The 101810-nt window shown below is 38.7% G+C and overlaps 2 protein-coding genes and 4 long non-coding RNA genes across 8 annotated transcripts; 1 reads left to right on the forward strand and 5 right to left on the reverse strand.

The window, feature by feature from the left end:
• Positions 1-15536: 15536 nt before the first annotated feature.
• On the forward strand, positions 15537-64218 carry ubl3a (ubiquitin-like 3a). Its single transcript, XM_020922890.2, has 5 exons — positions 15537-16105; positions 53259-53367; positions 57292-57378; positions 59672-59749; positions 62165-64218. Exons 1-5 carry the CDS (start codon positions 16076-16078, stop codon positions 62215-62217), a joined length of 357 nt encoding a protein of 118 aa, XP_020778549.1. The 5' UTR covers positions 15537-16075; the 3' UTR covers positions 62218-64218.
• A 3906-nt stretch (positions 64219-68124) lies between these two features.
• Positions 68125-77524, reverse strand: LOC110158542 (LIM domain kinase 1-like). 3 transcript variants are annotated; one of them, XM_055148576.1, is made up of 15 exons: positions 77308-77524; positions 74406-74544; positions 73636-73701; positions 73383-73537; positions 73170-73275; positions 72844-73094; positions 72571-72760; positions 72392-72478; positions 72001-72132; positions 71863-71922; positions 71721-71786; positions 71467-71650; positions 71316-71371; positions 70184-70341; positions 68125-68998 (listed from the first exon to the last, which is right to left on the reverse strand). In XM_055148576.1, the coding sequence occupies exons 1-15, from the start codon at positions 77349-77351 to the stop codon at positions 68401-68403; spliced, it is 2292 nt and encodes a 763-aa protein (XP_055004551.1). In that variant the 5' UTR covers positions 77352-77524; the 3' UTR covers positions 68125-68400. The 3 variants fall into 3 exon arrangements, with proteins under 3 accessions (XP_055004551.1, XP_055004550.1, XP_055004552.1); XM_055148575.1 differs by having other exon boundaries at positions 73383-73556; positions 73636-73745; positions 77308-77523; XM_055148577.1 differs by lacking the exon at positions 77308-77524 and having other exon boundaries at positions 73383-73556; positions 74406-74424.
• A 2088-nt stretch (positions 77525-79612) lies between these two features.
• Positions 79613-80729, reverse strand: LOC110158649 (uncharacterized). Its single transcript, XR_002318699.2, has 5 exons — positions 80683-80729; positions 80580-80606; positions 80077-80499; positions 79732-79773; positions 79613-79664 (listed from the first exon to the last, which is right to left on the reverse strand). It is a non-coding gene; the product is annotated as an uncharacterized LOC110158649 (long non-coding RNA).
• Positions 80730-84853: 4124 nt separating this feature from the next.
• LOC110158366 (uncharacterized) lies at positions 84854-85147 on the reverse strand. The gene is made up of 3 exons (XR_002318692.1): positions 85098-85147; positions 84990-85010; positions 84854-84871 (listed from the first exon to the last, which is right to left on the reverse strand). It is a non-coding gene; the product is annotated as an uncharacterized LOC110158366 (long non-coding RNA).
• A 2694-nt stretch (positions 85148-87841) lies between these two features.
• On the reverse strand, positions 87842-88144 carry LOC129407386 (uncharacterized). The gene is made up of 3 exons (XR_008631518.1): positions 88056-88144; positions 87937-87969; positions 87842-87870 (listed from the first exon to the last, which is right to left on the reverse strand). It is a non-coding gene; the product is annotated as an uncharacterized LOC129407386 (long non-coding RNA).
• A 1539-nt stretch (positions 88145-89683) lies between these two features.
• On the reverse strand, positions 89684-90196 carry LOC110158401 (uncharacterized). The gene is made up of 4 exons (XR_008631605.1): positions 90155-90196; positions 89935-89997; positions 89832-89876; positions 89684-89757 (listed from the first exon to the last, which is right to left on the reverse strand). It is a non-coding gene; the product is annotated as an uncharacterized LOC110158401 (long non-coding RNA).
• Positions 90197-101810: the final 11614 nt, after the last annotated feature.

A 101810-nucleotide genomic window follows, 5' to 3' on the forward strand; every position in this document is an offset into this window, starting at 1 on the left:
CCTCCTCCCCTTTCTCCAATCACACAGAGGTGCAGTGGAGAATCTCAATGAATGTACGCATTACCTATTTATAAACGAAGAGTAAGTAAGTAATATTTTAGTCAACCAATAAGGCATAAAACCACTCATCATTTGTAACCAATAAGGAAACACTTCTATGGACCAGCCCACGCAACATCCAATCAGAACACACGTCTTGTTCATCTGCCTTACCAGTTAAGAAAATTGCTTGGGTGTAAATCAGCTTATATAAATCAAATTTTATGGACAATTTTATGTTAAGCAAATCATTATATCGCCCCGTAAATGCCTGTGATGTTTGTCGTCATTAGATGTGTGTGTCATTTGTCCACTAGATGGTGCTGCTGTCTTTCTACATCTCACGATTCGTCACTATGGTATTGGGATTTAGCCAGATGCGATTACCAACAAAGTAAACTTCTTGTAATGTTTCTATTGTTTCTTTTTGTGGGTGTAAGTGTGCCGTGGGCGCATCTTCTTGAAAACAATGCTGTTTGAGTGGGCAATGACACAAGTGAGTAGTGAGTAGGCTACTTGTGAATCATGTCGTCCTCCACTTGTCACTTATAAGTCATCACTGACACCAGACTTGTAGATTTTATATGAGCCGATAGCAAATCCATCATCTTATTGTGAGTGGGCTCGCCTCTCCACAGATCTGACCTGTAAGTGGGCCTGGAGTCACTAGCTTGTCATCAGCTCTAAGTCTAATGTCATACAAATAATAGAGAAGAGGTGAGCTAAAAACTTAGATAATGTAGCAAAATAGATATAGCTTTGTTAGTTTCATTATAAATACAAAATAATTATAAATAATATATATATATATTTTAGATTATTCTGCTTTATTTAAATATTATTGTCTATATTTACTTCGGCAATATATCACACTTCAAAATGTGTTGCAGTATACACATCTTCAATGAAAGCTCCTTAGATGTACAGTATATGGACCAAAATACAATAATTACAGCCCAGTAGAATCTTATGAATTACAAGTTATTTGCTATCGGGGGAATTCAAATCATTTTATAATCAAGACTCAGTACAATGACATAATCAGGACATTGTCAGTGTGGCATCAGAACAATAACACATACACAGCTCTACAAAGAGGGGTCTCACCAATAATAATGTGGCTATATAGGTCAAAAGGATGGATGAGAGGATGAAGATGTACATTTGATTGAGAGAACAATCACATGACAGATTAAACTTGTATGGCAGGCTTTCGATAAAACAGGATAAAATAAAATGTGTAGATGTGACTTTCTTCCATTAAACCGTGGTCTAAGTCTAAGAAAACAATTTGACAATTCCATCATCAATCGATCTTAAAGGGCCCATATTCTGCTGTTTTCTGATCTATGTTATAATGTTGTTTCTTCATCATCACAAACATACTCAGAGTTGTGTTTTGAGTTCTTCTCTCAAACTGAAAACACTCTGTTCCACCTTGTGATGTCATGTGGTAATATGAGGAGTGCTCCACTGTGTTTTTAAACTCCATACACTTCCACTAGAATCATTTGGACAATTTGGCTCTGGAACTGCCAGACTCTACTGAACTAAAGGTAAAAAGTAGCTATTAACTTGAAAGCTACCACTATATGACATCACAAGGAGGAATAGAGCATTTTGAACTTAGGAGATATAGACAGACTAATAATAAAGTGTTACACATACATGTGTGAATGAAATAAAACACAACTCCAGGTATGTTTTTGATGAGATAACTTTTTTTTTCATAGTATAAGACCTTTAAAATACAAATCAGGGAAAAGTGGTATATTCTCTTGCTTGCACGTCAGTGAAGACAATATTTTCTCCAACTCCCAACCACTTTTCTGAACCTGAGGTATATTTGGATCACTTACCAGGGGGAATTTTGAATAAGTTAAGCTTTAAAATAGACAGTGAAATGGAATGGTACTTCCTTATGTGTGCACTGGCAATTCTTGGGATACCATGGCTTTACCATACAGTTACAAGTGGGACTGTTTGCTACTACTGTACTATGGTCAGTGTTGTCTGTTTGGGTGATTTTATGTCTATTTTTTTTTTATTATTATTATTATTCTTTATTTTCAGATAATAGTTTACAGATACAAGATTTATTTTCAAAAACAAAGCATCATATGTCAGCCACCATCTGTTTTTTTTTTTTTTTTTTTTACCAACATAAACATGTAAACAGAACTTTGTACAGGTACGGAAACAGAGGAAATGTGGACACACAATAAATAAAAACAAAAGTAAAACACAAATAAAAAAAATTCAGAAGAAGTGGAAAGAAAACGCAAGACTTCCAAAGGTTGATTCTGCCTTTGATTTTATGTCTTTTGTTAAGTCTTTCTAGTTATTTATCTTGATTTGGATTGCATGTTCTTCCCCTGCTGTTGATCATTGCAACACTGTAACGTCCCCATGACAAACTGAAGTAGATAGAAATAGTGGCAGGCATACTTACTAAGTCTTTGGATTGAGTAACTGTTTATTATGTGATACTAGACTGTTGCAAATACAGCAGGGATAGATCTCACATACAATATAGTTACTAAAAGATATCCAAAAATACAATATATAAACACAGAATTATAAAATTTTACAGCAACACAAACGATTTCAAAATACAATGTGAGAGACGCTTATATATACGCTATTTTCTCATTTATGTTACAATGTTGTTTCATCATCACAAACACACTGTACTTGGAATTGTGTTTTGTTTCATTCACACATGTTTAACACACAAACCCTACATATTTTAACAGAAAACAACTCTGTTGTGGTCAATAGAGGAAGTACTCCACTGTGTCTGTTAACTGAATACACTTCTACTAGAATCAGTTGGATGATATCAGCCCTGAAATTGCCTATCTCTACTGAAGTAAGGTAAAAGTAACTCCACACAAGATGGAATGGAGCATTTTCAGCTCTGGAGATGCAGACAACCTAATAATAAAGTGTTACTCAAACATGCGTGGATGAAACAAAAACCACAACTCCAGGTATGTTTTTGATGACGTAACAACATTATAACATGTCTTAAAGTTCACAAGAATCAATTTTGCATTATATAAGACCTTTAAACATCCCAACGTCATATTCCAAATTCCAAAGAGTCATTATGATTCAGAGTCGAAACTACAGACATGATCACACAAAGGCTGCCTATCACAGATGTAATACAACTATGAGAGGCATTACAGAGGCATGTGCTGCAGTGGAGTAGAGCGTGTCTGGGCAGGGCTGAGCTGTTTTCATTTACATAGATTACAGATTATACTCTAAATGTACAGCACAACATATCTGTCACCAGGGTATTGTAAATGAGGCATGTGTCAACACTACATCCACGGTTATAGTAATTAGGAAAGTGCTCTATGAGGCAGACTGGACCAGCACATTACACTGGGCTAATGGTATAATCGAAGGATAAACTGACAGCTTTGTTTAATTACACTGGAAACAGTGGCAGTTTTTTACATAGAAAACTGTCCATTAGTCAGTGTGTTATGCATTTACAGCACATGAATTTTAGGTTCCGGTTTAAATGTGACATTTTCAGTACATTTCACCATTTAAAAGATGGTGGCAATGGTACTATTTTTCATACCCTTGAAACACATGGATAGAGGTGTATAACTGAAATGTAGTTTATATGCTTTTTAGAATAGCAATTTATAATATTAGTCAATAGAAAAGTGCAGCTTCTGTAGTCATAGCTGTTTAGGTATGCATTTGAACTTGTCCTGGTTTAAACCCAGTCTAGTCCTTCTGATGTAGTTCAGATCTGGTTTTAGCCCCAGTTTAGTTCCAGTTATGAAGCTGAGTCAATGTGTGTCAATATGTATCATTTTGTAGTAATTAATTATTTTACCTAAACTTTTAATTATTCAGTACAAATGTAAACATCTTAAGAACCGCTGTAAAACTAACTCATATTTGTTAGTATGCACTTGTCTGTTCATTTCACTTGCTCTACTCAAACTTGTCCTCACTTGCCTCTACAACTTTAACCTCAGAGATTAACCGTGACCTTTCGCCTTTGCCCCCTTTAATCCTGTGAGGTCACTGCTTTGTTATGCAACCCACTGACAAAACGCAAACTAAATCGACTTCACCATTCCCTCCTAAAAGTTATCCATCACACATTTGAGGAGCAGGAGTTAGATTTTTGTTTGGTCGAGTTTTCATAATGTGCTACAGTGAGTCAGAAGCGTGGGATTAAAGAGGCGGATTCATCAAAGCAGAATCTGTCAGCTCAAATCATCATTAAAAGGGGGATTGATATTAGCAGAGAGACGTGAGGGGATGTAGGGACACACAGTACAGAAATGTATGGAAGGCAATTAGTACTATTCCTTTTAATGTGCTAACACTGTCTATGATAACTATAACAATGACTATACTGCAACTGAATGAATAAATGATGATAAATGGTCATATTATTATACAACGCTTTTCCACCTTCAAGACACTCAAAGCGCTTTACATCAAAGAACACACACACATTCATACTCCACTCTACGCAGACACTGGGGTCAAGGTGGGTTAAGTGTCATGCCCAAGGACACAGCGACAGCATTCATCTGTGGTAGCTGGAATCACACCACCAACCTGTGGGTCAGTGGGTCTGACCACTCAACCAACTATGTTTATGACGAGAGCAGGATTTGAACCACCAACCTTCGAAATCAACACCCCAGCTGAGCTATGATGATATTCAGTGAGTAACTTTTCTGGTGGAGGCCCCTACCACTTGTCTTCATAACTGAATTATCTTGTAGAGATGGGCACGTGACACCAAACCAGGTTATAGGTCAGATCTGTGGAGAGAGGCAACAACAATTTTATAATAAAAACAGCAGCAATTGAATAAATGCAAGATATACATGGTTAAAGCCATACTATGCAATGCATTGACATGAAAAGTATCAAGCACCGTAAAATCCTCACTTTTCTCAAAGCGAAGCATGTGCAAAAATCCATTTGAGTTCCAAATCATTAACCAATTGACCCAGTCTAACTATTTCCTGCTGTATTTCTTCAAATATGAGGAAGCCTTTTTTTTTTTCCCCAATTGGGACCCCGGCCCCCTCTCCTCTCTCTCTCCCTCCCCAAGTTATTACATTAGACCCAACTCTGCTGAAGCTCTAAATCACTTTCATAATTTGGGGCCATTCGTTCCTAATCAACTTTGCACACAGACACTTCCTGGTTGAGACTTAAGCCGATGGAAAAGCAGGAAATAGGGCGCCACAGAGCATCCAGAGCAGCTGTCTTCCTAAAGGCTATTGAGCGTATATAATGAATTTCAGCTCATTATATTGTGCACAGTCAAAGAGGCTTAAAACAACCCCTGACAATGATTTTCAATGGGACATGGCACTAAAGGAGTGTTGGCATGGACTAAGACAATTAACACAGTGTATTTTCAGATTTTCTGAATTATTATTATTATAATTATTATTAATTATTATTTTAAAATTGCAAATACAGAAAATTCTGAATGTGGTGCTTCTTTTAATGGTAAAGTTTGCAATTTAACAGCTGAGGGAACAACACTAAGAACATTTGGGATCATCAGGGCCCAAAAGTGTTTCTCATAAAATTTTAAGGGAGATTTGTAATAAAATATATCTTTTTAAAAAATCTACAAAGTTGAAAGTAAACAAGAATACAATATTTATATTACTTTAACTTATTTTGGGGAACACTAAATGATCTGCTTCAATCCACCAACCTCCCCTTATTTCCATATTTCACTAAATTGTGTGACTAGTCCGGAATTCCCAACCTATTCAAAATAGTTACAAGGAGATTATATTAGAAATGTATTTCTTTATTGTCCAATGCATCTGAGTCATCCTTTAATAATCAGACAGGAGCTCAGGAACTAGGAAGAAAAAACCTCTTATGTATGTGCTCATTGGGGTAATCGAAGACACCCGGAAATAAAAATACTAACACAATTACACAGCAAAAAGCAATATCTAGGTAAGTTAAAATGACTCAAATGAAGAACCTTTTACTTTATTTGTGTATAGATTCGACTTGACAAGTAAAAAAAAATGTCTTAATTCAAGCAACGTTAGATTTAGTTTCTTATTTTAAGTGCAAAGAGAGTGTTTTTTCTTCTCTTAAGTGTAGGGAGATGTATTTTTATATTTTAAGTACAAAAGGTCTTGTTCAATTGGTAGATAATTTTTCTTGTCAAATGAAATGTACTCAAATCATGATAAAACTTTCTTAATTCAAGTAATCTTAACTTGGCTAGATTTTAGTTTTGGCAGTGTAATTTTTATTTTTATTTTGGTAGAACTAAAACATTAAAAAAAGTTTGTGAAGAAATTATTGATTATGATTGGTTAATTGTAGGTGTACACGAGGCCTATAGTCCCCCATTGTCACTATTCTATTTATTCCCCCTTGTTTACTCTTTGTCCCAAAACAAATCTATTCTTAGCTTAAGTGTCTGACCAGAGTGACTCAAAGCAACAAACAGCAGAGTAGTGAGGACCTCAATAACACAGTCTCCTCCACGGCAGCACACTGTAATCCTATTAATGTCCAGGTATTATCATCACTCCATCAAAACAGACAACACACACTGCATAGTTGCATAATCCACATATTATACATTATTATCGACAGTGGACATCCTGATAATCTCAGCTTTGTGGTTCAGATATAAATGGAGTCATTCTGGGACAGTGTGTGACAAATAAGAAGGTTAAGTATGAATCATCAACAAAACAGCTACTACTTCTACAATAGCTCTTTTTGTTACCATTATACCATCACAAAAAGTACAGCAGCAACTAAAAGTACACTGTTATTACACTATTATTTCATTTACAAATGCAGTATTATGCTTTGAACTACAAATGCACTTTTGTATAACAGAGTCAGAGCACTGGAAGTTTATATAAGTTAAAATAGATTTGGACCATTCTAGACAAAACAATAATATCTTCATGGAAACAAGCAGGTGGCTGACCCAATCCAGAAAAGTTCTAAAGTGCAGCTTAAATGTGGACAGTCTAAACTTGAGTAGCATAAAAGAACATAGTCTGTGTCCAGTCACTCTCCAAAAGGGCTGTTATAATATTTAGGGCAGGATTGTGAGTGAGAGTCTAAAGGAGGAAATGTCGCTGGTCAGGTGAACAGGCCCGTGGTTTGTTGTAAAAACACCACTCTGAGTCCACACCCTGCTGCTGTTTCACTCTTTATGAACTGTACAGGCTGCTTATGTCTGAGAGAGACACACGCTCTTATACGCTCATCAGCATGTCATGATAATAATACTTTTGATTTATAGGCAAGCTGGGTCACAAGTCTTGCCTAAGGACACAACAACAGTATGCAGTAGCTTAGACACTGAGTCACTGCTGTCCAGCAAGTATTTCCAGCGGTCTCCCAATCCAGTACAAACCATTCTCAAACCAGTTTAGCTTCCGAGATTAGGCGTGGTACAATTTATTGAATGGTCAAATACAAACATTAGGAAAAACAGGTATACATCACTAATCCAGGATCTCTATTGTTCTTTATTATTATTTTTTGCATTAGTTTATTACCTATAATTTCTTTGATCAAGTAGAACTATATGTCAACATGCATTAAGTCATAAAAAGTGCTTTGAAAATATATAGAAAGAATGATGCTTTTCCGTGGGGCTTCAAAAAGTGTGTTTGTTCATTTTACCAAAGCAAGCTCTTGTTTTGAATGTTTCTCTGGAAGGTGGTGCAGTGTTCGAAAGTCATGAGCACCTTGTAATAACACCATGTTGTGGCTTATTCTGTGGAAAAACACAATCCGCTCCCCAGACCTTTTTTTTTCTTTAAAGTGTTAAGAATTTATTTACAACTGTAGTCTCACAGTAGAGATAGCAGGTTGTTTCACTGAATATGTGGTTTAATCCTCTTGTTTGTTCAAAATATTTATCTAATCTTTGTTAAGTCATAACATCTTTTAAGCCCTTTTCAAAAATAGAAGATTAGTGAGAATATAAAAAGCTTAATGCTGCTAAAATGATACCAAATGTGCAAACAACATCTGCTTTTCCCCTTCAAAAGTACAACATGCTTCATATTAAAATGCAATATTCTATGAAAACACTAAGACACGACTGAAAGAGCAGAGTCCATTAAGCTCATATGAATTTAATGTGTCCCAACATGGGTCATGCATAAACTACATCCAACCTAGATTTACTGTATCTGATATGAAGAAGTCAGAAGTAGTTATCTGTTTTATCTGCCACAAAACTGTTTAATGTCCACAATTCTCCAACAAACTCAGATGTTTTGAACACAAAGAGGGTTCGGTTAAACAAGTTGGACAAAGTTAAAATGCAGATAACTGACTTCAACTGACCATATTTTGGCTGTATCAGAAGGCTAACAAAAATGTCCCATAGTAATTTATAGATAAATTGATAGTTTATTGATTCCAAAGGAAATTCAATGTTTAGTAACAGCAAAACAATGAAAATCTAAAAGTATGTTATGACACTGTCAAATGTGCATTACACAGATGTACAGCCTAATTTCAGACATTGTAAACTGGTTGATTAGGATTGTTCATTCTGTAATTTTAAAGTTGCACCCCAAAACCCAGACCATAGTAAAATAGAATAAAACTGATGGATGGAGGATGCACTATTAAACTGATCAATCTCCATCTATGGAGACAAACACGTGATACTACCAGGCCAAGTTACAGTTCAGATCTGTGAAGACCATGCGCAAAGTAAGAATATGTGTTTTTCATGGCACTTTGGCAAGCAGTAATATCTGGCTACAATCAGGTGGCAGATTCCATACCAGAAAAGTTAAAGTTCTGCATTTTACAAGGTAAAGTATTGTTCCTGTTAGCAAACCTAAAACCCACCCACATGTAACAATAATACCACACCACTGGACTTAAAAAAACTGAGAAAATAATAACTGAAAGTTCACAGATTTGTCAGTATTCACAAATGAGGCAAGAGCTTGCTTTGGTGCACAAGGAATGCTACTTTTGAGGATTTATTAAATATGTGGAAAGAGAACTAGACCAGTCCCTCCCACTGAGAAGGGATCACAGATAACATCTACTGCCCCAGTAACACACATTGTCCATGGAAACACAATACAGCTCTAAGTGTGGGGCCTATTCTGTGTATATGAATAACATCTGCCAGAAGGTGACAAATTATACAACAGATTTCAAAAGGTTGCAATGAGGAGGTGAAAACTGTGAAAATTATTAAAACTCAGCCTCCAGTTTTATCCAAACCTGCATGAACCCAGTCAGAGCGACTATCTGCAGGTCTGTGTACAAATCCAATGTGTATTTACTATAGCTCACATGGGACAGGTGGAGGATTACAGAGCCCACCACAACCACAGTTAGAGAGAGATAAACCAGGCTTATAGAGCCCAATCTAAGCCAGGCTTTAGGCTTACTGGAATCTGATCCGGAGTCTATGAACTGGTCCCTGGGGACAGACAAGAAGAGAAACAGTGTAAGGTAGAAATTATACATTCACTTAAATAATATGTGTGTACCTTATATATTATATATATTTGTACTTGCTTATACTTATGCCTATAGTTTTGCACTTAAACACTGAACTTACATGAGGAAATTATAAATAAGCATTCTCTGATCTGAATGCCAACAGTATTTAGAGGTAGCATTATATAAACTAACTAACTAGTATTAGCAATAACAATAACTATAGTAGTAGTGTAAAGTAATATATCAGAATATGTCAAGTTGCCCCAGCAGTTCTGAAGAATGGTTCAAATGCAGAGGGGTCATCTCCCTACAGACACAATACAGTAAACTTTACAATAACCCTATAGTATAGGAGCAGAAGTAAGTACTGCTACACTTGTGCTTGTACTTTGTCTATACTAAGTCTTATACCTAAATGTAAAATGTACATATTTGATAGACAGGTCTGCACTTCATAAAATCCTCTTTCAAGACAAATATGTGGCCAAACTGCCTTGTCAAAGCCTGATCGCGTCAGATGGATGGGAGATCGCTGGAATTCCAGGTACTTCAATAGGGCCAATTCCAATGGGGCACCAGTGGTAAAAACTCATTGTGTCCTTAGGCAAGACACTTCACCCATATTGCCTAGTATGAATGTGGTGAGTGCGTGAGTGTTGGTGGTGATGGCGCACATTTGCAGCCTTGTTTCTGTCAGTCTGCCCCGGAGCAGCTGTGGCTACAATAGTATCTTAACATCATCAAGTATGGAGTGAATGAATAATGTATGAATTTGTAGAGTGACTTTAAGCATTGTTATAAGAATAATGCACTATTTAGTATTATTATTATTACTATAACATATTAATCAAAGTGTGACACTAACCTCTGTCTATATTCCCTGTCTTTAATCCTGTTCGTGCGCAGTGTCCTGAGAATAATCATGTTGGGGCACCCCCTCCACAGTCGCCCCATAAGCCCCAAATCCCCCCACAAAATCCTGTTTAAAACTTAATTGAATTGAGGCCAGTGAGAGTGGAAGATAAACACAGAATCTCTCCAATTATATGATGGCATAATTCTCATTCATAATGTAATATGATAATTATTTTACAGAAAAAACACTAACATACTTTTGTTTATATGTGTCATTGAATCTAAATGATCATGTTTATTGCATATCTCGGTCACTTAACAGAGGACGCTCCTTGTTGGTGCATAATTCGCTTAAAGCTTTCTGCTGTTAAGCATTATCTGTACAAAACATAGGTTAATCACAACAAGGGTCACTAATAAATAAAAGTGAATATTTTTATAAACCATTTATGTTTTAAAGCTATACTATACTATAATTAACTTGGTCACCACTACAGCAGTCAACAGTCTAAAAATGCCCCTTCTTTTTATAAACATGCAACTACCAAAATATGTGACCAGTACCTTAAAACAATCTCTAAAAATAAACACACACATAATTGGACCTACAATTTCATAAATCGTGTAATTGTATATGTCTTTTGAATGGCTACTTAAATCATACCTAAAATGATCCTCACACTCATACACTACACATATAGTTTGTCCAAAGTGTAAGCAGGCACTCTCTCTCTCTCTCTCTCTCTCTCTGTGTGTGAACTTGACTAGTCCCACAAACAAACACAAACACACCAAACAGCACAGTGCGGTCACATAGAGGAAACTCCCTCCCTCCCTGCCTCCCTGTCCTCCTGTGGGACACTCAGCTTCCTCTTTGGTGTCTGGCCGAGAGTGTTATGTTGCGCCAACCTTTGAGCCACAGGGCGTTGAGTTTCTGAGAATAGCCAGTGACACAGAGCCTGTTAATAATGGGACAGATCTGCTCGTGCCCACGTCAGGGTTTAAAATGGACCCAACGTGTTTGAAGCTGCAGATTCATGACTGTCTGCTGTGACATAGGAGACAGGAATAGTAGACGGTGAGGGCTGGTGAAAGCATATTATTGGTTATTGATTACTCCTTACCCTTTGGCTTTTAAATGTCAACTACTGTGGTCTTTTCCTAGAGCTCATTTTGTTTTTCTGATAAGTACCGTGGTAGGTCAAGTGGGTCAACTACAAACCAGTATTTTCTCACTTACACTAGTACACACTGCTGTTGTGTCTTTGGGCAAAATACTTCACTTACATCGCCCACTTGGTTATATCAAAATGAACTCAAATGTTATCAATCCTTTGACTCATTTGAAATCTGTTAATCTGTAATCAGCTATGGTTTATGAGTGTTTTTTTTGGTTAGAGCTTCAGCCCACAGTGCATACAGCCATTGTGTCCATGGGCAAGACACTTCACCCACCTTCCCTGTGAAAGTGGTGTAAGCAGAATAGACCACAGGTAATGTTTGGCAGCCAAATGTGAGGAGAGAATTAAAAAAATCAAGAGATTGTAAAGCAACTTTGTCTGGAAAAAAACTGTATGGCTATAATATTATTTATTGTATGTGTAGTTTTTCTATTGTGTTGGTCAAAGATACAAATTTATTCTGCGTGAGTTAAGAACTATCTATCCATTTTAATGATATTTCTCATATATCCGTTTAATTTTAGCTTACAATGCTATACATTATAAACACAAGTAGAATGGCTGCTGTGCTGATGCTTGTCAAATTGCTTCATCACTGCTGATATATCATTTACCTCTTGTGTGTGGTCTGGCCCTACCTTTATAAAGTGGCTACATGAATGAGAGTTGAGAGGCTTACAGGATTAAAGCTTGTATTGTCTTTACACAAATCCTACATTTATTCTCGATCAGCAGACCTTAAAGACAGCCATGAAAAGGTGACACACAGCTTCAGATTTCATTGAGTTGCACTATCACTGAACTGGACCAGAGCGAGGTAGAGACCACACCAGGTGGAATACATGGACCCCCTTTTCACTGGAGGTGGTATAACATAAGTACTGGACAGGTTTAGGTACAACTAATCTCCTGTGTAAGGTTCACAAACACCTGACAACTGTGAAAACTGTTCTTTGTGAGTGAAAGTGAGAAGCATTGAAAGAATGTGAAGTGAATGGCTGTGTGTGCTGGTACTGTAACTAAAATACGTTCACTTTAGTCCCAAAGTTGTACAGATACACTCCACCCCTGTAATTTTATAGATTTAAAAACAGAAGAGATATCTTACTTATTCATTTTATGTACAGTACATGCTGTGGAAGGCGTATAGCTAAATGCATCATGGTATAAAGCAGCTAATTCCAAAGTCGGTTGTGCCAAGGCCCCCTATTGATCTGAAGATCACATAGAGCCCAGCTAATAATACTAGTATTTTACACTAAATGTAAAATATGTATGAAATTAAATTAAAAATAAAATAAAATATGTAATGTTTTCTCTTTATATTTATATGTAATAACAATGCATTCTTGTGGGCTTACTAATAGAAAGAAATATAAACAAATATCTTATGTAAAGTTAATTTAAAGCTCAATTTTCTTTCTTGCTTGTTGTGTGGACAACCTTAGGGGGCCTCCCAAGGGTCTCTGGACCCCACTTTGGGAACCACTGGTCTAAAGTTATGTTCTTGTCTAAAGTCTAGAGTTGTTTTATATGGCCTTTTGTTCTCCACTATTGCAATGGAGAACAAGGTTCTCCAAGGTTTAAAATGCTAAATATATTGATAGATAATCAGTTTCAGTTGAGTAGACAGGATAGTATTTTCTTGTCCATGTTTCATATTCTAATGAATACAGCACAGTTTTGGCACATGGTCTTGTGGTAGACAGCAAATGGCTTTTTTTATACCACTAGACAGAGGCCTGCATTGTTTGGGTACCGCAAATTACCTTCTTCTAATAGTTCTAATATAATAATATATGAAATTCTATGGTAGTATATAAGAATGCTGTATTGTCAATATTGCTAGAAAGTAAGTGGCTCAGACAATGATTTTATGGCCGATGTAGCATGTAATCAAATACCCCTGTGTTTTCTGACCTTAATTTAATGAAAACTAGGTTTAACATTATACACATTCACACACTCACGTTTGTTCTGCACAGTCTGTCTGGTGTTATCTCTCCCCCCACTCTCCCTCTTTATGGCCTGAGATTAGGTGCTTAATCCTGTAGATCTCAGAGTAAAAGCTACTCCTGAAGCCACAATAGATTTCCCCTGTCCTGCTGAAATAGAGGGGACAGACCGGGTCCCGATATGCATCTAAAACCCTCAACAGGGACATTGGCCCACACGCGTTGAGGGCAGCCACAGCACTTAACCAAGGACATGCATAAAGGATATTATATTACATATGTATTAGATGGGGACTATAAATAGCTTTGCACCATATTGAAGTAACATTATGAAGCTGTCACGTATGTCCCTACTGCACTTAACACCCACAGCAGTAACCACTTGATAGTCTTGAGGCCCATTACATGGATTTTAGTGTCTGAGCTAACTCCTAATGACAACACATGTGTTTGAGTGACCAGTCACCAGCAGATTTACTGGTTTATTGATTACAGGGTTAGGTCTTGTCTTGTGAAATGACTTAAATTTGAGCCATAAAGAGAATGGCACACTGACTGTATATGCAGGCTACATGTTGTAATATAGTGGTTAGAAGCTTGATGCACAGGAAGTAAAATAATTATCAATACTTTTGGTAAATATAATCAATTACAAATCCCAAGTAATATATTTTCTGTATAGTTCGGTAATGTGTGGAGGTAAATGAATACTAATTTATACATGGAATAAGGTATATTATTGAAGAAACTGCCCATTAAAAAGAAACTGGTTACCACATAATGTTAATATCTATCACCAAGCCTACATTATTTTACAGTGTATTTGTCTTGGCTGTACTTGTGTGGGGTGTTATGCTTAATATTTTACTTTGTAGTACTTAAAAACATTAATGGCTCATTCATTTCATCTTAATTTGAATTGATAAAGTAACTAAGATTATGCTGTCAAAACATCCCAATTTATATAGTAGTGAGAGGAGGTCTACATAAGAGTTTCTGTGAGTGTATGTGGATTAATAAGTGGCATATGACAGGCCTCACTGGACACGTGTCTTCTCAATCAAAATTGGTCAAATCATGATAAGTAGGTTTAGGTATAGTAATTGAAACTAGTGTAAAAATAGTCTATACAGTGCAGTCCCTTTAAATGTGAAAAGTGATGAGTTGATTTTGATGGATGTCATGTCCTTGCCTGTCCTCGTGAGCACACACACCTCCTCCTCCTCCTCCTCCTCCTCCTCCTCTTCTGTCTCTCTCATTCCTCCGCTGAGCAGCTCTCTTCGCTCGGCCTAACACTTCCACACACTCTTCTGTGCCAACCTCCAGACCTGGGAACTGCCGCCATGTTCACAAAGAAACTCATGTAAAGTGCGCAAGCGAAGATTATTCACCAGGAAACGAGACTGCACTGCCTTCAAAATAATACTTGACAAATGTGAGCTGTGATTGTTGCCTATCACATTATAAAATCGATAAAAAACGATTAATAGGATGGATATCAAACGTGGAAAATTTGGTTGGTAAAATTTTAATAAAACACACATGATATATCAGTGGTTGGCTGATAAAGCATGATATGGACATGAAGGAGAAAAATACCTGTGTTGGTAATGTGATGAATAACACTGTTTAGTCCTATGGCATAAGTCAAGGGTTGGCACTTATTTTTTCAGAGGGCTATTTTTGGATACAGACATGTGCAGACATGTGCCCAGGTTTGGCATAAGGGGTTGGCACCAGTCTATGTCTATTGTCACTAATCCACGTCACAAACAAGTACACTAGTCTACACGTTTATACCAATGGAGTGTCTTGCCCAAAGCTAATCTATAGGCGAATCTATACCAATATTGTGAATTGAATTGCCAAGTTACCTGGGCTATGTCTGTATTTTTCTCCTTAATGTAATTATAGCAAAGCAACTCAAATGCTTTACTTTGAGGGGTCTAACCGGATGTGTTGTATGAGGCGCACGCTGCCTTGCCGCTGCTTGGAGGAGGAGGATGACAGCTGAGCGGGTCGTGAAGGTGGAGCAGCGCAACCTCTCGCTTTAACCACATTTCTCCCAAACTCCTGCCTTCCTCCGGAGCTGCAGGACGTCTCACCGCGGGTCGCTCTCAGTCTCACCCCGCTGGAGCTGCTGTCCGCCCCGGGCCATAGCACTAAACAGCTGTTACCCATTGCGGATCTTTCGTGTCTTTTTTACGCGGAGAGAGCGGACCGTGTCTGGATGTGTTAGCTGCAGCAGAGGCAATAGTCTCGGCTTTTTCGCATGGCGTAGGCACCTTTTCACGGAGCAGGGTAGTCTTGGCGTTGGGAGGGACGGAGAGCGCCCTAAACATTAACTTGCAAACTTCAAACCCAATGTTACGCGCAAGAACGACATGATTGTGCAATAAGGAAGTGTGCTGGTCTGGGATACCACGGCATAGATAGACTAAACGGAACAAGTAACCAGACATTTCCTGCTTCAAACTCGACGAAAGACCAGAAAAAGACGGAATATATTTGTGTCTAGAGAGAGTGATTGGACACTGAAACACCTTCAAAATGACGGGCAGCAGCACCCCAGCGGACATGGTAAGTCCATTAACTTTATCGCTCTTTGGCATTTACGCACATCATTCACAAAACTGTGAAAGGCAGATCAGGTGTCTCCACTTTATTCACGACATTTCTAAAGCCTTGGCTGAATATTCCCAATGTAATCATGAATGGGAATTACGTCTTTTACGTCCGTCTTACGTCTTTGGGTTTACCTCTCTTGTGTGCCTTGTGAAATAGTAGATCAACGCTCAAGACGAATAGAGCGATTTTTTTCTGGTTTGGCTCTGTGGGCTTTGTAGTCAGTAAAATGTCAAATACACTGGTTGTCAAGTCATTTTATAGCCCTGTCGTAAACTGGCCACTTATCAGTTAGATGGTCAAAGGGGCAGAAAGTAGTAAGTGCACTCTATAATGTAATGTCCATGGCCATTTGGAAAATATAATCACCCATCATAAACCTTGCTTGACAATAATAATATTATCAGACAGCTATGACACAGGTGTATAGAAATGCAGATACTAAAATGGTTATATTATATTATAATGGCAGAGAGAGAGAGAGAGAGTTTGTGGTGTTAGTTAGTAGCTTAAATGAAAACTTCAGATATGGCTAATCATTGTCAACTCATAGGATGTGTGATTTTTACATTAAAATATGTCTATGTCCACAGTAGCTGTTAACTATTTGAAAATATTGTAATGACAACAGAAAGTCAAACTTTCATATGCCCAGAATGTCATAAAATCATAAATCATATTGAGAAACACAGCTGTGTACATGGAATATATTCAAATAGGCTACCTCTATTTGCGGACACTTGAGGTGCACTCATAGTTACATACGAACCACATCAAAATAGGACTGCAAAACTGGGACTAAATTTGAAACTAAACCTGGACTAGAGCAGGACTAAACAAGGACTTGGATTGGAGTCTTCATTTTAACTGGGTTCAAATCCAGTGTGAATGCACTGTAGGTCGTTTTTCAAATTTAAAATCTCTTGTTTTGCTCAGTCTATAAAAACACTATCCAGCTTAACTGAAGAAAACATAGCATCAATAGTGTAGCATCAGTATATTTTCTCATTCACATCTTAACACAATGATACTCTTATTTCCTGATAACTGATCAAAGCACTTCCTTGCCAATGCTTTGTGCAACCCTTTTTAATGAAACCACACACAGTTAGACTCACACAGTACTCTCTCTTCTCAACTCTAACCTCCGCAGCTCTATTTGACCTACTGTATATTTTATGCTGACATTTTGCTACCCCCCAGCAGTTGGATGGTTCGAAACAGAAAGCAGACTTTAGACAGCAGACTATAGGAGCGTATAAGTGCTCTTTTTGCTTGGCTTTTAATGCTACAGTCTCTGCTAATTGCACACTGCTACAACCCCATTATGTCATAGTCACTGATGTAGAGGTGCATTAGAGGTTGCCAGGCTGCGATCTTCGACTCAGAACAAGTCTTTGAGAGGTAGTGGCTGTTATTTCTCCTGAAACACATTAAGATTATTGCCTTTGTCATGAACTCATCCTTTTTTTTTACAAATAATCAAGAAGTTTGGTCCAGTATACAGAATAAGGTATGACTAGTCCTAGATGGTGCTGTCTAGGAGTATGATAATATTATAGTACACATAGTAATAGTACCTGCAATGTTGCAAATCTAGTCATCGTAACTATCTAAATTATTGTGATCATTACAAGAAACTCCACTATATGACTGTACATTTTCTCTTCTTTCTTGGAAGTTGTAAAGACTTAGAGAATTAGATGAGCAAATAATAATTCCTGCCTTGTGCAATACAAGCAGCCAATGACTTAATATCCAGTGGCAGTAGTAAGACAAACGTTTTTGGAGTGAATGTGTTTGCTACTCAAATGTTATGTTCTCAAATAATTGCTTGTGTCAAATATTGTTGTTTACATTTATGTATGATATCATACTTCTAATTAAGAGCAAGAGATAGAATTCCCTATTGATTACATGGCTCTCCAAAATATCTAAATGGAAATTCTCAAGTGCTGAACCTGTACATCAAAAGCTCTTCCCACCGTTACAATTCTGTTCTTTTGGTTTGTACCTCACTGCGACTTCCTGTTCCTGGTGGCATTATCATGACTTCCTGAGGCATAAAGAGAGTGTTGTTCAAGGATCAGCCATGGGTCTGTGAGAGACGATCCCGGTGTGGACTGACAAATGATGGGCTTTTCATCCTCTCCATCTTTACATCCAAATGAGTTCTTGGAGCAATCATGTATAATGACAGACACCAAAATACCCACAAGGGCTTGATACCTGATTAAACCACAATACTCTAACCAATGAGAAAATATCAAACATAATGCAGATGTAGAGTTAATGGGGTAGTTATATAGTATACCAAAAACCAGCAATGTTGTTTCGTTAGAAAAGAGTGCACTAAGAAACAATAGGAAGAGCTGAGAGCATTGAAATAAGAGGGAGCGTTTCACCTTTTTCAACAGATATTGTTAGATTTCGATGGTTTGGGCACATGTTGCAAGGCAGGAGGTCTACAAGACCACATAGAACAGTTAGTTGGTGTGACAGTAGAAAATGCATATCATGGCCATATTGCCTATGCCCACATGCTTCTAGTGTCTAACAATAGCACATTTCTGCCCATCTCTATGGATTATGCTGTAAGATACACTTCTTTTACTATAAATCTCTGTTACTATATGTGGAGATACATAAACGTAATCTGGTTATATGTTATACATTATATTGTCATAATGGATTCTGTGCTACTACTACTATTGGTGGGTGTTTTGAAGTCTAAATTTAGTCATGGTTTAATAAATTTAGACTTAAAATGTCCTATTTATTCTTTATGTAGTTATAGTTTAAACCTCTTTGAGTTCATTCAGTAGAACTGGGCCATATGATATTGCTCAGAATAAATTGTTGTTTGTTTTGGGGTGATGGGAAACTCTAATATTGTTATATAATTTGCATGCACACTGCAGCTTCTACTAACGGCTGCTTATAGCCTGACTGTAGAAGCTCTGCAGATGCTGAAGACACTTATAGTTGTAGTGTCATATCATTAATACAATTCTTCCCATTCATATAGTGATAAGTTTTACACCATATCACCTTGTCCTATTCAAAAGCTCAATATTTGTATTGTTTGGTGCTTTTTGGTATTTTAAGCCTACTGGACTAGACCACTAGACTATGCTATTTAATCAATATCTCAACTTTAAATGTCCCTTTAGACTCCAATATGTCGTTATTACAACATCTTTCATTTTCCGTCCAACCTTAAAGTTCCCGGGAGCAAAGTAATAACAATTCCCATGAAGTGCTAACTCGAAAGGCCTTATTTTCTTAAAGGTTCCTGTCTATTCTCCGTGTTGATGTAATTGACAAGCCTCCAGCGGAAACATAAAGGTCACCATCTGCACAAAGAGAGGAGAAGACGCTCACATCTTTTCTAGAGTGAAAATAGTCTGAGGTTTTTTATTGTGGCTTACCTCGATCCATACGTTAAACAGCTCCTCATGTGAGAGCAGGAAGTATCCTTTTCTCTGATGTCGGCAATAAACTCGTCCAGTGAGGCAGAAACAAGCTGCAGATGCACATTCAGTGGTCTTTTAATGCGACATGGAGAGCTTCCGTCTTTGTTTCATGTTCCTTGGTCAGTTTGTATAGAAAGAAGATATAAACATACATGCTCACAGAATAATTGTAAACACTGATGTAAGTCTATGTTTAGAGACTCTTTCATATGGCCTTTGTACAAACATATAGTTGTTTCCAAAACACATTTCTCCACATAATGTAGCTTTACTTGACAAGGCAGTTATAACATGAAAATGGGGAGAGCGAGGGGAGAGACATCCAGTAAACGTATCATGGCCGGGAAGTGAACCCACTACGCTGAGGTGGTAAAAACACAACTAGCATAAAGACCTGTATAGAGGGAGAGCTGGAGTAGGAGGAGAGTGCCACGCTGCTGCCAAACATTGTGGGTGAATGAATGTGTGCGAAAGAAAAGCCCCCAGACCAGTCATGCCTCTCAAGACTGGAGGATGGGATTTGTGTCTTTCTTTGGTGGAAAAAAAGGAGACAGAATTGTGGGGGGTACGGGGAAAGGGTAAATGACCACAGGCAAAACTTATACAAGTGCTGACAGCGCCAAAATGGTCCCCCATGGCAGTTGTAAATCTAAATTCAAATCTTAAATAATGGAATAAAAAAAGATAAGGTGGTGCAGAAACAGAGGAGCTAAGAGTGTCATTATCAAACACAGTGAGGGCTGATATGTCCCTACGCAGTCGGACAGGTGCGCTTTTACAACACTTAGATTTTAGGAGATAGACTCAACAAAGGACTGTCAGAACCAGAGACAGATCAGATCAAATGGATTGAGAAATACATATTTATAAGCGAGAGAAGATGGAGAAAGTGCTGTGTTTTTACTTAAATTCCTTGGGATAAATTGTGAAAGTTTTGCATATGATAATGTTTGCTGGATTATTTATTCTGGTCTTGTTTTGCAAGCGTACACAAGCAATATACAAAATGATTACATCAAATTAAAAACTTTCTTGAAAAGGAGTCTTTGAACTCCTGTAAGGACTGCAAAATTAATTGGCAATTTGAAAGGCAATACAACTTTCATTTGCTAATGAAATGAAATGTCCTTGCCTAATTTTTTATTTGACCATAGTTCAGTTTTTCTCTCAAATGTTATTGCATCTATATTGGTTTAAAATGTGCAAGTAATTGATTCTTGATTTCAAAACATACATTGTAAGTACAATCCTAATAAATGTCAGAAAAAATTGATTTGATAAGCTCCATATAAGCTTGTTTAAATGCCTCTATCAATGTAATACTGTGTGTGAGTGCATTATTTAATTGAATTGTTGTCTACTAGTAGATCTTATCGGTTGACTCTTTGGTTGAGTCTTCATTTGCATGGCTCTGAGCTGTGTGTGGCTAATTAACATCTCTGCGCCTGTCAAAGTCGCAGTTCATTTAAGCACCTCCTGGGACTTTCAGAGGCACGCCCACACAGGAGTCAGAGGTGAAAGGTCAGGGGTCATGCTGCCTGCTGTCCCAGGACAATGGGGGGCAGCGGGGGATGCCTTTGGGTTTGACGTGTCGGTGGACCGGAGCTCAGCAGATCTCACAGAGGAGCAGGATGGAGCCGAAGATGGATCTGACTGAGGAGGGGGTGAGAACTAGGCTATTATAAAGAGGTCTATATAGGCAGAGGTGGAGGGTAACTTTTCTCTATTGTGATTTAAATTAAGTGTGTCTTTTAAAAGAGATTTTGATTTGAAATATTTTTAGTTTTACCCAATAATAATTTAACTTGATGTCAATGTACAAAAATGATTTCTGTAAGACTAAAGATCAGGAGCATTGTTTTGAATCTCCAAATATTTGCTCCAGTAGTAATGGTAGTTGTAGCAGTCGTAGTAGCCGTAGTAGTCATAGCTGGAGCTGTGTAAGAAGTCCAGATGGTTGCAAGGTGCACCATGTATTATGTAACTTATGGTACAGCTCACTGCACAACTATAACTAAATAACTAAAGCAGGACAAGAACAGGAGTCTGACCTAGGGGTGTGCAAAAATATCGGAATATCGATATATCGTACCGTTTAATGTGATGATACAGTATCGATATCGTGGGCTACTGTATCGATATATCAGCAAGAGTATTTTTACGTGTGTTTTACTAAATTATTTTGTTACAGTGCTACAGTTTTGTGGCTTGTGGAGTGAAAGGAAACTCATTTATGCAGTACATTTGACATTTTCACTGTTTTGATGATTAAAATGTTTGTGTTTCATATGAACTTTGCACAAGAAGTGGTTTAACAAAGACATTAGTATACAGCCATGATTTAGACTTTATTTTTTATTGAACCGTATCGAATCGATTTGAAATATAACGTATCAAATCAAAAGTGCACTGTATCAAGATATGTATCGTATCATGGCCTGTGTATCGAGGTATGTATCGTATCGGCTAGGGATGGGCATGATTAGTCGATTAATCGATAATTGATCACTAAGAATTTCATCGATTACGTTAATTTTAATCGACAAACCGAATGTAGGTTGCTGTGCGTAGCGTGACCAAACGGGTCCGTACATGTAGCTCTCTGCACGCAGAAGGAGCGAGCAGACACAGACAGTCGTTCAGCCTGCAACGTACTGAAGCACAAATGCGTATTTAACGATGACTTCTACAAGAAATTCCACGCTTTCCGTTGCGTTCGGGACAAGTGTGAGGCCATGTGCACAGTGTATAAAGCAGGAACATATGTTGGTGAGAAGCTTTGCCAGGTGAGAGTCGCGCAATGTCGATGACGAGTCCCCACCTCCCACCTCCCGTACGGTGTCCTGGTTTTGACAAACGCAAATATGATCACACTAACCTGTGCTCCATTGAGTCATGTCTTTTAATCCGACAGAAATTGACTGCATCAGCACACAAGAGCTGTAGTTTTATCTTCGCTGAGTTTATGCAAATTAGTGATGCAGTTTTAAGTTTCGTTTCTGTGAGAGTTGCGCAAAACTGAATTAAACACATTATAATGTCAAACGGGCTGATGTGGCTCTAGAGTGGTTACGGTTTATATGTCGTAAAGTTGAATTTATTTATGCAGATTAGTAGTGCAGATAGTAATAATAATGATGATCATTTTAATATAAAAAAGTTAATGATTTATTGATAATCGATCGTTAATTCTTCCGACGATCGATTAAGAAAATTTCATCGAATGCCCATCCCTAGTATCGGCAACTTCTTAATGATACCCAGCCCTAGTCTGGCCATGGCTGACAAGAAACAGTCCTATTTTGATTCTCTATTCGTTGTGATTTTCCCCCCTTTAAGTCTGACTTAATTGGACTCAAACCAGGCCCAAACCAGGACCAAAACCGGGACCAAACCAGAGCATGCACACATACCCATCTGTTGCTACCGGCCTTGCACGTGGCAGTGGTATTTTATCCAACCTTTTCCCCCTGTTGCTTCACATCTCCTGTTGAAGCCCCTGCTCCCTTACAGTGCTGTGGAGCCATGTGTTGTGAGTCAGCCTTACATCATGTTCACGCTCCCTGGTCTGATGCATGGGCCCTGACACTGTCACATGGGACGCTCCTCTCTCTGAAGGTAGACGAAGCGAGAACCCGCTTCCCCTTCAGGATGTCGTGACAGGACCCGGAGATGCTGACAAAGTGCACTGCATGCTACAGCTCAACACAGAAGAATAGATCTGTTTTTCATAGAAACGTTGCACAATATATATATTTTGCAATTCAGCTATTCACTATATGACAAGTCTTGGCTTTGTAGCAACACTTCTTGGTGAGGTGTCCATATATAGTAAAAACACATTTAGATCTTTTTCGGTCTTTTTCGGAGACTTCTTTTTTGTCACCTTTTTGCAATAAATGCCATATTGTTCATGGATGTTAAATGCTATGAGATGTAATTTGTCTATTGATTTGGTATTGATTATGTCAGATGCTCTTCCTGACATCTCCCACATTTATCCAAGCTTGGGACAGCACGGTTTAATCTTTTATCAATTTCCAAAGCAATTACTTTTAAAGATGCACTATGTACGTTAGGCATATTTGTATCCACCTCTTGCTTGCTTGTTTCCATGGAATACATATGGATTTGCCTGTAATGTTCCAGAGTATGGCATTAAACTTATCTATCTCAGCAGCCACATTGCACAGAGCTCCTCCTATGAGTTTCCCTGATGTCTCAGAAACAGCAGTGACTGAGTGGAGAAGATTGTGTTTTCATTGGCAACTGCTGGTTCGGGGCTGCTCTGTCAATAGCGACGGGCAGAGGTCCTGTGTGATTGTGTAGTGCTAATTCAATTGTATCGATGCGTGTCTGCAGCACCAACGGGAAGTCCTATTGAGAAGCTGTCAACCATTGATTTCTTATGTAACACTCGCTTACATTCGGCCCTTTGTTCAGGCGCTGCTCAATGTGACATGTGCAACTTGAATGACAATTGGGAGTCACACCAGTACAACAACACCATACCTTGTTTATTGAAATCACTTAATATGATTCAGGGATACAGTAATGGGGCTTTTAAAGGACCCATATTACACAATTTTCTAATCTGATGTTCTGATCTGATGTTATAATGTTGTTTTATCATCACAAACATACCTGGAGTTGTTTTGTTTCATTCACACTTGTTAAGCTCACAAACCCTGCAGATTTAAGCTGAGTTCCTCTTTTAAACAGAAAACACTCTGTTCCACCTTGTGATGTCATGTGGTACTACAGGAAGTGCTCCAGTATTTAAACTTCATACATCCTCTTTAGAATCATTTCTTATGTTTTTGACGAGGTAACAACATTATAGCATCACTAAAAGCTCACAAGAGTCAATTTTGAGTAATATAGGACCTATAGGACCTTAAGCTGAGCAACTAAGCCGTAGTGATAAAATATTAGTTCATATACAGACTTACCATAGTGAATTCACTCCCTAGACTTTGCCAGGTGCCATACTGAAAGAGCTTGGATTAAAGGTAACTCTAGACAACTGCAGACTTACCAGAAAATGCATTTGGTTCATGTTATTATGTTCAGTTCTGTAACTATTTCATAGTGGGACCCATGCTTTCAAAATGATTCACGTGTGCAGTGATAAAACCTGTATCAAATCAAAATCACAATCAATCAATGTAAGGAAAACCTATAGATTTTTATATGAACCAACCCAAGTTGTAATTAAACAGTCGCAGACATTCAGAAAAACAATGAATCCTTCTCTATCCTCCAGTAAAAATAAAAGATAAACCTCTAAAGTGAAAGAAAGAAAGCTTTAATAACACACGACTTTAGCCACAATAAAAACACCAGTTTCTATATTTCCTGAATGTGATGACGTCAATATGCGACTTAGTTACACATTCTTTCAATCTGAATTTCCTATATTTAATTTTTTATGTTATGCTGTGGTTTCTTTGTACAGAGAATTTATTTTGATTCCCAACGCTGGATATAAAAGTAAGTGCAAAACTTGTTTCCATGTTTCCACTGAACATTTTTTCCGAGCTTATGTCCCATGTGGTCTTGTGGAAAGGGTGTAGCCTAGATAAATAACATTTGTACCCCACCTGGTTCACTCTTTTGTTGTTTCTGATCTGCTTAGCGTACAGAAGTGGAGTGGTTTGGTCCTTAGTGAGAGGTTTATTGAGAAAGGCCTATTTGTTGGACTGAAGCTTTTGGAAAATCCCCCTCTGTGTCTGCAGCCGTCAGCGCTGGCAGGTACCTCTCCACTCGGGACAGGAATGTGTTTAACTTTGGGCTCCTGGTAGAGAAACTATTGATTCATCTCCAAACTCCTTCAACAGCGCTTACACACATCTTCAACATCTTAGTACCCCATCGTCTCCCACAATAACTACCTCTTATTTTATTCCATTTAACTTCGCAGATGGGTAGACCTCACCCAGCTGTTTTGCCATAACATATATATAGCCTACTGTATGTATGTGTCTTGGGGCTGAACTATTTGGGGAAAATATTTTATTGTGATTGTTGTGACAAGCATTGCAATTACAATTTAGATTTGTGATTATATTTTAACATATCTAGCACTGGCATTTGACAGGAAACACAAACTGCTAAACTAATCCAAGAATCTCATGCATTTCAAAACATGTTTGTTTTCTGAACTACTAGGGATGCATCGATACTGGCATCGGGTGTCCGTTCCAACTGAGGTCCTGGTTGGATTCTTTACTGACTGATATAGGCCTGGACGTCTCATGATGCTTAAACTTTCATTCATACAAAGCTGTTCAGTAGTTACTTGGAGGTTAAATAAGTTACATGACACAATCGGATACATTTTTGTTATAAGTTAACTGTGTTATGAGAAAAAAATGCAATTTTGAATCTTTACACTGGTATTGGCATTGGCAGACTCTTAAAGCCACAGTAGCGATATTGGTATTGGAACTGAAAAACCTGGACTGATGCATCCAGGATATTTATACATATATTAAATGATACTGTCACTTTCAGTAACTGCTTCTTCTGAGAGTTCTCACTTCACTGTGACTGGTAAAATCTACCTGTTACTCTCTCATGATGGATGCTCACCAGTATGGAGCTGGTTTGGAGAAATGTCTATATTTATCTAATATTTTTCACAGCTATGACGTCTGAAACATAACTGTGCTGATACCCAGTACATAATTAGGTGACTCAACATTCTCTCTAACATAGAAATAATTTGCATGCTTAGAATCCCAATGGGCCCTGAGCAGACAGACCTGTACTTTGTTCTAATGGTGCTCCACGCCTCGGCTGCCTGCCCTACATACCTGCTGCCGGTATGAACATTACATATTAGTCAAACAAGTGCGCAATTGTGACTAATCTTCAACTTCATATGATGCTGACGTGACAATCCCCGAGCAGCCTTTCTCCCCATAACTCTGTGTTTTGTCCTTGGAATAAAACATGTGTGCTTTTGCATAAAACAAGCTCTGAAGCACAACCTGTTCTTCCTGTTCTGAGTGACGTGTTGGCTGTTGGCTGTGCACAGCTACACCCACTCGCTCTGACTCCTGGTCCTCACAACAGTCGGCCCAATGGGTCTGATTAACTTCTAATCTAATGCGCTGCAGCCACTGAGAGATTTAGCCTGTGGTGATGGCTGAAAACTGAAAATGAATAGGGAGAGTTATTAAAAATCCCATTAGAAGTAGGTATAATATTAAGATGAAAATAGCTTTGTAAGAGGAAGCTCTGGTATTATGCTAATTAAATTAATGCTATATTATTATCAAAATATAAATACACATTTAGTTGTGGTTGTTTTTAATACCTCTCTGGAACGCATGACCAAACACAATGCTCACACGAGATTAAAGAGGTGTGGTCAGTCTGCACCTCCTGTAAATACTTAGTCAGAGGTAAAAAGAAGTCAATTTTTTGGAAGAAACTCATTTTGGGTCAATAGTGTCATAGTGGGTCATGTTATGAGAGAAAATTTGTTCCAAGTGCATACTCTGTCCATAGGCAAAACACCTTGATGGGAATTGTTGAGGTCATTTGTTAATAAATAAGCTAATGTAAAGCACTTTGAGTATCTTGAAAGGTGCTATATTACACTTTGAGTTTGAAAATGTATGTAACTTATGGTACAGAGAGAGAACAATGACTGACAGCTCCTCGTGATACTTTTCTTGGTTGAGTTGAAAGGCTGCATTGAGCAAAGTGAATGAGGAGGAGAAACTGGAGCTGCAGAGGGATCACAGAGGAGACTGGAGTCATTGTGTTTCAGGAAGTAGACAGGCCCTGTTTGTGGAGATATACAAAATAAAAGACCTTTGAAAATACTGCTTGCACTTCTTGTTTCCTGGGCCTATTATCATGGAAATCTCAAGCTGTGGGATCCTAAGATATGGTTTCCATGTACCACAAGCTATTTAAATACAAGCTGTTGATGCTTTTCTTGACATAGAAGAACGACTAATAAATCAATTCTCCCATATTGGTTTGGCAAAGAACTGAACTGAAATATATTTTTGTATGACGCACTCCTGCTAGGTCAGTTTCAGAGTAAATAATGTGCATTGATTTGGGTTTCACACCAGCATTAATTGCATTGACAGAACGTGAGGCTTTTTCTTTGCTGTTAGCATTGAAGCAATGTCAAAGGAGCGCAACTTCCATATGGAGCCACAGATGCAGCTTTCCACCTCATTATTCAAAGCAAATGTAAGAGAAATGCACTCGGCTGAGATAAAGAACATGTTCAGAAGTGACTAGACTATGGGTAAACCATGTCTAAACTAGGACTAAACCAGGATTAAATCAGGGCTATACCAGGAAGAAAATATAAACCATAGCCCTGTGTAAATCAGCTCTACAATCAGCATGACCCATCTCATAACAAGGACCAAACCAAGATCAGACCCAGATCAGATCAGGGCAAGACCAGGGCTAGACTAGGACTAAACTAAAGCAGGACCACACCAGAACTAGACCAGGGTTAGACCAGGACTAGACGAAGGTTAGACCAGGACTAGACCAGGGTTAAACCAGGACTAGAGAAGGACTAATCTACTAAACTACACTTGTGGAAGTGATTTAAGTACTAGCAATGACATCCGCCATGCTCGTAAAGAGTATTAGAGTAGACAGGACAGAGGCTGTAAAATGATGGCTTTTGAGTATAGAGGACATTTTATTAAAACACATTCCAGTCTGCACAAACTGTACAAGTGCGTCAGACCTGGAATTCTGTGTCCCCTCCGTGGATACGTTCTGGGGCCTCTTTATTCTGAGCTTAAGTGTGCTGACGTGAGAACGCACTGTGCTGGTCGAGGGGACACTCACAGTGCAGCTATAGTGAGCGGTTCCTGTGGCTCTGGGCAGTTATGAAAAGGTCAGATTTCATTAATGCATTGGTCAAATGTGATGAGCTGAGGCAGCATTTACTATACTGTTGAATAGAGTAGTGACAATTCTACAGAATATCCATGTCTTTTTCTATTTTTACAAATAAAGCAGATACCAATGGCTGGATGAATAAAACAGATCGGTATATCTAATTTACATTCAACTTCCCTGCTGAAACTAATTCTTCCAAAGAAGACATTGATTTATCATCTTAAAATACAGTACATATAAATGTATAATGAATATGGTTATTCACAAAACTATTAACTATTTACTACAATACTAGTAATCAGGGGTGTCTGATATAACAACAAATTTTGATTGATCTCAATTTTAAGATCAGTCTCATCGTTTCTTATGACAAGATGAATTTCTTATCATTGATTACTAAACATTAACAATAAACTAAATCTCAATCTTGATTCCTATTCGATTAATTGCATAGCCCTGCTCCTATATCCCGAATAGTTCCTTATAAAAATCTAATAATAGTATATATCTGCTGTATTGAGGAGTGTGATTGGGCTGTTTGGATATCTGTGACAGTATATGACAGTGTTGGACAGCTGCGGGACGCTTCTCTGAGCAGGTGGACATCGCGGCTCGTCTTTAAAATAACTCTTGGTGACGTTGATGGATTTGACATAAACTCGGTGAAATAGCAGTCTGTTTTTATCACGGCTCAGATGCGATCAGACTGAGCAGGACCAGCTAATTACAAACTTCAACATGTCAGGCTCTTCGTGGATTGATTTTACACAGAATCATTGTTGAAAATTGGCCACTTTAGGTAGTGACAAGCAAAGAAAGATGAGGTTGTGTTAATGGGATGAAAAGCTTATCTTAGATTTTTCAGTTTGTTTTATATCTTCACTATACAATCTTGTGCTTTTGGGCAGTGCAGTATCATCTCATATAATTTGACTTTTAGTGTTTTGTTTGTGAGAATTTAAAGGGCCCATATTACTCTGTTGTGTGATCTGTTATAAAACATACTTAGAGTTGTGTTTTGTTTCATTCACACATGTTTAACACACATATTTAGGCTGACTTTTTCTCTTAAACAGAAAACACTCTGTTCCACGTTGTGATGTCATGTGGTAACACATGAAGTGATCCAGTGTGTTTTTGAACTCCATACACATTTACTAGAATCATTAGGAACATTTCAGCCCTGGAATTGTCCATTTCAACTGAACTAAAGGTAAAAGGAGCTGTTAACTTGAAAACTACTGCTTCATGACATCACAAGGTAGAACAGCACATTTTGAGATGTAAATAGACTAATAATAATGGGTTACTCAAACATATGTGAATTAAACAAAACACAACTTTAGGTATGTTTTAACAATTTTAATTATAGCATGGCTTAAAGTTCACAACAGTGAGATGTGTGTAGTACAGGACCTTAAATATTTCACTGTACAATTGTACTTTTAATAGTTATGGTTTATGGTCATGGCCCTCACAAAATTTGAAGTTGAAAACTATAGAGCTGCACCATTAAAAATACAAATTTTGCACATGCATTTGAGAGAAGACTGAAACATATGCTGTTAATTTGAAAGAGACTCTTCCCTAAATTGAACCGTAACAGAAAGTGAGAAAAACTTCAGTTGCATTCTTATAACCAGGAAGTTTGTGTTGCTCCACAGCTGCTTTAACTTAGAGTTCTGAAGAAGTGAAACTCAAGTGCACTTTGAATATTGCATTTTTAGTTGTGTTAAATGTATGGGGTTAGTTCCTCAGTACCAGAGCTTCTCACAGAGGAAGTGTGTATGCAAGGTGAGTTCAAAACATAAGCAGTGAGTGTATACTTTGCCTTCATTTCACGGTACACTAATTTGTCTTTGCATGTTGAATGGTCACGCTCTGTGAATAACTATAATGATGCCAACCCTCGTCTGTATCTTAACACTGGACCTTACACCATAGTCACTTATTACTGTGTTTTGACCAGCAAGATGATATTTTTAAAGATGCACAAGATAAATGGCTTCAAAAGAACAATGTGGACCAATGTGATGTGAGAAAATAATTATACTGTTTAAGTTTCTGAACGTTGAATTTTGGTTTTGCCTAATCACATTTGGGTTTTAGATGTTTTTTTGTTACTTATATTTTCTTTTGTGTGTGCCATCATCATGATTGATTTGATTTAGTTCTGGGTTAGTCTGGGTTAGGTCCTGGTCCTGATTTTGTTGTAGTTTAGGGATCTAAATCTAAGACTTTTCAGACCCACTTTAGTCCTGTTTTAGTTTTTGAGTCATTATTTCACTGCCTCTTCCCAACCTTGTCAGATTTTTAAGACATCAGCAGATATCCAGCTATAGTTACACTTAATTGCACATTTTAGTGAAGTGGTTTATTTCAAAGGAGATAATTTTGTTTAAATATATAGTTACGAGTGAGGATCAACACAAGCCGAATGCTAAGTGCCTATTGTAGGCCAGGAGTGCGTGTTTGTGGGAGACTTTGGCTAACTTTAGATGTATCCAGTCAGCAGCGTGCGCACTTTAGAGCACTGTAAGCTATTAGGCTGGAAGAGATGGGAACTAATCCTCTTTAATTTTTAATTTAAAGATTACTGTCCTGAATGGAGTTGTGTGCATCAAAATACAGCCCCAAGAATGACTTCCACATTGAACAAAACATATTTTATTGATGCTTTTATTGCATGTAAACAAAGTGATGTCACCATAACTTGTGGGAATTGTACATTTTCCATAGATCAAAACAAAATATTACCCACATTGTTTTAGGATATTGAGTTCTTTTTGAATACAAAAACAACACAACTTATTATCTAGTGTTGATATTAGTTTTAATACTGACTATCACATAAATAATTGTGGTATCATCTTTGAGCCTTTTCCTTATTATTTATTTTAGAGTTTTTCTGTCTTGATTTGTTGAAGTTCAGAATAGTTTTCTCTCCTGTACTTTGTATTCCACCCTCCCTATAATCATATATTTTAACTTCCCAACTCCTTTACATAAATTGGAAACACTTTTGTTATCAAACGGCTCTTATATCATCTTTAATGACGTGACTCAAGCCGTCCCTCTGCTCCTCTGCTGCTTATGTGACTGTGTTGTTGGTGCTGATTGGGTCCCACTCCTCCTCTCATTTCCTGTTGTTCCTCTGAGGAGCCTCTTCCTGCTCGACTCAAACAAACAGCTCTGATCTCAACCAGGACGATAACAAGACAGACCCGTGTTAGACCAGAGCACCAAGATGCACTGTGTAACAGTACAGAGCCTGACACCTGTTTGTCTCCATGGAGATGGAACTGCTTTACCTGGAATGTTGAGCTGCACCATTTTGGGGGAAAATATTTTAATTTTGATTTTTCTGACAAGTTTTGCGACTGCTGTTTATAATGTAAGAGGGCACATTCAGTTTTTATATTTGTGAGACGACTGAAGTGTGAACTAATATAGCTTGCAAATACAAGAATCCCATGAATTTCAAAGCATGTTTGCAAAAGTCTAAACACCAAACAGGGAGCTGTTTTTTTAAAAACTTATATTTTTTGCAAAAAAATCACCAAGATAAAGTGGAACACTCCAAGAAAAATAATTGAATCTTTATAGAGACTCCAAAAATAGTCCACCTTTAAGGACATGGTTTCAAGAAGAAGAGAATAGAATAAAATAAAATGTGACCAGCAATTGGGTACTCCTTTGATTGATAGCTGCCTATTTCTTACCATCTTCTTCAGCAACAGAATAGTTTATAAAAATGTTTAGGAACTATAAAATAGTTGATCAAAATGAAACAAAAACAAATAGCTTCTTATAATACCCTCCCCCCATGTCCACTGTCCATGTTGTGTCTAGACTCGTTGACAGAGTTGTTTCCTGTCTCGGTCTGATGATGTCATTATGAAAGCCTTGTCATACTCACTCCTGGACAAGAATGTAAACAGTGGGTTGCAGCACCCCGATCACAGGGCCTCAGAGCCAGTAAATGTGGCTGCACTATGCGACTTTCTTTCTTTCTCTGACATGTTGCTTTGTGATGTTGATGTTGTTGTGTGTTGATTTTTTTCCAGCCCTATACATAGGCCTGTCACGATAAATACTATATCAACTTATCGTTCAATACATGATAGATGATACAATCACTTCTAAATTTCTTATTGTGACAGGTCTATCTATACATAGAACACTAGAAATACAACTTTAGGATAACCATTATTTATATTTTCTGTTGTGTTCAATTGTTTGCACATTGTTTGTTAGAGTTAATAACATTTCAAGTTTTTTTTTTTTTTTTTTACTTATTTTGGCACTTTTCCTACAATAATATTACGTAATGTGAACGCATACATAACCTGAAGTGTTGTAGTGCACATGATTGAATGAAAGACCAGACACATGGCTTGAAGCATCAGACAGATTTGCTAGTATTTTTCTCTCACAAAAGGACTATTCCCCTCAGGATCAGTCTCACGCTGTGTAAAAAGAGTGTTTGTTTTCAACAAAATTACTATTTCTATATTTGGGGGACAATTTTATGAGGACTATATATTCTTCATAGCTTTCAATAGGCCTTTGTGGGTCGTATTTTGGGGGTAATTGGATTTAATTTGGTATTTTGTTAGTTGTATGGAGGCATTGTTCTGTTAAGATTTCTTTTAAAGATGGTAAGGACAGAACGTATTTGATAGGGCTATTACCACAAATTGCCGACAGGGACAGGAATAGACGTGGACTGGTACACAGTTCTGCTATCATTCTCTCGATGAGCTATTGAATCTAAAGCCTAAGATAGTTTAAGTTCAAAGCTCGCAAACAAGAACCATAAAATAGTAATATGTAACTTTTCTGTTTGTCTCCATGGAGATTGTATTGCTTTACCTGTTGTATTCCCGAGTATGGCATTAAAAGACTTGTCACAATAAATTTTAAAGTTCAGTATATTGCTGTAATAAATACAGATAAGACTGAAACTAATTTATGCCACAGACACAGGAGATTTTTGCTTCTGTAATGGTCACAGAAGTTATTTGTTCAAACTTTTACAGCTTAAATCTTATCATATAGGCAAAAAATAATCAAAAATGTACACACAATAAATATGAACCCCAAAAATATCGTTCTAGCTTTCATATATTGAATTATAAGTCGGGTATTGTGACAGCCCTAGTCATTAAACTTATAGAAATGTTTAATTAATACCAGACTATAGAACAGGAAAAGCAATAATGATCCATGGAGACTGTCAGGTCATAGAACACAACTATTATGTCAAGGTTATCTAAGCACAAAAAGAGTCTTATGAAAATGCTTGTTGTTTGAGTCTACTGTCATGGCCTCAGAAGTTCCCATTCTTCCCCTGAGCAAAACCAGGATAAGTGCAAGCCGCTACAAACAAAGCTCCGACGCCGTGTGCTCTCAGCTGGAGCGACCACCAGGAAGTAGAGCTGTTTGTGGGGGTGCACAGAGGAAGGGGACAGAGGAGGGGGTGTTCCTTGTCGGGAGAGGACAGAGGCAAAGCAGTGGGGGGCTTTACTTAGGGGCGTTCACGTGGTAGAGGTCAGCATAACACGGAGCAGGAAGCAACCTGTGCAGCAGAGTAAAAGACTAAACACGAGAGGGGGGGTTAGAACAAGAGGGTCTGACATGTAAACACGTCAGAGGAACCAGCAGACCCATACCTGATGACAGTTGTTTCAGAAGTTTCATTGCCTTTGTCTTAGTCGACCAATCATTTTATTTAGATAATAAGGATTTATATGGGACAACAGCAGTAAAGAGAAGTTAGTGAGTGAGCTGAAGATTTGATATTTTTTGGTATTCATGAAAAAACAGATTAAACTCATGATTCACAAATTTCGCAGTACTTATTTTCTGTTTACTTTGGGTCTGATACGAAGAGATTTGTAATACTTTCACACCTCCTTTTTTAGTGGATCGTTCGGCATGACATGTCTAGAATTGACCAAGAATTTCTTTAGTCAATCACAGCCCTAGTTGAAGCTTTTTTATGGCAACACATGGAAAACAATTAATCCACAAAAATGGGCTGCATAATTTATTGCAATTGAATCTAAATCGTAATAATCGCTTTCAATCTCATATATAAATGTGCAGTGCTAAATTGATCTCAATTTCAAAACAGAAATTGCAAATGTAATTGTAACCCCAAACAATAAAAAAAAAAACATTTATTTTCTGTTTTATATATAGCCCCAACAATGATAATTATGTTATTTGAGCAGGAAATTTGTCTTGCCCTGTTAGATAGTTCCATGCATTATAAATTATTTGTTGGAAAAGAGACCACTGTATGTCTATGAGAAAGCTTCTAACCACAAAGTAACAGACCTCACCACATACTGATAGACTGTACATAATTTATTACATCTTTTCTTCAATAGCCCTTTCTGTCTTTGCAGCTTTTTCCAACAATACTGAATAACATAACTCTAGCTTAAATACACATTTCAAGCCTTTCACTCTTTCTGATAGCCTTTCTTTGTAAAACGTGCTAAAATATTGCAAAACCTGCCCAAGTTTACAGATTTCACATTTGTTATTACCTACACAATTCACTGCGCACATCTTTTCTGGTTTACGGCCGTATATCCCGTGTTGGACTGTAAAGCTGCTTGTTACACCGCTCTGTATGTCATTTCATGGTTTTGGAGTGAGGGTCCCGGTCTAGACTCCGGCGAAAATCAATTTGGAGCGTACAAGAGCAATTTCATGTCTCTCTCCTATCTTTAAACCCACAACCCCATTCCACCCCCTCCCCTCCTCCTCACCGCCCCCTCCACCCGTGTTCCCATGTCCCACACGTGTTTGGGAGTGTGCTGTACACTGTATGAGACATCCTCAAGGGTACTGATTCACCCTGATGACCTCCTTCCTCTGCTCGCCCGCATATGACCTTGATTGTTCTCTTTTGTTAAGTCCCAGGACGGCTCTCCTTATTGCACATCAGCCCCCCTTCTGTCCCCTCCCCCCCAGGGCCCAACTTCACAGTGTCAGCATTTCCCTTTAGTGTCCCATTGAGTCAAACTGTGTTATTACTGCCATGGTCACTGCACATGAGTGGTAATCCTAGTGCAATATATCTTCAGTGTATGTTTTGTGTCTGCATGCAAGTCAGAGAATGTGAAAGTGTGAATAGAGTCTGTTCCTTATTGTAAAGTATTTTGAGAAGTACAAAAGAACTGAATGTTACCGTAAATGTAATAGAACTTTTTTTTTTCTTCTTTTAAAGCAGTGGGTGTTAAAAACCAAGCTCTCATCATTGCCTACAATAACTTTAAATTCTTATTGTAATTTTGATTTTATTTGTAGAGTTAGTTAGATTTTGACAGTTAGATTTGGATTAAAGTTTGCTGCAATTGTTGTTTTATTTACATACCATATCTTACCTTCATTTTACTGAAAATTCTGTATTCTTACAGTAACATATTAAATAGGGGTGTAACGATATCCAAGTCTCACGATACGATATCGTCATGGTATGAACCTCACGGTACGATATTTATTGCAATATCGTGGGAAAGGTCAGATTATGGGGGGAGGCTGATGATTAGAGATGTAACAATATCCAAATCTCTCGGTAGTATGTTTTCATGATATTTTGTGGAGCTAACAAAACTGTTAATATGCTACTTTTTCCTCTTAAAATGCCTTGACAAGACTTAATCCAAAGAAGATTTAAAAGTGCTTAGAACTGTTATTCCTTCATGTAGTCTACGCTGAAATGGAGCAAAGGTTCATGGTCTATGTAGTTCTCTCTGTCTTTTTTTAGCCATTGTTCCACAATAACTCTTAATTTAAGCAAAGAGACATGTAATTTGATATATTGTGAGGGTTCATGATATTGTGAAAATATGTGACTTGTTTTGACAGGAAGGGCACCTGGTTTAAAATCCTGCCCATATACTATGCTATTTATCTGCTGTGATAAACCGGCATGAATAAAAGAAAAGCGACGAAACAAAACTATTCAATGAGAAAATATGACTGGTGTGGATTCAAAAACACCATCTGGAATTTTCACAAGAATTTTGGACTGTTGTGAGATTGGACCCAAGGTACCGACTCCACCCGCAAGAGCTCAGTGAAGAAACATGCAGATTTTAAAGATCAACATCATCCTTAGAAATCCCATACTGAACCTGCACTATTGTTTGCTGTGGTCTTTAAATCTTGTTGCGTAATAGTTGTGAGTTTATGAACAGTGGATCCGCCCGTAGTCTGACAGATGGTGCGGACCTGTCTCCAGTTAAACTCCTGCAGATGTCTGTGAACATAATGTACTTTGGAAATACAGATTTGTTCATGACCTTTGATCCCCGAACCAGGTCTGAAAGCTACAGTAATGGTCTTTAAAAGGAGGGAGAGAAAAAAGAAGGATGTAAACCAGGCATGTCAAAATGAAACCACCTGAACGTGAAGTATCATTAATTATAAGAATCCAGAGAAGACTTTTGCCGACCTGGAAAGTGGAGAGAAGTCTGAAGGTTTTGTCAGTGATACCAAAAACATGTGGCTAGTTTGTTATAACATATAAAGGGAAAGTTTGAAAATATATCAGTGGTTGCATTTAAAGGGCCCATACTACGCTATTTTCTGGACTATGTTATAATGTTGTTTCCTCATCACATACATATCTTGAGTTGTATTTTGATTCAGTCACCCGTGTTTAACACACAAATCCTGCATATTTAGGATGTGTTAGGCTCTCAAAAAGAAAACACTTTGTTCCACTTTGTGATGTCATGTAATACAGGAAGTGCTCCACTGTGTTTTTAAACTCCATTCACCTTCACTAGAATCATTTGGCTAATTTCAGCCCTGGGACTGCCAACCTCTACTGAAGATAAGGTAAAAGGAGCTGTTATTTTAAAAACTGCTGCATCACAAGGTGGAACATTTTCAGCTTTAGAGATGTAAACAGATTAGTAATAGAGGATTACTTAAGTGTGAATGAAACAAAACACAACTCCAGGTATGTTTTTTGATGAGGTAACATTATAATATGGCTTAAAAAGTGTGTAATATAGGACCTTTAATGATGGAATTGATCCTTATTTTGATGTCAGATTGATAAAGCATTTGCATCTTCTGAACATCAACATTCTTAACAGTCTTAATTGTGATGAATTTGATCTTGTATTGTGGATTGTTTGATCATTTGAATTTGACAAAATGGTTAGAGCCTGCATTGAGCCAGAGCTGAGAGTGAACAATACTACAATGCCCCCTCTCCCTCGGTTTAATTTTTGCGATCATTGTCTCAAACAATCTGAGCAATAAAATGGTATTTATTTAAAATAAATGCTTGTTGAATTAGCAAAGATCTTTATTCAATCTTTAATCAGTCCTTTTTTGGTTAGATAACATATGGCATATCCAAAACTGGTATTCAAATAAGTACTGCTATAGTCTGGTGTAAACCTGTGGGAAAGTCTGTAATCATCTTCAAAACTGCAGATCTTGTGGTTTCTTCTGTCAAACGTGGTTTCAAGTCATAATGTTTTGTTGATAGTTTTTGGTTGATGCCAGTAAACATTTCCTTCCTGCTTTTTCTGGTTAGGGTGCGCTGACGGTGTTCATAAGACACAAAACCTCTTCCTCTATTTACAGCATTAATCTTTTAAGAGAGCTCACAGCAGACATCATGCACTTTATCACATAGAAGAAGATCTATCATGCACTTCCTGTGGCATAAGCAGTAGATAATGGCTACATTACAGTTTTAATAGCCCAGTCAAACTATGAGGGTGTTACTTGATCCACACGATACAGCAGGGGTTAATAGTGGACACTTGCCCTATAAGGTAATTCACAGTGCAATATAAAGTGCAGAAGTCATGGCAGGACTCAAAGGAATTGACATAAAGGGCACTGACAAACTAAACTATAAAAGGGCAATAGTAGTAAATATACAAACTCTGGGGATTGGTGAAACAAGAAATCAATAGAAAAAAAACAAAACTATTTTTTAATTGAATAATATGTTGACTTGAACCACTTTATTTTATGAGTTAAAGGTCCTATATTACATAAAATGGATTCTTGTGAGCTTTTAGTCATGTTATAATCTTGTTAACTCCATCAAAAACATACTAGGAATTGTGTTTTGTTTCTAGACCTTTAATGATAATCAATAAATCAATTAATTGCACGATAACTTTTAACAAGCTTGATAACTTTTCCAGCCGCGATAATTTCTATTTGAATGCTTGTTTGTTTTCTCTACCAAAGAGACTGAATGTCAAAAGGCTTCTATTGCTCTCTACTGACTCCTCTCGTTTACTTGGCATAATGACGCTTGAACGAACGTGTCAGCATAGACCAGGGGTGTCCAAACTTTTTTCATCAAGGGCCACATATGTAAACACAGACGAAGCAGAGGGCCGATCGAGGGCCGTAGACCGGTGCTCAGTACAGGGAATAATTGAAATGTGTGTGTGTATGTTTAACACATAAAATGAGCCATCAGACTTTATTCATGCTAAGATCCTTAAAACCACACACTAAATATTAAATATTGGCTTTATCAAGGTAGATTTTAAAAAACATTGCAGTAAAAAAATATTTTTAATTGATGCAAAGTAATTTGGGCAAATTCACCTGGAAGTATGAGGGCCAAGAAAAATGTGTCTGAGGGCCGCACTTGGCCCCCGGGCCATGGTTTGGACATGCCCGGCATAGACTGTACAGACACATTATTAGTTTATCAACACAGTGGATCTGCGTGCAGCCCGAGTGAAAAAATCGCCGCTGTCTGTGCGGTTAACATGAAGACACATCGGTAGCTAGCGCCGCCATCGGAGCACTAAAACAGTTCATCGCCAAATCAGCACTAGTGAGTGGGATACGTCTCAACGGCCCACATGCGTGAAATGCAGGCGAGCATGCAAACAACGAGAAGAAATGTATCAAATGTCAGCAGCCGACATACACCCATACCTGATCAACACAACTAGCCTAGCCCCTGGGAGAGGTTCCACCTACTGATGTCATGTAGTTGTAGTTTTCAAGTTAACAGCTTCCTTTTAACTTTTGTTCAGATGAGATTGGCTGTTCCTGGGCTGAAATTATCCAAATGATTCTAGTGAAGGTGAATGGAGTTTAAATGCAGTGGAGTACTTTCTGTATTAAAACATGACATCATAAGGTAGAAGAATGTAAATGTGCAGGATTTCTGTGTTAACCATGTGTGAATGAAACAAAACAAAACAAAACTCCAGGAATGTTATTGATGAGGAACCAATGTTTTAACATAGATCCAAAAAACAGATTAAAATTTAAAGACAGCACCCTATTTTTGTCCTCAAATATATATATATATATAAAATCATCTGCTTTCCCCACATTATACAATAAAACTAAATGAGAAATTAGTCAATTATAGTATTGTTTTAATGGGACTGTTATGGCTGACCTTCTGTAACTCAATAAGTGGTTTTCCATCACACTTGTGGTATTTTATTACACAACCACAAGTCAACTTCATTCAACATAATTTTAGACAGACACCACTCTTTCTACCCACATGAGTTGCTGTATTATTTCTTGCTCTGCTTCTCTAATAACCAGATAGTTCATAAATGCATACGAGACTAACCAGGCCACATATTTTCAGTCGATTGTTGTTGACACCCCAAACTGCTACGTTCCTATCAGCCCAAAGTGAACAAACAGGAAAGTGATTCAATTGGACACACCCGCAGTTGTATTTAGACACCTCCTGTGTTGTTTTTGGAAATTGACAAAGAACATGTTGCTTCATATTCATTGTAAACTGGGGGCAGCTGTTGGTCAGAATAATGCCACCCCCTAAGGCAGTGTTTATAAGTGTCATGGTTAGGGTGAAGTCCTGATGATCATCCTCTTGTTCTAGTCCTGGTTTAGGCCTGGTCTAGTCTCAGTTTATTTCCAGGTTTAGTCTGATTCTGATTTATGTTATGATGTTGTTTCCTCAGAAACACACCTGGAGTTTTGTTTTGTTTCATTCACATGTTTAACACACAAACCTTGTATATTTAGGCTCAAATGAATAACACTCTACTCCACCTTATGATGTCATGTGGTTATACAGGAAGTGCTTCACTGTATTTTAAATTCCATAAGCCTTCACTAGAATCTATTTAAGCCCTGATATTGTCCATCTCTACTGAACTAAAGGTAAAAGTTAGCTGTTAATTTGAAAACTACCACTTCATGACATCACAAGGTGGAACACAGCACTGTGAGCTTTGGATATGTAGACATACCATATAAAAAGGTTACTCAAAACATGTGGGAATGAAACAAAACATAACTCTAGGTATGTTTTTGATGAGTTAACAACATTATAGCATGGTTTAAAGCTTACAAGAGTCACTTTCGTATAATACATGACTTTTAAGTGGGCTGTTGATTTCCTATTTCAAGTGCATGCTGCTTTTATGTCCTTGGGCAAGACACTTAGATGTGCCAGTTCATTTCAAGTGATATTTGTTACTTGAAGTAAAGCATTGTCATTTACTTAACAGTTATTTGTTTGCAGCAATAGTGTTATTGAAATCGCTCGAAGTGATGTCAAATTACCATAGATGGCTGCCAATGCCATAGCAATAAATGATTCAAAACTTCACAGCTGGATCTTCAGTGGGCTTCAGAATGGCTTCCAAAACAGGCAAAACAATGTCATATGACAGAAACCCATTGATATGCTGTTAAACTATTGCTCTGTACATGAAAAGCTGGTCTTTCTACAGCACTCCTCTATGTAAAACATATTACTCATTTACCAAAGAGAACCTTCAGCGTTAACTATCTGCAGTCAGTGTTTCAGCTTTGATATTGTGACATCTTCTCACAGTGGGGGAATCAACTGATGCACAAACACACACCTCTGTATCTCGTTCATCTTTCTCACACTGATAACCTGTGTGAGACTGCACTCCTCTGTGACAGATACAGGACTTTGATCAGAACCTTATATCCTCACCTCGACACGATGAGAGCGGAGTGAAGGAGAAAGGATTTCACGATTCAAAATGGCCGCTCAACACCTGAGGCCCAGATGAGATTAACATGCCAAAGACGAGCTTCAAAACCTCAAATGAACTACTGAAGAGCACTGCACTATAAGATGCCGTGACTAAGATATACTGATAGGTAGAAGGGTGTGTAAAGCACTTTGACTTGTGGTCAACAAATGAAGTGTCAGTAGCAGGGAATAGGTCTTGTTGTTATGATTTATAGGAGTTATCATTTTGCAAATTTGCTCATTTTTAGCCTATATGTTTTTTTCTATCATTACATCAAGGAATTGCTATTGACAGGTGTTTCAACCAACAACATGTTGCTGTTTTCATTAAGTATTTTGTTATGCTTTTCTGTTGTCACTGGCTAAAATGAGGTAAAATGCAGTAGCAGCCAACACACAGCACAAAGTTCATAGCCCCTCAAAATAGAAAGGACTTAAACATGCCCGGACATGTCCTATTGTTAGGTCCCAGTGCTCTTGGATACTGGAGTGAAATAAGTAGACACTTAATATGTCATTTAAAGCTGTTAATGACAGCCAGGCACCTGAATCCATTACAGTCATTTTTTTTATAGTTTCTAGACACAGTACCAAAGCCATGATAGTCATGACTTGGCCCCTTAGAAAATTGTGATATCATTTTAATTCAGATTTTAGATTGCCTCTGGTTTTGATTCATTCTTCACTCCATACATTTACCTATTAGCTTTGCTTCTACACACCAACTACAAAACAATAGCTTCTCACTCAGATGTACCAGACTGAGTGTTCATTTGTAAAGTGATTAATGATTGATGTGCTCTATTCTTTGGTTATGACCAGTCTAACTGTATGTCTCATAACACAGTGATGGTCTGTTTGCATGCTGCATAAAAACACTCTTTGTCATGTGATTCTAACTGTTTTCAAAAACTGAAGAAGATGTTGCATTTCAGCCCAAAGTCAATGCACAATTTGGCAAGAGACAATGTTGACCTTTTGTGGATATAAAAACGTATAAATATGTCTGGATTTTGTCAGCTGTGGCGCTAACGGGAAGTCTGTGAATGTAGTCAATTTATGAGAGGATGGCATGTCATAATACACACACTGTTGTTGGGGAAATATTTTTACTTTTGCACTGGTTCAAATCAGGACAGACTCTTTATTTTTTGCTGTTGTAACCGCTGTCTGTTTATACAGTATGGTACTTAAAAAGGTTTTGCTGTCTTAATATTGACTTAAAAACACCTGAACAGGAATGGTCAATTAATCAATGTATTATTTCATACATTCTGGCCCTTTATAACTATAGCATAACTGCCTGTAAAAGTGGTGCATTGGTATGGTGTAGTTAGCTGGATTAAATCTAGAATAAACCCAGATTCTGGCTTGGGTTAAATGAGGACTGAACCTGGATTGAGGCAAAGTCCCCTGACTCTTTTGTGATGGGAACTCAACTGAGACAGCAGGATAATTACAATGCACTGATAAGGTCTGCAATTAGACAGGCCAGCTGATGTGACCTGGGTATTAAGTATTAAGTTTATTGGCTTTTAACACCACACAAAATAAGATGATATCCTTATGTTTGAAATGTTACCGTATGGCATTAAACTTGTTTATCTCTGGGGAGACAATGGGTGTCAAGCCAGGTCAGAAGAGTGGAACTTTTCAGGCAAAGCAATAATATCTCCATGGAGAGATGCAGATAGTACACTCCATCAGAAAAGATACATGGTGCACCCCCAAGTAAAAAAAAATAAAATAAATCTCGGTGGTTACTGCAGGGAAAACTATGACACATTTATCATATATAAATTGGTTATTCAACAGAAGTCTGTTAATTCTGGTAACTAAATATTAGAGATTTCAAAGCATTAAAAAAATCTGAATGCTTTGAAAATCCACTGAAAGCTTATATCCGCTGCAGTAGCCTCACGGTCTGCTTGCCTTTTGACACTGTCCATTTTCTGAAACACAAAAATGCATCTAACAAGCTCGTTCGGTATCTCAGCTGTTGTCATGGAGACCAGCAGAGCGGCATGACGAGTTTAATCACCGGTGTCGAGATGAAATTTGACAAGTCAGATTGTTTAGCTGCTGCTTTGTTGCGTAACAGTGAAAAACATTATTATCAGAATCAGGGACTTGTTGTTCTGCCCCTTCACGACCTTTAGTATCAGCCAACATGATTCAGTTATTATTTCATTCACAATTCCCTGATCTGTATGCTGGATTATTTACTTTGCTGATTGTTACTTTTTTTTGTTTCTTTAGTAGATTTTAAATATTTAAACATGCTTTGTAACAGCTCCTAAATATTTGCACCGTGAATTGAATCTACTTTTTAGTATATTTTTATGTGACAAAGTGGTTCTTATATTCCATTATAAAACCTTAACAGTGGAGAGTTCATAATAGGCAAACTGCAGGTAGGTCAAGGTGTTCATGTCTTTATCTTCACAGCTCTGGAAAAGTCTCTCAGCACTCAGCAGGAGTCCAGCCCCATAATGTCCCATAAACCCCATGTCTTTATAATGATAATAATAAAAAGACATTATAGACCATATAAGATCCATCAAGGAGAGGTGGGTCAGTCAGTTTTGTGGAGTTGGCAAAATATAATTCTTTTTTTTTTTACCTAATTAGCATAATATGAATTTAGTAAGTAAGTAAGTCCCCATTTATATAGCGCTTTTCACAGATATTTTTGTCACAAAGACACTTTACAGAGCATTACATTCAGCATATATTATTCATTCACTCTATACCTGGTGATGGTAAGCTACTGTTGTAGCCACAGCTGCCCTGGGGCAGACTGACAGAGGCGCGGCTGCCAAGCCAATTGGCGCCAACAGTCCCTCCGACCACCACCATCACTCACACACACACACCAATTTATCAGCATATTGTGTGAATGTATAAAATCTATGACAATAAAACCATAACATATAAGATAACAAACAGCAACCCAACTAATGTAATCTAATAATAAAAAAGAATTGTATTTAAATTGCACAGTAATGTAAAATAATACAGATAGACACTGGTTTGATTTGTGACTTGATTAAAATGTGATATTTTGATTAATCTGATATTTTGAATTACCCTGCATGGTTAAAATGTGATAATTTTTTTATGAAGCACATTCTACTTCTATCTTCTAACAACTAGTGTTAGTAAAAATATAACAACCAGCTGCTTTTCTTTATGTATTTAACCATTTAGTTTTGAGTTTTCCTTATGGCTTACGTCTTCATGACAATAACGCATTTATAAATGAGCATGTCTTGGAAAAAGAGATTTGCAAGTGAAATTAGTCTTTGCAAATGCGAACCACATTTCATTTTTTCAAAACTTCAATAAAAACAAATCCACCCTTACTTTGAATATGGACTCCAGCATGTTGCGTTACCTATGTTTACTCATATAAGTTTTAGTGTCTAATAATGCCCACTTATTTGACACTGATAGTTGTTTAGCTTTAGCCCCTGTTGCTCTTACTTCATCACATTGCAAGCTTGTTTCCTCAGATGTTCCACTTTTGAGCAGTTCCTAAAAATAATTATTCACCAGGTGGCCACCGGTTGGAGACAGAAAAACAAAAACAAACCACATTTAGTCATTTATTTGAGCTTCATGAACAAAATCGTCTTGCTAGGTTTTCTCCTCTCCTCCATCTTTGCAGACAGACACAGCAATGTAACAAATCTTCGCCCCAGGCCCTTGGTTCTCATATCATCCTCTCATCACTGTTATGTAAGCCTTCTGCTGGGGCGCTCTTACAAAGCGCTGCAGAGTAGACCAAACTCAATTTATAATCTTGTATGAAGTCCAAATTGGGTAGATTTCCCAGTGTGCTTTGCTAGCAGGTGTGAACTAAAGCCAGAATAAAGATGCCGCTGCCAAGTCATGAGTCGAAAATCTACTGAAAAAAAAATTAATTATTAAACTGCCGTTCTAATAATAGTATTCTAGTTTTCTCTTTGGCCACATATTGATGAGATTATTTTAGTTAATAAGTGACTGTAACATCGTAAACCATTTTTGATGCATACTGACTCAAGAGTTTGGACCATTACGAGATAGGACGTAGAATTTTGAAATTCTAACACAGATCCGCTCTTCTCAGTTCTGTCATTTTTTTTTTTTTTTTACTTCCAAGTTACCATTTTGGTTTCGACTTAAACAAAACATGCATTTCTCTGATTGGTTATCCCGCTGGTCAATCACACCCATCAAAATTCATGGAGTGAAGAGCTGGTCCCAAACTATGTCTTGGTAAAGTACAGAAAATGCGCTTAGTCATGGCTTGCCAGGTAAAGTAATACCAAAAGAAGCAGTTGTAGCACTTGAACCCAATTGGGCTTTATAATGTGTTATATGTGTCTATGGTCCCATCACTTTATAAAAGCCTTTTCAATGCAATTTAATTAACACAGACAATGGTGCCTTGACAGAAATGGGGCGCATTTGTGGGCTGATAATTGCCATGCTTCTTTATGTAACGCTCATTTGGGAGGCGCGTTGCAATCTTTTTAAAAAGGGAAAACAACCTCTTTATTTACTCCAATGGACTAATAAATGTTGTCTTTTGAGTTTTTTCACCATTTGTTAGACAGGCCTCTTACCTCTTTAGTTCATAATCATCTAACGGCCGGAGATCAGAGCCAGGAAGGACAAGTCAATCTGAAACTTAAGTGCATTCCTCGAGCTGAAATCTGGCAGTGTTTCCTTTAAGTTTTATGGCAGAAGTCAAACTGTAGTAGACTCAGGCATTCATCTCGTCTGTGTTCAGTAGACCACAGTGAATGTAGTGGGCCAGCAGCACCTCCTCTTTCCTTTTAAATTCATTCATAGGCTGGGATACACACAAACCCGATGGTTCACAAAAGATGGTTTAAACTTCTTATGGTAGCATCCAAAAGTTTGAGAATTTAAAGTCCTGATTTGTCTACTGTAGCCTGCTTTCAAAAGTGTATTTAACCTATTTAACAACCTTTACTTGGATATTGATAGTAAACCGCTATTGCCAAATTTCTTAGTCAAAGGGTTAAAAACTGTTGTGTTGATATTATTGCTCATATTATTGTCATGGCACTACAAATTTCAGACTTGATACAGTATATTGATTTCAGTATCTCAACAATACATAACGGTACAGATTGATACTTAGAAAAGATTCAAATTGATCCATTTTGTTTTGTTTTTTTCAGTGTAAATTCAGAATCAAATGGATTTCATTCTGCTTTTTTATGAATTAAAATCTGTGTTTTTTTTTGTTTTTTTTATGTATATATATTTTTTACAACTCTAGTTCATAACCGCTTTCATTGCCATCTTGATAAAAAACAGTAGTCAACAATACAAAACAGTGGCACTTAAAAGGCCATATAGTTCCTTCATAATAACGCTATTAAAACAGACTTGATCTATTTAGCCTGGTACAGGGCAGAGTGAATAACTTTTATGAGGTGCGTTATTGGATTTTACAGCGATAAATCAGCTGTAATATTTTCCCATTGGACGATATTTGCCTCTAATTCGTTGAGGGTTGCAGCACTGGTCTTTAATGTCCATTGCACATTATAAACACATGCTCTGTACACTGAGCCTGGAGACAGATTTGAGAGTGGTGCTCAGAGGAATAATTATAGATGGTATTCAGAATCCTCCAGTCGGCCGCATGCAAACAGTGTTTTCGCCAAGAGCCTTACTGCGTGTTTACACCCCAGCCCCGACACAAGCTGTGGACGAGGTTTGGACTTATGCAGGCAGTTAATGCTGGATAAGCTAACATGCTCTCAGAGATTCACATGGACAAATTGGTCTGACTGAAAAAAATCCTGACAGATTTGGATAATTATCAGCATGATGACATTTTGGACCTAGATTTTCAATAATAAGAATGATGATTATAAGAAACAAGATGGTGAAAAGATGTAGCTATAGATACATATTTACTTATAATATTTATACACCATTTCCATTGAATTTTACTGTATTATGGGATGGTACAAGATCCCATGCCACAAGATCTCGTGAGACAAAATTGCTACAAGATTGTGCACACATGAGAAAATTTTCTTGTGAGGTCTTATAGTTTGTGTACATTTGGATTGGACAAAGAAAGTATTGATGAGTTGCATATTACTGAGTTACATCTCTAATAGTTCCAAAAAGCAGTACTAGAAAGGAAACAAAAATATTAAATCAGATTTAAAAACGTGAGACTAAAATTGCAATCACAAAATGTATTTGTTATGTTAAAATCTTGACTTGTCTCTTTCTTGTGGACCCAATCTCGTCTCGTCTTGTGTAAACTGTGTCTTGTCCCATCCCTACTGTACACATAATGAAAGAAACAATCATATAGTGTATCATATTCTCAATTAAAAGGCCAGTACAACAAATGCTTTATTATCCCTGTTTGATCACATATAAGTACACTAAAACTGTGATGGAAGTGTATATCTTTGCTATATTTACCAAAAAAAATGGCAAAATTAACTTTATATACTGAATCATACTTGAAAGTGTCCACATTTTCACGGCACTACAGACTCATTGGTCCATTCTTGACTGCAATGTTGAAGCCGATTGCACAGAGCAGTACGGCTGACTGACTTGCCACCCGCCTAAAGACACTATATTGTGTATTTGAATATTTATGCTTGAACTGATCCATAATCTTGGATAAATTTCCACCTGAAGCTGTTTTATTTGTACAGCACAGACATTATGCTGCACTATATGCTTCTCTGTTTGCACCATAGCAGATACACATTACCAGCCCCTGTGTGTGGCGTGGGGGCGCTGGTTCTAGCCCTGGGGAGTGGGGGAGGGGAAGGGTGGTCTGATTGAGTTAAAGTCATGCAGCGGATGCAGGCAATGAAAACAGTAGACAATAAGAGCCTTTAGTGCCAACACAAAGAAGAGAGCACCTCGTATGAAAAAGCAAAGATCTCCATGGATGTTAATAGGAGCAATTAGATGAGCGCTTATCTCTGTAATAATGGGAAAAACACTTTCTGTCTCCTTATATTGAAAAGAAACCGCTAGTTCTCAATGATTAGAGCGACTGAATACAGCATGAAAAAAATCTTTTAGAAATTGCTCAAAGCCCATTTTACTCGATCTGCAAAAATCACATGTAATAGTCATTTTTATGAATAAATGTATCGATAAAAGCACTACGTTTGATATTATTATTACATATTTGGTTATATTAGTCTTTCAAAAAGGACCAGAAATAGCAATATTCTAAGTTCCCACATTCTCCTCAGTTTTTACACTTCTTGCACAAAATGTCTTTTACTGGCCCAAGGTTTTACAAGCTGGAAAATCCCAAAGTCCCATAAAAGAAACCCACTTGAACTAAAGCTGTATGTCAAAAGATTACTATGTCTTATGTAGGGTGATCGTTATGTGTTATGTGTGTCTAGCCAGATAACTAGCCTTTAGTTTGAGCAATGCCCAATTTGAACCATATCTGAAACGGCTATTTATTTGTTAATAAATAACAAATAGCTTTCTATGATCAATGTTTAAGAGATAGTATTAAATCATCTTAAGACACTCCCCACTTAGGTAAACAGGTTAATGGTGAAATTCAAATATAATGACATTACTATTTACTGGACTTCTATTTAAATTAGGTTAATAAACTCCTGACATTTGATTACTGCTTTGTTGCCATACAAGCCCATTTTATTTTTGTATTCAAATTACATTATTTTGCACTAGCTGTCACTAATTACAATTTTTTTTGTGTGTTTTTTTTCTTCTTTCTCTTGAGACGGGCTGCTGTGGTAGTTAGCAATACAAATGACAAATCTTCTAATCTAATTGTCACTACTTGTTGCATGGAGATGTTATTACTTTATCTGGAAAGTACCAAAGTATGGTACATTAAGCTTATCTACCTTGCATTTATTCAATAAAGTTGCTTTTATTGCCTTTAGTGCCAATCTTACTGGAGCTGGATTGTCTTTCCACATATTCACATTCCAAGCAAAGCAATGACATCTCCATGGAGACACGCAGCAGTTGAACCACCCACCTGAAAAGTTACACAGTGCACCTTAACGTAAAAACATACTTTGATTTGATTGAATTCCACACATCTCCTTGTTATTCCTGCCTGGTACATTCCTCCACTGGGTGCTATAGGCTCAGATCAGACCAGGGGGAGATGGGTGTGAGGGATGGGGTGGTGGGGGGTGAGATGATGTCGTAGGTGTTATTGGGTGAAACCTCCCACCTCCGGCTGTCACCATAGAGACACCATGGAAACAGACAGGTGTGTGTATGTGTGTGTGTGTGTGCTACTACAGGAAGATCCGTCAGGGGGATCTGTCTGTGTGTGTTCATTATTGCAGTCAGAAAATTATATTTATTAAGTGAGTTCAAATGCTAAAGATCACGCCAGTTTGAATTTGTTTGACATATTGGTTAAAATGTCATAAAAAAAATTGTTGACCAACGAAGTAGCCACTGTCTTGTATGGGATTAAAAAGATACAACATTTTCTTATGGCTGTGGCATAATTTTCACTGTAGACTTTATATAGCCATACAAACGTTAAATTTTACTATTGCATTTGAGAAGTTAATCCTTATCCTATCCAGTAATCTGAACTGGAGGCCTTCTCTTTGATTAGAAGGTCCATAAAAACTGATTGCATTTAATCTTTGAAGTTATATTTAAGTTAAATATATCCTGTAGTTGTAAAAGCCTGATTCTGAATGCCTGGAGAAACTGCATTTAAAGAAGACATTTTCAGTCTATCTCCTTGTACCCCCAGACAAAAGACACAACAACTTCTAAATCACACTTGCGGTTTTTACTTTTTATCTTTTTAAGCTTACTGGAGGCAACCTGCTGTGAGATTCCCAAACCTCCCTTGTTGCTTCTTTAGGTGTTAGATTAACGTTTAAGAGTAAAATCAATCCGTCTTCAAATGGTTCTTTTCAGATAGTAGGAATAAAATTCTGCCATGCACAACAACTTTAACTGTTCTTTTACTTTGGAGTATGTGTCTTCTCCGCGTTTTATATAAAAGAAGAAATCCTTAGTAATAGAGCTGCACAATTTTGTGAAAACTAATCCAACTGTGATTTTTCTGAAAAACATTGACTTGCTTATTTATTTATTTATTTATTTTGCACATATAACATGACAATAAAAAGAAACACACTAGATAAAAAGTAGGTGCCAGAAGTGCCATATATTTGCAAGCATGTGGTTATTGTGTTACCAGTTAGCAGTTTTTATTTGCAAGTTTTAGAGCTAAACTAATTAATAATAGACCTCTTCCCCATCCCCCCAAACCTCTCTTAGGGTTCACAATTTTTGAGTTGCATGTAGGCTCTGTGACTAAGATTATTGGAAGACGATTTTGGAACAGTTTGTTTGTTCTGTCATGTATATTATACACAAAATTTCCAATTAATTTAATTCTCATTCCTTTGCCTGATCATTCCAATTAAACTAAATTCCTTTCTTCTTTGGATAGTGGGTTAAATTATGTCTCATGTTCTTCTTATTATACCATATGGGTGGCTGTGGCTGAGTTGGTTTGCGTATACTGGTGTATGAGGTGAGTAGATGTAAATTGCTTTGAGTGCACTGGAGGTAGAAAAGTGCTATAGAAATACAACCATGATATACTGATGTAAATAACAAGCGTTTCCATAGTAGTTTAGTTAAGCCTTATCTGCTGAATCTGATCCTGTGCTCTGCCTGTTGTTGTCTGCTGTGAGCAAAGTCCAGGGTCAGTCCGGGCCTTTCACCCTGAGCTCCATGTTGTTGATAGCACATTACTGTGGGCCTCTGCGTGTGTGTGTGTGTCTTTGTGCGCATGCATGTGTGTGTGCGTGTGTTTGTGTGTGCATGTGTGTGTGTGTGAATGTGGCTTTACACTGGTTTAAAACTATAAGCTGATGCGATAATGTTCTTAGGCCGCTCTGTGTCTCAATCCTGTGTGTTACCACGGTTACATCATTTAAATAGTTAATGTACTGCAAAAAAATAAGTTAACTAAATGACAGATTATACATTTTGACTAATTAATTAATATATTCATATTTGACTGATTTAACATTTTTTACTGGTGTTTTGTATTGTTATTGTTCAAGATAAATTATTTATCAGTGGGGAAAAAAAAGCAGAACCTTTAGTATCTTAGTGATTAAAATAAAAATAAATGTGTAATAAAAAATGATTACATATCAAACAGGGCATAAAAATTTACCCAAAACTATCCTACTGTAAGTATTGTTTATGATTCTCATAAAAATTATATAAATTAATATCAATTAATAGTCCATCTTAACTGTATAATAAAGAAAACTCAACTCTATATTGACCATCTCAATCCAAGTCATATTAGCCTAATCACTTTTTGCTGTGCATGTGTTTTCATGTGCGGAGCGAGGGGGGCGGGTGGGCACATGGGAGAGGCCACAGTGACACACACGTGCTAGTGCCACGCGCTCGCTGCAGCTCCCAGCTCGGCGCATACAGTCGACTAAAACAAACACGCCCCAGACAGACCTCTCCTGCTCCCAGGCTTAAAGACTCACTGTGGAGCGACTATGGGAGAGGAGGGCTTCTCAAGCGGCGGTGCATGGACCATGGGCCTGTTGTGTTAGTTCAGCTTTTAATTTTAATGTTTTGGTTTTATTTGGATTTGACATTTACCAATCTTTAGTCTAGCACTAACCCTGTTTACACCTGTTTTATTTTAATTGCGGTTATTTTCTACCTTTTCACAATGTTTTTTTATTTGGACAAGACATCATGCTGAGTGTAATTATTTAAAGTATACATTTTCACTGCAGTACATAAACATTTCTGTAGATCTATTATTGTCAAAAATAAAAGTGCTCCTGAAAATGTTTAGCATACTATATAAACTCAAGTTGTTTGCTCAGCTCTTTATTATTGCAGTGATTTAAAAGAGTTCAACATGTTCAGAACTACAAATTAGCTTAAATTATGAACAGTGAGAATTAATTAAGCATTCACCAGTGTCAGTGTTTTTGTTTAAGCCTGGTTTAATGGGTCTTTTTTAAACTTGAAAATCATAGTATGCTTAAAGGCAAATGTATTTACATCCACTAACAACTTTCACTTTTAATTAGCTGTTTCCTCAGTTTAACACTCAATATATACAAATCTACTTCAGTACTTACATTTTATAGCATAAACAAACACTTTCTCCTATTCATGTAGTATAAGATAAAAAATAAAATAAACTTTGAACAAAACCTATGCTTTAGGTGTGACCTTCTCATAACAGAGCATATATTTTGCATTTAAATGTTCAGGTCTCCAACTTATTTCCATCTAGTTTGGGTGCAAAAATCAAGTCATTTAGGGCGACTACAACTGAAACTATTGTTATACCAGGACATCAGTTTTACTCTGGTAATTACTTTGTTGGGTTAAATGTTATACATAGTTTTACTTGTTCAGAAATATTCCTCCACCCATAACATAAAACAATGAGGTGCATTTTCAAACAGTTAGATGTAAGAGGTGGAAAATTCTTACTAAAGAGGCGTCAGGATATTGGACAGACTTGAAACTATCCGGATGTGCAGTCCATGTTCCATATTAAATTACACTCTACTTGCCCGTGCTTCCTGCTTTTAAATGAAAAGTCTTATGTCCCTCTGTGTTGTTTGCTCTGCTCTTATGTGTACTCTGTGTATTTGTGTTACAGATAAACCTGAGGCTCATTTTGGTCAGCGGTAAAACGAAAGAGTTCCTCTTCTCTCCGAACCACTCGGCAGCAGACATTGCAAAGCATGTGTACGACCACTGGCCCATGGGTGAGTTCGCACTTACATACGACAGGGGCAAACAGAGCATGTACTGGTCACTAGTTTGATTCATAAATCTAGAGGCTAAGAGCACTGTATGGAAAATGGTCTGGGATGGACTAAAGATATGCTTTTTTCTCTCTACCATCTTAATATGTTCTGAATTTCTCAAAATACTAAAATGATCGTAACAACTGTGGTATAACAACTACTCAATACTCAACTCAAATCAGCTAATATAGTATGAGCGTTTGACACGAGAAAACATATTCATTATATCAGTGTATATCGGGCCGATACTTACAGTTTTTTTGCAAATCAGCTATTGGCCATAACAGCTGCCTGAAGACTATGTATAAAAGTTGTTTTTGTTTTTTTTTAAACACCTTAGTGCAAAGATTAAAGGTTTGTTGTAAAAAAAGGGTTGTGGGTGAGTTTGTAATAAATTAAAATGACTGAATGAATGAATTTCTGGAATATAGTAAAAATCTGCCCTACATATCGGCCCAAAAGTATCATCAGATCTTGTTGGCCATCAGTTCCTCTGGATTGTAAACAGTCTCTAAAACATATGTAACATATATATCTGACTTTTCCTGAATAACTTCATAATACATCGGAACTAAGACCGCTTTGTTTCTTCTTTCACCAATAGTCATGAACTTTTATGACCAAAAGTTCTCTAAGATCCGAGGCCATGAACTAAACTTGGACTCAGGACATGAATAGGACAAATCTATGCCTACATCAGGACTAAACTGGATGCACCCAAAGTCATTTTACAACTTTAAATAAAAGTTTTAAAAAATATTTAAAATATAGCATTTAAACAGACTGCTGTAGGGATATTGGCCTGGAAATGCCTTTTAATTCCCTTGGATCTGTTGGAGGAAGTGACTGGGGAGAGGGAAGAGCGTCTGCTGCCCCTGACAGTCTTGGATAAGCAGTAGACGGATGTTTGAATGTTTTTAATCAAGTTGCAGCTGTCTGTGTTTGTAGCCTGAGCTCACAGTGTCTCAAAGGGCTGGGTGTTTCTGGTCTGCCCAAAGCCAGTACATTATGTAAAATGCTGCAACAGTCATGCTATGTTAAATTTGATTTCACATTACTACGAGTCACAAACTACATCTGCAGTGTATGCTGTAACTGAAAACCTCATCCAAATGTACACATCATAAATCCATATAAGAACTTACAGATTTTATTTAATCTGATTTTTTTCATTGCAACTGTTCTGTGTTACATTCAAACATTTACTATCTTCTGGTTTGTGGCTTTGTCTAAATTTGCTTCGCAGTTCACTGATCTTCCCACAATCTGCAGCATATGTAACACTGGTACTTGGTATTGAAAATCAGATACTAATCAATACCAAAACTCATATTGAAACTAGATACTAATTGAAGCATGTATCGACACGCAAATTCAAATTTACAGAACAGAAATGAACTTTTCCTTTTAAAATCTTCAAGCTGTATCAGAAGAAGTATAAGACCACATGGACTATGAAACCTTGATGACTGAGGGATTAAACAGATATAAAACCACATGGTAATGTAAAACAAAGTACTATGATTTAATTCTAGTACTATGATTAATTAATTCTATTGTCTAAAGATAAAGAAAGAGTGTTTTTCATTGCATAATCATAACAGCTTTATGCTCGTATTGATGTGATAATAGTGATAGTAGTAGCCTTAAAATTTTCTTGTTTCAAGATGGTATGACATAGAACAATTTTTTATTATTGGTAACTATGGTGAAATATATCGATATGCTTAGGTGCTATAGGGCACTTTTACCTCTGTGCTATCTCTATTTGTAGGCCATTATTCAGGGCTTTCAGAGTTTACTGGGTTATCTTTGTTTGGGGTTAAGTTGCATTGTAGGTTCAATATTATATCTACTTTTTAAAGTAGTGTTAAAGTAGTGTTAGTCACTGTAAGCATTGCAATATCAGACTACAGATAGTTGAAGGTACATTTTTACTCAACTCCAGCAACAATATGCTGATAGAAATCCCTGTTTTCCACATTACAAATGATTCCACTTTTCTTTTTTTCAAGTCATTGAGGGAGCTCCATGTATTGTAGTTCCACAGATCACATTCAGCGCTCTACTAATTACTTATATAGGACTGCAGTGCATTGTGGGAAAGTCTTTGGCGTGGATAATTAGCCTTTCTCCTTTCGATTATCACTGAGCACAAGAATGTATCGCAGCCCATCCACCTCGGATCAGTCCAACGCCCACTCCCAAAGCACAGTGCATTTGATCTAGCTCTGACCTCAACAGCCACACCTTTAAACCTCCACACACCAGCGCCGTCTTATATATGTGCACATGCATCTAATACAGCCACAATTGTAAAACATGCAGGAATCGGAGAACAAAGAACATAAATAATAACGGAAATAAATGACATGATTGGTAAATCATACCATGATAATTAGGACAACTAATAATATTAATAGTAATATTTTATTATTACTTGAGGGTTAGGGTTAGGTCATAGTTTGAAATTTTTTTCATACATCAAATTGATCAATTGAAAATTAGATGGTCATTACCAGAATAACATATTTGTCCTTGATGGAGCTACACAAGCAAAGAGACTACTTTCATCATTGACATTTCTTACATTTGTGCTTGACTGGGAAATTATGAATATGCTATTGAAATAGTAGAAAATATATTTTTAGAAGACATTAGAAAATTTAAGTCTTAGCATTTAACAACAATCTAAATCTGATTATTCACAATTTTTTTTGCTAGAAGGATTGTCTAAAAAATCTGAACCTAAATAAATGATAATAAACTAGTATCAAAACTAGATACTCATTGGAACAAATATAGGTACTGGAAAAAATTACATCATTAGGACGACATTAAACCTTTACTGAATAGTTTAAAAAAATGTTATCTCTTGATCTGTATCAGAGCACTACATATTAATACTGCTAATATAAAGTGTTAAAATGTATTTTGTTGTATAAAAAAAAAAGTCCATTGTCATTGTTGTGTCAGAATCTATTTTTAGTAAATTAAGTTTGAAATGTTGATATTCAGTTCTACTTGGATGACCTGGCTATAGCTCACAGTTGAGATATTATTGTGTGCTTCTTGGATTAATCTTTAGTTTTTTGTTCCTGTGGCCCTTTGCACATGTGAACTCGGTCAGCCCCGGTCTCAGCATACACAGTGACACCCTCCACTGACTGTAGACACATCTGGACTCCAGGCTCCCTCTCATTTATGGCCTTGTCTTTACTTCTTCCCAGCCACACCTAATGCTGCACTCCTCCTCACATTCCCAAAGACGTCCCACGAAAACCGCTTGTTGTATATTTTGCATATAATCACAAACAAAAGCCTTAAAAATACCTCCAAGGCAGTTGCTATAGTGATCTAAAACCATGCATTAACAGATTTGATTCAGCTTCACTTACAGCACAGCAGCATTTTTCAGTGTCTTTATAGCAATGTTGACATAAAGATAGCTGGCATGTACTAATTAGGAAAAAGTCTCAAGGTATAAATGCAATATCTCGTTTGGGAATAATATGCAAATAAAAGATGACTAAAGTAGTAATTTTTGTTTTAATGTTTCACATTTTGGTGAGTTTTTAAGATCACTAGCCATACAATTTCTTAATTGAATACTTAACTGAGACAATAGTGGGATACTGCTCTGTTTGAATATATATTCCAAGACATGTGGCATGTTTAACTGTTGAATGAAATGAAAAATCATTTGGAAAAACTCAGACAATTTTATCTTATTATGAGCAAGTACAAAAATGAATGAAGAAAACATGAAAATCTATAATTTGTATATTTGTGTAATGGTTGTTTTAAAGCATGTAAGTTTTTAATCCATTGTAGTACACTTTGAATTCTTTTTTTTGACCCTCCTGTCTCTGTTTATTCCAGACTGGGAGGAGGAGCAGGTGAGCAGTCCCAACATCCTACGGCTCATCTACCAGGGGCGCTTTCTCCACGGCAACGTCACACTAGGAGGTCAGCCCACACACCCTCATGTACTTTCAGAGAGGATGTTTTGTATTTATTAAACTATTCTATAATTTCATTTATGAAGAGCCTGAAAAATTTTATTATTGTTAGTAGTTACATTTTCGCACTACATTTGTATTACAAGCATTGTTCTGTGAGCAGGGTCTCCTCTCCACAGATCAGACCTGTGACTTGCTGGGATCACTGGTCTAGATTGAGAAGTGTGGAAAATTCTAGTCAAAGCAATAAGATCTCCATAGAGACAAGAAGGTTGGCGACCTCTCCACTAGAAAAGTTACATTGTGCACATTTTTAAAGAAGCTATATATTTTGTGATTGGACACTTTCAAAACAAAAGGGAGGCTCTCCCATTCTACACATTTAACAGTTTTTGTACAAATAGTGGTTTTGCTGACTCCACCTGAACCACCTTAATATTATTTTTACGTAACAACATTTTGCCTTGACCACACACCCTCCCAGCAGCCGCAGTCAAGCCCGTCTATGCCCCATCCTCACGCTCTGCTTAAATTCACAGGGCTGTGTTGTTGGAAGGGGCTGTGTGCTGTTCTCATGGTTTTCCCCAGCCCTGAACAGAGGCTCCTCAGTGCCCCGGGACAGACCTGCTTTGACAGGACGAGCGAGGGCAGGAAGTGGAGAGAGAGAGAGGAAAGACACTGTCAGGAAGGAGAGGGGTGAAGACTGGCGTTTGGACCAGGACAGACAGACACGGGAGGGAGGGAGGGAGGGAGGTAGGGGGAAGAGGACAGGGGGGGATAGAGTGAGAGAGTGAATGCCTTAAGAAAAGATGGTTTCTTTAGTGCAGTGCTCTTCTCTTTTGGCTTTGAGGCCTCTTAGGGTGCATTCACACTTGCACTTACTTCACATCAGAATTGGAACCAAACCTGGAGCTAAACCTGGGGCTAAACTTTGGGATAAACCTGGGGCTAAACCTGGGGCTAAACCTGGGGCTAAACCTGGGGCTAAACCTGGGGCTAAACCTGGGGCTAAACCTGGGGCTAAACTTGGGGCTAAACCTGGGGCTAAACCTGGAGAGAAACCTGGAGCTAAACCTGGCCTAGACCTGGACCAGACCAAGACTAGACCAGGAGCAAATCTATATCAGGATCTGGGCTCAAACTGTGCTCAAACCAGGACCAAACCAGGCTGTGTGTGAACTCTGTCAATTTGGGGTTATGCCAGTCCCTAACCTTGTTAATGAAGATGATGTGTTTAGTCATATTGTCATCGATGTGTATTTGATAGCGGTGATAGAATTATTGTTGTTAGGTAGGTACCCATTCTTGTATGTATTATAATAGAAATTACAGACTGGCAATATTATCAGTAATATTTCGATAGCTCCTCCGTTTAAACAGAGTAGTTGGATGAGCAGATGTGTTACATTATACCATGTAAATGGCATAGATTTGCAAAGACAGTGAACAAAGCCTGTATTGTCTTAAAAGGAGGGTGGGTTCTTCTTCTTCTTCTCTGTTCCTAATGCCTTTTAGTTGATGTAACCTGATTTTGATTTGACCAGTGGTTTTCTGTGGTTAATGGAGTTACTGCAGCCCCTAACCCACTTTACAGTCTGCCCATTACTGCGTTTCAGTTTGATAATTCCTCTGTCAGTGGTTTCAGATGTTTCAAATGTCCACATCAATAACTCCAAGTGAACAGATGCTTCTACTGTACTATAATGTGCAGTGTATATATTTAAATTCAACGTACATTATGCAACTTTTCTAGTGGAGGGTCTGCCACCAGTTTGTTATCCAGCATGTGCCAATACTTTTTCCTAGAATGTTAAACTATATGACATTAAACTTGTATATCTCCATGGAGGAAAGCAGGTGATGCCACTAGTTCAAGTTATGGTAAGATCTGTGTAAAGGCAAGTCCACCCCACAACAACTATGTTTTCAAGAATAGAAACACTTCTAAGTAGGCATGATTAGTGCCATATTGTGGAAATCAATAGAAAATCCAGAAAATCAATAAATCTCCATGGAGACTAGAATCCCCTTTTAATTTTGTGACATTACTGGACTCAATCTAATAAAGTCATAAATATTCAGTACTCTAATACTGAATTATTGTAACATTTTAGACTTAGTTTAGTCCTCCATTGACCTGGTAATGGCAATGATATATCTCTGAGATTGTCCTTTTCTATACATTTTCTTTACCTAATAAATATTACATTAAAGGTAAGCTAATGTTCTAATGCATTACTCTGTCTGAAAAGCTTTAGCTTGCTGAAAAACTCTTAGATCTCACCTCTTTCTCTCCACAGCTCTCAAACTGCCCTTGGGGAAGACCACAGTGATGCATTTAGTTGCCAGAGAGACTTTGCCCGAGCCAAATTCCCAAGGTAACCAGCTCTCGGCCGCTCCACTTTCTCTTTCAACCCACTTTAACCACCACACCACCCATCATCTCCCATTATTTAACTCAACACACAGACACACACAGTTTGCTGCCTAAAACGTAACCTCGGGACCTGAAACAGTTTTAGAGAATAAATCATAGCGGGTATTTTGCCTTTGTTTAGTCTAATCGTATCCAAGCATCTGCTGATTTCACAATACATGATTTATTGCCACTCAAGATCTCAAATGGTTTTAAACAGCAACCAAACATGCACAAGCCCCCGCCGACTTTATGAGGAGCATAAAATTGAATTACAGAGATAGATGTGGCTCATTTACATAACTTGGGAAACTTCAATGCACAGTGCATCTTTGAAGTAAAAAGGTAAGTTTAGGTCACTGAGGGCAAATCTAATATAATTACTAAGTGTCACTTTATTATAAAGGAAATTTTTTAGAGAGTTAAGACTGAGGTAGTTGAGAGCAAGGCCCCAAGATGTTGACTCTATCTTGCAACAACACAAGACATAGATCCCAAACTTGAGTGGAGACTCTAATGCACTTTATTTATACAGCACATTTAATAAACAAAACTGTTTCTAAAGTGCTGCACAATATAGATAAAAAAATACAATGGGAATATCAAATAAAGCTCTTTTTAACTCCTCTAGTCATTAAGACAATAAATAAATAGGTAAAACCATAAAAATAAAGACACAGAGAACCACACAACTCACACAGAGCCAGAGAATAAAAGTGGATCTCAAGACGAGAATCTTCTTGGTCAGGGGTAAATAGTCTAAACAAGAAATTATTTTTAAATAATACACAACATTATTTATTTCAACAAAATGTATTTAATAAAATATGCAATTTCATAACAAGCTGCTCACACAAAGTAATCCATAAAACAACCAACATTGGCAAACAAAATGCAATCTTCATCAGAGGTTACAAAAAAAAGTGTGACGATTATTATATGCACATGTAGTCTGTACTTTCTGTTATTAATCTCCACAGTATCCCTATATTATTGCACTCTGGGAGACTTACCAAGTCTTTCCAGGCCCCATCATGTCACTGACAGTTATTTCTATATAAAAACTGTACACAAGTAGTTTTCAGGGGTACTTTTGTGTAGCATCTGCTGTGTGATCACATGTGTTTACAAAAGCCTCAGAGAGTGTAGGATGAAACAAAGGAGTAGGAGGGACCACCATCTGGGCCTAAAGTTGCTGTAAACCACTGTGTACATTGAGTGCAAAAATAGAGCTGGCAAACAACCAAATACTTCTGTGTTTGCTCTAACCATCGTCACAGACAATGGGCAGTTTTCATATAGGAGATGAGTGTTTGGTGTATGGTATTATAAGTGCTTTTTCCTTTTGGCTGTGATGATAAAATTATACAACCCCACATTATTTATATATAGTTTTAAATATTGTTAGGCCATTTGTTCATTATTAGTATACTATATTATACTTAAAGGTTTCTATGACCACTATTTGGGCTCTGTCCTCACAATATTGTAACAGTGGACTGTTTAACTTTCCTGGGGGCCACCTGCTGGTGTCATGTCTGTCATGGATTTGCTGGAATATTCCACAATATACTGTTAACCCTGGCCTGGCCTATATAATGCATTTATTAAATTACTTGTTTTTATTGAAAAAAATACATCAATTATTAATGTAAGCAGTCTTGCCACCACATATGACCACATGACCAGTAACTTTGTCTAGTGACACCATCAACTTGTCTCCTGGAAAATAGATAAGTTTAGTCACACACTGTGCAACAAGTAAAGTAATATTATCTTCAGGCTGACATAATGCTGGTTGGACACATCCACCACAAAAGTTACATATAACACCTTTTACCAGGGCACAGGTACCATCTCACTGTCACTATACCTGGGAGTGGGAATATTTTATTTCAAGAGTAAAAACTTTGTTCATACAATAAGAGAAATATATCACTAGGCTCTCTTTCACAGTAATGTTTGAAATTCAAATTAACATGCAAAATAAATACATAAAAAAGACATACCTACTCTGTTGCTGCTCTGTACTTACTTGGTTTTCCAATTTTATTTTTTCAATCCATGGTACACGTACGATTTGGTAACATTGTGTTGTTGTTTTGGTACAAAGGAAAAAAATCTGCTAACTAATGTGATCTGGAGCTGCTGTCCCTTTGTTGTGATGACTTTCATGGCGATGTATGCTCCCATTGGGCACCAGAATTTGGAACGTGGAAGTCAGCGGATTTGTTTCTTTTATGACATTGTTTATGATGAATATTGCGATTTAAAATGTACAAATTATAACATAATGAACCATGGGTGTCATTTTAACTATATCGCAGGCTCCAGCATAATGTGTGTTCTTTAAGACATCCTATCTTGTCTGTTACAGGTCAAAGAAATCGTGAGAAGACTGGAGAGAGCAACTGCTGTGTCATCCTGTAGATTCACACCTCTTCGTCCTCCTCCTGCCCTCCTCGTCCTGGGATAGTTACGAGCACGTCCCCCCGTCCCGCCGCCTGTCCATAACAACAACAAAAAGGATACGCATTCGGACAACATCTTTCCTCCTCAGTCTCCTCTGATATGGAAACACTGAGGCAGCGGGCTCAATCCAGGACTTACAGAGCTGATTTAAACAATAGCGTTGATTCCTTTTGTTGTACTTGATGATTATTTGTCATAGGAGGAACTGGATTTGCATGTTATATTTTTATTTTGAAATTTCTTAATGTACACCTTGTTAAGCCTTCTGCTGCCATAACGTTACATACCATTGACTCATGTTGCTATTCGTGGCCGGTCTGCTAGCAGTCAGTTTTTAGCTGGTTGTCACAGTAATGCAGTGCCCAAGTTTTGCGTGTGGCCTTGTCTTTTCTTATGGCAAAGGATTTTAACCACTAACACACACAAGTCCATATAAACAGACTCAGTTTTATGGTCTGCACATTCATACATCTGTGCTCCTTGGTGCAGACAAAGCTGTGCCTGATCCAGCTGACCAGGACACTTACATTCATATACTAGTCTACACTTGTGTCCTCTCTCTACTGCCCTCCTCTGCATGTGCAAGCGAAATGCACAATAGAGAAATTATTCTTTTTTTTTTTTTTTTTTGAGGGAAAGATTTTTCTGTCTCTCAATATTTTATCCAAACAAAGCCTAATAAATAAACAAATAGTGATATATTTGTTTGTCCGAGACATATGTGACTGTGTTTTGACAGTCCATGCATATATTGCATATACTGTATATACAGTTATATATAACTATATTACTGACCGATCAGTGTTGTGCTCGATAAACCTAGATTCCTTACTATGCCCAATTAAAGACAAATTTTGGTACCAGTGTTGTGAAGGAACTGTGTAATTATGGCATCATGATATCATCATCAAAAGAGAAAAAATATTGAGCAATATCTCACTGCAACAATATATGATATGCAATAGTCCTAATGTGTACATGGAAACTTTTGTATGTGGTTACATCATGGTGGATGGTGCATGGTCTGGCGAACAGTATCATGATGGCTCCCATAGTTTGAGATATCAAAATGGCAAAGATTTGCCATAAATTGTGCAGTTCTGTTCCAACAGGTTAATGAAGTGGGTATGAAACTATATCCACATTTGTCTTAATTTGTCTCCTATCATCTTCCTGCATCACAGAGAAAGTCCAGTTTTTTGCTCGACCAGCACTGTTTTTCCTGTTGTAAATAATTGACAGCACACCGTTTCAGAAAGCTGAAAAAGAAGACATTTATCTTCAAAACTGAAAAAAGAGCATTGCACACTACATTATATTCATGATCTTATCTGCATCCTCAAACTGTAACTGTTCAACAACCATATAATACAGGGAATAATATTGCTAACAATACACAATGTGAAACTTTACAAAATACTCACATAGTCCATTTTGCACAGATTGTATGTGCTCCATAAAATTATTACAAATGTACAGAGCAGTTAATTTTATATTTTTTCCAATGGGAGATGAATTCCAATCTAAGGTAAAGTGTAGAATATATTTAATAATAATATGACTCTTATTTAGGACATGATGACTAGGTCTTGTTGATATATAAACAATATATTGATGTTTAGTCTGATCGTGATGGTTAGCCTCTAGCCAGTTCACTTGTGCTTAAGAGCAGCAAAAACCTCCCTAATCTCCCGTAAACTGTATTTTGTTTCTCTTTATGTGCTCTTCTAATATTATTTTTACTTGTGTATAATTTAATGTAATCCTCTGTTTTATTTTTGCTTTTAAATGGCTTTGTAACAGCACTAGGTCTTAAAATTGTTTATAATGATCAGGGTTCCAATCTGTACAGATATAAACGTTTTCAAACCGATTGTAAATAGCACTAATGCTCCCCTTATGGCCCTATGAACTTCAAATGAAAACATCTGTAAACTAAATAAAGGTTATTGAAGTGCACCTGCTTTTGTTCCTCACTCAACCCTCTTAACGCCATTTCATTTCTTGGTTTCCTAGGCAGTCTACACTGTATTGAAAATGATGGCTCAAAATGTTTATTAGCTGGAATGCTTTGATTATTCAACAATTATGTAACCCTGTTTAATACATAAGAGGCATAATGTATGTTCACATTTTTGAAACTTTAAACATGGGAAGACATAAACAACCTATAAATAACAACCACGAAAAGGCAAAAACACAGCTAAGAATTGTCTCTTTAAGAACACTCTCCTCATACCTACATATTTGAGCCCATATATTATTTATAAGAATTTTTTCCTTTTCAAATTCCTCTGACAATTTTCAAAACATAATTCAAATATATAATTAATTTATCTTTTCTGCTTGCTTCTGAGTTATCAATGTATATGTTCACTTGCGGGTGCTATGACGGAGAGATGATATGTATATTGTTCTGTCTCTAAAGGTCAAATAAATATGCTTATGTGGTATAAAACTGAAAAAGCTGAGTAGGTAAAGTCAGTTAAATGTTAATGTTAAATGTTGCTTAGTTGCACTCATCAGAACATTTTGTCATAGTTTGATAATGGTCTGCTGTAGGTCAGTTAAGATGAACTTTAAACATATTAAAATCCAAATGTTTAACTAAGGCAGCACAAGAATAAAGACACTGTGCCTATATTCAACAAAATCCACATGTATTTTGGCACTGATTTTGTTGGACCAATATAAACTAACTTATTTTGTGTTTTCAAAAGGTAAATGATACTGAGTTTTTGTCACATAAATTGTATTTTAAAAGCTGCAGTCAAATAGCTTATGACACATACCATAGTGTTGAAATGTGAACAGATTGACAAGTGTTTCGTGGTTATATGTGACAGCCATCTGATGCTCCTGACTCATTGGGTGCAGTTTGTTCAGCAGACTGTGGGCCAAAGTCCAGCAAGAGGAACAACAACAAAAAACTCACTAAAACTAAAGGTGTAAAAATGAATCACCCTTGTGTAATATGGACTTACCAAACCATTTCCTTACGAGAATATATTTGTTATTTTGTGGTCCTCCTCCCTCTGTCTCAATTCCACACTTTTTCTAACTGTAATGTGGGCTGTATGAATGCAGCTATTCTTACACCAGTCGCTCACACACTCATTTAGAGGCTTTGGGTAACAGTACTACCACTCACAGTGACATTTCTGCATTTGCCAACATCACAAGTGCCTATTTCTGTGGCCCCAGCCTGAACCCACTGTTTGTCCTGTCATTGGTGTTTCTAAATGCTACTATTTTTATTAGTTTATTTTATCTGTTTTGATATATTCAGAACGTAATGTTGACACTTTTTAACTCAGTTTTCTGAGAACAATTTTATTCCTCTTGCTTGATATATTTTAGAATGTAGTTGTAGATAACCCTAAGTTCTGCCAGTCATTAATTCATCTGTCCACTGTTTCTCCTTACAACCTCCTGTATATATAGCTGAAATATATTTGTATTACTATATTTCTATATATTTTCATTTTGACTATTGTGATGTGTGTCCAAATAATTTCACTTGTGGATCAATAAAGTCAGTCTAAGTCTAGGATTATAGGTTTAGGTATTCTCTTCCCATTGTGAATAAATGACAAAAGCTTAGTGTTAACAATATTAAATAATTGAACAATACAACTGTTTGTCAAACTCAGTCTAAAACAATATAATTTTTCTAATTAATGCCTTTTTTTGTCGTAGTAGTGTCTGTAAATAATGGCTGTTGTCTATAGTAGAGTTACCTTCACACTGTCATTACTGGTGTTTGTCAGGATTATATATTACTATTATTGAGTAGTCTGCTATAATTATAACTGAACACAAAGCATCAGCTGATCTCTAGCTACATTCCTGATACATGGCTCCATGCCTCCAGCTTATGGTGTCTATGACCAGGAAGCACAGGTCTTTTAACACCATGTAAGCTGTGCATATGTGTTTATTTATTTATTTTTGCTCCTTTATTACTATTATGGTTTTGTTTGTGTTTGCTTTTACTGGTTTTATTATTTTAGGAGTTTTACTGTAGCTGTGCAGCTCGTTGGAAACTGTGAATAAAGTGGATTTAGAATATGTTATGCTGCCACCTGCTGGTAATGTGCAACTACACCACGAAATTATCAAAATAACAACTTCTAGTCCAGTTTGTTATTACGACGCAGGTACACAATGTTGAATTAATACGTTTTGTGCTTATTTTAGTGAATTTTGTTAGCTTTGTATTTCCAACATATTTAACGTTAAAATATACATAAAGAGAGTAGCCATCCTTTATTCATTTAAGTTAGACTTAAATATATAAATAAATATAGAGAATCAATGCAGCGGGAAGTGAGGATCTGCAAAGTCAAACAGATATCAGTCCAACATGTGGAGACACTGGTATGGTTGTCTTTTAAAAACATGAATGTTTATTGTTTTGTCCTTGTCTGTTTTTTAAATGGACCATGAGTACGGAATAAAGATGATGATGATGATGATGATGACAGCCTTTATACCGCTAAAAACCCTACGAGAGGATGTCCTTGTACTGCTGTGGCCGACTTGAACTCTTCTGTCAGAAGGTTCTGTGCCTTTTATCATTATAGTCCTTCTTATCATGCGGCCTAGTGGCCCTTTATGTCCCTATGGATATTTATGAGCTAATATTTCATGCAATGTTTGAGTTATTACACGGTAATGGACGAGGCCGACACGTGCTACAGGTATGCTTGTGACCATATTTCCATGCTTGTGACTTGATATCCTTCTTGTGTGACCAACACAAGCAGATGAACTACGCAGTCAAAGACAAACGGGTTAATTTTGCAGCCAAATTTGGCTTTTGAACGGCCTTAGTGTTAAAGTAAACACTACATGACCTTTATGCTAGGCTAGTAAAATGGGGAACGTGCCTATGTGCTCTCAGCCTTATGTTCCCTCATTTTTAAGGTCTTTTTCTTTCTTTTTAAAATTAGGCCTTATGTTCCCACATTTCCTTTATCATCAATTTGCATCAGATTTTATCCCCATTTCTCCCAATTTGGTAGTCAGTTACACCCGATCTAATATCCAGCTGCAGTAGATTATAGTTGTAATTTTTAGGTCATGGTGCAAAGGATCCTAGGTTGAAATGCGGTATAAATATTAAAATGACTTGACTTAGAGTTTAATTTTGAGAAAAATCTTTGAAAAAATAAGGGAACATAGTGCTGAGGAAACAGGGCTGACCCCACTAAACTGTATAGACTGTTTAGCATTGTCTACTGTTCACAGTACAGATTTCTTGGTATTTATTGCAGCTTTCTGGTCAAAAACAGTCAAAACAGTGTGTATGTTACCACCATAGACTGTATATTACCTATGACTGCCTTTAGTGGCCACTGCAGTTTCAGGTACCTCGTGACATCACACAGGACTGCCTTGAGTAAAGCCAGTGTTTCTGATCTGAATACCTGCCTTGGGAGTGGAGTTTAAAGTGTTTCAGGCCATGGTCTTCATCAAGCAAGGGCTGAAGCATAGCAATTTTGTAAATAAATCACCAGTGCTGCAAGAAAGACTGTGTGAGACTTCTTCTTTCTTAAGTTCAACAAGAGTGCACAGCCTGTCTTAAAGTAGGATGTGGCAAGTTTTTGTGTTGTAATGATTATTCTTGATACCATGAACAGAAACAGATTGTGAAATAATTTATCACTAACATTTCTTAATTAACTGATCAGCTGCACAACTATTAAACACCTTTTTTGCTTACTTTACTTACTGGTTTGAAATGCCCACTCACTGCATTCACTTAAAGTGTAACTATGACTCATGGGAGCTTGTGACTGTCACAAATGTATTGAATATCATCACCACTAAAGAATCAAATGAAAAGACAAAACTCAGAAAACCAGTTCAAAAATATATTTTCAGAATTCTTTATGAGTTGTAATAAATATAATACACTATAAAGGTTTTGCTTGTTGAAATGTAAAGTGCCAGATGTTCACAGATTAAACTAAATGAATAGCTTATTAGTATTGCGGTCTGTAACCACAGTGCTGTATAAAAGTTATCTACTTTGGCCAGATAAAGTACTCCTTTGTAGTATTATAACAAATAAACACACATTGTAATACCTAATAGCCCTTTGTGAAATGTCATATAAATGTGATAAATATAAATTTATAGATACGAGTCCTCTTTGGATCTGTCCCAGGGCACTCTACATAACCTGTGACTATTCTGACCTTGAACGCAGTTGTTTTCATGCAGTGGTTGTGATAGCTCATGCAGTTTCTTTTGTCCTGTGGTGATGTTACATTTGCAGTTAGAAAAGTCCTTGTTTGCTTCTTTACCCAGAGTCCTACAGATCTTCTGGGAACATCCATTACTCATCAGATGTTTTTTACAATCCTTTTTGGGGCAGATGCGACTACTGTCAGTTCTTTTCTTGTACTCGTCTGGCATTAGGTGATCTTCATCTGAATGGCCATCAGATGATGATGACGAGTAGATTTTATCCATATTTTCAGTGAGAGGAGGTGACTCAGTTTGGTTATTTTCATTGTCCAAGAAAAGTTTAGTATTTCTTTTGCTAGTTTGCTTTCCAGTGTTGTTTTTTTGAGTGGAAAATTTGTTAATATCCTCACTGATGATGTGATTGTTGTATGTCTTCCAGAAGCTTGAACGGAGCTGCTCTAATTCTGAGTGCAGAGGCAGACCAATGTCCAAGTGCATCAAGAGGTTCCCCAGCCACTCCTCCAGTTGTGAGAAGGGAGGTCTGAAAGAAAGAAATTACAAGGATATGTTTAGGTAAGTGACTCAGAAGTTGGATGTTTGGATGCAATAATTCGGAAAAAAGGTCAGTTCCAAAACACTGCACATTTTAAGCACATCTAGAGGTATTAACATCAGAGGAAGATAAAATATGAACTGGCAAACAATTATTTATTCTTGTTCAAGTAAATAATTTCAATACTTGTATTTATTTATTTTTACATTTATTTCAGAACTTGGCTGTAGAGTTCTAAGTGACAGGGTTTGCATTCTTTTACTTGCCAAGGACATTCTGTTATCTAAGTAAATGCAGCCATAATTGTTTCAATGAATCAGGGAATCTAAATTTTATTGTTGATAATTTTTCAAACACATTTATCATGTATGTGTTAAAATGTTCTCACAGGCTTTATGTAATACTTTTGTTAACATGATGTATCTTTTAAAAACAGCAGGGGGCAATGTCACTCTTGGCTTAGATAGGATTGTGCATGTGGCACAATATTTTGCCCAATGCCCTGTCCCTGCTCTTTCATGATCTATGTGTCTTGGTTATTTAATATAACAAAATTACTGATTTACCTGATCAAGTCAAAACAGCAGGGTAAATTAATCGAAAACTACTATATCAAAACAGTGCAAAGAATTACACAGGTCCAGGAGCACAACACAGAATTATAGTAGTCTGGGTCCAGTAGCAGCAATAGTTCATTTGATGACTGAAGTGTGCTGCTCACTCAGCAGTAGATACAGATTAATGCAATTTAAAATGATTCATCCTTTTTATTGCTGTAAAATTTTATTGAACAAATTCTATCCTGAAGTGTCTCTATCATTTGACAAATTTAGTTAAATGATCTGTTACTTGTCCCATTACACAGGTGTAGACTTTTTAGGCTATAGATCTGGTTTAGAACATGTTTGTCCTGCTATAAACCTGGTTTAGACCTGATAATGTACTAAAAACATTTAAAGATAACTCTAACCGGGAATACATTTGAAGCATGAAACTGCTAGGTTTGCCTCTGACAAGACATTTCTCAGACACAGCTGACAATCTTACAAGAAACATCTTGACATTGCAACATGTCAAGGCATACAACCCAATCACTGGTATGTATAAGATCCAACACTATGAAACTCAGTATGATCTTATGTCATTCTCAGGGCAGGTTCTGTCTTCTCTTACCGTTTGTCTGCGTCCATGTCACAGCAGAGGGCAGCGTGGGGCAGGAAGGGCGAGGGGCAGTCCGGAGGGTAGTACTGCTGGAGGAAACCAGCCATATCCAACCCAAAGTCCTTTGTACGCGGGAGGAAGTCTGGGTCTGCACTCACCCTGCCTATGATCTACACACAAGTATTAATATACAGAAAGTCAACTCTTTTCAAAACCTCATATCTATAGAAGGCTTTTACAGAATTATAGATACCCACATACTAATTGATACAAGGGATGTAACAATAACTGAAATACTGTGATATTGTATCGTGAGACTTGTTGGCCATCACAATATACCTTATATCAAATTAGTCTCTTTGCTTAAATTCAGTGTTATGGTACAGGAAAAGCTAATAAAAACAGAAGGAACTACATATATCTTTACTCTGTTTCAATAATAACTTATTAAGCATTTTTACATCTTCTTTGGTTATAACAGAACCAAAGGCTTGTTAAAACATTTTAAAATATTTTGTTAGCTTCCACAAAATATCACAATAAATATCATATCATAAGATGCATATTGTGAAGATATTGTACAGAGAGATTTGGATATTGTTACATCCCTGACTGATGCCAAAACCAGTATTCAAACTAGATACTATTTGGAAAAGTACTGATACTTAAAACTGCATTGTGTAACTTTTCTGGTGGAGGGTCCGTCACCTGCTTGTTTCTCTGGATATGTCATTGTTTTGCCTGGTATGTTAAACAGTATGACATTAAACAGCTCTACCTTATATGTATTCAATTACAGGTGGTTTTATAACTCAAACATACCTAGAAAAACAAGCATGCTGACTGTGAGCGGGGTTGCCTCTAACTTGGGTCTGGTTTGGTCTCAATGAAGATAGAAAGGCTTAATACATACTGCGAAGCATCCTAGACAAAGCAATAACATTTCCATGGAGCATTTGACAGACCCCCCCATCAAAAAAGTTGCACAATGCACTTTTAAAGAAGACCCAGTTGGACCTATGCTAAATAAAACCGTATGATGTAACGATAACGATGTTAAAGAAATTGAATTTGAAATTCTAGTACAACACTAATCCATCGAATGCAAAATATATTTAAAGCTATAGTAGTAATTTAATCTTACCTCACAGATCATGATGCCAAAAGAGAATATGTCCACACGTTCATCATAGCTTTTTCCTGAGTTAAAAAAAGAACATAAAAAATCACTATATCAGTATTATTAAATATTCAGTGAGAAAAAGCAACCACATTAAACGCTGATATGTGCTTACCGTGGATCATCTCTGGGGCCATCCAATAGGGGTTTCCCACCACAGTGTAGCGCTTCCTCCGGTCAGGCTTTCGGCCCTGTGTAGGTGAGTCTTTAGCAGGCCTCTCCAGAGAAGAAGACATTTTATTCTTGTCTTCAGGCACCAGCCTGGCCAGCCCAAAATCTGCTACTACCACTGATTGGTTCTGGAAAAGAAATATATTAATGATAATTTATCTTTTGCCAGTATCAAGATGATGTTGTAAATAATCATACCTCTCTGACCAGGCAGTTGTGGGAGTTTAGGTCTCGGTGAATCACATTCATTGAATGTAAATAAGCCTAAGGTAAGGTAATTTAATAGAACATAGTTCAAGACAATATATAATACATAAATTTACTGGTATTAGGAATTTACCATTCCTGCTGCGATGTCTTTTACGTAACTCACTCTTACACTCCATGAGAAATCTTTGTCCTGAGCAATAGAAGCAATAGAAGAACTATTTCAGAACAGGCACCACTTTCAATTCATAATAAAATAAACCTAAATTACCATTTTCTCAATAGTTTCTCTCAGAGTCCCTCCTTGGATGTATTCAGAGACAAAGTGTATTCTTTTATCTTTATAAAACAATCCGATGAACTTGAGTACATTGGGGTGATCCAGGCATCGCATCACTTTTACCTGTATTTTAATAAAATTGCGCTGCTTTAATTGAAAATAAATGCACAAAAGACCAACCAAGCATGAGAGATTAGTTCTAAATGAGGAACTTATACAAAGAGTTTCGCCCTCATGAGGATGTGGCTTGGGTTGGGCTAAAAAAAACTACCATATGAAACTGAGCATCTTTATGTTTTTTGAGTAATACCTTGAACCACAACAAAGTGTAACATCAAGCTTTTACAATGATGTTTGCACGCTGCTGTCAATTAAAGCTCACCTCCTTTAAGAAAGTCTTTTGTGTTTCTTCATCAAACCGTATCAATTCTTTCATTACCATTACTTCCCCTGTCTCTTGATGAGTCACCTAAAAACAAAATAGTAAAAATCTATGTTATCTTTGCTGTTTTACATTGCACTGGTCTTATTTGAATTATTTCAGCAGATTCTTTTCCACACTTTAATAGCCTGTCCGAAGAAGCCTTTTCCAAGCACCTCTCCGTGAATCAGATCTGAGGGTCTGAAGATGCGATGGGTTCGGTCCCCGTGGTCTACTCTGAGGGATTCTGACCGAACCATGTCTCTGCGCTGCGCTAAATGTGAGAGTGAGCCGGATGACAGCGGGCACTTGTCTATACTGCAGCTCCGTCTGAGAAAGACAAGTATCACAAGACTCACTGTATATACAGAACACAGTACAACTACATGTAAAAGGTAAAGTAGTTTACATACATAATATTTCTAGACTTGATTCCCGGTGCCCCCTGGTGTTGAGGTGACAGCCTGACCCTAGGGGGCGCTTCTGTCTCCTCAGTGGCACTGGGCTCCTCCTGCACACTCGGGAGGCTGTGGCCCAGAGTCAGTTTGTTGGGAGCAGGTTTGTCTGAGCTCATGGTGTCCTGGGTTGAGGCGCTGGGAGATGGAGGGTTGTGCTCTATGGTCAGCTGCAAAGGTTTACTCACATCTTCTATCACACAGTGGATCTAAAGGGACCATTATGCACTTTAGGATGTGCTTGCTGTAGTAATATTGATTTCTTATATTTTAGTATGACATACGTCTTCTGGTGTTATGTTGGAGACTGGGAGTCCATTGACCTCCAAAACTCTGTCACCAACATGAAGAGTAGACAGCAAACCAGCACTGAGGATGTCTGGATCAAAGCTGGTTATAGTGAGTGGGATACATTAGAGTTAGAAATATAATTTCTGCCTTCTCTTTTGAACTATTAGATATTTTAACAGTTTTATCTGTCATCTTTGCAGACTCACCCAGTCACAGTAAGAAGGGGGACTTTTCCTTTACTGACATCTATTTCTATGGATAGTCCACGGTGCCCACCTGGTTGAGGAGGAAAATACACTAGCGCCACCATGTGTCGTCTCTTGGTAAGTGGAGACGACTGTGTTTCAGCTGTGACTACACCCTGTCGAAAGCAGTGACCACTACAGACAAAGTTTTAAAGTCAAATGCTTTGGTTGCATAGTTTGGCAACACATGGCATAGTTTGAGCTTCAGACTCACCAGTAGAGTTTGGAACGTTCCACTAAAGTGTAGGTGTCTCCCTCTCCGATAATTGTTGCACAGTTTCTACATGAAAAACATTCTGTGTGAAACTTCTGATCTCCTGCGACCTAAAAACAGGACATCAATGACTCTATTAACTACAGATGCACATTCCTGAGAGGCTGTCTTGAAATATACTTGCTGTCTCCACATTCTTTGTGGAGTTCAGATGTTTTCAGAGGATATCCTCTTTCAACTTGGGTACAAAAATGACTTTCATATTGGAGGAAGCAGGAAAAGCTTTGAATGCTGGAAAAGTTTGCCTCACACAGATATTGTGACGTGTTTGTTCTCTGGAATCCTCCCTTCAATATGTGATGTTACACAACCTATTTGGCAAGTTTTGATCAGACATTACAGGATCAATATCAAAGCTATTTTTAGATTGTGTGTGCCAGTTAACATCTAAATGTGTTGAGTTTACTGGTGTGAAAGAGCAGAGTGTGCACTTGGATTTAAGGATTATTTGTTTCTGTCTAATCATCATCATTCATATTTTTTCGTACATTTCTACATTTCATTTTGTCTTCAACTTATTTTTTCTATTACTGAAAATGTGTCAGTGACCAAACCCCAAACTTTATTTGGACTTACTGGACTGTACCCATAACACAGACATTACCAGGACTGAAGCTAGCTGTAAGAGCTACACTTTTAGTTCTCTGGAATATATTTTAACAGTATTTTAAATGCAATACAATACATAGGTCTGCTAGTGAACACTTTACCATTATCAGTCCTGTTGTAATCGTTTCCTTACAGCCGTGACAGTGCTCTCCATAGTGAGCCCAGTAGTGCTTCTTACAGTACAACCCTCCATCTCTCTCATAATACCAATTAGACAGGATGCAGCCACACTCACTGCACCTACAAACAAGAGACGTAAGAATACAAAATGGTAAAAGAATAGTGTGAAACAAAGACACCAGAACAGCTTGTAGATTTAAAAACAATAGTAGCTCAAGAAAGCCAGTCTGAGGCAGTGTAATGTGAGCCCAATCACTGATGGACCATATGAGCCTAAAAGGAAAGGTGAGCACGCTACACAGGATCAGGTGGGACACTTCCAGAGCAGAACAGGGACAAAATTACCACTTTTAACACTCAGTACTGACAGTAACACTGGACGTTATGTACTTCAGCTCCTCTTCATCCTTTGTAGCTTTAGTTGACAAAAATTCATAATAGTTTACCTGGCTCACACCACTATGTGTGTTGAATGTTGGAGAATTCATCTTGCTGGTCAGGTTACATAATAGTTTTAACCAAAGCGTATATATTTAAATTTTAACTGGGGTAAATTGTATTGAGCTTCCTTGGACATGTGAAGACGTGTTTCTTGGATGATGGTTTGTTTATGGCCTGGTCTGGGGCTCCGGGAATGACAAATGGAACTCTGATCTAGTCTGCACTTGTTCCTTGTATTTACTTATGTTTAGTATTTATTCTTTGAAAAATCTAAATATTAATATAAAATTTAAATAGTTTTAGTCAATTAGTGGTTGATAATGCATGCACTTTTAGTCATGGTTTTAGTGATTATGATTATTTTGTTGTTTTGTTCATTTAGTTGTAGTTGGCAAAAATACGGCATTGATGAAAAGTATGATGAAAATATTTTGTTGAGTAGGAGTTGTTTTTGTGGATAGTGAATTATCCTAAATAGCTAACATCACAGTGACTTGAGTCTTACATTTGAAAACTACTTCCTTCATCAGTCTGTTGTGAATACTACTTTAAAATTCACAGTCAATCATAAGCTCACAGTTGCTCCCAAGTCATTTTCTTAGCCAAGAAATGCTGAAAATGTATTGTGAAATTCATGGTAAAGTAACACTGTGCAGTTAATCCATTTCTAATTGAGCTTTAGATCTAGTCATCTGTAATCATAAAATAAGTGATTTGCTAGAGTCTTTATAATTCAGAGGCCTACAACCAATCCTCTGTCAGTAAAAGCGTGTGGTTTGGAGTAGAGGTCAGACATAGGAAGAACACATTTTTAATTTTAGAAAATGATTAAAAGCCTGTAGTGTTTATTGTCAAGCATTCATTAATTCCTTTTTTGTCATATTGCCCAGCCCTACAATAAAATGGTATTTGACCACAATACCGTAATCTGTTAAAAAAGTCATTGCCTTATCTCACACATTGGGAGCAGAGCAGGAGGTAACTTCCTGGACACAATGCAGGCCCCTGTTTCCTCTGTGGAGCCTAACTGTAAATGTCATGCTGCTACTATGAGAGGATGTACAGTACAGGAGCACTGTATTCCAATCCAGCTAATATTAAAAATTATTATCTGTCCTTGTACATATTAAAGCCACTGTGAATGCTTTTTTGGTAATACTTAAAACAATAGATTGGAAAGGAAAAAAATTACTCTGGTGTTGAATCACATGGGTGTGTTATTTCTCAATAAACTCTCACATGGAATATTTTTTTTCTGATTGGGCAAGATGTCTTTTCACAAGATTCACAAGGATGGTTTTCTATTTTGAAAATTCTTTTGACAGTTTGTCAGAGTAGGCTTGAGGCTACATATATTAGTAAAATTTAACTGTATATTACTTTACAATGCATAATAGCAAAAACTGCTTTTTGATTGTACAAACACATTCAGAATTATTTAGTCTATATTTGTGTATTTGACAGTTCTGACTTTATTTATGTTGTTTCTTTGGCCTGTGCTGTGGTGATGTTTGAATTGCTCTTAATTAACAGACTTGCAGCAGATTAATTTTACAGTCACATTGTAACACTCCTTGAGCTACCATTATAAAAGCTATTATACCACTATAAACACCTGTATGTTTGCAGGGCACCCCTGGTATAATTGTCACACAGTAATGAGTGCTCTGCTACCTTACCTTTACAGTTTCAAATCCCTTGCTGCTACCTTTACACAGTTAAAGATCATTTACCCTTGTTTATTGTACTCCTATCACTTTACCTGAATACTTAATAACACCTCTAGGTCATCGTATAGCCTGAACTGTCCTGTCTGGAGATCTGTCTTGTCCTAACTCTAAAATTGGCACTGCCACCTGGTGTTCATAAAACAGGTTATGATATCAAGGCATTTGTGCAGGGGTCAAATGTGAATCTTCTAGTGATGTACTCTCCTGCAGTGTTGCGGTTTCCTCTGTGCAGTTTGTTTTGGCCATCTGGACTTCCTTGATGAACAGGCCTTGTCAAAAATAGACAATCTAGAATGTCTCATCTTGAAACTATAAGAAATAAATATTGCTGCACCTACAATTATATATACAATTATATTATATGCTGATGCAATTTAAATAATCTTCGTTCATACAATAGCGCATGTACAGGACAGTATTGTTTTTACATACAATCTTAACGAAATAACTCTTGCCCGAGGAAGACAAATTTAAACAATAATTTTAAACTGTTCCATAATTTTTTAAAACTTATTTGTTCTTTACTTGCAAAACTTGGTATTCCCCCATTACAGCTAGCCTACCCTTGTGTAATAGTTTTTTATATTTTCAGTAAGGAAGTTGAATTATAGTTAGTAAGTCCAGGTCTCCTTCCTCTCAGTTTGACTCAGTACTTTTAAGTCGTATTTACTGTAAAGACAAAACAAAAGTGAGACATGATGGTTTCTCTTACCGTCCCTTCATTCCTCTCCTGAACCGCTGGTCTCTTCTAGACATTGTGGATCAAAGTGTTACCAGTTATCCGACTTGTCTGGTGAAGAGTTTGTTATCTTCATTTGTACAAGAGTAGACATGCACTGTGCTGTGTCGAGTAGCAGGCGTTGTCTTTCTCTCTCTTCCCCTCACTCTCTCTCTTCCTGTGTAGTCAGTTCCCCCTAAAAAATGTTTGTGAGAAAAAACCCTGACCCAGTGACACCCAGCTAGTCAGTCTCCCTCTGTCGGTCAAACTGTTCCCAGAAAAATATCCACCTTACCTCTGCTTTACTCCGATGACCCTCTGCTTTGTATGAATAGTATGATATAGTGAAGTGTACAGCATAGGGCCCATTTTGTAATACCACAGTCTGTTTTGAAATAGGGTCTGTTCCCATCAGTGCGAGCATAATCTCTTTATGAATGCTCCAATTACTGCACTGTCCCGATTCAGAGGCAAATCGCTCACATAAGACATAATAAACAAAAACAGAAATTGCAATTGCTCTGAGCCTGTGGGGCAGAAAAGGAAAACATCATATGTGTAGTTTATAGAATCAGTAACAGAGAGATATAATAAGTGATACATATTGCTGTATTACTGTTGTTGTTCAGCACTACTGTAGGCTTTGGCTGTTTTAAATGAGCTCTATAAACTTGATTTCATACATATAGAGGTTGGAATTGTGCTGTCGCATCTCAGAATTTTTTTAGTATAGCCGGAAATCAATGAAGATATTAGGATGGAAGTATTCAGATACTGTAGTGTGATAAATATAATATATATAGTATTTACCACTAGTAACCCATCTGCTTATCAGGTTGTGAGTTTTTTTTTGTTTACTTTTTTTCTTTTTACATTGTTTCTTAGGATGTTTTGCATGGATGTTTTTGTCCACAGAAGTGTACTGAGCTCTGTAAGAGCACTCTTTACTTTACTAAGGGAAAATGGTGTGTTCATTGTATAGTCTGTCCATGCAACATTTCAAGGTTAGTGAGGTTTGTTGACCACAAGGCAGTTGACTGTTTTTGAATGCTTCCTCTTGTCAGCCAGTTCAGTGAAGCAAACATTCCTTTCAGTAAAATATAGACTTTAAAATATTTAGATTTAAATTTTATTAGTTTAAAGAGGATTGTCAAAAGTCAGTACAAAAAGTGCATTATTTTTCCTCTACAAACAACAAATATTACAGTAAAAATATTAAATTCAAAAAGTTTTTACATTTATAGAACAATCACAGACTACAGTGTCTGGGTATACATTCAAGGACCATTTTTTAAACAAGCGCAAGCTTCTCACACACAAGGGACACAAACTACTTATACACTTAAACTGGTAAAAGTAGATTAAATATTTGCCGTAGACAGTTTTCTTTGCCATAAATTAAAGATATTTTTAACACAGCAAGTACATTTATACAGGCTGCAGATATTAAGCCATGTCTATCTCACATATTATCTCATAGCAAACACAATAAAAAGTAGTACATTTTTACTTAACAGTACAACCAAATGTTCTTGTTCATAAAACAGTGCATCAGTTTAAATGAAAAATGAACAGCAAAAGGAACAGTTTTTACTATTCAGCCTTCTGATTAGTCAGACCAATATAGCAGTTCATTTTTCAAAATACATAATGTTGAAGGGAATTTCTTCAGAAGAAAACAACAACACAATAAACATGGAGCAAACAAATAAACATGACAATTGCTAATATTGACCAATCTAAAGGAAATCTCATTGTCAAACACTATCTCTAAAAGTATTAACCCACCCCATTGCATTTTTCAAATATACTGAATACAGTTTTAAAATGGCTTGTAGGAGTGTGTTGAAGGCAAGTAAACACATACAATCATGCCATGTAGCACCGACGTTATTAAATGAGGTCACTTCCTGTATACTGGTCTTTCACTTCTTCCTTCGTCCTAAAAAAAGGGACATTTTCAGTTTATCCTCCACATATTATATTAATATTCTGTTATTTATATTTATTTATTGCTCTTTACCTCTGTAGCCACCAGTTCCCAATAATGCCTGCAGTGCTGCATATTTAGCTGCTTTCTGGGCCTTGGCTATAACAGAATAATAAACATTTATTTAGGCAATATTTGAGTACTACCAGAGATGTAGTCAACAGAATGAGATTTTTAAAAAAAGGGGAAAAAGAATATATTTCTTACATTTCTGGCCTGCTCCTGTAAAACACATACAGACATTATTTTAGTTATTCAAATTTAATGTATTTGTATATCTATCTTTTATTCACTCTAATTCAAGATTTACCAGGGTAAAGTCCTCCAGCTACACTTCCAAAACCAGGTCCAGCAGCACCACCTACCAGAAACATGGTTACATTACACATTTTCCTTGCTCCACTTTTACATTCTCTGTGTAAACTCACCGGGGCCTCCTACAGTGGTTCCTGTCCCTGCTGCACTTCCACCTATGTGTAAAGATATTCAGAATGTGAGAAAAAATGTCATTAATCAGACCAGTTCTGTGTCTCAATATTAACACATATTAACATACAACAGAAAATTGTACAATCAGCAAATTTTGGATAATGTATACCCAAATGCAATGTTCTTAGCAATCTAGCATGTTACTGTATCGTCAGAGAAGAATGTAAGGAGTTTAAAACATGTGAAGATACAAAGCTCTGTACTACCCTGGCTCAAACAAAACTTTTGTGGGAGCTCAAACATCCCCATTTAGAGAAAAAACATAAAATAAAAATAAAATGTACCTGGTCTATAGCCAGTTCCACCAGGCCCATAGCCTCCAGGACCTCCAGGTCCTAGTCCAACTCCTCCTGGACCAAAGCCACCTCCACCAATCCCTACTCCACCAGGCCCTACTCCAGGTCCCACTCCACCAGGTCCTACTCCACCAGGCCCTACTCCACCTGGCCCTACACCAGGTCCCACTCCACCAGGTCCTACTCCACCAGGCCCTACTCCACCAGGCCCAACTCCACCAAGCCCAACTCCACCAGGTCCTGTTCCACCAGGTCCCACTCTACCAGGCCCTACTCCACCAGGTCCCACTCCACCAGGTCCTACTCCACCAGGTCCTACTCCACCAGGTCCCACTCCACCAGGTCCCACTCCACCAGGCCTTACTCCTCCAGGCCCTATTCCTCCAGGTCCCACTCCACCAGGTCCCACTCCTGCAGGGAATAGATCAAACATAAGAATAAATATTTTTTTTAGAAAAAGCATGCGCTTTTACTGTACAAATAACTCTTACCAGGGCCATATCCAGCTCCTCCGTAACCTGGAAATAAAAACAAAACAGTATATTTAATACTATTCCACAGTATTACAAGTCAGATATATTTCTGTCTCTATACCAGATTTTGGAGGTTTTCTCAATCCTAGTCCTTGTCCACCAGGTCCAAATCCTCCAGGACCAGTCCCAGCGCCACCAGGTCCAAACCCTCCAGGACCAGTCCCAGCGCCACCAGGTCCAAATCCTCCAGGACCAGTCCCAGCGCCACCAGGTCCAAACCCTCCAGGACCAGTCCCAGCGCCACCAGGTCCAAACCCTCCAGGACCAGTCCCAACGCCGCCAGGTCCAAATCCTCCAGGACCAGTCCCAGCACCACCAGGTCCAAACCCTCCAGGACCAGTCCCAGCGCCACCAGGTCCAAACCCTCCAGGACCAGTCCCAGCGCCACCAGGTCCAAATCCTCCAGGACCAGTCCCAGCACCACCAGGACCAAATCCACCAGGACCAGTCCCAGCACCACCAGGTCCAAATCCTGGTCCTATTCCACCAGGACCAACCCCAGAGCTCCCAGGTCGCACCCCTCCTGGTCCAACACCTGCACCTAAAAAAGAAACAAACAAACAAACAAACCAAGCATTCTTTTGTTTGTTTAATTACCCCACTATCCTACTAATTGTTTTTGAATAATTACCAGATTTGACTTTTCTTGGACCATAACCTCCTGGTCCAGTTCCAGCACCTCCAGGTCCAAACCCTCCAGGACCAGTCCCGGCACCTCCAGGTCCAAATCCACCAGGACCAGTCCCAGCACCTCCGGGTCCAAATCCACCAGGACCAGTCCCAGCACCTCCGGGTCCAAACCCACCAGGACCAGTCCCAGCACCTCCGGGTCCAAACCCACCAGGACCAGTCCCAGCACCTCCGGGTCCAAACCCACCAGGACCAGTCCCAGCACCTCCGGGTCCAAATCCCCCAGGACCAGTCCCAGCACCTCCAGGTCCAAACCCGCCAGGACCAGTTCCAGCACCACCAGGTCTTGTTCCAGTGCCTGCCCCACTCCCTAAACAATGAATAATGAGTGAATAATTGATCATTTGACTTTTTGCTTTAATTATAATTTTCCTTTTTACCAGGGCCATAGCCAGCACCACCCAGAGATGACCCGTAGCCTGACAAAAATAAATATATAATCATTATACATGCACTCATTGTATGACAATGGAAGAAACTAGAAGGTAAATTACCAGATTTAGGTGGTTTTCTCAGTCCTAATCCTTGTCCACCAGGTCCAGTGCCAACACCACCAGGTCCAAATCCACCAGGTCCTGTCCCGGCACCCCCGGGCCCTGTCCCAGCACCACCAGGTCCGAAGCCTCCAGGACCAGTCCCAGCACCACCAGGTCCAAAGCCTCCAGAACCAATCCCAGCACCACCAGGTCCGAAGCCTCCAGGACCAGTCCCAGCACCACCAGGTCCAAATCCACCAGGACCAGTCCCAGCACCACCAGGTCCAAATCCACCAGGACCAGTCCCAGCAACACCAGGGCCATATCCTCCAGGACCAGTCCCAACACCTCCAGGGCCAAACCCTCCAGGACCAGTCCCAGCACCACCAGGTCCATAGCCTCCTTGTCCTGTCCCAACACCACCAGGTCTTGTTCCCGTTCCACCCCCTAAACAATGATTGTATGAGTAAGTGATAACAAGATCTTAATTTCACGTTTCATTTTAAATGTTATAGATTTTACCTGGGCCATAGCCAGCTCCACCCAGAGATGTCCCATAACCTGCAACAAATATAGCTATTATAGTTGTCATTTCACCACAGTGGAATGTAATTGTATGTAATTACCAGATTTAGGTGGTTTTCTTTGTCCTAATCCTTGTCCACCAGGACCAGTCCCAGCACCACCAGGCCCGTATCCTCCAGGACCAGTCCCGGCACCACCAGGTCCGTAGCCTCCTGGTCCAGTCCCGGCACCACCAGGTCCGTAGCCTCCTGGTCCTGTTCCGGCTCCTCCAGGTCCGTAGCCTCCTGGTCCTGTTCCGGCTCCTCCAGGTCCGTAGCCTCCAGGTCCTGTCCCGGCACCACCAGGTCCATAGCCTCCTGGTCCTGTCCCGGCTCCTCCAGGTCCGTAGCCTCCAGGTCCTGTCCCGGCACCACCAGGTCCGTAGCCTCCTGGTCCTGTTCCAGCTCCTCCAGGTCCGTAACCTCCAGGACCAGTCCCGGCACCACCAGGTCCATAACCTCCAGGCCTGGTTTGGCCTATACATTGGGGAATTTTTTTCTTAATTTCTTTGTTTGGAAAAATTTTATGGGAGAAAAAGTATGATATTTCACAAATGTTTACCGTATTTCGGTTGTTTTCTTCCAAATCCTTGGCCTCCAGGGATGGCACCTATTCCACCAGGTCCTCTCCCAGCACCACCAGGTCCTGTCCCGGCACCACCAGGTCCGTAACCTCCAGGTCCTGTCCCAGCACCACCAGGTCCAAAACCTCCAGGTCCTGTCCCAGCACCTCCAGGTCCAAAGCCTCCAGGTCCTGTCCCAGCACCACCAGGTCCAAAGCCTCCAGGTCCTGTTCCAGCACCACCAGGTCCAAAGCCTCCAGGTCCTGTCCCAGCACCACCAGGTCCAAAGCCTCCAGGTCCTGTCCCAGCACCTCCAGGTCCAACACCGGACCTTGTTCCTAAGCCACCCAGTCCCAGTCCAGTTCCACCACCGGGCACAATGCCTCCAGGACCAACACTTGTTCCATACCCTGGACCATACCCACCAGGGCCAGTTCCATAAACTGGGGGGGGGGGGGCACACACACACTAGGTCAACAAACATAATGGATTTTGTTGTTATATTAGGAAAAAGTAACACACCTTTCCCTGGTTTTCCAACTGCTTGTCCTGCTCCAGTTAGATAACGTTTGCCTATGGGGAGGAAACAGATTTATCTTTTTACCTCCATTCATAGTTACTATTGCACAAATGTGTCTGTATTGCATACAAATGTGTCTGTACCTCCACCTGGCAATACTCCGATACCAGCAGCACCGTAATAACCTATATATATATATATATATGCACAAAGCATTAAATGTATGACCCACAAATGGCATAGTTTGGCAATGCAAAAATAAACTGCTTACTTTTTCCAGGTTTGTTGATACTTGCTCCACCAGGACCTACACCCCCAGGACCTCCTCCAACACCCCCAGGGCCTCCTCCTACACCACCAGGACCTCCTCCAACACCCCCAGGGCCTCCTCCTACACCACCAGGACCTACACCTACACCCCCAGGACCTCCTCCTACCCCTCCAGGACCTCCTCCTACACCCCCAGGACCTCCTCCTACCCCCCCCAGGACCTCCACCTACACCACCAGGACCTCCTCCTACACCCCCAGGACCTCCACCTACACCCCCAGGACCTCCACCTACACCCCCGGGACCTCCACCTACCCACCAGGACCTCCTCCTACACCCCAGAACCTACACCCCCGGGACCTCCACCTACCCCCCCAGGACCTCCTCCTACACTCCCAGGACCTCCTCCTACCCCCCCAGGACCAGTGCCCCCAGATGGTTTAGGAGTCCCTCCGAGGCCACCAGCAGATTCTCTGTCTCCATCAGGTCCACCCTCACCATCTCCTTCCCCTGGAGTGTCTCCTCTGGGAACCCCTGTACATGTTGGAAGTAGAAATGATATAGGAAGGTTTATATTACAGTATCTTAACAGGTAAATTTTACTGGGTTGTTTCAGTTACCAGTTATGTCATGGCCTTAAGAACTTTTTTTTTTTTCTCACCTGGAGGTTTGAGGGGCTTGGCTCCAGGTAGTACACTAGTTGTATCATTACTTGAACCTAAAATGCAAACAACTTCTCATTTGTCTATATTAATATACAATTTGTATTTTAAATATGGGTGACCAAAATGGATACTTTATCCTGATAATGATATTCAGATGATATTATGTCAGTTCAACAAAAATGTGTTAAAACATTTCTTAAAATATGTTAATTAAGGTTGATGTATTTGATAAATGTGAAATTATTGCAATATTACCCCAAAATATAACTTATCCACTTACTTAGATTTTTTCAGCTCTTTCTGTCAGCTCTTTTTACATCTTTTTAAAAATATTCTATAAACCTTATACTAGAAATTCAAATGTTGCACATCTTCAACAGTCACATAATTGATCATTTGTGTTTATTGCTCACCTCTCTTTTAAAATATCTATTATTTTTGTATTGTCAAGAAAATCACTGAGAGATTTCACAAACCACCTGGTTGCACAATTCCACCTTCAACTGTAAAAAAAGGAAAATAATAAAAATTGTTTAAGATACTTATTAATGCTGGGTGTATATATTTAATGTAGAAACATTACATTTCTAAAAGTTACATAAAGGGATATTAAATACCTACCAGCTGTTGCACCGATACCCCCTGAAAGAATGAGGGAGATACAGTAGTGCTATCAATATAAAACTAGTCAGTTAAGTCAGTTAATCCATGTTATTTGTTGCCCCTCACCTGGTACTGATGTCCCATTGAGGTCTGTTTTATGAAGAAAATAGATATCTCAAATAGTTCAGTGAGTAATGCTCGTTCACCGTGACATAAAAAATATGTACCTGGTTTTGCAGCGAGTATCGGAATTCCTGTTGCAATTAGACCATCTTCCTCTCCTCCTACAGGTCCTCCAGTCACACCTACCCCGATTAGATAGTCATGTTGCATTTTTTCAAGTTTTTTCAATAGTAAAACAACCAAGTAAAAATAAATAAATGTTTGCATCAGTAGTTGACTTAAATTAACTGTCCACATAAATCAAGGTTTAGACTTGTCAGTGTAAACACACCTTCCACTGAAGAACCTCCAGACCCCTCAATTACACTCCCCACACCAATCTCACCTGCAATGAAACAAATTCAAAATCAACTGTGAACGTTACTGTATGAAGTAAATAAAGGTCACATATATACACATATTAATCAAATCAAAACAGGAAATGCCTACAAATTAATAGTATCAAAAACTCCTCAGCAACACTTACCTCCGTCACTGTCTTTTCCATCTCTTCCTCTCGTACCCGCATGCACTTTAAGAAAAAAAATGATGTGTTTAGAACTTATTTTTATAATTCTTAAAGAATAAACAAGTGCTGTTATTCAGATACCTTCTGATGTTGGGGAGGTTGTGACACCTGCTACTCCAAGTCCATCCCGTGATTCACCTATTACTGCAGATATACTCATTTTTACATTATTATTATTTGAGGTACTTCCTTTATGTTGCATAATAAATCCCACAGCAATGTAATCATAAAGGCAAATAAAACAGCATACCTGTTGTTCCTGTTCCACTGATTGGGCTGGTGCCATTCTCTGACACTCCTGTCCCATTTGCATTAGGAGCTCCTGCAATGCCTGTCCTCCCACCAGGCAGAGTCCCTCTAGGCTGTCCTGAAAAACAACCACGGCTGAGTTATCACAAAACCATTTTTAGTACAATGTACAAAATATTGCCTGTTTCATTCAGTATTTCTGGGTTTTTGATCCAGTTTTTTGATCCTGGGTTTTTGTGTCATTGTATGCAAATAAAGAAAAATATTCAAATCTTGGTACATGTTCATCCAAAGTTCAGGTATAATTTATACTAATTCAGGAATGTGTGCTTCTAGAAACCTGTAGAGGGCGATATTTGAATTCTGCTCAACCAATATTGAGATTTGTTTTCAAGCAATGACCACAGTGTACCAACTTAAGGAATGTAAGAAATTACTGACCACCCCGTCCTGTTTCTGCTCCTAGGACTCCATCACCCCCTGCACCTGGAGCTGTAAGATGAGGTGTAACATCAGTCATTATTGCCTTTATGAGATCATTTAAAAATGAAATGGGTTAATATTCTTACTATATTTGTATGGCTTCTGTCCAGTCCCATATCCTGAAAGAGAGGGTAAAGGCTTTAGATAGAAATATGCTTTTTAGACTGTTGCTCAATATTTAGAATTTTGACCTGGCCCATATCCAGCTGGTCCAAATCCTGTCCCCACGGCTCCGCCAGGTCCAAATCCACCAGGTCCAAATCCACCAGGTCCAAATCCTGTTACAATCAATACATCAGTACAGTACAGACCAGTAACATCAATAGGATGTTTTCTTTTATTTAGTTAATTGAGAGGTTCATATTGCATAATCATACAAATATTGTCGTACCTCCAGCACCACCAGGACTAAATCCTCCAGTCCCCACACCTCCAGAACCAGGTACTCCAGCAGTCCCCAGTCCAGCACCTCCACCTGTTGTTATTCCAACACTTCGCCCTGGAATACCTCCTCCAACTCCAAACCCGGCAGATCCTGTACCCAGAACACCCCCAGCTCCGCCTGGTAGTCCTTACAAAGGAAATGTAATTGGAAAAGAAAACTTTTTTGTTAAAGCTTTAAAACTAGCAGAAGACAGTTTTGCATCATATATAGGTTAAATAACCTATAACCTATTTACTCACCATATTTACGCGCTTTGGCACCAGCATAACCTGCAGGATACAGACAGTTAAAATCTTCAAGTGTTCCGATTATGTACAAATACTATTTACATTATTATATTAGATTTCATAACATGATGACAATAATAAATTAAAATATATTATAATATACTGAATACTATATTGATGAAATACTAATAAAGGTTTCACCTCCAGGTCCATAACCAGCGCCACCAGCACCGACTCCTCCACCAGGTCCAAATCCGGTAGCAGCTCCACCGGGTCCAAAACCAGTACCAGCTCCACCAGGTCCAAAACCGGTACCAGCTCCACCGGGTCCAAAACCAGTACCAGCTCCACCAGGTCCAAAACCGGTACCAGCTCCACCGGGTCCAAAACCTGTACCAGCTCCACCAGGTCCAAAGCCGGTACCAGCTCCACCAGGTCCAAAGCCAGCTCCAGCTCCACCAGGTCCAAAGCCAGTTCCAGCTCCACCAGGTCCAAAGCCAGTTCCAGCTCCCCCAGGACCACCACTGGTACCAGCACCTCCAGGTCCAAAGCCAGTACCAGCTCCACCAGGTCCAAAGCCGGTACCAGCTCCACCAGGTCCAAAACCGACGCCGGCTCCACCAGGTCCAAAACCAGTTCCAACACCACCAGGACCAACACCAGTACTAGTACCACCAGGTCCAAAGCCGGTACCAGCTCCACCAGGTCGAACGGCTCCCCCTGGTCCAAACCCGGTGCCGGTTCCACCAGGACCGACACCAGTACCAGCACCACCAGGTCCTCCCAAAGTACCGCTTAACATGCCTTTCAAAACAGATACACTAAGATTTTTTTCTTAAGTGAATATTTATTGAATTTCATATTTCTTACCATATTTACGGGCTTTTGCATTGGCATCATATCCTGAAAAATTACACATGTCACCAATAAAGAAACATTTAAACAGACATACAACATAGTCATATTTCCCCCCTATTATGGGTATTTACCTTGTGATCTGGTCCCTCCAGGTCCAAAGCCAGTACCAGCACCACCAGGCCCAACTCCTGCACCAGGCCCAAAGCCAGCACCACCAGGACCAACACCAATACCAGCACCACCAGGCCCAACTCCTGCACCAGGCCCGAAGCCAGCACCACCAGGACCAACACCAATACCAGCACCACCAGGCCCAACTCCTCCACCAGGTCCAAAACCGGTACCAGCACCACCAGGTCCAACTCCTCCACCAGGCCCAAAGCCAGTACCGGCACCACCAGATCCAAAACCAGTACCAGCTCCACCAGGACCAACTCCTCCACCAGGACCAAAGCCAGTACCGGCACCACCAGGACCAACTCCTCCACCAGGACCAAAGCCAGTACCAGCTCCACCAGGACCAACTCCTCCACCAGGACCAAAGCCAGTACCAGCTCCACCAGGACCAACTCCGCCACCAGGACCAAAGCCAGTACCAGCTCCACCTGGCCCAACACCTCCACCAGGACCAAAGCCGGTACCAGCTCCACCTGGCCGAACTCCTGCCCCTGGCCCAAAGCCAGTGCCAGCTCCACCAGGGCCGACTCCTCCACTAGGACCAACACCGGTACCAGCACCTGCAGGTCCTCCCAGAGTGCCGCTCAACATGCCTGTCAAAATATATAAACTTCAAGATTTTTTTCTTAAATTCATAGTTTTTAAATTACGAATTTATTACCATATTTACGCGCTTTTGCATTGGCATCATATCCTGAAAAATCAAGCATGCCACCAATAAAGAAACATTTAATAGGACATTAAACAGTCATTTTTCCTCTGTTTACCTTGCGATCTGGTCCCTCCAGGTCCAAAACCGGTACCAGCACCACCAGGTCCAAAGCCGGTACCAGCTCCACCAGGGCCGACTCCACCAGGTCCAAAGCCAATACCAGCTCCACCAGGACCAACGCCACCAGGTCCAAAGCCAGTACCAGCTCCACCTGGGCCGACCCCTCCACCAGGTCCAAAGCCAGTACCAGCTCCACCAGGGCCGACTCCACCAGGTCCAAAGCCAGTACCAGCTCCACCAGGGCCGACTCCACCAGGTCCAAAGCCAGTACCAGCTCCACCAGGGCCGACTCCACCAGGTCCAAAGCCAGTACCAGCTCCACCTGGGCCGACCCCTCCACCAGGTCCAAAGCCAGTACCAGCTCCACCAGGGCCGACTCCACCAGGTCCAAAGCCAGTACCAGCTCCACCTGGGCCGACCCCTCCACCAGGTCCAAAGCCGGCACCAGCTCCACCAGGGCCGACTCCACCAGGTCCGACTCCACCAGGTCCAAAGCCAGTACCAGCTCCACCAGGGCCAACTCCACCAGGTCCAAAGCCAGTACCAGCTCCTCCAGGTCCGACTCCGCCAGGCCTAAAGCCGGTACCAGCACCACCAGGCCCAACTCCACCACCTGGACCAACTCCTCCCCCAGGCCCAAAACTGGTTCCAGCTCCTCCTTGCTGACCTAGATGGTTTAACACATACTGTAAGTAGATGAAAGTTTCTCTATACATCCAAAGTATTTAAATGTATTAATAATATTGGTCTCTAAAGAGTAGACTTACTTAATCCTGTTCCAGGTCCTACTCCACCCCCAGGTCCAGTTCCACCTCCAAATCCTGCCCCACCCAGTGCACCACCCTGACCAAGGGTGCCTGAACCACCTGGTCCTCCAACTCCACCTTAGGACAAGATATTCATCTAAGGTATTTTCTCATTATATAGACAATATTTGTATCTCAAATAATATCCATACCGTATTTTGCTGCTGCTTTACCCGCCTTTTTTGATTTTCCTGCACCTACAGATATTTTTTTTATTAATGATATGCTTTTTATATTCTTATAAATGTGTTTTACCTGTTTTAGGTGAAATCAGAGGGTAACCACGAAACACTCCAGGTAAAGGCTGACCTCGACCATCTGTATGAGAATGATAAATAATTATATATATGTATACACACAAATACATGTGTGTGTGTGTATATATATATATATATATATATACACACACACACACACACACACACACACACACACACACACACACACACACACACACTGAATCTGTATTACTTACTTCCAGTGCCTGGCCCTGCTCCCCCTTGGCCAAGCACTCCAGATCCTGTGAGTGTAATAGATTCAAAATTTCATTAAAAAAAAAAAAAATTATGCTATTTGCACAAATTTCTTTATTTGTTATGCTCTACTTTTATACTACTGACCACTCTGAGTACCAAGTCCAGATCCAGTGACTACTCCAGGTAAAACACCACGACCTCCAAAACCTATTCAGACAAAATGAGTAAGTTACTGCTAATCATTTCACAAAATTTTTGCAGGGAACAGTTGTTTCCTAAATTTGCCTGAACTTACCCTGACCTGGAACATAACCTCCTTGGTAAAGTCCTGGCACTCCCACCCCTGTGCCACAACAAATTGATGTGTCAACATCCAACTTAAACATCATTATTAATGGCACCTCCTGGTGACACTCTTTTTGCCTAGGATTTACCTGGAACTTGTTTTGAGGTCTTAGGTCCGGTTTTCCCCCCAGGCCCCACTCCTGTGGTTCCAGTCTGTGGTATAGCTGAAATATTTATAAAGAAGAAGAGAAAAAAATGGGACAAACACCAACTAAAAAGTATCTAATGTGGTTCAACTAATACATTTATTTTACATCCTAGTCCTTTCTATGGGTTTGTACCTCCTGGTCCAGCTCCTGCTCCTCCAGGTCCAACTCCTGCCCCACCTGGTCCAAAACCAGTTCCGCCTGGTCCAACTCCTGCACCTCCTGGTCCAACTCCTGCTCCACCTGGTCCAAAACCAGTTCCACCAGGTCCAACTCCTGCACCACCTGGCCCAACTCCTGTTCCACCTGGTCCAACTCCTGCCCCACCTGGTCCAAAACCGGTTCCACCAGGTCCAACTCCTGCTCCACCTGGTCCAACTCCTGCCCCACCTGGTCCAAAACCAGTTCCACCTGGTCCAAAACCAGTTCCACCTGGTCCAACTCCTGCCCCACCTGGTCCAAAACCAGTTCCACTTGGTCCAAAACCGGTTCCACCTGGTCCAAAACCCGTTCCACCTGGTCCAACTCCTGCTCCACCAGGTCCAAAACCAGTTCCACCTGGTCCAACTCCTGCCCCACCAGGTCCAAAACCGGTTCCACCTGGTCCAATTCCTGCCCCACCTGGTCCAAAACCTGTTCCACCTGGGCCAACTCCTGCCCCACCAGGTCCAAAACCAGTTCCACCTGGGCCAACTCCTGCCCCACCTGGTCCAAAACCAGTTCCACCTGGTCCAACTCCTGCCCCACCTGGTCCAAAACCAGTTCCACCTGGTCCAACTCCCGCCCCACCTGGTCGCACCCCTCCCCCTCCGAGTCCAGCTCCTGAACCTCCAGGTCCAAAGCCTGTTCCGCCTGGTCCAACACCTCGTCCTGGAGACGCAAACAACAGTTGATTGAGTTTTAAAGTAAACCTAAATGCATGTTGTTATACTAACTAACCTGTTTTAAAAGGTTTGACTCCACCGGGGTATTGTCCTGTACCAACTCCACCTGAGGGACATTTAAACCAAAAGCTATTACTTGACATTTAGGGGTCAAATTAACAACCAACCTCTAAAGGCGGTGCAGTTTATCAACCATACGGTTCTGAAAGAAATATTTCACCACCCAATCCTAACTATTAGTGTGTGTGTATTACTAGAAATGCATAATAGACAGAAGACAGAAGAAAGAACAAAACCCTATCAGATTAATTTATTGTTATCTAAAAACATTCAAGCATTCAGAAGTGTAGTAAAATCAAATTAATTTCTTCTACATCTGGCCCCCTCAGTAATGTAAACAAACTATGATGAAGCTGTCGTTTTTGATAATGAGTTATTCTAAAAACACAAAATCCTGTGCTTTAAGACCTATTTTCTTAACAAAATGGTTGGACAAAGTTGAATACTTCCACAAAGCCAGAACATAACCCCCAGTATGTTTTTGATGCTATCACCAATAACATTCGTCCTGTAAAGTCAACGCACATGTGCGCAGGATGAAAAACAAAGTGGAGTGAAATTCCTCACTAAATCTGTTATTGTGAGTGATGTGATGACTTCCGTCCTTTATCGCGGGGCTGCCATGCCTAATGCATTAGTTGTTATCACTGCACCAAATGTGTGTTTGCACATGAGGGTGTGTGGTCCCCTCAACAATGGTGTATTAGATTGAGTTAATGAGGAAATGAAATAATGGTATGTCTGTGGTTGAATCCTGCTCCTCTTAATTTGCACAGTGCCAGGTTGACTAACATTTGATTCTAAATTTCAGTGGGGCTTCCCTGCATAAATAAAAACGTTTCTGTTGTTGGTGCAAAAGTAACTGTTATCCAGTCTTACCTGGTCCATAGGTTCCAGGTCTGACTCCTCCACCACCAGGTCCCACCCCACCAGGTCCTACTCCTCCAGGTCCCACTCCACCAGGCCCTATTCCACCAGGCCCTATTCCTCCAGGTCCCACTCCACCAGGCCCTATTCCTCCAGGTCCCACTCCACCAGGCCCTATTCCTCCAGGCCCTATTCCTCCAGGTCCCACTCCACCAGGCCCTATTCCACCAGGCCCTATTCCACCAGGCCCTATTCCACCAGGCCCCACTCCACCAGGTCCAACGCCACCAGGCCCTACTCCACCTGTCACACAAAATCAAATCATTGCACAGGCTTTCCAGCCAGCCAAAACAGAGCATTTTCAGACAACACATTATTTTCCACTTACCAGCTCCAGCACCTGGTCCATAGGATCCTGGAATGAAACCTCCCACACCACCAGCAGTACCTGGGCCAACACCCCCTGGTCCAACTCCACCTAGTCCCATACAGGGGGCATAAAACGTAGTGCAAGTGTGAGCATTGAAGGTGCTTGGGGATAAGGCAATTATTTACAATCTTTGAGTGGCAGTAATTATGAAATGTTTTACCTCCTCCAGTTACAGGACCAAGACCCCCCAAACCAGCACCAGCTCCTCCTGGTCCATATCCTGTCCCCGCCCCTCCAGGACCAAAGCCGGTTCCAGGACTGACACCGGTGCCAAGTCCAGCTCCTCCTGCTCCTCCAGCCGGTATGTAAATGCCTGGTTTAATCAAGCCAATTCAGGAAATGGCAACAGTTGGCAAGAAGTCTTATGTGTTTATTCACTTTTAAATGCTGACTTGTTTATAGAATTTATGAATCATCTGATAAATTTTACAAAATTAATACAAAATCCAATTATCAAATCAAAACACCATCTCAACAATCTACAATTCTCAATTTTTTGTAAAACATTACCTCATTCAAAAGGCATTCTTTATATCATCATTATCACGTTATGCACCCAAGTTTTATTTCACAAATCATAACAGACAAAAATAGAAACACAGAAAGCCAACAACTATATAAGGAAACATTTCCAAACATCCAAATGTCCAGATGTGAGAGGAAGCCTGTAGGGATTCCTGAAGAATGTGAGTAACTGATGTTGTAGTAATCCTGAACACATTACACCAACAACACAGTAAATAACTGTGCAGTTTGATCATTCAGTTCTCCACACTCGGGGCAGAGTCTGCCAGAACATAATCATTGCAGCTATTTGCTGTATTGTAAGAAAAGCTTAAAATAGCATTCACTGTATTTTGATGACTGCAGTAAAACATTAATGTTAGAATGAGAAAACTTCCAAAAAGCCCACTAAATGAAATGTGTTCGTTATTTTACATAAATTAATCTTTTAACACAATCAATTAAAGCTCAAGTCTTAGCCTTTCCCCTCCTCCTTTCCTTAAAACAAACCCATAGATGCCATTTATAATGACATTGTGAATTCTGAAAGATTTGATCTTAGCTCATCCTGATTATAAAGAACTACATCTATAGTCCATATAGATTGAAACTTGAGTACCCATTTGACCCACTTTTATTAGATAGCAGGATTTTAGTCAGGCTGGGTTACCAACATTCACCCTGCACTACAACATTATAAAACAGTGCTGGGATGAGGTCAGGAGACCGCAGCAGTGAAAGCTTCTAATTAGCCATCACACCTCATTAACAGCTCTATCTATGAACATGTGGCTCTCTCTTAAGAAAGGGAAGATGAAAAATACCCTCACATTTAAGAGAATCTATATTTACAGAAAGACCAGCTACATGCTATATGTGCTATTATTATAATTGGACAATATACCATATATTTCAACTATAAATGCCACAAAAAATATTTCACCTTGTAATTTGGGAGTAAGTGGGTAATTCTCTAGTTGAATGTTGAAAATGAATGAAAATATATTATATCTACAAAGGCCACTGTTGTAATCTAAGCTTTGTTTATCATAGTGCATTATATTATTATTCTCAACAGAAATTACTTGTTGCAAACCTTCCACATGACAAGAAGGACTACCTACACCCTACTCACTGCATCCATGTGCACATAAAATACATGCCAGTAATGTAAAACAATAATGCTACCTGTTCACACAGGTGATGCATGCACTAGAGATGACCCACCTCCTTGCAGCGAGGGCTTCAACTGCGCCAGGAGCAGCACTCCAAGAAGGTATGCGACTGCCGCCCCTCTCGCCATCTCGTTCCCAAATGTCCCTCTGTTCTCCCAAGCTGCAGGTTTTATTCCCTGCAAGCCTATCAGTGCTTACCCAGACCTTTTAAAAGAAGGAGGGCAAAGCAAAAAAAAAAAAAAAAAAGGGGACAGGATGTTAGACAGGACACTGTGCAATTGCCCAAGACACACACAACGTAAGGAAAGCTAGAGTAAGAGAACAGGACTGCATCACCTCATTAGACCAAAAGGGTTGTTCTAGCCCCCCAAAGACTGTTAGCCCACATTTATTTGGTTGTCTACTGCCAGGAAACTGGGAGGATAGGGAGTGTGGGGGGGACTTGGGAGAGAGGGAGAGACATAAAGGGGGGAGGAAGAGGTGTGTAGAGCTAACACAAGTCATGCAAAGGTTGAGCTGGATTCCTGTTCCTCTCCTCTAGAGACTGAAGCATCAGATACAGTAAAATCATTCATAATGACCAGACTGATTATGACATACATATAGCATCTTAATATGTTATATTAATAACAGTGAAGTGATGCTCAGTCATGTTTTCATGAAGGAGGGTGGAGGTGACTTGGCAAGCATCCACATATCAGCCCCAAAAAGAAACCATGTTGTCACTGAAAAATGACATATAAATGAAAAATCAAATATATTCAAAAAATCTTAATACTACTAAATTACACATGTCTAATGTAGGACTTTTATCATCTCGCATAATGATCCAAACCATGCAGTGTCAATACTGATTAGCAAAGAAAAAAAATCTGGCTTATAGCAAATGAAAACCTGTTCACAGTTCTTGTTGAAAAATATTCTTACAGACATTTTTGCTGTGTGTAGCAGAACTTGTACATGCTAAGTTTCAACTGCAAACATACAAAAAGTTAATCATGTAGCATTATGTGGAATCTGAGAATATGAGCCACTGGTATAATTCATCACTTACTGTACTTTATTTTCTGGATGCTTCTCTGCAAAATACTAACAATGAGCAGCTGGTCTGATGAAAAAAAACAATATAGTAATGTAATCTTAAGTTCAAAATGAGCTTTTTTGTAATAAAACATGTGCTATGCAAATGGTCTGATTATGCACAGTGGTACACAATCTATATTGTCATCTAATGTTATCTAATGTTTTCCAAGACAAGTTATGATGTCAGGGAACACTCCAGGCTCTACAAAATAAAATCTGATCTGTAAAATATAATCTCCAAAGAATCTGGAAGAAGTCTGGGTTGTTTATACATCATTTAGTGCTATCAGAAAGGGTTTTTCCATGTTTGGGCCGAGTCAACCTGGGCTCTGTCTAGTTTCTGAATTTGGCCAAACTAAGGCAGCATTTTTAAGTCTTGAGGCAATTAAAACAGGTTAAATAAATATAATGATAATAGTAGTGTTGTAAAAATACAGTGTTAAGACATATTTATTCAGTCTTCTGGGACAGAGTGGACTCAAAGCCAGATTGTGTCTGACATGTATGTGAGTCATTGAAGAGCAATGGTAATAGAGGTCCACACATAACGTCGAGCCTCAGATAGCATCGTTTGTCAAAACAATGCCCTTTTGTTGTTTTACATCAGTTCTTGGTTTCACAATATTTTACACTAATTTAGAGTTTCTCTTCAAATCAGTAGCAGACACTGGAGTTACAATGGACAATTGAGAAAAATGCCTCTCAGATGTGGACTATCCCTTTATAGAGTTGTGTATTTATATTTCTGTGTTTGGTGAGCAAATATGTTTGTTTGAGCAAATGGCAGGACTACCTGAGCCATAATTGGTCTTAAACTGCTCCTTTATTGCCACTTTTCAGACTTGGTGTGTTTTGAGTTGAACTTTGATGAAACTACATAGTTGTGCAGTGAAATAATACAAAAAAGGAGACAGGAACAGGGAAAACTTTATGTTGAGGCTCATATGCATTTTTTTGGTTGTGAGTCATTGCAATACAGGTGTGAGTTTGTTTGTCCAATAATTAAACATTACACAGCGGTTTATAATAGCCTAATTAGAATTACCTTTTGCAGGTTAGATTCATATGCTAAAAATTTGTAGTTGATTGATTAATACATCAAACTAACTGCATGCTTTTACTAATATGTACAGTACGTGATCTATACAGTTTAGTGACTCAGGAAGTGATCCTTTATAAAAACAGAAATGAAGCCGTTACTTTCAACAGAGCATTTTCCACAGGCCCTCCTCTGTCATATGGTGGTGACGTCTTGTTTTAGCCTGGTCCGTATTCTGCCACAGTGGCAACTCTTTGGCACTGGGCCAGGGTTGTGTTGAGCAGTAGAAGATGAATGAAAGAACATCTTTCATATTGGCACTACAAAGTATGCTGTGTTTATTAATTCATTAGTAGTGGGTCTATGGTCAACAAGTAGCCTCTGTTAATTAAAAACAGAAATACACCCATGCTGTTAAAGTGACATTAAAATGTTTTTCTTTTTTAATTGTTTGTAAAATGTTTTATTAGGTTATTATAGCATTCAGTTAAAGTGTGTAGATGTGACCTCATTGAGTACAACCATCCATTTGTGGTCAAAAGAATCCAAATAAACACAAATATGAAACCTTAATTGTTCTGTCCATAAATAGTTTTGTTTCTAAATATTCAGATTCACCACTCCTCCAATCCATCAGTTGGTCTAATCCACCTGCCGCATGGACCACCAGGTCCTGTAGCCTGGTTCTGTAGCGCAATGTGGCAGAATGCTGTTACGAGTCAAGTGTCCAAGACTCGTTCTTTGAATGTTTTGAGTTTACCTCACGTCTACCTCAAGTTTACTGAACGTCTGCTGCCTATATATGGCCCTGTGCTCAGTCGAGCAGTGAGGAGACCCCCTTCGGCCTGGCAAAGTGCCCCTTTGGGTGGGACCCTGGTAGAGAGGCATGGTTTGATGAACTGGGCCAGGATTGGTGTGCAGAGAACTCATCTACTTAATATTATCATATGTATCCCAAAGTAGATAATTTACTGCAACAGGTGAATCAAACCTAAATTATGGAAAAGTAGGTTAAGTAGAAGAAAATAAAATATGTTTTATAAGTGATCTAGGGGGTCGTTACCTGTGCAATAGACCATTTAGCATGAATACGGTAAGCATTTACCTAAGTGGCCTAATTAAGTCATTGTGGCCAAATTACTTCATGATAGCATGGGAACACTTACATGTCCCTAAGTGTTTTCTATCCAGTTTTGGGCAAAGAAAGGCTCAAACAACAACCTAGTGAAAGCATTGTTTAGGGGCATCCATATACATGATAACAAGTGCACATTACACATACCAAAGGCCAGAGTGTGACATCAGAGGAATAACTAGTGCGGCTGTAGTCTCTTCCCATGACTCATAGGCCCAGTGCGCAGAGGGGAGAGGCTTCACCACCCAGGAGGGCTGAAACAACACCGTATCAAGAGCAGCGCACTACACAAACACTGCTGCTCCAACACGCCGCTACATCATCCATCACTGCTGCAAACACAAAACAGAGGAGCGCGGCTGAAAGACAAGCGGGACAGAGCAGAGCACAGAACAGACCTGAGGGTATGGACCCCTGAGCGCGTACCTTGTAAAAGTGAGGGAGTGTACGCTGTAAACGTCACTATGAATAACTCATGTCTCCTCTGATATCAATTATGGCACAGATGCAAAAGGCTAGGTGAAGTCTAAAAGATGTATTGATTAATCTCATCGCTCACCATACCAACTTCTACTTGAGTAAGATAATAGTACTTTTACACAAGTAATAGTTTTGATTACTTTTTCACATTATTAGGAAGTCTATAAGTGATAAAAGCTTATTCTTCTTAGGTTATTCTAGATTTCTTGGACATCTTCTTCAAATATGTGTGGTCTATTCTTTGAAAATGGGAAATCATATATCAGATGCTACTTTCAGACAGTTACTCTTACTATACACTTTCTTTGTGTATAGAGTTATTGTGTCTTCAAATGCTTTTCTACTCCTTATTTGGGTCATTTATTTGGCTGCTACTCTACTTAAGTAATATTATTTTGATTTAACAATACTGTTATTTGTAAAAGAAATTTCACGTCTGTCAGCTGGACAATAGTTTCAGAGTGAAGACTTTTTGTTGTTCAGTATACAGAATTGAATTTTCTTATGCTCATATGGATACTACCTGGACAACTTAGGGATTACACCAGCTACTCTGTTCATCAGAGATGTTTTAGGTTTGCCCCCTTAACACAGTTATGCTATGCTGAAGTCACTGCTTTACCCCACTTTTTTACCACAAAGCCTCTGAAATCCTTAAATGTTGAACACACACGACTTGAGTACACAAATGTGGCTTCAGTTTCCAGCAGCACAAATAAATAAAGGTATTTTGCAACAGAGACCATTAACTTAATTACTTGTTTTATGTGTGTGGCAAATGCTCAAAATGAGACGAGATAACTTTCCATTGTGTTTAGCATTTGGTTGTGACATCACCAGTTTTATTATTATCTACACATGGGAATACCTTAAGCATTGCAGGTATGATTTAGATGCAATTAAATTATGCATTTATTACCAAATATTGCTAGGACTTTATAGACAACAGTGATATTATGTAAGATCGTGAAGTAAAAGGACAAAGAGAGGGTGAGGTGGCTGATAGGTCTGCTGCTGGGGAAAAGGGGTTAGTGGAACAGAATAGCAGGATGAAGGAAGGGATAGTGTGTTTATATGAGACGTGACTGGTTAGGAGAAATTTTGCAGACTTAAGTGGCTGACAGCAATATACAATTGACAAAAGGTAGGTAACACAATGGTCTTTGTTGGATTTATGTTTCAGCTTTATATTTGCCAGTATTCCTCCCTAAATGTAGCTCTCCTTGACCATTGCAGTTTGTGAGGGTGAATGGCAGACAGTAATGCACTGATTGTCTTACTTACAGCAGACACAACTGACGATGCAATGGCTCCAATCCTGCAGTCTGAGGTCACCGGCCCCCTGTGCGCAGCTCTGGGTTTAGTGGTGTATTGTCCTGACGATGAGCCCTCTCTGTCATCACTACATTAGACTCCACTCGTCCAGATGGAGCCAATTTGAGCTCGGAAATCATCTCATTCTCCTGCAGACTTCAGAGGGGGGCCACTTGCACCATCTATCTCCCTGCCCAGGCCTGTAGGTACAATGCTACAAGAGACCACTGATAGCAACAATCTGGTGTAACCTGGTGTTATAGGCACTGTAGTGCAAAAACACGTTAATGTTAACAGTCTATTTTAAAACAACTTTTTCCTATTACGTTTTTCCTTGGGGAAAGGGGATTAGCTGAGACACTATTTGTCCCTAAGGTAATATTTAATTCTGTCTATCTGTTCATAGTTGTGAATGATTCACAGATCTGTTGATTATTGGATTATGTCTGTTGTATTAGCAGAAATAGAGGACAAATTGCTGGCAGAATCACAACATGTGATTGCACAGTTTTTTGGACAATAAGAGACATTTATGCATAATTTAATGTGATTTATTTTTTGGCTTCATGTTCTCCTGACAGTAATTGCAACTGGTACTACTTATAAAATGGTTAAATGTGTTGTGGACAGTAAAAAATCTGTATAGAGTTCAATCAGAGAACTGTGTACACATTAGTAAGAGGGCTAAAAGTGACATATGAGAAGAATTCCTGAAAGGGTTTAAGATGATTGTGCCAGTGTGCTGTCTATACCATAGATTACATCTGACGTAAAGCAGGAAAGAAGGTCTTTATTTGACATTATACCCTTAACAGACTGTGCTTTGGTGCCATGAGGTGAGTTGTGGCTACATCACCAGCCTTTTAGTCACTGCTTAAATATGTGTGTTTTACCTGAGGTCATTTTCACACCATGCATTTTTGGCCTGCTCTAAACAAGCATCCCCCTTCATATTTGGCATTTGGACAGGTGTTATAAATGCCAGTCCGTCTGTACAGACTTTGTTCTTGGTATGCTTCCAAGAATCGTGATTGACCACGTAATTCCAGCACTAAACAACAGGAAATCATCAGCAAACACACCATTTCATAGACATACACAATACTGACATCTGATAGCTCTCACTTACCCATAATGGATTGTCTGGGCATGATTGCTGTTTTTATTCTTTTATGTTGCACCATCAAGAAAAGTAAATTGTTATGATGTCAGAGGTAAATGGAAGACTACCAAAACAAATAAAGATTTAAATATAATTGCAATTTTTTTATATTTGTAAGACAAACATTTTTATACAAGTAAATGGGTCTTGGGTGGGGTACAATCTGAACAGTGAGGCGAACACTAAGTAATGGCACACTGTGAGAACTTAGTGAAATAAATGCATCAAATTAAACAATAGTTTCCACATAGTGAATATAGTAGTAATTTTGGCACAAGCCTACTCAAATAGTCAATTTGTTGTGCATGTCTGTTGTATAAAGCAGGTGGAGATAGGGTATTTGAGTCTATTCAGCACGCAACTCAATAAATGACTTGCAAATGCTGTACCAGGGGATCTATGAATAACTAAAGACCACAAAGTTGAACAAAAGGCACCTGGAATACATTTAGACAAAGTAGCGTGACACACTGACTTCAAATTGTATTAATAATTCATTGATAACATCTTTTGGAGTTTTGTAATGGTTTGAGCAATGTGTTTTAGCTTCAGAAGTGTTATGAGAAGAAACAAGCGCTACATACAGTATAAATCAAATAGAGTATATTTCATCAGCTTTTTATGATGTGTGAGACAGCCAGCACAGGTATGAGGATTAGGGTGTCACTGTAATGAATATCTATGCTAGAAAGCAGAGTTTTATGAATTTGCTGCTCAAGTTTGGCCGTGAGTACGTTTTTTAACATACATGACTTAAGTGGAGAAGCTGAGTGTGGGTTTGGCTACATTGTCCAGTATCGTTGTGTTATCCGTGTGATTGATGCTATCTAAACCCACCATGGCAGAAGACTGGTGCCATGCATGTAGGTCTGTCACCAAAGACACAGAACAGAGCTGTGCTAACACCATATCATATCAGCTCAAGACTGAATACATAACATCATTTATTCTTGAGACGTTTCATTTGGCTCTTGAACATGTTTGAATTTCTGTTTTATTGTTGGCTTAACTACTGTGAGAAAGATAGCACA

Source organism: Boleophthalmus pectinirostris, unplaced genomic scaffold (assembly GCF_026225935.1).
Source record: "Boleophthalmus pectinirostris isolate CB_2022bp ecotype Guang Dong unplaced genomic scaffold, ASM2622593v1 HiC_scaffold_12, whole genome shotgun sequence".
In the NCBI taxonomy this organism is placed as follows: domain Eukaryota; kingdom Metazoa; phylum Chordata; class Actinopteri; order Gobiiformes; family Gobiidae; genus Boleophthalmus; species Boleophthalmus pectinirostris.

Excerpts from the sequence above, each read along its gene's own strand:
- ubl3a (XM_020922890.2), top strand. The coding sequence starts at position 16,076 with ATGACGGGCAGCAGCACCCCAGCGGACATG. Across the intron at positions 53,368-57,291 it reads GTACGACCACTGGCCCATGG|ACTGGGAGGAGGAGCAGGTG; the intron begins GTGAGTTCGCAC and ends TGTTTATTCCAG. Across the intron at positions 59,750-62,164 it reads GCCCGAGCCAAATTCCCAAG|GTCAAAGAAATCGTGAGAAG; the intron begins GTAACCAGCTCT and ends TGTCTGTTACAG.
- LOC110158542 (XM_055148575.1), bottom strand. The coding sequence starts at position 77,351 with ATGTCTAGAAGAGACCAGCGGTTCAGGAGAGGAATGAAGGGACG. Across the intron at positions 72,133-72,391 it reads AAAAGACTTTCTTAAAGGAG|GTAAAAGTGATGCGATGCCT; the intron begins GTGAGCTTTAAT and ends ATTAAAATACAG. Across the intron at positions 70,342-71,315 it reads TTGGCATCATGATCTGTGAG|ATCATAGGCAGGGTGAGTGC; the intron begins GTAAGATTAAAT and ends ACTTGTGTGTAG.